The sequence below is a fragment of the Tinamus guttatus genome, unplaced genomic scaffold (assembly GCF_059628265.1).
Source record: "Tinamus guttatus ecotype Peru unplaced genomic scaffold, ASM5962826v1 Tinamus_guttatus_pri_ptg000033l, whole genome shotgun sequence".
Taxonomy (NCBI): Eukaryota; Metazoa; Chordata; class Aves; order Tinamiformes; family Tinamidae; genus Tinamus; species Tinamus guttatus.
This window is the reverse complement of record NW_028288567.1, coordinates 2,460,496-2,574,131: the sequence shown is the minus strand read 5'-3', so window position 1 is coordinate 2,574,131 and position 113,636 is coordinate 2,460,496. Positions and strand designations below refer to the sequence as shown.

At 38.4% G+C, this 113,636-nt stretch overlaps 1 protein-coding gene and 1 pseudogene across 1 annotated transcript; one reads left to right on the top strand and one right to left on the bottom strand.

The window, feature by feature from the left end:
* The first annotated feature begins 24,880 nt into the window (after positions 1–24,880).
* LOC148596046 (spermatogenesis-associated protein 7-like) lies at positions 24,881–60,110 on the top strand (annotated as a pseudogene).
* A 2,883-nt stretch (positions 60,111–62,993) lies between these two features.
* Positions 62,994–98,759, bottom strand: CENPF (centromere protein F). The gene is made up of 19 exons (XM_088531917.1): positions 98,562–98,759; positions 98,037–98,233; positions 94,416–94,531; positions 92,899–92,987; positions 90,477–90,747; positions 88,787–88,989; positions 85,920–86,045; positions 84,607–84,735; positions 82,548–82,670; positions 78,681–78,816; positions 74,830–78,311; positions 71,458–73,716; positions 70,771–70,923; positions 70,098–70,274; positions 69,199–69,360; positions 68,234–68,396; positions 67,031–67,507; positions 65,621–65,814; positions 62,994–63,269 (listed from the first exon to the last, which is right to left on the bottom strand). Exons 1-19 carry the CDS (start codon positions 98,721–98,723, stop codon positions 63,075–63,077), a joined length of 8,814 nt encoding a protein of 2,937 aa, XP_088388043.1. The 5' UTR covers positions 98,724–98,759; the 3' UTR covers positions 62,994–63,074.
* Between the last annotated feature and the right edge of the window lie 14,877 nt (positions 98,760–113,636).

Genomic DNA, 113,636 nt, shown 5'->3' with positions numbered 1-113,636 from the left:
CAGGCAACTGGAATGCAGAAAATATATACCATCATATACTGTGTTCCAGCATATTCATCCAAATTCATCTTATGTGTAATTTCTGTAGTCCTGTTTACAAGGGACAAATGTGGCTCTTTAATAACTTATATCCTACTCTGAACAAAATCAGCCACAATAGTTGTACGAAAAACTGGGACTGAAATTCAGCCCCTTAATGACATGTAGAAAAGCAGCAAAGCTCCTTTTGAAAGGGTATCCAAGCAACCCTGCCAGATGTGAGTAGGGGGATTCCTCCAAGAGGTAGAAAGCATGCAGTTCCAGTGGCAGAAGACACAGAGTGACATACACACGCTCTGCATGCACATGTTTGGAGAGATGAGTATTCTGCCTATTTCCCAGAGTTCACAGAACAACTAGAAGTCTACCCCACACAATGTCCCTCCTTCCTCAGCCACCACAGATGTGGAAAAAATGTTAGTCATAAGAATTCAGCACGGAAGGAGAGCAGTGAGAAGCTGCAGAGCAGGAGAATCAGCCTAAAGTATTTATCTGTCTCTGTAGCATTTTTACATGCCAGTGTCCACCACTGCAAAACACTCTTGAAGAGCATTTCTTAGTATATGGCATTAGGAGTGCACAGTTTCTAGCAGAGCACTCCAGTATTTGCAGCTGCTCTCTTTTAAGGGCTACATGACAAATATGAATACAGTCTTTGCCCAGTATTAATAGGAGAGGTCAGAAATGGTGGGATTTCCAACCCAGAAGAACTAATTTTGAATCAGGAGCTAAATTTTATCCACTCCGATAGCAACCAGTCCCCAAATCTCCCCCCCGCCCAATAACTCCTCCAAGACAGAATTGTTATTTTTAGCTATGTCCAGTAGTTCTCTAGAGTTACATCTTATGAGGTCGTGATTTATTGCATACTGCATCAGTGGTAAAACTCCACGGACTGGAAAGAAAAAGTAGTAATACTGGAGAAAATCTGTATGTCTGTTGGTAAAGAAATAAACAAGTTCATTGCCTGCAGACTAGGCAGTATTACTTCCTCCTCCAATATCTCAAAGAAATTCCTAATAAATTATTCCCGTAGCTTAAAGATTCAAGAATATGGAGGATAAAATTATCATGCAAGTTACATGTCATCAATGGAAGACCCCATCCTGCAGGCTGTAAGCATTTTTGTATTATTATTCTCTTCAAATGACGAATAATTCCTGTGAAAAATCACAGTGTATACTAGCTCCTTTAATATTTTATTATTTGCAAAGCATTATGCCAGATTCATTTCTTTTTAGTCCAAGAGGTTTCAGTATTTAACTGCGGTCTGATCCTTCTCTCCCCAAACCTAAAAATAGCTGCTTTTATCAATGCATGGCCATTAAGAAGCATCACACCCTGCTCTTAGTTGCATGCAGCTGCAAAACCCAGGAACCCAAACAAATTCTAGACCACAACAACTCAAAGGACAGCTATTATTCTCTGCCATTCTCCACTCCCTTTTTTTCCTTCATATGATTTAAGCCAAACTTGCAAGGTCTACTTATCTTTGCAAATGTTCTCACACAGACAGCTTTCCTAAAAGAAGTCAAATATAATTTGCCATTTTATAGCTGGAATATGACCCTTTTGTGCATGGATATGGCTCAAGGAGGAGATCAGCAACCTACAGTGTGGCCCAGTAATCTAAGAAGTTCTTCCCTTTGCAATGAGAGGCAAGGTTACTTGGCTTTGGCATTTATAAATCTAGATACCGATTAAAAATCTGGAATACTCTGACAGCAGCTGTTTTAAGCAGAAGTTACCAGATGGTAATATTTGTGTGGGTACCGTTTAGTCTGGCAAGGAACAAACTAATGATGCACAAAATGCTTTGATGCACAGTCTTCAAGCAGTGAACTTAGGGTGACATAAGACGTCACTGAAGCACTCATCCACCCTGCTTTGCAATTATGTGTGATACAAATAATTGGTAACAATATAAGTGTATAGATAAAGAGGCAAAATTATTTGGTAAGTAAATGGCATTGGGATTAAAATGAGTACCATCCCTCAATATGATTAATATTTTAAACTTGTGTGTAAATTTTGCTGAAAGCTATAGATCACATTTTAGATGCATTACACTAACATTTCCTGGTGGGCGTTTGGAATATAAAAATCCAGCAGTCATATGGAGATCAGAATACCAGCCTCTTTCAATCATACTCTGGAAACGGAACAAGACGACAGTCTAAAACCAAAATTCAACTTAGTGTGTCAAGTTAACACCATAGGAAATACTCAGGAAATACTACTCATATGGATACATCACCAGCAAAAACAACCTAGGAAGAGTTCCTTACAAAGATTTTTAATCAATTGTTATGAATTATGTGGCTGACAGCAGAAAAACAACAGACATAAAAGGATTTCTTGCACTGGTCTCACAAGGATGTGTGAAGACTCAGAAGTTTGTAGGCACACCTATATCCTGTTTTTTTTATTTACTGAAGAAATCCACAGAGCTTGGTATATGCAAAAATAAGAGAAGCAGCAGTATCTATTAAAGTGTGTGCTGTTTGCAGAACTGTGTGTCTGTGGTCTACCTTTCCATTCTTCCTCTGGAGTTGATGCACTATATTTATTACCAAACTGGCCAAGCAAAATGCAAAGCTAAAAATAGGCACTCGCCTGCACCTTGATTTCACTTTTTCACTCCACCCTTGAGGACCTTCATCATAAAAATAGAAGTCTATTTTAAGTACATCTTTTTACAGGTCAGGGCTCAGCTGGAATCTCCCTGAAAATAGCAGATACCCTCCTGATTTCAATTGCAATGTTAAACCTTGTCAAAGAACACAAAATAATGTTGAGTGATTAGTTCAACATTTTTGTGGGCTGGAAAGCTCACTGAAATAGCACGGAATAGATTCTGTTTTTTTACTGAAAAGTAAGTGCAGCAGGCTTGTTTTCCTTTAAAAACTCTACCTCTCACATTTTTTTTTTCATAAATAAGCAGGGTCTGTTGACAAAAAACAGATAAAGTCTAACCAAGATCAAATATATTATGTTCATGAACACACACATCTATAAAGCACAAGTATATTACTAAATAATATTAATTGTGCTCTTAGTAGAGAATCCTTTAAATAGGCATATACTAAACACCAAACTTCAAAATAAAGGGGAATGGAGTTCACCATGGCTGACATAAGTTAAAGGAACTGCTCTGTGACTCCAGTGATGACCCTTTGTTCCTTTATCTTGCTATATAGGACTTCTGAGAAAGAAATTATAGTGATAATTATTGTCCCTAGAAAAACAAGACAGAATAATCATATCAAATCATATCAAATTATTTGTGTATTTTTTCATTTGTTCTGTTGGACCATTTCTCCAGGACAACTATTATATTCAATATCCTCAGTATATTAGCATCCTGCAGTAATGTATTTAAGTTGGGCATGTTTATTATATTTATTAACCAAAAGACAAAAATAATAGAATGAGATGTAATAGAACACATATATCTTTTGTGTAGTTAGCAAGCAATAGATCTAATTGTTTCTCCTACATGTTTGTTGATTTAAATGTGAGCCAACAACAGGTCCCAAATTCAATGCAATTTAGCTAGCACAGACCAAATTCAGTAGCAGGGGTCTGAGCAACTCTGCACTTCAGATTCTGCTAAGGCCCTAGACGTTTCCGCAGCAACAGTCGTAAGTCCTCATTTAAGAGCACAGGGGAAAAAAGATATCTCCTATATTGCCCTGTGATCATCAGCAAAAATATAGTCACATAATGACCTGTCTACTTTTTTTATGTGGGAGCGACATATAAAAAAAATGGCCAGTTTATTCCCTTTGCTTCCCCAGCACCTGAAAAGTTGAAAGCTCTTGTTCAAAGGTGCTCTTGTGTCACGTGGAATGAATTGGGGGACTTAAAAAACAAAAAACTACAAGCCACCCATAGCGGTAGAAGACCAAACCTCATCCTCTACCTTCAGGAGGTTAAGGGTCTGAGCCCACTGTCACTGGCCAGAGCTCCTGACTGAAGCCATTAGGCTGAAGACATGAAACAGTGGCGTAGAGTGATGTCTACACACATCAGCCCAGATTGAAGGTTTGATGAGCTCAGTATCTACCTGTGATGTCAGACAGAAGCAAGCACATGGAAGAGAGTATGAGAGCAGGGCAGGCACAAAATTATCTCTCTTCACATATTCTCCCAGTTTTTCTACAATACAGTTACCTCGTTTTAAATGGATCAGTCATCATTGTCTCACCTTGACCTATTCCCAGCCACACTTCTACTTTCCTCGGAGATGGATTTGAGTCACACATTTCATAAGCAGCTCTAAATTCCCCCTGAATTTTCAAAGATGCATCAGGAATTCTAAATTTATTTCCTTGTAGCTGGGAAATTGTTTTTACAAAGCAATAGTTCTCCCATGTCCAAATACAACGAGTTAGCACAAGTCCTATTCTCCTAATCAGTGCACAATTGTACAACTATGCTGGTCCCATGCTGTTAATTTGCCATGACTTCAATTTGGTCTTGATCAACAAAGTAAGTGATGACTTGATCACATTTGCATGCTGAACTTTTGAGCTGGCAGGACACTTTTACATAGTAGATGAAGAGCAAAAAAACCCCAAATAATTCAGAAAAGTAGATGCAGAAAAGAATATTTAAAATGCTGAACTATCATAGGATTAAAAAAAAAAGGCGGGGGGGGGGGGGGTTGAATGTTACATGGAACTGGCATTTGAGACAACACAAAAAGTCATTTAGACCAGGCCTTTCAGTCTTCAAATAGAATTTAAAAAAACTCTGGGGCTTGTTCTAGCCTCATTAAAACAAATTGCAAAATTGTTGCAAGTCAGAGGGAACAGGAGCCAGCTATCTGATGGCTAATAAATACTGAGCACTACTAAAAACTTTGCCTTTTTTATATATTCAGTCTTCTTTTTAGTTAATCTTTATAACAAAAGCACTACTACATTTTGAAAATAGTGTCACTACAGGTAACTTAGTAATATTTTAGCAAAGAAATGAGGCAACTAAGTCTGGGACCTGTCTCATTCTTTCTGGCTCTGTGTAAATGTCAGTTATCAGGATTTAAAAACTGTACTTGGCTTCTTTTCTCAGGACAATATCCAAAATACAATTTTTCTTTCTATGCACTATGAAAGCAGAACTACAATAATACCAGTATCTTTCATCTTGTACTATGTATATCCCTTTAAAAAAATATATTTCACACAACTTATCCAAGCCAAAACAAAAGCACCTACAATCTGAATTCAGAAAGTGCCAAGTATAGCATTTCTCAAGGTCACACCCCCATTAGCTTTATTATGTCTGCACGACACCACCTGCTAAAATAGTTACCCTGCAGGTTAACTTTTGGAGAAGTTCCTGCTTTTGCAGATCTATTGTTATTATCATGCAACAATATCAAAGTCATGTAAGCTTGCCAACCTTCTGATCATTACTTTACACCTTGTGGCCAGACAAGTGCAACCAATGCAATTCAATCCCTTAAATCAAGACTGCTGAGACCCAAGAATTTCATATTTTTCTAATTGTGAATCCATCCCTAACCCACAGTATGGAACATGAATTGAATATAGAGTGGGCATTATGCCTTAGCAAGTATCCTAGATTAACATTTCAATTACTTTTATTACCTTAATAACAAAGAAATATTAATAAAATAACTGCAGGATTAAGTAGTTATTAGTTAATGTTTCTAGACCTATTATAATTTAATCAGATCCATTACAGGTGGAGATATATATATATATATATACACATTCTAATTCTTACAGAAAGCAAATGGAGCCCATTTTTGTTTAAACATCATGTATTATAACAGTAAGCATTTCTAGTAATGCACAAGTCCTAACAAAAACAGCATTTGGCTAGGAAGACAGGCAGCTTGTTTCTTAAAGACATTTAGCAAATGAGATTTTCATGTCAGGCTGAACCTGTTGTTTTAAAGCGACCCTTCCTGTCCCTCTGCAGGAATTGGCAAGTGTGGTTTGCTGTTTCCCCAAGTTCATTGACAGCCAAGTATACAGATAAATGTAACAATCCTAAGTGCATACTTTTTAACAGACTAGTTTAAAAATACAGTCCTCATATTTTCTGAAGATGCTCATAAGGGTTTCCGTTTTGCCTATATCTGTTATCAAGGTGTAAGTTCTACACCAAAAGGAAGCCACCACAACCATTAAACAACTACTCCCCTATCTGTAGTAAACTGTATTAAAACGTGCTTTTGTGGGTTGTTTTTGTTTTGTTTTGTTTTTGAGCTGCAATAATCCATGTTTTGTTAAATGCTTTGGACTCTAATATTTATTTGTACTTCAAGATCCCTCTATATCTTTCTGTATAGGTAAACAAGGTTTAGCAAAAAAGAAAGCCCAGCCTCAGATAGGGTTCCTGCCTCTAAGAAAGACAGTTGTGTTTGACATTGTGTTTGTTACCACACCAATTTCCTGCATTCCTGTTCCAACATGAAGGTCATTTCCCAATGCACAGGAGCCTTGGCTGTAAACAGTTCACGGGGATGAGCCCTAGGCCACCAATATTCTGGAAAAAAAATGTAACTCTTTCCATGGAAACCATGACATCTCTGGATAAAGGATGATTTGTCAGCAGACAGGCAGGGATGCTAGCAGCATTTCTTGCAGCAGGCATTCCTGAAATTTTCCTAGAGATGGGAAAGATTACTATTTCTGTGGTATGAGTTGTGGTATTAGGTAACTTCATAAGCAAAGCAATGACACTGGGGAATTATCGGTTCCTTTCTTTTACTTCCCCCACCACCAAGGGTTCCAGACCCTTTCCACTGTTCTTGACAGGCTGATCCCTACTTTTATCTCTCTATTTAAAACTGTGAGGGAGAAAAGAGTGTTCTATGCCTGCCAGCCATAGGAGGACACATTGCACAGGGCTAAGGATTGAGACAAGAAGGAAGGAAAAAAGTCTGTGACAGGTTTGTTTTTCATTCCCCAGTCTGTGCAATAGTCTGTGAAGATCCATAGCACAGCAGCATCTCACAGCACATATTGCCTCATGTAGACTTAAATCATTTTTTAATTTGGAAAGTTAACAATCAACAAGAATGCTAGCTGGCAGTACACTGCACCTCCCTCGGCCAAGGAAGGATTCACATCTCCAAGATGGGCATATTCTTTCTGCTGTCAGTGGGCCATTCTGTATGCTGTGCCAAGGAGTCTGCAAAAGGCCTTCCAGTCAAAATATGTGGATTCAAAAATATGGTGTACTCCTGGCCACGCCACTCCCCCGGGCAGCTGCAAACTTAGGGAAAAACACATAGCAGCTGTGGAGGATGTGAGAGAGAAAAGGTGATCTCCAGTTTTGTGCGTGAACACGGAGGAGAATGATGCTGCTTAGCCGATCTTGAGCGAATCTCACCCTCACGCCCATGTTCACACAAGCTAGTGCTGAAAACCACAATGCAAAATGCTGCACTGCACTGCAGCACTGCATACAACCCCCTCTTCCCCAGGCTCCATCCTTCCCATTTTCACTTGGGAAGTGCCTAGAATGGACCCTACCTTCCTTCCTCTTCAGCATCACACTTGGGACTGTGCCTTTCGCACACAATCATCTCTACAGTTCTGTAATTTCCTGAAGCCTCCAGATTTGTCAGGTCCTCTGTGGAGGAGAGGTCACCATTGTAACATTGCAACCTTCACGTCTTGCACGAGGGGCTTCCCCAGCAGCAGGTGACACTGGGGCTCGTGTGACTCATGATCATAAGTCACATGTATCATATGTAGCTCTAGTTTGGTTAAGGACAAGCTTTACTTGGAAACAGAAGAGTAAAAAGACAAGACACTCATCTTTCAGATATGTCTGGAGGTAATTGTTGCTGCAATGGATTTACAAGTAAACCATTTTTTTTTTCAAGTTGTTTTCAGTGTTCAGAGTTATTTTTGGCCAAGAATGTTATTCTTTGAGTGTCTGAGCTCCTCTGGAGGCTTCTTCTTCCTGTGAACCATGGACTGGTTCACTGCATAGCCTCCAAGTCCTGTGTGGTAAGCTATCGGTTCCAAGAAGAATGAGTCAAGTGTTTGCCCACATGAAGTTCATTCCCTGTTATTTTAGGAAGAGGCACAGAAGCTCATAACTCATTCTCATCATTGCTGGGAAGCAATCACCAGGTCTCTTGCACAATGCAAAGAAGACGGCTTCATAGAAATTTAGGCAGCACAATATTATAGCAAAGGTAACACATGACCCAGAAATGCCGTGGATTGCGCCCTCCTAGTAAGAGCTGAATACTTTAAAGAATACACCTTCACATCACTTTGACAGGGATCACCCTGTGCATACAGGTAGTGATTTGTTGAAAGCATTATAAGCCAGATTTTGCTTTTAATTTTGCTAATTATTTTGAACTAGCTAACAAAATAGTTAATTGCATTACTAAACAATGACAGTAATAATGTGAATTGCTGTTCAGTGAATTAAATCCCACAGCTATCTATCTGCATCAAATGACCAAATGCTGGTCATTTTTCCTTTAAATGAGAAACACTTAGAACCCAACCAGCCCTGGGTTTCATTTTAGAGAGGTGAAACTCAACCTGCGAAAACAGATTAGATCTTATCTTTCTATACAAAAGTCTGAATCTATGTCAAATCTTTGCTTAGCTGCACAGATGTAGGTAGTGAGTGCACAAAAGCGATACTCAGAAGGCAATAGAGTCCCAGGCTAAAGATGTTAAACCCTCCACTCCAAGTCCTCACAGCCCCAGCTCAACATGGGGCCTAGAGAAAATCTCTATCAGATTGCAAATGGGCATCTGGAGTGCCACTGAAGAGATTAAATTATTGCGGTGCTCCATATGGCAGGTGGATGGGTATTTAATAACTATAAAGCCCAATTAGTTTCAACACTTCAGGACCTATGGAATCCGCCAGGCCTGTTTCCAACCTCTGCAATATGAGTAAAGCTGCAGAGCTCCCAAGCAAAGCTTTTAGGTACAAAGTTCTTGAACCAGCTCCCAATTCCTGCCTTCCCTTACAGGGTAGCGTTCAGTCCCATGTAGTTTCCCTGTGAAGAATGGAGGGACAGGGAGGTTCTACAGACTGCTGCTCCGCTGGCGTGGCAAGCACCACGGGGCACAGTGCCATAGAGAAGGAGAGTGGCAAGTGGTCACTGTAGCTGAGACTGAGGTTAAACTTATTTCTAAAGCTTCTCTGTCAACAAGCTATTTTAAGCTTGTCTCTGTATTTTTATCCTTCCTGCCGGTTTGAGTTTCTAGATCATTACTGCAAATTAATGATAAAGATGCTAGTACGATAGACTTCCTTCCCATGGTTAGAAGTGTGTATTTCAGAAATGTGTTCCTCTACCAGTTTATTGCAGCCAGAGATTAAAGGTTTCCAAGAATCACACCATGCTATTTATATAGTGGATGAGAAACACAAAGGATAGAAATTACTTTTTAAAATTTCAGCAAGAATAACTTATAATTTTGCCATTAAGATTTACTCTTGAGATAAATTAGCAGATGTAAGCACATTTATAATTACCTATCAGTTTAGCTGGGTTATAAGTGAGAGTGCAGATTTTGTACGTTATATAGTTTAAATAAAATTAAAAAACGATGATGAAGAACAAATCTCATCAGCAGCTTAATTCTGCCATCTTTATGAGGTGTTTCCACTTTCTAGGTGCACAATCCTCACCAATGTTTACAATAAGCATTGGCAGTTGCCTTGTTCTCTCAAGAAGTAACATATTTTCATTAGAGAGCACCCTATGAGAATGGTCTCCTTTCTAAAACACAGATTTGTACATGGCAAGAACAGACAAAAGTATTTTTAAATTCCTGTGCTACAAGTAACCCCCACCTCTTTGGACTAGTATGGCTATTCCTTGATGTAACACGTATATTGGTTAAAACCATGTGATTGAAGTTTGCTGGAAGAAAAAATTAGTAAAGCTAGAGAAAATCTAACTTATGTTAATATCCACAGAAAGATGAACCAAAGGAAAGAAAGTGTAACACCAAAAACAAAACATGAATTCCTATGAAAATCCCACAGACACATTAAGATTTCCAGAGGTTTCAAATTTCAATTTGTTTTTGATAGTTATATTTCTGAAAATTAGGTCTCAAAACCAACTACATTTAAAGTCTTAGTCCTAATGTTTGTTCTATTCCAGTATTACCTGCCACGGTTAGAATAGCCCTACACACCCAAATGGTGGTCTAAAAACATAGTCAGGCAGGTAAAGAAGTTCTTTATACATCTTTCTGACCAGTGACTGATCAGGAGAGAGACATTCATAGATGGGTTTAGGTTTTAAGAAGGAATGGCATTTACTTCTGCCCTGCTAACCAATCTTTTTGAATGTACCATATGCAAGTAGAGTAAAATAAACAAAATAACAAAACTAAGCATATATGCTGTGTTCAGTGCTGCCTGTTCTGCTTCAAGACATTCCTGGGTGTTGATCTGCTTGTGCTGTAAAGATATTGAGAGAGAGAGAGAGAGGGAAAAAAAGGGACAAGCTGCTTAATGTTTTTCTTTTGGTTTGTTTTTATGAGTCACTCCACTAAGTATTTGCATTAGCAGGTCTCCTGCTGTTGCTAGATCATTCAACTGTTTGTTTAGTTGCTGTGCCTCTTGAAAAGTCCAGCAACACAGACTTATACATTTTTTTTTACTAAATATTTAAGCTATTTAGAACCAAATAAGTTCCCATCATTGTGATTCCCACAGCAGCACCAGAGCCCCCAAACTCAGTGGTATTACTCACTTGTGCAAAGGTTACAAAACCAGACTGATATTTATTGTTGCGTCTTCATACGTTGTCTCCTGATCAAGTTGTATTAGGAAAAAGGCAAATAACAACATAGCTAAAATGTCACGATAATCAAGTTTAAAGTTCAAAGCTTTTTATTCCCACATAGGAACCAAAATAAAAAGTTGCTTAATGTTGAGCTACATCTGCAAAACCAAACACTGATTGTAACTTTGATCAAATCATTTTGAAAGGGCTGTATTTCTCTCTACAGGTAAGAGACTAATGTTGCTCAGAAACCTACCGTATCAGAAATCACATATGCACTAAGACTGATAATGCTTTTTTTTTTTTGCTGAATAAGGTTGTCAAAATATCTTGTTACTGAACAAACCAAGAGTCAGGCTATAAGCAAAGCTCTTTATCATGACTAACATCAAAAGAAGCAGCTAAGCCCAAGGAAAGCAAGGAAGAAAGAGCAACATCCAGCTTTTACTTTCTTTTTTTAGAATAACGAGCACATCTCTGCTTGACCTCCTTAATCTCTTTTGCTTATTCCTCAAAACTCTCCATTTATGAGTTTGCTTTCAAAAGCCTTTTGTTCCTTTTCAAGATTGCCAGCAGAAGAGAAAAATATATTAATTAAATACAAGCTAGAAATCTATCCATTAGATTAAAAGGAAATAAAACATCAGAACTTACCTGTTCACAAAGAAGGATGGCTCAGACTGGAGATCTGCCCTAAGTACGAGACTGGATCTCAGGAGAGGCATTTGTAAAAGGGGCTCTTTAAAACAGCTCTGTATCTTCTCATGAAGTGCGAGTTTTGTCTTCGTTCTCTTCAATCAGAAGAATGACCGATAGGAAAAAAGTGAGTGTTTAAAAGCTTAGCCCTGTCTTTAAAAGAATCAGAGCATTTTAGAACAAATTTTCTTGATGGAAGACTTATGAGCTACGCAACTTTCTCTTAAGCGTAGTTCCACCCCAAACAGCAAGTGCGTACAAATGGTATCTTCTTACCACATCTGTTCCCTGTGTGAATTCAGAGATGCCTGTGCTGACTTCAGTAACAAAAACACTTTTTTTAAGGTTACTTGTTATTCTTGCTACACCAGCATAGCTAAGAGAATACGAACTACAGCTCTTGTCCATCATCAACACAACCCAGGGATAATTAAAGGACTAATCAGTTATACGTATGCAAATTAACTGGCTAGGTGAAATTTAAAATATAGCTTGTCCTTCAGAATATTTCCCACCTGTAGTGATCTGTCAGAACATAAAAAAAAAAGAAGATAAAAAATGTTCAGTTGCCTGATTTAGTCTGAAGGCTTTTAGAGAGAATAATTATCTTTCCTACTTGCCACTTGCCACCTGGGCCTATTTTATTTTAAAGTCGCTGGAACGATTAAATAAAAAAAATAAATAAAGCTGCAGTTTAATCTTCTTCCTGTGTAACTGTTGCCTTCTTCTATATAAATTCCTGTCCTATACAACAAGACAGACTTGAGAGAGGGGGTGTCACTCTGATGTCTTTGGAACAGCAATGTGACGCTTTATTTAAAACTTATAACAAGGTTCTGCTTGAAATTATATTCTGTAGTTTATACCATTTTTCCAGAGCATGCTGTAGGTATTTAAGTGCCTTCACGTACACACGGGCAACATCATTGATCAGCATTTCACTCAGGGTGCCTTCCTCATCTCTTATTTAAAAGCACATCTAACTTACTAGCTAAAACTGAGATGTTCCTGTACAGTGGCTGGAACACAGTGCATAAGAGTGTATAACCAGAAGCAAATTAAAACATACCCTGACATTACGTGGTAAGAAAGTATCTAGTCTCTGAAATATATTTAATCTCTGCTAATGATCTAAGGGAGGATTTGTTTCAAAATTGCATGAGCCTATGCATTTGCTTGGCCTGTGGTACCTGAACCTTTCCCCTTAATCCTGCCAACTATAATTCTTTCACTGCTATCTCTTTGGATCCAGTCTATCTCTACGAAATTAACAGCTTATTTGGGAGCTGCATAATCTGAAAGGCAGGAGACAGATATGGATAAAAACATTTTGAAAAGAGTTGCAGAAAACAGTGCAGCATTTGAGTTTGCAAGGAATCAAAGTTACGTTTTGGTCACTTTTTCTGAGATGTAGATAACAGGCCTGGTGAAGGAAGGCGCATGCCCCAGACTCTGCATGGCTTCGATACGCGTGTGCAGCTCCCTTCACGTTTAATGCACCAGGAAAAGGGAGGGCACATCCTTCCACAGGAATGTACATCCTCAAGAAAGCCATAATGAACTTCTACAATCATGTCTGTTTCTAAAACACTGTTAAAGGTTGGATATTGACCACTAAGCATCTTTATGACTGACATATCTTCTTCCACTCATTATATGTTAATCAATAAGATGTTATTCTGGTGGCTCAGAAATACACTTTCCTGCTATCTCCCTCACTCATCCAATCTCATCCTTAACATTAAAGCTGTGGCGTGCACACTGTTTTCCGAACATTGCGATGGCTTTCAAGAGAAGCACTGTTAGGAAACATCAAAACATCCATTTCTAGGCACGACCTGACCGTAAACATCGCTGCTGCTGCTGCTGGGGTCTGTTTTAAACCTCTCACTGAGGCTCCTGTCTGCAGCCCACCGAAGCCCGAGCTGCAGACAGCAGGAACATCATGTTTGCCATCAGCCACTCTCAAGCTCTAAATTTTTAATCTGAAGAGCGGACATGTTTTATCACTCACTCTTCCTAACCACATCTTTAACAGCCCTCAGAGCCGCCTCCTCGAGGAGGTGCTCGCCACAAGCGGGCTGCTTCCCAGCCACTCACACCTTCCACACCCCACTGACCCCACTGCAGAGACCCAGGCTCGGATCTAAAAGTAAAGTGGCTGCTCTATAAATAGCTGTTGTCAGAAAGCTTTCAAAAGGCCATGCAAACACGGCCACTTTGAAAGCAGCAGTGCGTTGAAGCTCCTGGCACGGGCAGGCCCGGACATGTCCGCCGGGCAACGAGGAGCCCTGCAGGTCCGGGCTAACAGCCCAGCCCAGGTTCCCACCTCGGCCTCGAGGGCTCCCTGCCTCGGTCCGTGAGATAAGGGCTGCCCCAGGGCAGGCAGGTGGGAAGGTGGCCACCATCGGCCATTTGCCCTCTGTTTCCTGCCACCTTCTCTGTCACTGGGCACCCAATGAGGCCTGCAGGACAAGAGGGAGGGAGTGCGAGGAAACCTGCGCGGTGAGTTTAATGAGGGCTGAATGGGCCTTGAGGCACCCGGTGGGGAATTCGGTTGGGGCAAAACCTCTCAGAGCCCCCTTTGCCACCTCGGGCTGGGGTCTTGGGGAACCCTCCCCTTGTGCAAGAGCTTGCAGAGTCACCCCTAAACGCAGCAAGTGCTTTCTAGCTCGCTGCTGCTGCTCATCATGCTCTGCCGGAGGAGGTCTCTTCAAGCAAGCCCTGATTGCAGAGAGCAGAGCTCCAGCGGAGGCTGCCTGCGCCTGCAGAGCGCACGCGGCGGGGTGCTGCGTCTCCATCATCCTCCTGCCGGCTCCTGCCTTCTCCAGGGAGCGCCAGCAGGGCTCCCGCTCCACCGCGCTGCCAGCTGCTCCGGACAGAAGCGCTTTTGCTGGTACAACGCAACAAGGCTGCATGTGTGCAAAGCCCGAGTACAGCTTAACAGGTTTTAAACACCGCTGCTCAGTCCCGCTATGCGTGCTGTGTGAGCTGGCCTGCGCCTCACTTTGTCTGGAAAGAAGAAGGAAATAGCGAGGAAATGGGTTGTATTGGGGAACTTTCCTACTTCACCATCGGTCATTGCTAGAAAGAGTAGCTGAGTATCCAGGATGAAGACGGCAGGCACTCTTCACCCACTTTTTTTTTTTTTTTTTCTGTTAATAAAAGAGAGGAGAAAAATCTACATACACATGAAAACTGACAATACTAGAGCTGAAAGGTAGTAGCATGGCCAACAGCACACTCTAAATCCTCATGCATGGGAACTTTCTCTGTTCCCCCCTAGAAAAGAGTCATTAGAATTAGGTGTGTATTTTTGTTGTTGTTGAACTGGTAGCAGAAAATTACTTTTTTGAGAGAATGGCAATTTTATCTGAAATAGTCTAGTTTTACTATATGCTTTGGAGGCTTTACTTTGCAACCTCTTTATTGAGTAAAGCCTTTTTCAACTAAGCCCTGGTAGGATTTGACAAGTGATGCAATGCTTGAAAAGCACCTGGGAGCTTCTAGAGGCCAATGCACACAGAGGATCAAATTGTGGCCTTCTTGAAATCAATGTCAAAATCATTGACTTCACTGGGGGCTGGAACTGCAAGGAAACCACAACAGAGATTGGAAGCCAAGATTAAAATTTTCTTCCTTATGGCAGTAGTCATAAATGTGCTGATTATTTTACTGGACCAACATTTCTTGGGAATAGATTCTTTTTCCCTGCCTTTCTTTTTATAATGAATTGCCAAGAATTAAAATATATGAAAAGGTGCCATGATAATTTCTTGACTAGTGTGATATGAGAAATATCAAGAAAACACAAGAAAATTAAAATATTCCTGTCCATATAAAAGAAGTTCTTATGCCCTTGAACGCAGCGCTGTGCCATGTGCTCTGGGTGACCCTGCGTGGGCAAGGGTTGGACTAGATGATCTCTAGAGGTCCTGTCCAACCTTAAGGATTCTATGATATGTTTGGTTATGGGACCATGTTAATTCATGTAAGAAGAGCTATCTCTTGCCTCAGAATGCTGAGGCCTTTTCAGAGAAGCACCAGTGAATATAAAGATGTGGGTATGGTAATCAACACAAAATCTGGCCTCAGCTGGCAATCTGATTCTTCAATATACTGTGAACTCTCAGTTCTCTTTTAGTCAGTTACACTTACTTGTGTTTGGTCCCATTCTCCATGTGAAATAAAGCCTCACTGAAAGTTTTTATGCCTGTCACTCAGGAAAGAAGCATTATAGTATCATTTTTTTCATCCTGCAGTATTTGATTAGTCAAGCCAAAAATATACCAACATGTCATGCAAACTTAATAATCTTCATTGGTCTCAAACTTGTCTGAGAGTGCTGTGTTAATATTTGAGAGCATATTTTTCCCTTTCTCTCAATACCACAATAAGTTTGTTGACAGTGTAACTTTCGATAAATTGACTGTGAATCATACGTTCCATTTTACCTCACTAGATTTAGATATTAATAGCTATCTTTAATTCTTTAATTTAAAATTTAGAAATTGTAATTTGACCTCATTAGTTGAAGTATCACAGTATGTAGCTAGTGGAAGGATTATTTGAACTATTTGAACTATTTGAACATTTTCCTTAGTGCCTTAAAGCAATTGAAATACTTTCAAGTCAACTGCTGCAGTGATTGCTTATCCTGCAGAATATTGATAAATAACAAGATCTTGTTACTCAGCCTTTTAATTGTGTGTAGACAAGACACAAACTGTCATGTGTCGACTGCTCTGTAATGAATTACAATAGATTTATTGGGAAGAATAATCAGTGTCTTCCTTCACTCTGAAGGCAACTTCTAAATTTGAGATGAGGACAAGATTAGATTATTTTTTATATATCCAATGAAGGGTTCTTTCAGCTTCTTGTGAAGTAGTGGCCATAAATGGAGGCCACGTACTGAACTAGATGGACTGCAGTTCTGATACAAAAGAGCAATCATTTTATGCCATATGTCACCAAAAAGCTACAGAAAACTCAGTCTGTTGAGCTAGCTATGTTCATAGCCTCAGTGATTTATGTTGTCTCTGGGTTGGGCTTGGTAGCTAGTCCTTGGATTGTTTTCACATTAGGAACAGACGTGTCACTGTTCCTGCTGTCCTAGTGCTAGAGGCTTTATAAATAGCTAGAGCAGAGCTGTTACAGGCTTTGGCCCATGCAGAGCTTTTCACCTGCTCAGAGGAATTTCTAGTTTGCCAGCACCCAGTGCTTCATGGATCCTTTTTACTTGTTTTATGTGGATTCAGCCACAGTCATAGAAGATCATGGGTTTGCTTTGGGACACCTTACATTGATTATTCATCTCTAGTAGAGAATGTACTGCAGTAAGCTTCCTGGCAGCCCGGCCAAGTGCACAGCATGCCACTGAGGAAACATGTTTAAAAAAAAAAAAAAAAAAAAAAGGACATAGAAAAGTTCTCATATTTTTCTCCTCCCCTTCAACCATCTATCTGTTATTTCTATCTGTGCTGCAGCTGCTATGAGAAGAGACTGTATTACCTTTGTGAACTGTTGAAACTTATAGCTAACTGCTGTGAACCAGCAGGTTTCAAATGTGAACTGCGGTTTCTTGTGAAGATCTTATGTTCAAGATGGTCCCCTTTAACCTACCACATGGCACATCAGTGGTGATTCAGAGTCCTGTGGCTTTAAAAGTGGAAAATAGAAATAATACAGTAATAAGAAATAGTAAAATAATTTAATGGATTTAAATTATTGTCTTACTGAAGTCTTTAAAAAAAAAAAAAGAAAGAAAGAAATTGATAGACTTACTCATGTAGCTCATTCATGTAATATTGTAGCTCAGGAACTGTACTAAACATTCATTCACTGGGCAGCACATTATGTCTGGCCAAAGAGTGAAAAACCTAGTAATTCCTGTCTGTATAGAATGGAAATTGGTTTTGAAACTTCTTGCTTTGTCAAGCAATGTCACATCATCATCATGTTGTGTTACAAGAAGTAGAAGTATACTTTTTACCTACCAGTGCAAAACTGTGAAGCATAAGCAGAGGAAACCCAGTCAAGTAGAGGAAAAGCTGTCTCAAAATCAGCAGAGAAGAGACAGAGAGCGTTTAAGAGATCCTGAGGTTTCTCATCCATTTGATTTCATTTCTTTTTTAAAGTACTATTATTTTTAAATGAATACTGTTAAGTTCAAAGTGAACATGTAATGCCATTCTTTGGCTATTCTTTCTCCTGGTTGCTAGATCTTAGCAACTAGGAGAAAATTAACTGCAAATATTGCTGTATTTATTACTGCTAGCTGCTGGTGCATTTGCTTTCCCTTTTTCTTTCTTTTTTTTTTTTTTTTCCTTTTTTTCTAGAAAGCATTAGTTTAAACTTCAGTCCTTATAAAGAAGGGAGGAACAAGTGTTAAATAAAACATGCAGTAACAGTAGAGTCTGTGGTGCTTCTGGGTGGAGGTAAGGAGCTCTGATGCAGCCTGCAACTTTGCTTTGCTTAGATGAGTTATCAGACCAGCTTTATGGATAGAATAAACTGAGGCTGAATAGCTTTTTTCTAGTTTATAACTCCTATTAAAATAAAAGTAATTAAGCCTGTAATGTGGCAGGATGTTTTAACAGTGCTACCCAGCATCTGGCCAGAGGTCCATCTGGTCAAATATCTTGTCTCCAATAATAGTCATCAGTAGTTGCCTTAGAAAGTTGAAAAACAAGGCAAGAGCACAATACTTTCTCCCCTTCTCTCTTTTTCTTCTCTTAGCCCTTTGGGGAAAAAAGTGTCTTCAGTTTTTGGCTCACCAGTGAGGTGGCTAGAAACTATCCATTTTGTGATTCAGTGTCTACAAGTATTTAGATTATTTCTCATTACTTGGTGTTTGAATTTATGTTAGTGTTTAAATCTTCAGCTCAGTTCAAGTGTTGCTGTGCAAGGCACACATTTACCTACATTGACAACCATTGCCCCGAGAACCTTTAAATCTCTAGTTAACTAAACAAGACAGATGGAAGTAAAAGAGAAGAAAGTACATGCATCCCTGTCTTCAACGCTCAAAGACATACCCTAATTTTAAATACAGACAGGTAGAAAAACATTGCTGCGAGTCAGGGCAGCCAAACCCTTCATTCCAGTTTGAAGCTCGAGGAAATGTTCCCTGCCGCAGCGCTAGACCCTCCTCACAGGGAAGAGACTTCTTGAGCTCTGCTTGCTCTGGGGCAGAGCAGAGCGTGCTGGTTGAACAGGCTGGACGATGCGACAAACCTCCCAGACGGGAGAGAAAGGAGATGTTTCCAACCTGTAGACTGTGCCTAACGTTCCTCTTGGGCACTGGGAGAAGGAAGACACTATTGCAACTCCTGCCAAAGCCAGCTATCTCCTCGCTGTACAGAACGGAAAGAGGGATTTTCTAAGGGATTGGGGGAAAAGTGATTTTAGTTATTTAGTTTAGTTATTTTTTAGACTAATTTTCAAATTAGTCTAAAATAAGTAACATGCCAGCAGCAGGTTCATGTCCCTCAGAGGAGACAGCATAAACTTATTTATATCTTGCTTTTACTTGCCCAGGATGGGGCCATATTTCATGTTGATAAATGGAGTGTGAAGTGCTTCACTTACAATGTGCTAATTTTAGAAAGTCAGAAAAAGGTCCCTGCCTTTATTTAAAAAGTTCTTGACTGTGTTGCCCACAGAAACCTTTTGAGCTTCCACAGCATGGCTGCATACTTGAGAGGGAGTTTGGTTACTCTCTCAGGCAATCAAGTCAGTTGTTCTTCACCAATTAAGGTTATATGTTAATGAATAGACCTCCTACTGGTAAGAAGTTCTCTCATCTGAATACTGTGTAAAGGATCACAATTTTCAGATGAGCTTTGGTCCATGTTCCACAGAAAACCTGACAAGAGTGTTTCTCTATCCTGCAGGGCATGAGTAAAGGCTAATCAGCACTTTAGCAACCCTCAGCCATTTAATCGGGATAAAAGACTGTTATAATTATGAAGCTCTTTCTATGTTTTTTAAGATGTTCGAAAGTGGTATTAGGAAATCATGAACCTGTCCTGTATAGAGAAGAAATAATTGATACAAATGCAGCTATGCAGAACTGACATGAAGAAGTGAATGAAAAATGGTTAAGATCTTGTAAAGAGAAAGTCAATCTTCTAAATATAATGCAAGTTAAATGATGTTCTTTAAATGAAGAGAGAGACAGAATAAAGATCAGTCAGCTTCTACAGTTACTTTCCCCCCACAGTTTCATGGTGTTCTTATTATTTGTCTTCTGTTCTTACTTTTTTTGCCGATACAGATACCCGACCTATAACATCTCCCTTTTACATCAAAGGGACTTGATAAAGGACTGCCCAGCTCTTTCTTCCTTTCATCTATCTCTCCTGGCTTCTCCATGTTTCCTCTGTAGCTACAAGTGGATACCACCTAGTGATAGCAAAGGCATTTGAAAAGAAATATCTTTGCTCCACTGAGGGGCCTTACAACTGACAGGCACAGTGTTAAAACTGGATCCTGCTGATCACTGGGAGTATGGCCTGGGTATGTGTTCATACATATCTTCTTATGGACTCTCCAGGGTATCACTTATGTACCTGGAATAGTGGCTTATTTTGCCTCAAGTTTTTAAGAGTTAATTGTACAGTCAAAGATACCAGCTCATTAGTACCACCAAGTACAGGCATCTGTACTTTGCATGCCTGTATGCCAAAGTATGGTAGGTTTTAGTATAGCCAGTCTGATGACAGAATTTCTGTTTCCATAGGAAGGTCCACGTTTAAGGAAAATAAATAATGCTCCATTAGAATGTGTATTAGAACCTCTCTAATAGAGAGAGGTTTTTAAATCATCAAAACGGTGTGCTTTTTTTTTCTTTTTAATAAATTGAGTCTGGAGATATCTGTCTCATAAGTTTCCAAATCCCAATGCTTTCATATTTTTTAGCTATTCATATCAGAGTAAAGCCAAGAAAGCTCAAGCAGAGCAGGGGAGGCTCTGAGTTTCAAGATACTTAGGCAGGATTGTTTGCTGGTGCTTTATCTCCATTTTGATGAAACCCATCTGCTTCAGAAATGTTCCTGTTTTGACAAAGTGACAAAAAATGCCAAAGAGGTCCTCCTGTGCTGGAAAATTTCCAACCAGTTTGAAAATGTTGCACAAGCAACAGTGAGTTTGGTTAGTTTTAATGTTCTGGATTATGTCAGTGTGTGCTGCCTCTGGATCTGGTACCAGATTCCTGCAGTTATTCACATGTCAGCCCAGAGTGATTCCAGTCAGCAGGATATTAATGGGGATTTTAGTATGCTGACAAGTACTGTATATCTAATTATCAATCCTAAGTGCCAAATACTGTATGCACATCTCAAGTGCTACAGTTTTGTATTCCTGAAAATGAAGATCCACTCTCTTCTACCCAAGCTTATTCTTGTCAATGGAAAAAATATGAATTCCACTGCTAAATATGTATTACTGGATCTGTTTCTCAGCTATATTAAACTTTGCATATTTCCAGCAATAGGAACAGCCTTATATGTGGCTAATTTATAACCACAGTATAATATGTTCTGATTATTTTTTTAAGTATAGACATTCAATCTGTCCCTAGTGTGTCCCTAGGACAAGACACCAGATTGTTGTTGAAACCAGATTAAAAATTACATTTGCCACTAACCTGTGCACCAAGAGCTAAGTACTGCAACACACATGGCACTGTAAGTTCCTGCTGATGCTAATATATATCCTGCTGATGTCTGGGAGCTGGTGCTGCTCAGCAACTTAAGGCAGGCAAGTACCAACGTACAGAATCAAACCCTTGTCCTTGGAGAATGATCTTCTCGCAGCAGCAGCTGCTTAGCCGTATGTTTTAATCTATTTCATTGTATATCATTCAAAATATTCAGAGAGAGTCTCTCATCTTTTCTGTGAATGCCATTAGCAATGTCATACTGTACCTGTGCATTATTATTATATAGAGTGTCAAAAGAGCACATCGTCTTCCTGAAAGTTCTATTCAGCACCTTTTTCTGTCACCTTTTTAGGTTTGCTGTGTTTTATATTTGATAGAAACAATTCCCTGTATAGCACTTTAGTATCTATCTGCCAGCTATAAAAAGACCCTATTTCTCTTCTGTATAATTTATAGGCTGAATTTCCAGTTAAAAGAACTGTGCATTGATGTGAAATAGCAAAGTATCACACTCATTGATTGAATTGTTTTATTATAATCCAGGAAAACTGAGGAAGTTTGGCATAGATGTGAGCAATTGCTACAGCATTTGTCTAGGGAGAGAGGTTCAGATATTATAGAAATGCAGGGAAAAAAAAAAGGAAAAAAAACAGAGCGTGTTGACAACAAGCCATATCATTAAATAAAAATGAGCTCCTGGCTAGATCTGGGACGTATTATCCTGTTACCTGCAAAGATGAAGGCTTCATAATTTGGTTTCCAGATGGGTAGGTTAGTTACTGAGCGTGCAGTATAAATTCTGTAGTGTGCCTTATGCAGGTACACTAATTAACAGAGATCGTCAAACTGTCGCAGATTCAGGGGAGTCCTCTTTTCTGAAATTACCACAAAATACAGCAACTTCTGTTACCATACTTGAGTTTAAGCAGAGACAAGGCAGAAGCTCTGCTATTTCTGTTTGCTGCATTTCAAATGAAAAGCTTCAGAAAAATTAAGTTCATGCTAAAGAGCATTGTTAAGTTAGTGCTTTTAAGAGCCTACCATTCTGATTCAGAAAATGTTCCGCAGAAACTGCTGTTTCGCTGTCAGAAACTGTTATGCAAAAAGGATGCTCTAATAGCATTTGAGGCCTGATCTTGAAGTTAATTGGAGTATTGCAAGTATCCCCTTGGACAGGCTCTGGCTGTTGGTGTTGTATCCCCATAATAAATTGTCTGGAACAATACATTTTATTAATACTGAAACAATACCTTTTATTAATACTCACTGTTTTTCAAGAGTGCCTCTCGCCAAAATCATTTTCTTACTGTAAGACTTTCTAAGGGAAACGCACCATTCCTGGAAACTTTTAGGACTTGTTAAGTCAGAAGTAATTGCAGATACTGAAACCAAACAGAGTTTCTCATGAGAAAGAAAATATTGCATATTAGACTTTTTAAAGAAAGATATATGAAGGAAAAATGTGCATTAAGCATGAGTCTGATACTTGGGAAATCTAGTATTCGTTTCTCTGCCACTAACCTTCTTGACCTTGTTTCAATGAACAAATTGCTTAATTCTTTTTCAAACCCTAAAATTAAAATAATGCTTTCCCCCGCCTATTGTTTATCTGATTTGCCTACTTAAACTGTAAACTCTTTTGACTATTTATTTATACAGAGTCTGGGACAGTGAGCTGATTTAGACCTCAAGAAGTCACCAGGGTTCAAACAGCAACGGCAACATGACTGCATGACTAAGTAAGTGCATTAAATGCACACGCAGGTGGCAGGTTAATCACCTGCGTGTGCATTTAATGCACTTTCTTAAAAGGTCTGCTGTTACTGCCACTGTATTTAATCATAATAATTGTTTATTGCCTAAGTCATATATTACACATTACATGCAGATACTAAATTAAATATATTTGGGTCAAACAATTAAAACTTTTGATATATATTTGTTCCGTTTTTGTAAAGTGCTCACTCACAGCGGTTTCTCATGATGTGTTTCCACTTGTAACCATTGAGCGAAGGCAGTAGGATTGGACACAGGAAGATTCAGAATTCCCCTCCATTCCAAAACTGCACATTATTAAGAATTTTCTTCAGTGTAATAGCCTTTTTATCTGCCACAGATGGTTGACATAAAAAATGCAAACTCAAAGAAATGAAGATTTAGCTAGAGATAATGTGTTTCAAAAGGAATTAAAAAGTCCAAATGATTGTTAGTAATATATAGTGACATGCAAATAATACCGTATATTTTTAACCTTTTAGCCAGTATATGAAAGTATGATCTAGTAGTCTACTAATTTAAAAAAAAAAAGCATTACACTTTTTAAGGAATTTATCTAAATGAAAAAAATCAAATGTTTTGATGTGTTACCTTGGATTTGAGAGAGATAACTTCCTTTGTCTATATTCTGTTGTGACTACAAAGGGATGTTTTCATAGGATTACAAAATAAGAAAAGCTGACCATTCGATGATTCTATTAGCTTAGGGACACATGACAATTAGAAATATGAGTACAGAAGAAAAGCAATTAAATTTATTCATATAGCTCCCATTTATTTCAAAGTATGTTCTCTTTAACACTGTGGTTTAAGGTGGCAGAATTTGATCTGAAAAAGTACTTCTCATAGCCTTCCTAGTTTTTGTTTTCTGAGAACACTATTATGATGTTCTCTGCATCTTTTATCCTTAAGGAGACTGTCCAAGGCAGGTGATTTGGCTTAAAACTACCCCAGTGATGGGGCTTGAACTTCAGAAAAGATTGAGAATGCACCCACTCAAATAACGGTTCTTTTTCAGTTGTCACAAATTTGAGATCTGAAACCCACAGGCACGTTCTAAAGTTTGCCCTGTAATTTTTGGTTATAGCTTTATAAGACAAGGTTAGTGAAGTTGCGTCAATGCCTTTGAACACCAAAAGTTGCCTTCAAATATGTGTATGAGACCAAAAGTGAAAATTCCAAAACCTAAGACACAGGAACCTCTCCTTTGGAAATTGAGGTTTGGCCTTAAGCTGTTAAGGCATACTGTCAAATTTATCCCATAGCTCTTCTGAGATGAATTCGACTGTCAGCAGTGGGACATAACTTCATGACACTGATGGAATTCAGTGTACTTGCAACCTGCCCTTTATTTGAAGTTGGGGGCAACTTCTTTGCTTACTGTACTGAGTTGTGTCTGGCTTTTCTAGATCTAACTTCTATGCTGTAAGCTTATATTATTTTGTAAAGTATCTTTAGAAAATCTCTTTATGCTGTGTGTCTTTTTATGCTCCCCTGGGCAAAAGCAGCATAGTAGCATGCTGAGCTGCTGCTTCTTTTGCCTGGAAGATTTATGTTTAACAAAGACAATCTTCCAGATTGCAAAATATGTGACATTTGCGCAATGTCATGGCTCATTTTTGTGGCCTGCAGAAAACTGCCCTGTAAATGCTGTTGTAACAGGGAATTTTCTCTATACCATCCGGTCAAAAAGGTCATATTAATTGGTAGGGATCAAAATGGACCAAAATAATTTGACAGGGAAAGTAAATTCAAAAGTGGCAGACTTGTAATACCTGCATCAGTTAGAGCAGAGCATTCTAGCCAGGAAAGGACTCTTCTGTAATCCTCCCAGAGCCGGGAGATAGATTAATCATGCTTCCTAATACTTCCTTACTATGTGACCAAGACATTTTCTTTCTCTACCAAGGGTAGCCATGATAGCCATTGTACCAACATACTCCATGAGGGGGCCTTTCAGAGGACACATGAGTCTCAAAAGTAGCCGTAAGTATTATTTAGAGATTATTACTTGATAGGTGCCTGCATGCTCCAGTGTTGGAATCACAAATTAAAATTTACATGTTTATTACAGATACATATTTTATCACATATTTTACTACAAAAATCTCATCTGCTTAATTCAGTCAACCAGCTTTCTCATTTCCCAAGCACATTGCTGAGTTGGTTTCCATTAACTAATAATGTGACAGGTGGATAAGAATTTCACATTTCCAGACTTCTAAGGCTCACAGTAGATGAGGTGTTGATTATAAAAACATGTACTTTTGTCCGTCACGTTGTGAAATTTCTACTTGTAGTAACGAGCAGTTGGCAAACTACTACTTGCAGTATAGCAACACTGCAGTTACAGTTGTCTTTTACAGAGTAAACTAGTTGGCATGTTCTTGATTAGCATAAGAAGCCAGACGTATTGGCTTTCAGTTAAAGTCTGGTGAGGAACAAAGTCCCCTCTCGTGTTTTTCAAAGCATATTCTTGTCTTTAAGCTACATGGAGAAGACATGTTTTATCGCTGTCATTGTGTATCAGTCAAACCTAAATACTGCTACTACTGGATTTATGATATGAGATTATATCTCTGGACATGATATATCCTCCAGACATAATTTGCAGAAACAATCTGTTGCAATTCAATCAGCGGAAAGTAGGTGAATTAGTCATCACACAACTACACATTCATAGGTTACTGGGAAGTCATTATAAAATAGGAAATAAAAAGGGTTGAGAGAGTTGTCACTCTTCATAGCACATTCATAGATCTGTGTTTCCTGGAGATCTTTCCTAATATGGAGAAGCAAGATGTAGAAGCAAAATGTAAATCATATCTTGAAGATATAATAGTACTCAATGTTATAGAAAGATTTTGCAGAAGGAGACAGCTTTCTCTTAGAATTCCTGTAAGTAAATCTGCACTCGTTCACAGAAAATGTTGAAACATTAGTAACGCAACCAGTTGAATGTTGCACATAAGTCAGCCCTGTATTGGACACTTGAAAATTCAGAAATTTGATTCCGTTCAAACTAAGTTTGAGAAATATGCTTATCTGAATAGCACACAAAAGGAGTGTTTCAATTTGCAATGACAATCTTTGACCCATGCAATACCAAGAAAGCCCAAAAGAGGTCTAGTAAACTAGCCTGAAACAGGGCTAGTAAAATTCCTGAGGCATTTCAGAGTTTCCATCATTTTAACACATTTTGCAAAGAAATAAAATGAAATGAAAATCTGTTAAAAAGTGAGAACTTGTTAGTGAGCTCAGATAACACCATCTCTCCAATCTTTTTTTGTGGTATTTACATGACCTCCTCATTTTAATGTTTTTATTCTCACAACATATCCTTTGAGATATAGATATGGTCTTATGTCCTCCTTTCAAATGAGAGATTGAGGCACAGAGAAAGGCTAAATTACTTGCCAAGGATCAACAGAAAGTCTCTGGCAAAGAAAAGAGCTTGATTTTTCTGTCTTACATAGGAATAACCACAATGTATTTTATTGCACAATTTAGTAATTCTCTGGACCCAAGATAGATTTAGATTTTATGAAAATCAAAAAAAAAAATTAATTAAACTACTACTGCCTTGTATATCTTCAGCATTTCAAATCCAAGGCTGTAATTCATTTTGAGAAGAATGTTCTTTTTATAAATGGATTTTCCATCCAGTTTTAATCCTCTGATATTGTTTGGATTATCACATTGTTCTGTCATGCTCTCTTTTTCACTGCATATATTGAAATCAGCCTGTCATTGCAGATCAGAGAAGGATTTGGGGTATTTCCCAAAATATTATTTTCTTTTCCTTAGAGACAAGACTGTCCAGTTGTTGTGATTTAGAATATTGCTATTATTTGAACTCATCAAAGCAACCACACTTTACACCAGCTAGGGATGTTGCTGGATATTTACTGAAGAGCTTGGTCCAGTGCCTTCTGCCAGCTGGAGTTTACAGAAGAATTGGCAAAACTCACACACAAACAAACGCGCACAAAAGGTTTTGAAGTTTTGGGAAATGAATAACCACCCCCGGTCTCAAGCACATGAAATCTTTTAAACAGAAGAGAACTATTTTAACTATTTGTTTTCTTTTGTATGATACTAACATTTGTGAGTAGTTCTGCTGATTGAAATTGGACTCGTCGTAAATTCTCATGATTATGCAGTTTATGAACTTTATATTTTCTGCATCAAATATCAGATCTCATTACTGTACCTCCGCTACTTGTGCTAAATTTCATGGTGGCAAGATGGAAATGGAGTTTGCTCAGCATTTTGCACTTCCTGTATTGTTTTATAACAAGCATACAGTCATCATTTCTATAGATATCTCTCTGCACACGTTTGTGTGATGGTGTAAGCACTCTGGCTGTGCTTACCTGTTCTATGAACAGGCAGAACTGATGGTCCTGGAGGTGAGTTAACAGCATCTCTGCAGCTGATCCTGCTGGGCTGTGATGTGATGTTGCAGCTGGGCAGCCTTTTTGAAAGCAGGGCTTCATGCTGATGCCCATCTAGGACACCTACAGCTACTTGCAGGAACATGTTGGTGCCTAATGGTAAACAAAGCAACACAGTATGGCATTAGGTCTTTTGTGCCACTCTTTCTCACTGTGCTTGTCCAAAAGATGACACAACAAATTGAATGCAATCGCACTCTCTGGCAGTGAAAAATATTTTGTAGCACTTTCCCTCTTGGTAGGCAAGAGATTCAGACAAGAAAAAAGCAGCCAAATCAAGCTTAGAAGGAATAATTTCCAGCTTCTCAGCCCAATGCTCCTCTTCTTTCATAATTCAATATCGAGTTTGGAACTAAGGCAGTAACTAAAATCGTATGTTGGGGGCATAAAGGATGAAGCATTCAGTCATTTACTTCCTGCTGTCACAAAGCCAAATCTAAACAGGTTAGACTGACTGCCTGCCTGTAAGGACAGTCCCACCTGTGTGGACAAAAGGCCAAAAGCAAGCTAGATTTCTAGTCTTCGTTACTCTGTTTATTTTTTAATATCATTTTCAAACTTTCCATCTACAAATCCTATCTGATGGTTTGAGAAGGAATCCCAAAGTGGCAGTTTTGTTCAGAAAGTTTGAAATAGAATGATGTATCTGAGCCTCACTAGAAGATTAAAAATTAAAAGAAATAAATGCTTATGTTTTTCTTGACTTTTTCGCTGGGTTAATGAGTTCTCTGAACTCATCTATTGACACTTCAGTCAGGTATAAATTTCCAACAAAATTCGAAATCTTGTAGGGCACACATTCAGAGGAGTGTCAAATACAGTTTATGCATAATACATTTCTGTTCTACATTCTGGCTTCTTTTCTGGGCCCAGTTCTGTCTTTGGTTATACTCAGTCTTTCTATTTTCTTTTATTATTATTATTATTATGAAGTTTTAGAAATAGGTCTGGTGTTACCAAGCTGTAATATATTAATGTACAGTATATACAGTTTTTACAGTTTTACTTAGTTTGTGTTACTTGCTTTTTGAAAGAAATGAAAGTACCGTGTTTTTATTTTACTGCAAGAAGGAATACTTAAGTATTTTTAGAGTTGTTATTGCTTGTGATATTTCTTGCCCATTGATGAAAGAAGTTCTTTTTCCTCACACAGCTTTTTCTCCAGGATCTTCCTGCAAGCTCTCAAATCAGTACCTCATTCAAGATCACATGTCTGCTCATTACAGGAAAATTATGTCTGCCAAAGGTATGTAAAATCTTTAATGATGACAACATCCATGCAGCTGGTAGATGAAATCACAGGCAATGGTATGTTTGTTGCGATTACTTTTGACTGGCTATCAAATTCCTTCTCCTTTCTTTCCCCACTCTCCTGCTCATTAACTCAACAGGTGCAGTAAAATTTAAAATTGAAGCATAATATAGTGTGCTCTAGAAGAGGAAATATGTAGAACACTCAGTTGGAACCGTAACCTTGTTTTTGGAAAAGCAGTCCTGGTTGTTGAGAGACATAAAGTCTACAGGGTCAAACTGTTCTACAGAATGACATGTTCCTGCCAGGAAGGGAAATACTAATTATTTCTTTGCCTTATTTTAATCATGGTTTCCTGATTGTTAGATGTGTATGATATCACACAAATAACAAAGGTAAAATTAGAGCTAGCCCAGGTATGTGTTTAATAGGGAGAACAGTGTGGGAGAATAGCAGCGAGGGTTCTGTTTTAGGAATCTAGGTGAATACAGGAACGCTACTAAATAACCCTGAGAAAAATTCCCTTAGAATGTGAAACTCTTTGTGAGAAGTTTGTGAGCTCTCAGGCTTCCTAAACAAACAATTCCTTGATAACGTGCAGTGAGCCTTATAATAGCATATACCTGTTGAGCAATAGATCAAATTGCTGTTGCTACCATCTTCTCCCAGGAGCCTCATCATTTTGGCACTTTCCAATGCCAAGAGCTCTATCCTAAACTACCTGGCTCAAATCCAGTGCATCATTTAATCATGGTATCAGAACCACCATTCAAAAGTTGCATGCTGCTTGCAAGTTCATTGCTATCCCACTCATTTGGGAACTTGTTCCTGGATTGCTGGTGTATACAGTTGAACTTCAGTGGCTTTTGCATGGCTAATGTCACAGAAAGAGCGAACACTTAAGAACGTAAAACTCAAATCCTCGTGCTTTGCTCTTAATATACAGACACATATATTATATAAATATAATTGATATAAATAAAATTGAAGTTTGTTTTATTATCAACTGATGAAACCAAACATCTTGGTTTAGCAATGTCAAGGGAGAGAATTCCAAAAGTAAGAAGAAGAAAAAAAAACTCAAAAGATTTTTAAATCTTTCTATCTTTTATGTTTTACATATCAAAAGGATATATGCAAAAGAAATTACTGGCATAAAAGCAGTAAAGTCCTTCGTTTCTGAATAGGTTTCAATTTTATGTTTTTCAAATGTCAGTCCTGCTTGTCTGTAGCTGAATTGAGTCATGCTGGCAAGATTTTCTCACAGTGGTTGCTAATGAAAATTTCCAATAGATAAAATTCTTAATTCTGAATGTCTGAAGTAATAGTTCTCAAAAATGAGATTTGGAGTATATTTGAGTAGGAACCTATAATATTGGAACACATAATCTACTTATTATAAAGCTTAATCATTCCATACAGGTTTTCCTTGTGGGATTAGACTTTCAGAGAAATGTTAAAAACTGTAACACTGCAAGGATATCCTCTTGTAAAGTGGAAGTTTGACACAGATGTTCTACGTAATCATATAAAATATCACACAGCTATTTTCATGATACCACTTCTCAAGAGCCCACTTGCCAGGGATAAAACATCCAGGTTCTCTTCTGTATATCTTGATGCTCAGAAGAGTGGAGCTGCCACATGCTCCAAACATCCTTGGAGGAGATAATAGAATTTTGTGCTTCTGAAAAAATTGATCAGGGTTGTCTAAAGGCCTCTTTTTAGTAGCCCTCTAAACATTCTCAAATCTTTTAAAAATAAAGTCTGTTCAGCCTTATTCCTGTCCTAATCCTTTGCTAGAAGGCAAATACCCCTGTAAGTCTGAAACATCATTCGGAGCACTTGCACAAGCTCAGATTTGCTGTGGCATTTAGCAACAGTCACCAAAGTGCCTTGTATGAAAATGTAGTCACTGTCCTTCAAATATAACTGGAACATTGAACTTCCCCTAAGTAATTATTTTTTCCTCAGCAGTTAAAAATAGTGTTTTCCCACATTATATTTCCCGCGGTTATATTCAGGTGTATTGAATCATGCGTATAGCTCTCTCAAGGTCTGTAACATCTTTGCTGAAGAGTGTGCAGCATTAATGACGGGGCTTGGTTCCCTGAAGCCTTAAACTTAAAGGAACTGAAGTTCCTTTAAATATTTACAATGAAAAATTAATTACCAAATAGCAAAAAATGCAGTGAAAATAACTGCCCATGTAATACATAATCGAAAAACAGCAGTAGATGCTGATACAAAATACAAACAACAAAATACATACAATTTCCCTTAACTTGTAAATTAAAAAGGAAGTTGGTAAGGCTAGCTTTATTAGCTCTTATTCCTACATTTACATAAAAATGGGCTACAGTCACAAAATTAATGTCCAGATTTGAGAATGAAACAGCAACAGCACAGCAGTGTAAGATAGTGGTGTAAGATAGTGTAACTCAGCTGACTTCACCACACTTCACTGCAATTAACTTTACTACAATTAAACTAACGTAGCTTATAAGGGCTGACTGTTTGCCAAGATAATGGTGGGGAACAGGGAGAAAATAGTATAGATCGCTAGGGAAAATACAGGATTTGGTTGTTTGTAAGTGTGCATTATGAATAACACTCACACTACGTATAATGGTGCCACATTCCCACAATGAATTGCGGAGATGGCCAGTTTTCATCCCTATCAATTTTAGTAAAAGTATTTGTGATATGTTTCATTGGATTGAGCCTTTTTGTTGTTGTTGTTCCTGTTAATACAGCTGCTGTTGATTCATCTGCACCAAAGAGTTTGCACACCAGTGTTAAATGTGAGTATAGTTTTATTTTGTTTTCAGAACATGTCTGGCTTCATTTGTTTGGTTTGGAAATATTTGTCTTCTTCTTTGATGAAGGTGTTTTGAAGCAGCATATGTGTCAAAAACATGCATCATTACAAGTGTAGATAATAGATAAAAGATAATAGTATATATCTGTAACTAACAACTGATTCATGTTTGCACAAATACATGCTAACTACCAGACCTTGGAGTATTTTAATATTTTTAACCTTGTATCTTTGATATATATAATCTTAGGCAGCATGGTTGTTTGAGAAATAAATTTCTTGTTTCGTTTTCTAGTCTAAACTCAGAACTGTTGTCTATGTGTGTACTCCAGAACTCACTGGACCTTTGAATTCCTTGATAATCTGCATTGTGTTTTTCATTTCCTTCAGTGCTTCCTATATTCCTGGGCACCAGGCATACCACAACTGAAACAGTTCGTGATAAATTAATGATAATAAACCCATTGCACTGCCCCGTGACGCCACCTCTTGGCTAACGCCCGCAATATCCAGGGTTTCATCACATTCCTTCCTGTTTCTCCTTTCTTGAAAGGAAGAAAGGCTGACGGAAAGCAAGAAATTTGTCGCTTTTCCTTGGAAAGCATATTTGTTGTTGAATGAACCAAGATTTCTTCATTCTCCAGATTTAGAGATATTCTACTTTTCTGTTTTATAGTTACTTAGGTGGAAGCAAACACACTTCCTACAAAGAAGACATATTTTAAAACAAATTTTACAGTCTGGAAAAAAAGAAAGCTTTCATTTTTCCAGAGTGGATGCATAGAGGCATATTTTTTATTAGACTTTGCTGTAAAATAACACTCTAAGTGTGTTATAATATGGTTGAAAGCCTGGAGAGACAGGTATTTGTGCAAGATAGATACACCCAAGAGGAGAAACAATTCTTGTCTGTAAAGTTCAACATATTGAAACATTAGAGATCTTCACTACAGAAAATTGAGAGAAAAGTTCAGGAACATAACATGTTGAAGTCCAAATCCTGTTTTGTTTTTGTTGTGTTTTTTTTTAACTCATTTTGAATAGTATGTTGTATTTCTTCCGTGCTTTCTTTCTTTCTTCTGTGCTTTCTTTCATATTATCATTTTAAACTTGGTACTTTTGATTAATCACTTTATGAAAACAGTGCTACAGTAAAAGAATGAAATACCCTAGAAACTTTTCTTAGAATTTTAATGTTTGCCAGAGATGATACTGACACAGAAGTGTGTGAAAAGTAGAATCTTATTTATCCGAGAAGATCAAGAGGACATAGGATTTGTTCAACTACCTGTGATAGCTATAACAACAAGTTTACCTAGAAGATGATATTTCAGAAAGAAAAATCATCTGTGCTTCTTGTAATGGTTTCTTATGAGAGCATTATACTACTTTTATAATGCTAAGCATTAACTGTATTTTTGTGTTTGGCTTTTGTTACATTTAGAAGCCAGCATAAGCACAAGGCTCTTTTGGTACAAACACAAGCCATAATGTAAGATTCTCAGTGGGAGGAAGTGAGGACTGAAAATGGGATCCATTATCATTTTTGTCTTTTAACTATTACTATGTCACTAGGGAAATGCCAGTCACTTTTATAATTTAATACTTATCATTACTGAAAGATACTGTGTATCAGCCAAGCCCTTTTTTCTGACAGATTAGGTTAGCTTCTATTTAGCATTTGCATATTCGAAGACACGAAATAAATAAAGGACGTTTTACCAGTCTAGTAGAATAATATGAGGAGAAAACTAATTTTCTGCTTAGTAGAACATTATGGTGTTTTATTCTCTTTATGTAACTCTCTCCATGACCATCTCCCACTACTGGCATTACTAGTTACTAAATACGGTATGCTTTCAAAACCTTGATTCTTATCAGAATGCACAAGAACTTGGACAAAGGCTTATTCTGATACAATTTCTTACCAGTTCTCAATGCAGACACTCCTGTAAGTATATTCTTGCTTTCTGAATGTATGATCTATGTTAGATACTACCTGTTTCACCAGTGGACTGCCAGAAGAAAATTCAAGTCATTCAATAATGATGCGTGCATATGCAAACCTATTAAAGATAAAAAATTCAAACAGCTGCTCAGAGTAATTTTGGAAAGAAAAAAAAAACAGAAATAATGTAGTATGCAGTGCTTTGTTTCATTTTTAGAAGTGCACTGCAGATAAAGTACTAAGTGATTAAACAGTGTGAAAATGTACAAGATGTCTGCATTGTTGCACTTTAGATTAAGAATTTTGTAGGCAAGATGGAAAACCTGCAATGTATAAGACTTTCTCCTGAATATCCTCAAGTATATCTTTCTGCTGGAATTGCATGATCTTGTAAGAAAAGTTAAACAACTTACACCAGGCCTCCTGAGCAGTCCTCTCTGCAGCATATAACTGGCTTTGTTGCAACAGTGAGACTCCATCTGTGGTGCTCTCATGACAACAGTAGCTCCCCATTTTTCTGTTCTTATCAAGAGATGGAAGCATGTTATCTGTCCCTTACCTTAAGACTGGAAATATTAGCTGGAGATACATCAGAGATGAGGAATATGGGAAATACAGATCATCATCATCATAAGCACTTTTGTGAAGATAAAGTTAAGCAGAGCTGTTCAAAAGTCATGAAAGTGGCATGAGTCAAAAACTACTGTGAAACAGTGATTCAGTGACCAACCCAATATTGAAAATGTCTGATGAGGAGGACATCTACTCTTCTTACTCCCAGAAAAGAGAGATTTGCTAGAAACAGCATCCGATGTATGGAAACAACATAAACAGTGCCACTGAACCCATCACTGATCAGGTTTCATGAAAGTGTCTGAGTGATGAAAAATAAGATTTTTTTTTACAAAGAAAGAACAAAAATCATGAAAAAAAATTAATTCCATTATGATACATTTGCATTATTCCAATGAAAGGGAAAACCTACAATCATTTTGTTTAAAATCAAATATTTTATTTCAAAATAAAATTGCATTCAAGAGTTAAACTGTTACTCCTGGCAATTTCTATAGATTCTTCAGTTATTAGAGGGTAAGAATTACAGCTGAATTACATTCTTGGAGCTTGAAAGAGAGAGAGTTCCCCTGGCTTATAAACTCCAGCTGTCTCTTCCAACCGATATTTCTATGATACCTCTGTGTTGCAGAACCTCAAATCCACAGATGACAAGTTTGAGTCAGGTCTCCTGAGGCTGGTCAGCTCAGTAAGAAAAGCAGAAACTTTAGGCAACCTGAACAGGAAGCAGTCAGGAAAGAAGCAAAAACTTAACATTTTGTGAAAGATTGATCAGACCATTCCTAAACTAGGGAGTCCATAAAGGTCAGCCCACTGTTCCTACAGGACTACGAGGCACACAGATCATTAGTTGATGAGTGCTGCAGTTCTGAGGATCCTTTACTGAAGCTTAGCTCCCAGGTTCCATCACAGACTCAGTCCACCTTTCCTGGGGCAAGTGTGGCTGCCCGCGACATCTTGCCCTAATTTTCTTCCTTCTTTTTCATTCCAGGACAGGAACAAGAGCACCTCCACCAAGGCCTGCTCTGATGTATGTTTTCTGTCCATTTTGCAGTATCTGCTTTGCTTCCATCAGCTTTACTGGATGGCAGATCAGCAAAATAGTATCATCATCACTATCAGTGGTGGGAAGTGTTGGTATGAAGTGGTCAGGTGCTTCAGGCTCACTCTGCTCAAGAATCTCCTGATGGAAAACCTAGAGTTTTCCATCCAGTTCCAAATAATGACTATGGAGGCACACTCTGGGGTCATCAAAACATTTCCTCTCCTCTCTGTTGAGCTTTAGCATGAAAACAAGCTACTCACATGACTGTGTTCTGCACTGTTGCCCTTCTAGGACTACAGTGTATACAGTTCACCTCCAATACATTACGAACATTATATGTAAGCAAATGAAGGTAGTTATTGAACAGTGTTTCTCCTTTACACACTTAATGGGTGTGATTATATAATCATACTATATGCTATGACTCATTTTTGTAAATATAAAACCCAAACATACATATGTGTGTGTGCAGATACACACACATGCTTTAAGGATTGGAAAAAGAAATGCCAGATTTCTTAAAGATGTCTTATTTTTCTGTCTCCCAAGTACTAAAGAGTACTTTAGTTTTTAAATATGGCACACCATGTTCTTCTTATAAACTATGTTTTTCCATTTCTAATTTTCTGCATGAGACAGACATTAGTCAAAATAATAATTTCCATTTGGGTTTTTAAACAGTTTAAAACTTAGTTTCTCTGTGATTTTGGAGACAATAACACATGTGAAAAAGAACAAGTTGTTTCTCCAAACAGCTCAAAAGAATATGAAATTGCAGCATTTTATCTCAAGAAAGTTACAGTTTGTGTGAATAATCTATACAGTCAATTATATAAACATAATTTTATCTTTACAGGAGGCACAAAATTCAGTTGTCACTAATCCTAGGCAATTGAACGGATCATTTTGTAATCAGTGAAAATTAATGTGTTTATATATACAAACATCAATTTTCTATTATTGCAATCTTATGAAGCATTAGTGAGATGGTTTTTAATAATAAATTTTGCAGACTTACAGTCTGCATCAGAAATGTGCATCAGTATCAAAAGGGAGTTGCGATTAAGAGAATGAGATTTAGTCAAATGTATGACTGTACTGGATCATTCAGCTATCAATGATTAACCAACTTGTCTGGTTCATAAATTATTCTTCTCCCACTTCAAATTCTATGCTAGTGCTAGAGGCTCCGTTTGGGATATGAGTTTATTTATGGTAGCCACTGCATAGGCTACGGACTATCTTTTGGTGATTTCTGCCTTAAATTATGCACCAGATAGAACAGAAGTAAATGTGTGTTATTATACTCTTTTACAGAGAGGAAATCAAGGCACAAGAGATTAATTAACATACCTGTCACCACACTGGGTCTTCTTATAGAGCTGGCAATTAAACAATTCCCTCTTCAGCCATCTGTGACCCCACGGCGGGAAAGAGAGGGTTAGATCCTGGCCTAGAGGGACACTCAAAGTTCACGAGGGGTTAAATGGGATGGATTTAGTTAAGGACTTACTTACAGTCCAACCTGTGCAGGGAGCCCTGGGATCTGTGCAGAGGGGTCACCGACTGGAGGCTGCTGGATCCAGGTGGGACACCCAGGCAGGACTCAACTTGCTGTGTCCTAAGGGCTCCTGAAATCTGCTATAACTATATCCTTATCTCAGCTGTGCTATCCTTGGGTAGCTACTGGCTGCAACACAGCTAGACATTGCTGACAAAACAGAATTTGTATATTCAGCCTTGACAGGTTTTGATCAGCATGTAGAGAGTCCACTCTTGGGCAGCTCTCGCCTACTCTGCCAGGCACCAGATTCCTTGCCACATCTTCCTCACTACACCATCCATTTCAGCATCAGGGATGTTGAAAGAAGTATTTGTAACTGGGGAGGAAAAAGGTATTAGGAACTGCTAGAGTATGCAGAGAAAACCAGCCCTGTCATAACCATCGGGCACTGATGCTATTTTAACTCTGCGTTCTTACTCTGCTGCTGGAGGGGAAAGTAGCATGCATAGTCAGTATGGGAATGGGAATTAAGGAATCATGATATTTCTCTGGTATTCCAGCTTTTAAAATTCCACCCTTCCTTGCACACCATAGCTGCAATGTTGGTATAAAGTGACTGCCAGCCCATAAAGTCCATTACAAACCGTATTTACCTCTCCAGTGGCTGTAATGTTTCTGTCAGGGATCTGCAGATAGAAATAAGACTTCTACTTCCAGTCATACCAGCTAGGAGGAATATTTTTTAATGATAGTATATACAGACTTAGTTCAATTAACAAGTAACTTAGTTATATGAAATTTTGTTTGCCAAAATAATAAAAATTCTAGAATAAATTATCATGGCTCCATGGCATACAAAGGAATTGGCAAGTGGGCACCCCTTCACCCACTCCCTCTTGGCCTCATGTAATTGATGAAAAGCTGTATCTTGGTGAAAAGAGATTTTACAAAGTTTTGGTTACTTAGGAGACGAGAATCATGAAAAATTAAAAGGAGTGATGCTAGATTTATTACTCTGTTGGACCAGCTTTTTACAGGTGTTTATTACCATTGTAAATGTGTGCTCTTATGTGAGAAAGGGAGAACAGGCTTCCCCTATCAGAAATATGCTGAGGTATGCTTCAGATGAGAAAGGCTGAAAAAATGGGAGCTTCTCTGTCAGAATTTACTTTTTTATGCTTACATGGGAATCTCTAAATACTTACAGGTTAAGAGGGGATAGTAGTAACAGAGTAGTAAGCCTCCTGTTTTGAATATGTCAAATTTATATTGATTGAAAGGTTAAGAAGCCTGTACTACCTTCTTTGCATAAGTAAAACAAATGCCAAATCAAGTCCCCATGGGCTAGAATGAGAGAAGAGAGTGTTCTTTTATTTAGGTACAGTCTATGGAGGAGTCGTGTCGAGTGCTGTCAGCTCCCTTGATTGTCCATGAGTTTGTTAGTAACGCAGAGCGAGTTGCAGCAGACATGGGTTATGGCCAAAAATTGCAAGGAGTTCAGAATTCACAAAATTAATGGTTTGTTCATGAAAGCTGCTTCCTTCTCGCCTTCCCCCCAGGGAAATCCCTGCTGATGAGCACTTATATTAGTAAAATGAGCAGAATTTGTCATGGGATTAGAAAACAACGGGGTGAACAGCAACATTCAGTGTCACTTTGGAGCATTTACTGAATATATCTGGCTTTTCTTGAGGCTTTTCTTCCCCTATAAAATCTTTGTTTCTACTCACTTTATACTATTGCAGCATTTAAATGTTGATGAAAACGAGTAATGCTGAACCAGAGTGTTGGGCTTAAAAAACACCTACATGCTATGGATTGATATAGGCAAAGAGCATCTGAAATCAAATCTGAGCATTACAGAAGCCCAATTAGCTTCTGCTTTCTGACGAAGGAAATGGTCTTGCTTGCTCTGAAATGTGAAATTATGCAGTCTTAACATCAGACCAATGCAGGACTGCAGCATTTGGTCCGTAGTTGTGAATACGAGTAGCTGTCCTTGTATGTCTTTGTATTGCCCTGCCCCAAAATCAGAGATGATATCAGTTAAGAATAACAGTAAGAAATGAGAAAAATGAAATTTCAGGTGAGCTGGTAGGTAATCCATAATAACTTACTACGTTGCAGAGTTTCAGAGATACAGTAAGAACATATGGTTGCAGTTAATCTAGCCTTATTTTTACCACAAGTCTTCTGTGCATTCATTCTTGCTTTACAGAGTTTTGGGGGTTTATTTTCATCTTACCTCTCATTAAACTGTTCCAAAGGTTAATTTACCTCACTCTGAGCATGCACACCTTACTTTTAGTATGAATTTGTCCAGCCTCATTAAATCTTTGCTTGACAGACTGTATAGTTAAATTTCTATTCTGTCTGTAGCTACCTACAAGGAATCGAGTTACTTCTTAACCATCCTTTTGGGGAACTGAAAATATTAAGCTCCTTAAATCTTTCCACATGAAGCATGTTTTCCAGACTTTGTCATGTTTATGGATCTCCTCTGCCTCTTTCACAATTTATATATGCTTCTTAAGTAGTAGAGTTACAGAGGACATGCAATTCTGACAGTAGTCCACCTGTCAAATGAAACAGCAGTAAAGGCTCACTCTACTTAAACTTGAGATTTCCACCATCTATATTCACTGACATTATACAAGTTTTGGGGAGATCAGCTGTTCATCTACTGGAACGTACAGGTATTTTTCAGTTATATGACACTGGCTGTCCAGGTTAGTCTCACATAGTCTGGATTTTCTGAGATGTTTGGTTATCTATGCCGAAACACATATGCTTCCCTGTTACTGAGTGATGCAAATCGCTTAGTTACAGTAAACATTCCTTTGTTATTCACAGATTCCCCAGATGTAATTGTTCAAGCTTTGTAAGAAATGAACTTATGTTTTCTTTTCAATAACTGAAGGGAATAATTTAATAAAGTAATATGAAGAATCATCTTTGCATTAGAAACACCTGCTTTGCAATGAGTCCTCGTTTCTAATTACATTGCCATATCTCCCAATTAGACATTTTTAAACATGGCATTTTCATGTCATAGTCCAAATGCAGAACAAAGCCAAAGGACTTACAGAAGTCTTAAAAGACAACACTTTGTCTTACTCAACCACAACTAAATTCTCTTTTTTTTTTTTAAAACAAGTTATCATGAGGATTATTCATAACTCTTTTAGAATGGCATTAACTTAACTGAGTCTTAGACAATTCATTCAATTATTATGCTCCGGACAGATCATTCAATTATTATGCCCAGGACAGATGTGACAGACCTAGAAAGCATTTGCTATTTTTGCTATTATTTTTCCCCTGCAGTCCTTTGAATCTTCCTTTTTTTTTTTTTTCAAAACTCATTAGAAGCTACACAGCAGCCAACTCTTTTATAAAACACTTGCTAGGAAGTTAACCAGAATGCCTATTGCAAGCCAAAAATGAAGACACAAGCCAAGGAGTGGATACTGCTTCTGACCATAATCACTGAGTTTTGTAACATCTGGCAAACAACTTAAGGGAAGCTTCTCGTGGCATTATTATTCCAGGTTCATACTTGGGCTATAACGTTCTGACTTTGACCTGAATATAACCTTCTTTTAGAAGGCGGTGGTGGATTCACTCTAAGGTGTTTGTCTGCTCTCCTTATGGTTTTAAATTAAGATAAATAGAACAGAAAAGAGCTAGATTATTTAAAAAAAAAAAGTAGCTTTGTTTTGCTCTAATAGAACTTTGTTATCTTCTAAACTGTTTCTTCTATATAGAGTAAATTAGTGTTGGCTTAATTTGTATGTGGGCCTTTCACACAACAACAAGGGAGAGACAAGATTTTTTTATTAAATGTAGCAACAAGAAATGCCAGGAAAACAGAGTGGGAACTACAGCACCTGAATCTTACTGTGTTTTTAGAAGGACCAGATTTCAACTAAATCCCTTTTATTTACTTTATTTCCTGTTGCATTGACAACTACCAGATACCAGATACAAACACCAATGCAATTGTATAGTAACACAGTAAGAAGGATGATAAATTAGCAAATAAATGAGCTTACCAGGAAGGTTCCGGAATACATTTGCCTAAATAACTGCCGCACTGACCATATTACATGTTTGTATTCACTGAGAGGAAATACGTAGCCAAGAGTTCCTTTCTATTGCTGGGATAAAACCAGTTACATCCTGTAGGGGATTTGGGAAAAGCAGTGAACTGTGATACTCTTCCACAAATGAGTGAACCCCCTTTTCCCTCCTGAAATTAACACTTCCAGTTTTGGTTTTAGGCATATATTACAGCTATTTCTTACACTTCAGCTGAGCCGATGGGTCCAAAAGCAAGGGATGTCTTATTTTTGCTCTTCCAAAAGAAGAAGAGAGAGCGCTATATTTTGAGATACTGAAATGGCATATTAGTCTCTCCTTCATTCTTGGGCATTGCTAGTTGTTATAAGAGAGTATTTGGTGACAGGAAGAACGGGGAAGTGATCCTGTTAGCCTTAGGTAATTTGTGTTTATGAGCAATACATAAAACTGGCCCAGGCTGCTCAGTGTAATGGGGTAACAACCAACTTCCACACAGAATTTTAAGCAGTACACATGAAAAGAAAAATAATCCTGTCCTGGAAAAATAATCAGCTCAAAAAATGTGCTGTAGGACCCCTCAGCCTGCTTCATGCGGCGGAGGCACATATAAAACCTGCCAGCCTGGGAAACGAAACCTGTTGTCTATTAGGGAAGGGGAATGAGAGTTGCTAAGAGACAGTCTGACCCAGGCACTTTTGCTGACTTCCAAAAAACAAAAAAACTGTAATGCAGTGGAATGGTAGTTGTTCGAATAGGCATCCTGGCAGGTGGCATATTTATAACATATCTTTGTAGCGAAAATAGCAGTGAAATACTAAATGAAGTCTGCTTAAAAGTTGCAGTTCTTTGACCACATGGGACATTTGATTTTTTTCTTGGCCTTGGTAAGGCTTGGTGAGGGCTCAGCCATGCCTAGGATAGTCAGTGGGTGTCCTGCCCCACCTGCACACAAACCAGGCACCCTGGGCAGCAGATCAGGGAGGTACTGATGGTTTTCCCAGGACCCCACAACAAATCATTGGCCCAGCCATGAAATAAGCCTGGTCCCCTTATTGGCAGTACTGTTGCTTAGATGCAGAAGCAACTGCTCTGTTATTTTTTATGACAACAGAACACAAAGTCTTTAATCAGAATTGGGTGTCCACATTGTTTGGGTACTGTACAAACATAGATAAAAGGTGAAGGTATTAATCTCTGCATGAAAGCTATTGCGTGAGTACATTTTGTTATTTGTTACAGCAAGTTGTATAATCCTGCTTCCCAGTCATCCAGATAGGATTTAGCATTGTCAACATGTTTTTCTTAATAGGATGATGCTATATGTCCATGCAGGCCTGGAAAGCCAGATTATATGCCCGGGAGACTCTATTTATTTCCCCTGTTTTAGCTATTACTGAAATGTCTGTTTTCTCAATGACCAGGCCACAGCTTTGAGGCCAACTTACAGGGAAACAGTCAAGAGGTGGCATGCCCCATACAAAGGTATTTCAGACTTCTGAGGCAGTATCCAGGTGCTTCTTTTTATTCTTCTGGAAAAAAAAAAGTCATATTTGCTTCCTCCTGTGCTGAATGAACTGCATTTTCAACCCAGAAGAGCCACGTGCAGCTTGTGGTACTTCAGATGTCAAAACAGATTGACACCCCTCTGTGTATACTTTGTGTGGAGGTTGTTAGCTTTTGGTAACTACTGTGGCAATTGTAATTTAAACAACATTTATAAAAATATAGGCTTGTTATACATCATGTCCCTTTTCTGTAGAGCAATGCGTGGAAGGAAGATGAAGGGTGAAAAGGTTTGAAAGTTTTGGGCACGTACCATTCTTGTTTGCTTTGCTGAAAGTAAGGTCCTGACATAGGATGAGGAGCCATGAGGCCTTGCATTATGCATGAGAATGCCTCCCTGAACCTCTGTGGTCTTGGGTAGCTCATATCCCCTTCTTCTTCCTATGTTTCTTCTTGGCTTTGGTGTATTTTTTATTCAGATTATAGGATCCAAAGGGCAGGGTCTGCTTCTTATGTTTTCGTGTGTGCAGTGCTAGCAGAAGTGTTGCCCTTCTTTTTTCAGTCCATATTTGACTGAAAAAAAATACAGAAAAAAAAAAAAAAACATTTTATTAGCATTACAGTCTGCACAGATCACAGTGGCAGCCTGACTTTGGTCACTCAACTCTTAATATTTGGACTTGAATCCTTATTTGATTACCTCTGCTTTTCTTCTGTTTTAACCCACGTCAGCTCCTGCCTCCCCTATGAACTTTTTGGATAGGTGAAAGAAAATGGACAGGAGGCAGGAGCAAAATGTCATGTTCTATTATCCTCCAATGACTCATTACTTCCTGCGTGAATGACTTAGGGGAGTCCTGGATTTAATTTCATTTCAGATAAGGATGTGTACTTCTGAGAAGCAGGAAGGACTTGCTCATGCCAACCATAAAAAAGCAGAGTAATTGTCATTGCTGTATGCTACTTGGTATTAAGAGGAGGAGACAGCAGAGCCTTTAGAGGGCAAAAGGAGAATGAAAAGTAATACTGTGCTACTTGACTATTGCTTTAATCTTGTAAGAGTTGCGTTTGCATTTTCACATGTGCAGACAACGATCAGCAGAAAAGAGACAGACTAATTCAAGCCCTTCAAAACTATAACAAGGATCACATACGCAGTCTTTCTGCTTCACCATTCAACTCTAGAAGTGTTTCTCCAAGTCAGCAGAAGGTAAGTGATACTCTGAAAGCAAGGGACCTGTGATGTGTAGAATAGGATCACATGAAAGATACCCATTTCCCCTTGGCTACAGTCTGCAGCACTCGGGAATGCTTCTAACACCACAGTAAGTGCTGCTTTACTCAATATGGCTTTTTATGTTCTTGTCAAATGGAGATAATACTTAACAGTTTTACCACCAATATAAGGTGGAAAGACACCAAACAAACAAACCAAACCAAAAAAAAGCACTTTGCTTCTCTCAGTTCCTTAAAGCTAATCAGCCTATGTATCCTAAATGACCCACTGAACTTGAAGGTTTTACCTAAACTGCAATGACTTAATCATGCTTGTCGCTAGATATGGTGGATAGGTATGGTTGCTAGCTATGGCAGTGACAACATGTAACTGCTGTTATCCCTACGTGGCTTCTCAACTAACAGCGTGCGTGTACACATGCACTCATAAAACCACACACATCCTCTTTGTTCCTTTGCAAAGTAGTTCTGTTCTGTCATAATCTAGACATGCCATGGGGCAAAGTTGCTTCACCATTTTAGATTTAGATTTTTATTATTATTATTTTTTACATTTAGATCTCCAGGGGGGTTATAATGACGTTTTATTTTGTTTTATTTACCGTGAACTGAATGACCCTAGGTAACTTTACAGAAGCAATGCATTAGTATCAGTTACTGGACTCATGAGCTCAGTTCAGTTTCTGTATTGTCTGGAACAGAAAAGGTCACACAAGATGACCATGAGTCTTTTCCAAAATTAAATCTATAATCACAGGAGGAGGAAGATTAGTAAAAAGCTATTGTATCAGCATTCCCACAGCCCTCCTTTAATCTGATAGAGTATTGATTCATTGTAAAACTTTTTATTTTTTGAGAATTATAGTGGGTTTACCACTAGATTACCATTGACACTGATTATATGGTATGTCATCCAATTCAAACATCCACACTATTTTGACTTATAAAATCTTGTTTCCGCTGAGATAAACAGCAAAATGACAGGCAAGGATTTCACCTACATTATTTATATATTTAAGGATAGCAGTGCTTCCCTGTTTGGAGTCAAATCCGTGAGATGTTGTTCTGCTTTTACCTACATGGGTATACAAAGAAGGAGAATTGAAAATGCCATCCTAGTGGTATTGCAGAAGGCTGTAAGGTTGCCATTGAGACATCAGTTGCATGAATGAGAATCCATGAAGTTCAAGGAAGAAGAAATCTTCTCCACTCACTCTCTGAGCCCTCCAAAACATAAGGAATTTCTGTAATTCCCCAATAATACTTTTCATTAGCAAAATCTGCCTTGTAGAGAGAATGAAGGAAAAAGAAACTAGGCAAGTGCAGGGTAGCTTTAATCCTACTGCAGTTCAGAAAACTCTGAGAGTCATTTGCGCTGATTGAGGCAGTGGCACATGCAGGATTCCTGCTAAGGCAGTGAGCTTGATGGCAGATTCTTACATTTCCTCCTGAGTGAATCAATTTTTAGAAAATTCTTCAGCTTTCGTGAATTTGCTGTGAGTTATTTTTCTTTTATTTTACAGGGAAGTAGGTCACTGTTGGAAAAGAGTAATCGGTTTTTGCAGTCTAGTCTAAACTGCTTCCTGACAAGGAAAGAGCAGCTGCCCTTTGTACCTTGTCAGAAGCTCCCTTCAAGATCTCCTGCACCAGCTTTTACTGCAAGAAAGACTATCCAAAATGCTGCTCGGGGTGCTTTTTCTCCAGCTCACCTTCATGAAGCTAGCCCAGGCAGATCAGCTGCTTCGCCACTCCTGCAGGCCCATGTGCATATGAGCAATTGCAGCAGGAAGAAGACATTTCAAAACTCTTTTAATAAAACCTGCTCTGGAGACCTCCTTGACAAACACTCAGTTTGCTTCACAGAAAAAAAGCAACATTTTACCCCTCGAATCTTAAAGACACCACACCAATCTATTCTTGTAAAACACAGGTATTATAATCCTCCCGCCAAAAAAAGGAACTCAACACCTGGCAAACCACCACCAAAATCAGTGGATGATGACAATGAAAAGAGAGGAGATTTACACAGGTACTTACTCAGTTTGGGCATAAATCAATGTGTAAAGTTAAGTAACACGACTTTTGTGATTTCGCTTTCAAAAACGTAATTTTAAAATAGAAGTAATTGGTTTTCATTTTGCTTTTAATCTTTCAGTTTTTTAGAAGATGCACTTGTGGCACCACATTCAGATCACTTCTGTGAGAGGCCAGTTGAGGTAGGTGTACCCAGTTTGTTATAATTAAAAAGAGTGGAGACAATTATTCCTGTTTTAAAGATGTCCCTGGTTCTGTGAATAAGAGAAAGATAATCTAACGGACTTTGGGGAATATATGTAAAGAGCAAAAACAAAGCCTTAAATTATATTGTGAGAAGTCACTAAAATTGCAATAAAGAAATTTGGTATATGTAGTTAAGATAGGGTCAACAACGTTCAATTAATAAAATACAAAGTAAAGGAACTGGTCTCTCTGAAAAACCCAAATAGGCATTATGATATATGAAAAAAAAGTATAATCCAACACTATTCTATTCCTATGTACTGACTTCTCACTCCATCCAAAAAATAGAGTAGAAACTTCCAGTCAAAATTGTAAGGACTCAAGGTACAATTGATACAGTAGGATGCCATACATTACTTTGCATTCCATTAGATATCGATAAACTTAAAATGGAGGAGAGATTCATTTAGTGAATTTTAGTGCTCTTGAAAATATGATGGGTAGCAGTATCTGAAGTCGTATATGACGGAGAGGTTCTGTGAGATTTTTTTGCCTGCTAACCGGCTTACAGGGCCTATGTTGGATCTCTACACAACTCGACCAAGGCACTGCAGGCCTGATTTATGCTAGCCCCATTGCTACCTACCCCTATTCCATACATAATCCAACCAACAAAATCTTCATTTGATAACATTAACAACAGAAGCTCCTAAATTCAGTCCATCTATAAATCCCCATCTGCTAATACTCATGTACCTTGCGCTGAAAGACAAGTCTTTGATATCAGTGTATCTTTTTATGTGCCTTTAGAAACATAAAAATGTATTTTGAATATCCTTTGAAAGAAAAAAAAATCTTATTAATAGGCTCTGCAAATATTTCCCATCAAAATTTCGCATTTCCTTTATGTTTGCATGATTTTTCTGAGATAATATATCTTGTTTCTGTTCCTGCTAATGTGAATCCATCTTGCTTTGTTCATACAAGTGATTGACACTCAAGACATTCATTTCAAGTGAGCTGTCTTGTCACTTCAGTATAATGATGTTGTGATTTTGATTTGCTATATGATCAGATCATTTGTCCCTAGAGCTCTGAATGGAAATATAAAATACTAATATACATATAATCAAGGATCTACTTTTCCTCTTTACTTGTTTTTGTGGCAGAACTATGAATTATGGCTTACCAATTCTGACACGACACTTTCTCCAAGATCACAACTTCAAGAAAAGTAAGTGAAATACTTTTTTCCTTTTTAACTATTCCTAAGTTTTATATCAAAATACTAAAGTAGGAACCTGACAGAAAATTGGAAACATGGTGCAAGAGCCGATTAATTACAAATAGGCTGTATAAAGTGAGCAAAAGTTACACTGCTAAGGATATAGGTTCAGCCACTTGCTTGAAAAGTGTGGGGTCAGAAAACTGGAGATTTCTGAGTCATGCCATCAGTCTGCTATTAGTGTAGGCAAACTAAACAGGTGTCATTTCTTTCATAAACCAAAAAGTTAGTAATGGTTTGTCTCATGATACGTATGCTTTCTGTCCATTGCAACTATTTTTCTTGAATTTTCAAAAAAAACCCCAGATATTTAATGAATTGGTTAATAAGTCATTGTTAAGCTGACAAATAGAATATAAATCCTGGATGGTAAAAAACGCAGACTAGTAAAGAGATTCGTCAGCTAGTTAAGAGATTAATTACTTTTGAATATATTGACAAAATTTTCCCTTTGAATTAGTTTAATTACTGTAAAACTGCACTCCAGTGAAAATCCTCCTGGGATGGTTTTAGATATTTAAACCTTATTTGTATTCTGTGAATGTTAAGGAAAGTTGCTGACAGCTTGTGTATTTCTCTAGAGCAGACTATCTTTGTTTCCTTGAAGATCTTACAAATGATATTTTGAATAGAAATTGCTATCACAAAGTGTAAGTACTTGGCATTTCTTATTCATTTGACCAGTCATTCCATTAGGGTAAAGAACTAGTCTAACTTGATGCATACTTTTGTGCTTGCACTTTATACTAGTCGTGATTTAGGCTGTGTGGCTGAACAGAAAATATTTTCAGTAAGCCTAATATTTCTCCATAGCTTCTAGCAGAAGCACAGAAACATTATGTTCTCTTACTCTCTTCTCAAGCCCATTCCCTTATGGTGATATATGTTATTGTTGCACTAGTCTGATTCCGGTTGTTATCCGAGTGAGTCCTGAGCTTACTTACCATGGAGCAGCAATGAGTCTTCCTTAGCAAAGTGCATCACAGCAAAGAATCTTGTCCTGGGAATTGTTTTTCCCTAGTGTAAGAGCAAAATAAAAAATATGATAATTCTTGCTTGTAACATACAGACATGAAGACTCGAGTCAAATACACACAATAGTGCTGGTGTCCAACTGCAGCGTCCTTTAATGTTTCCTGTGCTGCTTCTAACACCGTGTCTCACACTCACCCGCGTACCGCCACGCACTCCCCTGCTGCCTCACACAGTTCTCATAGACAATACTTATAGGGCTATGATAAACCACAGGTCTGTTTGTGGGCCCACTAAGAGCTACAATATTGCATCTTAGCCTTTCTGTAGCATTTCCTGCACTGCATCTGAAATAGAAGATACTTCTCCTTTAAGGGAGAATTTCCTTTAAGGGAGAGTGAGTCTGAGTCCTTCTGAAGTGCTGTGTTCTGAGGCTGCAGAGGGCTAAGCAATGAGATCAATCAGACATCAGACATCGGATTGAGATATTTCTCAGAGAGATTTTGAGATATTTTCAGTTAAAATTCTTTTTAATATTTTTGTTAAGAATTGTAAGCATGAGTGTTTTTATTTTTTGAGCAATCAATTAAAGATATTGATTTTCTTTCTTCCTTTTTTTTTTCCTCCACATTCCAAACTAATTTAAAGTCTCGTATTATAAGTAGCTGTATCAGGTTTCATTTTTAATTTTCTGATTCCACTAGGAGGCTTTCAAAATTACTGACTTACTACACAACTAAGAGGTTGCTAAGTATTATGCAATTATAAGTAAGGTAACATTAAAATAAAATCTTCAAAAGCTTCAGAAAATTATTTTTTCTCCATACATAGTGAAAATCAAATGAGAGAAAAACAACACAAACTTTTACCCTTACGATGTGATAGCAGCAGGGATCGTGTATGTGGTCCCATATTGTGCCCAAGTCAGAACATGGCTGGCAATTAAGGTGTCCAGGCTGCAGGCGCGTCAGGTGGAAGGACCTCTCAGCTGATTTTAGGTGGAGATTGTTTAGATACTCTACACTCTAAACTCAAAAAATAATAATTAGTAAAAATACTGGAATCCATTGTCACAGGCTGTAGTAACAGAACATAGTAAACGGTGTTCTTCTAATTTAAATCTGGATTGAATTTCTAAATAGATTTAATGATGGAATATAAAAGGCATAACTGGTAGCTTTAGCGAATGTGCTTCAGGATTAAGATGTCCATTGACTTAGTCTTGCTTCTCTACAGATATGACCAAAGTAGCTTCCAAATTCCAATACATTGTTTACAGCTGAAACAGTGCTGCTGAGACCTCCAGTTCATGGCAGACTGTCTGAAAACACAGCCATTGGGTTAAATTTGACTAAAATATAGTCATTAAACCTGGAGAAATTTTGTTTTTTACAGATGCTCATCACAATTAGTGCATCTTTTGCTTGTAGCTTATGCGCCCATCGTGACAAAATATTTTTAGAGCACTTTTGAAAGCATCTGTCTTTCTCTGGTACACTTAGTTAACAAAAAAAATGACTATGAAAGTTCAACCTTCAATGTTTCCCTTAAAAGGTACTGAAAAGTTATCCTGGATATGAAGGGATCCTGCAAATGACCTGTAGAGATCTAAAGGCAATTTCAGAAGTTCTTTTTGAGTAATGAATTATAGTGGATGGAGGAACTACAGCTATAAATGAGTCTACATAGAGTACTGCCCAGGGCTCTTGGCAGTTTCATCCACTTCACACGTGGTAGGATGGCACTTGCAGACACATATGGCACCACAGGGACTTGGTCCTGCCAAATACAGAGATATGATTAACTGTGACGGAGGGCACCAAGACTCTTGTATTTGGGAAAGCACAAGTATATTACATATGGAAACATAGCGTGCAATATCATAGCGTGCCAACCAAAGTTCCTCCTCAACAGCAGGCACTTGGAAGGAGGCTATTCAACAACTTTACAAATATGTAAACTTTATTTTTTAAAATCCATTTATACCTATGGTATGGAAGCGGGGACATGGGGCAAAAGTAAAGAGTTGGAGTGTATTTTAAGTGATCTGGAAGGTAGGCTGAGTGGTGTTTTTCATTTGGAAGTGAATGGGCTTTGGATAGTCTCTTTTTGCACTGATGTTCCTTTTTATTCTTTCTAAGGGCATTAGAAGATATATTTCAAATGCACATTCAAAGTAAGAGACATAACCTTGATGAGGTGAGCAAAAAAAGTCTGTTATTAAATTCTCTGTCACCTACAGGAGAAATATTGTATATCAATGCTGAGCAACAATTTATGGCAGATTGACTGCTACACAATTTAAATACAAGGTGAAAAGAACCTGCTTCTATAAAAACAGCGGGTAGAGTGTTTTCTGTGGGGAATTGCTAAAGAGAGAATTTTTTCTGTGTTTCTATATATTTTTCTAATAAGGTTTCCAAAAGATGGATAGCGTACTTAGTGTGCAGAATGGCTTTAATTACATAAAACCTGTTTATGAAGAATATTTGCTGCTGCACTTTTTTGCTGCGACTGCTCTTTTCTGGAGAGAAATTTGTAGTCTGCGGCTAGATCCAGTAAGAAAACCCTGCTTTGTAATAACTCGCTTTTAGGAATTTGGTCCCTAGAGGAGAATATAAAACTCCAGGGTTCAACATTAAAGCTCCCTGTGTGGTACCTGCCAAGAGTTATACACCTTGCAACACTTATCGAAAAAGCTCACATGCTGAGAGGGGAGCAGTCTTGGGAAAGACGATACAAAATGCCAGGCACGAGTGTGTGGCCACATTCCTGTCTCTCCTCAGCAGCATTGGCATTGTATTTAGGATGAATTAAAGCACCTCTGCCAGTTTTAATCCAGATCTTAGAGCCCTCTCTTGGGAGCAGGGCTTATAACTGTTCTTTGAAAGATCTCTGTAGGACACAATGTTTTCCTTTTAAAAGTCATTCATGGAAAAAAGGGTGTTAGCGGAGTGCCTTTGCTCTTAGCCTGTTCTCCTAGCCCGGCGTTTTCCCGTGAACCGTGGGAGTCAGCTTCAAACGCCCCCCCAGACTAGGGAGGCCCAAATCCAATCCCACGCGTTGTGAGCGCATACCCCAAATGGGCATTGTGCTTTCCAGCTTTTAAAACCACTCCAATGGCTAAGACAATACGATCAAAAAGGGAGACACTAGCGTTGTAAGTGGGGATTGCGGCACTGGTTTAATAGGTACTGGCTTTTTCTCCTGCACCGTGATTATCAAATCTAAATTTATTTTTCTTTGCAGTCTCTGTATTAAAAAGAGAGACAGAGAGAGAGAGAGAGAAAGAAATAAAGAAAGAAGGAAAGAAGGAAAGAGAGAAAGAGAGAAGGAAAGAAGGAGAGAAGGAGAGAAGGAAGGAGAGAAGGAAAGGAAAGGAAAGGAAAGGAAAGGAAAGGAAAGGAAAGGAAAGGAAAGGAAAGGAAAGGAAAGGAAAGGAAAGGAAAGGAAAGGAAAGGAAAGGAGAGGAGAGGAGAGGAGAGGAGAGGAGAGGAGAGGAGAGGAGAGGAGAGGAGAGGAAAGGAGAGGAGAGGAGAGGAGAGGAGAGGAGAGGAGAGGAGAGGAAGAGGAAGAGGAAGAGGAAGAGGAAGAGGAAGAGGAAGAGGAAGAGGAAGAGTCCCAAGAGCTGGAGCAGAGCTTTGAGGTCCATGGAGGGCTCAGGCGTTTAGTCACGTTCTCCACATTGCTCTGCCCATCAGCTGCTGGTTTGGGCTTTGGTGCAGCTCCACACCACAGTTCTGCCACGTCATGGAGGGATGAGATTGCTAATTCCAGCCTTTAGAGGGATTTGGTGTCTGAGTCCTTCCTCTGCTTCTGTCTCTTACCGCCTCTACACGAGGAAGTTTCCTTAGGTTAAATGACTGAGAGGAATTAATGGCCAGAGGGGTGGCTTGAGCTCTCCAGCTCGTGCTGCCGCAGCACAGCCGGAGGGAGCGTGTCCGAGGCACCGACGGTGACATATTGGAGTGGCTGCCTTTGCTTGTGTGTTTGTGAAAGGTAACACGGCTGTTTGGCACCGTGCTTTCTTCAACAGCAGGCATGTGGGAGTTGTGCCTATGCTCTGTGCGGTGAATAAACAGCAACCAAAGGAATTACAAAGAATCTAGAATGCAGAAGGTTATTTTGTCTTTCAAAATGCCTCAGTATGGATGGAAATGGTGTTTTGGTACCTGTTTGGATGCTCATCTGACTGACAGTCAGTAGGTAGCAAAAGTTTCTGAGGAACAATCTGAGCTGAAATTAGTGAATTTTAAGTCAGGTTCTTGGAAAAAAAAATAGTACCTCAACTTGGGAGGATTTGTAATTTACATCTGTCTAGAAAATGTGGAGCGTGTATCTGAGGTTGGGGCCTGCTCAATTCCTTACTGATGTAGCTGAGAGTCCTATAAGAGGAGATTGAAGGTGCCTGACTCTTCCCAGAAGGATCTCAGCACTTCTAAAGCACGAGTTCTTAATCAGCAGTGGATTTTAAGTTGCAATATATTTAATATCTAGCTGTGTGTTGTTCTGTACTTGTGTAGATTTAAATCTAAAATCTCTGTCTTCAAAAATACTGACTAACGATGTTGAAGAAATTTAGAAAAGAGGAGTAAGATAATTAGTGGAGAGTGAATTGATCTGTAGAATTTTTAATCACATATTTAGTCATCCAGCAACAAAAGGGAAAAGTCCAAGGCTGCCTGTAGAAGGATGTAGCATGCAAAAGGGAAGGAGGGATTCTTTGGAAGGGTAATACGTATTCTAAGCAGAGGTTACATGAGAAGGATAGCTTAATGTACACGAGGAGCAGCTTGCTGGTACTGAGGTTTATTAGAAAGGCACCAGCTGAATTGCCAAGCACCACAGTGGGTGGACTTGAATGTCCTGCAAAAATATTTTTCTTTTTTAGTTTCTCTTCGTCTGAAGACCAAAGCTGTTTTGTTCATTATCACTGTTTTTTGGACCAGCAGACAAAATAGTAAGATGGAAACATTTTTCAAGGTTGTTGCAGTGTTTTTTTGTTTTTTACCCCCACTCGATGTCTGTCATTTGTTATTGTCTATCTGGGTACTTGTTATTTGTCTGGTTGGGTTCGTGCTTCCCTGGGCTGGGCTCGTCTGCGTACTCGCTACCAAAGAAAGGGTGGAAGAAAATACATGCAAGGAGGAAAGGAAGACGGTGTCTCAGGCACCAGAAGCTCTACTTTTAAAACAAACAAAAAATGTACAGCACCCTTCCCCTTATATTCTTCTCTAGGTACATAGACCGTACAGTTATTGGTGCAAGTGAGGGCACAGAGGGCAGTTCTTTCACTAGACTCCAGCCCAAGGCAACTTTCAATCTAGTTCATCAAGATATATCTGAGGAGCAATTTTCTTTGCTTTAGAACGTGTAATTTCAAACTTTGCCCAGGAGAAGGCATGCACCACTCCTCCCAACAAGATTTATTCTTGCCTTTCATGCTGTTTTACTGCCTCTTAAGATTGCATTTTGTGGTCTGCTTGGAAATCTTCAGCCGAGGGTGCTTTTTACCTACCCAGCCCTGGAGGTTCATACATATTTCTTTATGTTTAATTTTTTTTCCTTCAGCATTTATTAAGAAAATGAAGAATTCTCATAACAAATTTTTACAGAGAGAAAAGGTTTCCCCATTTTTTAATACTAATGAAATGGTCTCCAATCAGGATCATGTGTAAGAAATTTTTATCTGACCATTTACGCAAAAACAGCATTAAGCAGTTTTTCACCTTTGGAAATACATGGATGATATTTGATCTGCAGGGCATAGGCCTTAGAAATCTCGTCTATAATCAGGTTCAAGTCAAGAAACCATAAATCCCATGAAAATAGTTTCTTAAAAAAAAAAGAAAAAAAAAACTTCATTCTTGCTCGCACGTAGAGGTTAAAGAGTAGCTCTTAGCATTTAGGAGAGTGGAAAATGTCGCTTTGGGTTTGATATACCTCCTGAAAGGGGTCTCTAAGTGGGTGCCTTTGGGAAGTTGATGAGAAACTAATATGATGCTGCAGGATTTGAGGGTGACTCTGCTGGTTTGTCTTCCACAGATCCGTGCAAAAAGTAACTTATTGCCCAGAATTTTAGCATATAAAGCCTACAGCTGCTCTAGGCACAACGTAGTTTAGCTCGATAAGGAAACCTGGCAGGAAGTGGCGTAGGCTCTTTGGTTGCCACGAGCGGAAAGGATCAATTTTAACATTTCTTACGCAAAAAACAGAAAAATGTTTTCGCTGTACCAGGCGCCAGCCCTATCCTGGGTCACACCCAGATGCTGAAGAAAGCAGAAAGTTTAATCCCCGGCACCGTCTCCCCCTTGTTCCCTGCCCTTCCCTCTCCAAGTGCTGCCGAACGCTCTCTGCTGAGCCCGTCGCATCTCTTGGGGTTGCCTTAAAAGGAGATGTGTGAGCAGATGAGTGCGGTTTGGGATGCTAATGCAGTAATTACGGGCTTAATCATCAAAGGGAATAAGCAGTAGAGCAACACAGTCACTTTCAGCATTGTGCACTGTTACCATTTAAACCCAGATTTTCGCAATATGCCATAATTAGATACTGCACATGGGAAAGTTTTCAGTGTAAACCAGTAAAAAAGAAAATCACCACTCTGAGATTGGCACCGGACCCAAGTTTATCATTCTCACAACAGCAAATTTTGGTCCTCCAGTAAGTGGAAACTTCCCTCCAAACCCGTATATACTGACCTGGGGGCCCCATCATGACCAGAAAGGATATGTTCTGCAAGGCTTGTTATCTTCTACATAGAATCTGAAGTAAGAATCTGGTGCTTTGGCAAAGTGACATGGCTAATATTTTTAGGAATTCTACCATGAATTGCTTCATTTCAATTTCTTAAATTTCTTCTAGACATAGTTATTTCGCTGCCTGCTGTGGCACTATATAATGCACAGCTGGGTGTGCTAAAATGTTGCTCCAGTTTTTTACAGCATACACAGTCGTGACTCTGCAGTGACAAATACTGATTTCTGCAAGTACGTAGGTATTTGTCAGGGTTCCTGTGTGTGGAGACAATTGAAAAGCATGTGCAAATATAAACAGTTTTGAATATCCGTGAAGATTGTCTCTCTCATAGCCACAGGATGCATGTGCAAGAAGATCTTCACACCTGAGCAGCCAACAGCATTGCTTGCCTTAGCCTCTGAAACTAAACAAACTGTCCTCTGGCTCATTCTGTAATCAAGCTCATAAAATCAAGCCATAAACCAGTCATCAAGCTTCAAAATTAGATTTAGAGGGGAAAAGGGAGGACAAAGTCACATTCACATAGTTAAAACACAGGATTGAATCTGTCTCAAACAGAACTGGTGAGATCTGCACCGTGCAGGATCTGGGCCCAAGCTCTCACTGTCCTTGGGCGTCCATAGCTTTTCCCACCTTACTGGACTTTTTCCTTTTATTGAAGCTTCCTTTAGCAGTCAGCTAAGCAAAGTAAAGTATGTAAGATTAAAAAAATTACCTTTTAATATCTATGAAGGGCAATTTTTAGGACAGGTTTTAATAACTTTTAGATTTATTCAGAAATTATAAGACTATCTTCAGAGCCAAGGAGGTTTCAAGGTATTTTTTTCACTGTTCTTACTACCTATCAAAGCCATAAATCTCCTAAAAGCAAAACAAATCTCTTGATATTAAAGACAGCAAATGTCATCTTTCTGCTTGAAAAAGCATGTGCACAGAGAGATCTATTGGATCTTTTTCGCTGGAGTTTGGATCATTCCATACTTTCTTAAGCCAATGTGCTTGGAAGTGTGAGTTGCTTTTGAAGCACTGGATATTTTCCAGTGTTTACATCTCATGGGGAGGGGATTATCCATCATCTTTAATATGTTTCAACATGAAGAATTAGTTTTCTGTTAAAGCACTAAAGATCCAGTGCCCACCACCATGACCTTCTGTTTGATCTGGAATCTTACCATTTCCCCAGTAAATTTCTTAGGGTCTTCTGAAAGGCTTCTAATTCTCCCCATCACTTTTCCTCTTTCTACATGACGTTTTCTAGACTCCATTTTTTTTGGGCACAAATACCCAGAGGTCTATTTCCACATGCCCAAAAGAGACCACGTGACAAGGCAATCATCTCTCTCAGTGCTTATTAAGGGAAATTTCTTTGAGGATGCTCTTGTATGCTAAGCGATTAACTCATAATCTATTTTTCACTTGACTCATTCTTACTGTAATATTACTAGTCTTCAGCAAATCAAACCTCATTGGACAGAACCTCTCAGACCACCCTGCAGTTTTGTGCCATTCAGAATTTAGTCTTGTGTTTTTCAAGACAGTCACAAAGTTCACCTCGCTGGCTGGAATCCAAGCTGTGGATCACATATTTCATCGCTTGATGTGCCCTTCTTCTCCTATTACCGTTATACTGGGGCACAGGTGTATTTAGCTCAGCCCTCTTGTTTCTTTGTAAGGCTGAGAGAGCATATGGCTCACAGGAAAACGGGACCCCGGCCCCCAACACACACACACACACTAGTGAACTCACACACCAGCGAATTTTAGGATTTCAAGCCTGTGTCGCACCTCTGAGAAAACTGCGCGCTGGCCAGAAATGACCTTGGACTATGTGGAGCCCTAAGCTGTGGTACAGTAGCAAAATTCCACATTACTGTTAAAAAATAACAGAAAGCAACATAAAATAAAATAAAATAAAATAAAATAAAATAAAATAAAATAAAATAAAATAAAATAAAATAAAATAAAATAGTCTGTCCCTCTGCTCAGCACATCCTACGCGCTCCTCTCTTGAGCTCCCTGAACCGGGAGAGCCCCCATCTCCCCAGCTTTCCTGGGACCAGCCCAGCTTGCTACTCCATGAGCCGACGCGTTTCCTGCAGCCGCAGCTCCTCGCCGTGGAGCCTCCTGAATGCAAACCCTCATCTTCCCGGGGGTTCTCCCACACATCAGCCCTCGTGGAGGGCAGGGGGAGAAGGGGCTGAGGCCGTGGGGTTCAAGCAGCTGCTGGCATTACAGGTGCCTGGAGACGTCCCCGCGGGTACGCAGAAGGCCTCCCGACTCTCTGAAGTCGGGGGCTGAGTTGCTGCAGCCTCTGTGTTTCAGGCGTGAGGCGTTTTGCCGTGGTTCATTGAGGGGTCTTCTCCGTGACCGGCTGCATTTTGCTCACTGCAGTTTTGGGGTGATACGGGGTTGCTTCTCGCCCCCTCCTTGGCAGTGCTGCCTGTTCCCCTCGCTGCAGCGCTGGGTTCAGTTTGCTGGGGACCGAGCTATGAGCAGAGGCTGCAAAGTTACTGCAAATGAAAGGTAGAATCTCCGAGACTCCGTTAGTGAGCTAGAGGAAATAAATGAATGAGATAGTGGGGACAAAAGTGAAACACCCACTTAACTGAAATCTCATTTCAGTCTATTTTTCTGCAGTTAATTAAGCATTGAGGAAAATGGCTGCAGAAAGCCCGTTTTAAAGCAATCAAGGACTGCCAGAAATCAAACCAACAATTTGAAAAGAGAACAACATTGCTCTCTGGCATCTGATAAAATAAGATATTTGACAGGGAACAATATGTGCAGCACTGGCTAATTGAGAGGCAAGGGGGAAGAACAGTCGTTGCTGTATTACAGACTTTATGGAAACATCTCCTGTGTCCCGCGGGGACAGGAGGAATTTTTGGAAGCCTCCTGCCCTGCTCCAGAGAGCCAGCAGCCGCTCGCTTTCCCAGCGGTGTTTTTAGAACATGCCCTGGGCACCAGCACAGAAACAGCAGCCGTGGTAACTGAAATTGGGAGAATTTGCCTTTAAACTGAGTTTAATGACACCCTTTCCTGCTGAAGAGATGTGGGATGAGAAACAAACAGGGAAGAAATCTTCATGAAAGTCTGCCCTGTTCACAGCATCCTCTGTTGATGCTCCTCAGCGCATCTTACCACCCTGTACCAGTTTATATGGACCAGGTCTATTCCCGTGTCAGTTTTGCTATACATTAGGCCGACCATGTACTTTTCAAAGTGTTTGGATTAGCGCAAGGGCAGCATTTCCATTTTACTGCCTTCTAATTTGGAGCTATAGCTAAACACAGTGTCAGCTCTACCTAAGGACACGTCTACGTTTTAGAAGGTCTGGCAGAGGTCTCGTGGCTGTCGTCTATCAAGGGTAGGTGATTCACTCTCATTTTTTTCCATGCAATTTCAGCAAATGAAAATGATCCTTACGACCCAGGCACATGCTCTAGCAATGCACCTCCACCCCAGCTTGCAACATTTCTACCATGTCTTTCATAGATACTCTTCTGTTTTATAAATACTCTCTAGGCAAGATCAGGCATTTCTATCCACGTAGAGGAAACAATTCTCCTTCTTCCCGTGATGAACCTGTGATTCCGAAGATTAGAAGAACCGAGAAAGTTTTGTATTTATGTGGATAATAAGGATATCCAGTTGTAACAAGCCAAAGAAGTAAAAATTATGAATTATTTTAAAATTCCAGTGTTTTACATTTTTGCCAGCATTCATTAGGAGAGGAAGACACCTATGGACGTGGATGGGCTGCCTCAGCAGGCCAGTTCCTGCCCTCCTGGCTTCTTGCTGACCTGAAGATAATACCAGTAACCAGACAGCCAACGCTCAATTTAAAAGATCAGACCAAGAGTGAAGGAGTGAAGAAGGTGAAGAAGGAGTTAAGCAAGCAGGAGATATGGAGAGCTGGGAGTCACAAAACAGATCTTCCTGGCTGTAATTGCTCCCAAGGAATTGGCAAGAAAAAAATCGAAAGGCTGGAGTATCAGTCTGCCTCATTACTGCCTTCAGCCTCCGTGGCTTGAATCTAAGTTAATTAAAAAGGATCCAAGCTCTGCTTCTTAGGCGTTGTAATATCTTCAAATCACTCAATGCCAGGCAACGGCTAAACCCACATACAACTTTAAGAATCAACAATAAAATTGAAAAACGGAGTATTCTCCCGCAGGGTGTCAGAAGAATACGGAGCATTTAGCTTTCTGCATGTGGAGAATCCAAGCAATGCCCAGCCACAATTAGCACTTTCCCACTCCCCCGTTTTGCCCCTCCAAGAAAGCTGTGGCCTGATGGGGAGCTTCCCCCCAGGCCACGTGGGACTCGGCGGGGTCGCTAATAAAGGAGCTCCAGCCCCCTGCCCAGGCCTGGGAACGTCTCATTAAACTTTCATCTACTTCATTTATGGAGCAACGTAGTAGAAAAGCAAAATATTGAAAGGTGATTTTTCTGTGCACCCACCAATCAACAGTGCATTCGCCTAAGTATTTGAATAGATGGATAGTGAATACAGATCATGAGTTTCTGTTGTTAGAAAGCTTCCAGGAAGACAAAGCAATGCAAAAAAAAAAAAAAAAAAAAAAAACGAACAGACCTAGCTATTTTGCAGCCACATCCTGTTTTTCTAAGTTCTATGGTCGTTTCTGAACAATATACTGAAATAAGCTCTTGGGCATGCATACATGCATGTGGGAACATGCACACACATGTATACAGAGAAGATGCACATTATTTCCTACCACTGGACTTACAGATTTAACATACCACATTTTATGCAAATCCACAACATCGCTCGTACAAAAAAATTCCCCGTTAGATGCATGTTGCCCTTCTCTCTGGCGCCACCATCTAGATCTTTAAGGTTGTTTATGATGCATGTTTGAGACTAGGCAGATTTGGATTTGCCACAGCTCCACCTGGTATTTTTCTTCTCCTATTTAGAGGATATTAATTAAGATCAACTGTAGGACGCATCAATATATTAAGCAGGAGAGTGGGAATGTGTTTCAGCTGTGTTCTTCCCTTGAGCTCCTGGGAAACCTCCTGGGCAAGGGGCACATGCGGATGATGGTCAGTAAAGAGCGTTTAGTCCTACTGAGGGCTATTTTGGGTGAAAATGGTATAGACTGTGCTCATATAGTACCTGATTCGACTGCAGCTATGTGAATTCCTGTTCATCTCAGCAGCTGAGTGAGCTGCAGAAGTCAGGGCAGGCTCTGACCCGGGAGCGTTTTACATTCGGAAGCATGAGAGCTCAATTTAAAATTTGCTCTTAATAATAGTGCCAGAAGAGTGGCAGCCAAACAAATCTCATTTTATGTTTTCCTTTCATCACTAGGTAAAAATGGGAAGGCTGGTTCAAAGCCTGAAGAAGGAGCTGAACATCACAAATCAGCCCGACCTTCCCATCAGCTGCAAGAGTCCATGACAAAATGATACCAGCATTGCTGCAACTTGTGTTCAGCCTGCAATTTTTGGCATTTCAGAGAGCATTCAAAATTAGTTAGGACAGCAAACTGGATTATGTAAGCACCAAAGACAATGAAAAACTTGGGGAAAAAACTGAAAAATGGGGAAGAAACGCATCTCCCTGCGACACAACAGAGTGCCACTGTGGCAACAAGCTGGCGGGCTGAGAACGAGAGCCGAGCACAAGGAGGGCATTTCCACAGGGACTCGCACCGGTTGAACCAGGAAGCCGGCCGTGGGCATCCTCGCGTTCCACGCTGGCCGCTGCCACCGACACCGGCTTTCTGGGCAGCCTTCGCACTACGAATTCCGGTTGGACGTTTTCATGTCATCCTGCCATGCACCTGAATTACAGGTAGGTTGGAAATTAAGTTTTAGATAGTTTTCAGGAACCTGAATGAATTGTACCCGACATCTCACTGGTTTGCAACAGGACCTCGAATACTAAATGCCATTTTTAAGACATTTAGGTACTAACCTAAGTTATTGAAGATTCCCTGAACATCTTATCTTTATTAACTGGAATGCCAAAAACTAAGATTAGAGCATACTACAGTACATACGAGTAACTGCAAATAATAACTAGGTGTTTTGATCTTTCAAATTTATCTGTTTTCCATACCAAAACCTAAATACTTATGAAATACAAACAGAGCAAAGGGGGAAAATATATAATTACTATAATCCCAATAATTAATTAAAAGTGGTATTTACTCACTTTATTATAATCTAGTTGTTTTAATTTTTCTGGTGGAGATCACATGGATTTCTAAATATACTTTTCCAGCTTTTTCTCCAAGTGGGACATTTTTCAAGGCATTAAAAAAGAAAAACAATGTCTGGGATTAGATAAAGCCGTTCTGTATTATTTATATGGTCTATTACCAATGCGCATTCACACTCATACTTCCTTCAAAAGAGTTGTTTTACAATATATTTTTCTAGTTGCTCCAATTTCACCCATGATCCCTAAATAATTTGAAGACACAGAATCCCATCTAAAATATCTAACTTTTATGAGCCAATTTGTTGACATACTGGCAGAAGCCAGGGCAATCAAGGTGCATTATTTAAGATAGATGTCCTTCGGTTTTCCTGGAAGATGGCTCCAGGCACAGTGCCACACAGATTGCTTTAAAGATGTAGTACTTTGGTGGGCAAACTAGAGGGGCTTTAGGAAAAGTCACAAGATCTGTTGACCTGACACCAACCATAGACACAGGTAATCTTGAAGCATAGATTGTATACAAGGGATTTGGTTATTTTAACTCCATGAAATACTTTATGTTACTCTCTTAGACACATTTGAGACAAAAGTCGCATGTTTTTAAATGAGTGGATTAATTTGCTTTTCTCATAAACTGTGTTCAAATGGAATGGGCTGTAAGCAGGGTTTATACATACATAATAGAGAAAACTACTGAGTGCAAAAGTGACTGCATTTTGACTATAATATCATCGTGTTTAGGAAGATTGTGTCTTCCTAAATTACCATTGTGTCATTAGGAAGATAGCTGTTGTACTTTAAAAGCTTAACTTAGAATAAAATAATTTTGTTTTCACTTTAACTAAGTAAACTCTTTCGAAGTGTGAAAAAACACCAGCTGTTTCTGCTGAAAGGGGAAAGTAGCTCTTCTGACACAAAAGTTATGTGAAAATGTCTCTCGCTGCGGTGCAGCTTGAAATCTTGGAGCCCGAGGGTTTCTAATACCTGGCAGCGTGGACAAGCACAAGCCCTGAGTGGAAGCCCTACTGGAAACGTCGTTCCTGGGCAGCTGGTCCCAGCTGATGGGGTTGATGCCACCCTCTTCGCTCACATCCAGGCTCTGGGCCACCGAGCACGGCCAGTTAGACCTTTCAAATGAACACGCCCAAGCTTGATCTTACTTGTAATGAATCATCCTGAATTCAAGTGGACAGTCGTGGACTAGAGTTATATATTTATATTAACATCCTGTTTTTAGATAAAATGTCCAGGTGAATCACTGTTACTCCTACTTTCTTTTGGGATCTCAAATGGGATTTTTCTTGGATGAAAGGGGGTTAACTTCACACTTCATATCCAAAATTTTCTTGGCACCTGATGCTTTCTCCTGCATATTCACCCTTGTTATACGAGTTGTACATCCGTTATCAGCAATAACTTTCCCAGAGAATGACAAGTTTGAGGCCCAGAAGCGTCAGGGTGAAGGAGAAGATTTCCTGTAGAGAATCAGCAAAGTACCAGCAGGGGCAGAGCTAGCCCTGCTGGTTGTTATGGGAGACTTTCCGGCCATGTAGCTAAAAATTAACAGTTGTAAGACCTTAAGCTCTACCCCAAAGACAGTACATGCAAGGAAGTACCAGCAGAGGGACTGACAGATGCTTAATTTCACAGAAGAACAATGATCACCTCTGGATCTGTGTGGACCACGTTTCCTCCCTCTTTGCCCAATGTTACTCCATTTCAAATAATAGTAATAAAAAAAAGACAGCAAGACAGAATGCACTGTATCTGTACACTGGATGCAATTTACATTTGGCTATATATTTATTTTTACAGTTACATATAAACTTGGTGCCTAGTTTTGCTATTATACAATCCTGTTCATCTAATGTTTTTACAGATATACAGGTAAATTTCATTCTCCAGTTGTAGATCATCTCTGTTGTAGTAGACTGAGAATTGTTTATTTTGGAAAAGTAATAACACAGTATCGTAGACAAAAGGGAGGGAAGCAATGTAGCACGCTGTTTACTATTTCACCTGCTTCATTTTTTCAACACATTTATATAGAATTATTTACAGTAAATTCTACAGAAAGTTATATTACCTAGCTGTTCCTTAATTATCATTCTACAAGTTTGAGTGATTAGTAAATACTCGAGAAGATTTACAGAACTAATATTCTGTTAATCATTTGAGAAGCAAAATGGTGCCCACTATATTGTTTTGATAATTATTTGAGAAACCAGTTTTTGACCAGTTATTTTGAGTTGAGATTAGGTCCACACAGATTTACTGCACCTTGCAGTTTTCTTGTTCACGCTGCTCAGGTGGCGTTTGTGCGTTCAGGGAGTTTTTGGCTTTGGGCACCATGTTGCTCTCGGTGGTGTTACCCTCAGGAACAGTTTTTGTGCAAAGCGGTGATCTTGAAGTAGCCTTCGTTAGTGGAAGAACTGTTCCTCCTTGGGACTGCTGCTCATCAGTTACCTGAAACACAAACAGAAACATCCTGTTGGTTACCTGCTAATGGAAAACCTTGTTAACTTTCTGCAGTAAATCAAAAGACTCACTGCAAAAGACTTAAGTGTTTTGAATTTGCAAAAACATATACAAATTAAAAAAACAAAGCATTTTGAAGACATTTATCACCCTTGACTATACAGTACAGTGAGACTTTAAATCAGTGTTTTGGGGCACAATAAAATCAAATACATGCTACACAAGTTAAGCTATTTGCTACGAGCAGGAAAAAAGCTAAAGCAGGAGCAGACAGTACTCTGAGTCTGTATTAGGCATTGCATATTGAGATCTGCATTTCATTTTGCCACTTCATAATGGAATGCCCTGTACATATTGTGCAAACATAAAACATAGTTCTCTGTTTTTTCCAACAACTGGACAGACACCAATGCTTTCATATTTTAACTGACATGCAGTCAAAGCACTCAATTTAAATTTGACAGATCACATACTAAAGAGAGTAAATTTGCATATGAAAATGGCAGAGGGCACATTTTAAATATCTTGAAAAAATTTCAGCAGTGTGAAACTGGCTGTCTTAGATGTCATACATATAAGTAGCTGTGAGGAATAAGAAGGTAACAGGGTTATTTCACTTTTAAAATAAGACACACGATATACTATTTTAATACAAAGCATGAAACAACGTGTTCTGATGGCTTCAACAAGCGATGAAGCGACACCATGAAGAGTTTTCCCAAAGACTCTCAGGCGTGCGTCTTCCTGGAATAAAACAGAGCGCCAAACACTGCAGTGCCCAAAGGGAAGGGCCCCCATTCCTGGCACTGAAGACTTCTGCATGTTTACGAGGGGAAAACATAGCCCTGAAACCTTTATTTCTACTATATTCTCCTGTAGCAAATATATTTAGAGGTGAAGGTAAGGAGCAGCCTGTCTTTAGGCTGAGACAATACCAGCTTAGGCACAAAAATATTGATTTGGGAAAATCCTCCCCCACTTGTATTAAAAACAATTTATTACTGACTACTCTTTTTTTTTTGCTGTAACCTTGATTACAGTCACCAAGCGCCCACAATAAGCCTGTACCCTGCTGGCAGATGGTCTCTTAGTAACTTTCTCTGGCCAGGGCTTCCTTTTTCCACTATCGAGTTTCTTTACAAGCGTCACGCTCCCTTTGACTCTAAAGTTACAGCAAATATCCACAAATGTGAGTAAATAAAATTTATAGCCATCACTTAATGAAACAGACCTCCAATCCCTGTAAGAAACTGCAAATTTTGACAAGTTGGGGTAATTAACCCTTGAAACAACATGCACGGACACAGTGGATTCAATCTTACTTTAACTATGCATTTCCTAATGTATCTCAAAAATTATGGGCTGTGATCCAACTGATCACTACATTGTGCTCTCTGGCCTCAGAATGTATAAAGCATGAAACTATGTGGATCAGGTTGACAATCAAGAACATATTTCGTGAGCTAACCCCAAGTATTTCATTAAAAAACAACCAAAACAACAAAAGTGTGTTACTTCATGGCTTCCCTTTGGCTCTACTGGTCACTGAAGGAATGATTTGTGTAACCTGGCAAACTGGCCACCTCGGACAACCTTCATGTAAAGAAGTACCAGTATAAAATAAGCACTCTCAAACTTGGTTAACTTTCAGCAATGTGAATAACAACTCTGGGAAATCTAGGAAATATTTGCATTAGCTTCTTCTGATGTACTGTGAAATATTTAGCAGTCATGCTACTGCGAACACTTGCAGAGTTGAAGTATAGCTTCATAGCTTAAAAGCTTCATTAACCAACCTTCTTGAATAAAAATCAAACTTCAAAACCTAATTCAGCATTATTTATTTATTGTTTATATATATTTTTTTAAACCCTCAAATTCTGGTAACCATTAATATTAAAAGTCTATGTACCCAATTTAGATGTTCAGCAGTCTCTCAAATATCAGTCATCATTTAGAATCTGGGATTCCAAGAAAAGTTGTTAGTAGAAAACCTTTAGCCTCAACTCAGATTTCCAGAGATTTTCTTTTTTGTTTTTTTACAGTTTTTGAAGCCTAAGAAACTGCAGGATAAAGAATATATGCTCTTAATAACAACTACATACCTTTTAAAATATACCTGTATTGCATTTACTTTCCAAATGGCTTACACTGTGAAGTCACAGATTACATCACAGGAACAACAGCCCTAATGTTTGGTTATTCAGCATTTAGGATCTCCTCTTCACTATATATCTGAGAAATTTAAAGAATAATGATATATCCCCAAACATACTTGGCAAGGTGAATCATACAGCACATTTCTTTATGGTTTTCATACACAGATAATTTTAAGTCACCTTTTGTGATTTGCTGCCACCAGCTGTTGGATGAAAGCGCTCACCAAGATAATCTGATTTGGCTTTTTTAACATCTTGTGGAGGTGAAGACAATTTCCTGCTTCGGGAAGGCAGACGAGGATCCGTCCTTACATTTAGAGTGGTTCTACGTAAAATATAAGGGCTAACCTTTTCAGCAGGAATATCAGCGAACCCTGAAAAATAAACAGGTTCCATTAAAACAGCTCACTAAATTATAGTGTTTGTCAAATAAGCACATCTCTTTTTCAAGAAATGGATTAAAAATAGCTGATTAAAATAAATAATTTACTTCATTGAAGTAAAAGGCCTGGAAAGATTACTGTGCAGATTTACTTTTTCAAAATTCAAATGCATACTGAAATCTAAGCATACAACAGTAATCCCATACCAGAGTTTTCCAAATATATATAGAATTTTGTTTTAAAGGTACACAATTATCTGGAGAATAATTTCAGTTTAAAAACGTACCTACTTTTTTCTATAATTCAAACAGAAGACAATTCTGTGACATGATACTTTTGATTTTTTCATATTTTTCTCAGTGTATGAATACACTGTTTTTAAATTTGTTATCTCTAAATTCAGCCTAGATCTGAAACATCGCAACAAGCAAATAAGTCCTCAGAATAGATAAATTTCCAGAAAAGAATTAACAGTGATAAGAACAGGAAATGCAAATAATATATATTTAAAAAAAAAATCCTAGTTTCTGTGAATGATTGAAGTTGAGGAGATTCAGTATCTACATGTCTGGTCCCCAAGTAATTGCAGTTACAGAGAGTCACTTAAAGAACATTTTAACATGCAGTATATTGCTCAAGCAAACTTCTCATTTACTTTTTGCCTCAGTGAATCATTATCTGGATACTGGGCTACCTAATTTCACTGCATTAATAGCAGAATAAAACTGAACTTTCATGAGGATGTGAATTCACTGTTAGTTTCCTCTTTGAACTAGTGAAGAATAACATTGAAGAAACTAAAGGACGAGGAAAGAACAGAAGTGACTCCATCTACTACAGCATAGTACACAGCACTGTATTTTAGTATCTTCTGAATGTTTAAGGGTAAATCTACTCTGTAGCCATATTGTACTCCTTTAAGTTTCAATTGCTAGTTCAGAGACTGTTTTTAAATGACTAGGTCAAGTCTTGATCTAGTTGCCGTTGCATTTTGTGCACTTTATACATCACAAGACCCTACAAGCTGTGACTGCCAATACAGTCAGTACAGCTGAATATTTGCTGAACTTGTTAAAGCAATGTAAACGTACCATGGAAGACTACCAGCACACTTCCTCAAGCGCTAAATTGTCATAAACTGGCACTATGTAGAAAGGGAGGAGGGCCTCACTCCCACTGCCTTCCTTTATAACAAAAATATAAATACCTTTTTTCACCACTTCTGGAAGTCCATCCACCTCATACTGCATATTCTCCTGTGAAAGCAAATTTTGATGGAGATCATCCTTCCTTCTCTTTTTTGATAAAGCCTTTGGCATAGGGGATCTTGGTTCTCCACTAGCTTTCGGGGAGTCTTCATTTCTCCGCCTTTTACTTGAAAGCTTAGTAGTATCTTCCTTTGACTTCATGCCCTTGACTGACTGATCATCAGCTGTTCCCGAGGCATCTGAACTGGGCACAGGAGAGCTCACAGCATCACTCATTGGCTGTTTCAACTGACCACTCAACAAAGCGACTTGAGTTTTTAACATCTCATTTGCTTCTTCTAGCTTATAATATTTAACAATTAGAGAACAGTATTTCTCCAAGTTCTCATTTGCCTCTCTAGTTTTCACTTCTACAGACTCCTGCAATTCTTCCAGTTTTAACCTAGTTTCTTTTGCAATGGCATTCTCATCAGCACCTGTAAAGCAAAGTTATTGTTACTCATGCAAGTTACTTAAAAAAAGATGTATATACAGGAATTTATAATGCAAAGATCAAACAACTCTTAATTATGTATGTTCTATAACTATGCAACCATAATAAATAAGTGGAAATGTGTAACAAAATCAGTAGTATGTTACCTACAATATTTATTAAATAGGAAGCAAATACAAAATTTGAAAAGAGTCGTTGATCAGTACACAGGAGAATATTTTCTCTATCATTTTTAACTTCTGAATAGTCAACTCTGTATCCTTAACTTTAAGCACATTTTACAAAGTATGAAGAGACCTGACAATGCATTTTGTGTCATGAAATGACTCACCCCCTCCACCCCATCAAAAAAAAGGGGGCAAAGCATGAAAGTTGCAAAGATATTTGGGAATATTTGTTATTACAAAAAAAAAAAAAAATCCACTTCCTCATAAAGTCCCCTTTACGCCCAGAAATGTAACAATAAAAATGTGTGTATATATAGAAGTTGCATAAGATTCTCAAAAGATGACTGACACATATTTCTCTTTGTACTTTTTCATGCCAGTCAAGAATCCTTCTCTGTTTTAGAGCTGCTTACACAAGTGTACATTTTAGAGAAAAAATTCAAATTACTGTATTCTTAAGAAAGCAATAAGGTGCAGTTACAGTGGCAACCTCTGTAACTGAGTCAAGATTCAATTACATTTTTTCTTACACTTTGACATACTTAGATTTTTCTTCTTCAATAGCTCATCACGTTCCGCTATGTGTTTCTTCAACATTTCCTTTTCCTGTTCCATCTGTTTACAAGATTTCATCCACAGCTGCACTTTACTATGAGCAAATTCATTTTCTTTCTTTAGTTCAATTATACTGTTAATATTGTCAGCCTAGAAAATAAAAGACGTAGTTATAACACTGGAAACATAATTCTTCTGTCTAAGCACTACACCATGAAATAGAGCTCTGCTATGCACTATTATTTGTAGGCCAAAGCTATAAGTAATTCTTATTTGCTTGTTTCTGTACAACTTAATTTTAGCAGCCTCTTTTAAAGTCATCTTTCTAGACAAGTACATACATGTAGATTAACTTAGCAGAGAAAAAGAATTCCAAAACCAATAGGAAGGCTGTTACTCTCTACAGTAACAGACAGCAAATTGTGAATGTTCACGTCATTGACACTGTTCACAGTATGCAGACCTCCTATTCTATTATCAGTGAGAATGTTTGACAAATGGAGAATTACACTAGTTAATAATTTTAATGGGAATTATATATAAGATGGAAATGATAAAGCTCTGGAGAATCAAAAGCAAAGTACCAAGGCTAATGTTTGAGACAGAACTTTAAAGTAATTTACAAAAAGTAAACAGGGACTGCAAAGTCACTGCATTCTGATCACATTATAATGAAGTTGCAATATTCAGTGTAGACACTGGATTACTATGTTTAGTAGCACATAAAACAATTATAAGTGATCTTGGTCATGGAATGCATTGCAGATTATTCTTAACTCCTTGATCAATAGTAACAATGTTTTCTGCACATGCTACTTTTTAATTAGTGAAACAAAGGTCAAGGCAAGATCAAACCAGAGTTTTGGAGCACTGATTTCCAATCATGCATTTATTTTGCTGCACTGTACCTTCCATCTGATGTAACTAGCAATACTTGCATGATTTTTCTTACCTTAATCTTCTGGAGTTCTCCTAACGTCTGATTAGCTTCTTTAAGAAAATTATTTAATTCCTCTTTATTTGACTTCAAATGCTCAATTTCCATTTTTTGTGAACTGATGAAATGCTCCAGTGAATTCATTTTATCTTGACAAGCCTGAATTTCTACTTCATTCTAAAAGAAGAAAGTGTGCCTAATTACTGTCATACTAAAAAAGGACACAATTATATTTTGAAGATATACTTAAGATCATGTTATAGCTTACAGGAATTTCATGGCAAATTTGCTTGATAAACTTTGAGGAATAATTGACTTAAATATACATTTCATGTACCAGAATCTTGCCTCTAAGATTTCTATCATTAGAAAGCCCTTATAATTTAACTTTATTTTAAAGATACTACACATTCATAGGAACTAAAATTAAGGTATGACTATAGCAAGTTGCTTATTGTGTCTTCCTGCTCCCAGTACATATTTTATGTCTCTGGGAATATAGGATTATGGCTATTTAGATACAGTACGGATAAAGCAAGTGCATTTAAAACATTTGACCTTATGTTCTTTGGCAGTTGATCTTTCCTCACCCTTCCCACTTAACTAGCCTTTTCCTTGACTAGGAAGCTACTCATTGAAACATACTTGAAACTCTGCTTTCTCCATGTGTACAGTCCTAGTAAAAATATATGTACTTAACACTGACCGAGTTGTGAAGTAAATTCATCTTTTTATATAGCAACTAGTAAAAGATGAATTCATTTCAGAACTCAGCTAGTTTTTATATTTTAGAAATACAGACACCAAAGAGTTTCCTTTGCAATTGTATCTGCAAACGTTTTTTAAAGTGTGTGGGCATTAAAGATTGAGGTAGAAAAGACTCACAGCACCATTCTTCTTATTGTCTGATTTACCTTTTGGTTTAGCTCTGTTAGAGCAGCCTGATGATCCTTCTCTGCTTGATGAAGTTGGTCTTGATATTCTAATATTTCTCTTATCATTTCACTCTCCTTTTCTTGGAACTCTTTCTGAACCATCCCCAAACTGTTACTCAGCTCATTTTTTTCTGATATAGCCAGATGCAGCTGAATCTATAAACAGAAATATCATATTTGGTATTTAAAATCTTATAAAAGAAGAATTTACCTATTAAACTGTTTGACTAGATATATGAAACATCTTTGAATAAAAAAAAAAAGACTCAGTAAGAAAAACATATCTAACTGAGTAAATAGACCATAATCACAGCTGAACATCGAAAAACAAGACAGCATGCAAAGGTGGGCCTTCTAAAAATAAACATCTTAATGTGACGGATATGTTGAATGCAACCTTGCCAACACTGCAGAACCATACTACACTGCTAAAACCAATATTTATATTTCTGAATGTATGTTTGCTTCCTCTGAAAGTAATTTCAGAAATTAAGAATCACTTATTATCTTAAAGATAATGAAACTTTCTAAGCATTTTCCTTTCTATCAAGGTACTACACATTCGTGCAGCTCTGTTGACCTCCATCCACCTACAATAGTTGAGAATTTGGTCTTGAACACAGAAATTTCTATTACTCATGCAGTGACTAACTTTGTTGTTTTCTGACTCTTCTTGAAGAAGCTGTATTTGTTCAGCAAGCTTCTTCCTTTCCATGGTAGATTCTTCCTTTAATTCGGAAATCTTCAGTTCAGTATTACGTAGTTTGACTTCCAACTCAGTACAACTTTCAGTCAGTTCATTTACCTGAAATTAAAATTTCCGTAATTATTAAAAAGAAAGTGTGACTTCTAAAGAATTTGATATGCAGCATGCAGATTTTAAGAAGGGTTACCTTATTCAGATAACTGGTTCAAGCCCAACCAATGGCCAAAACACATTAAAGCTATTTTCTCATGGCAGTTGTTGAATTGCTATTTCACTTCCTGTTGAGCTCCTGAACAACTGCTTCTTAATATAAAAACTCACTCACTTTTTACTAATTTGCCTTTCTTCTTTTTCTTCTATAGGAAAAAGTATCCTACAATATACTCTATTACTTAAAGTTCTACGCCTACTTTCAAGCAATCTTTCCATTCTTCCTACCCTTGGGAGTGCTTTCCAGCTCTTAATTTTGAAAGCAACTCTTAACTGCATTGAAAAGAACATTTTAAAAATAGGATACTTACTGTAAATAGCTCCGATTAAAGATATTTTAAGATATAATTTATTAAGGAAGTGGTAACCCCAGAGGACATCTTAATCTTCTTCACAACTTCACAACAACACAAATGGTATTACCTTTTTACACAAAGTGTTCTTTTCGGAAAGTGTAGATTCCAGTTCCTTCCCAAGGTCTTTATAAGATATTTTTAGAGCATCCAGGATATCCTGAAAACTTTCATTACTAGAAAAGCGTTGCCCCTTCAGCTTCAATTCAGTGATCAAATTCTTCAGCTCCTTCTTTTCCTGGTGCCAACATTCATGCTCATGCTCCATGTGTGTCAACTGCAAAGAGAGCTGCTCTGCATCTTTGACTTGCTTTTGAAGAGCACCATTTTCTTGAATCTTTTCATCCAGTTTTTGCTTACAATCCATAAACTGTTCAACAAGTATGTCCTTTGAATGTTCTAATTTGATATTTTCACTTTTTATTTCCTCGCATTGTTGTAATAGCACTGCTCTATCTTGCTCAAGGTGAGTTACCTGATTAATTAAGTCTTCTTCTTTTGCTCTAGCAACAGCTTGCTCCTTGCAGGAAAATTCTAGTTTTTCGTTTATATCTTTCAGTTCAGATTTCAGCAACATTACAGCATTTTCAAACTCACCCTTGATTTGCATCTTTTCTTTCTCTTTTTCTTCTAATATTTTTACTGTAGCCAAATTTGAAGACTCTAGTTCAAGGATCCTTTCTTGCTTTTCCTTTAAATTTTTAGCCAGACACTCTTTTTGTGAGCTGAGGGCATCAATTTCTAATTCTAAACATTTCGACCTATCAGCCATCTCTTCCATCTCAATTTTTAATGTTTCCGCTTCTGCTTTAGCAGTCTCTGATTGAACAAATGCATCTTCTAGATTTTCTTCTGACATCTGCAATTCTCTTTCAAGCCTCTCAATTTTGTCGAGAAGAGAATCAGCTTTCCTTTCACTTTCTTTCAGCTTCTCAGCTATGTGACGTTTCTTCTTCTCATCAGATTCAATTTTGACTTTCAGCTTCTCAATTCCGTATCTCATTTGATGTACTTCTTGCTGTACTGAGTTTAATCTGGCAGCAAGCTCGCCTTTTTCAATTAACAAACCTTCCAAAGATTTGTAGAGCTTGGAATTTTCCTTTTCTAAAGCATTTAATTTACTCTGCATCATTTCAGATTCTCTTACGTCCAAATCTTTTTCCTTGTTCAAATCTGCTGCTTGGCTTTGGTGAATGGTGAACGACTCTACATCTTTTTCCAAATTTTTCTGAAGATCATTTTCACTTGAAATCTGATTTACATCAGATTGTACAAACAGATTTGTTTCTGTCATCACTCCATCCCCTGACCTAATGAATTCAGTAACATTCTTTTTATTTGACTCTAGCTCTTTTAATTTCTCTTGTAGGTTCTGATACATTTTATCCCATTCTTTTTTATTTTCAGACAAAATATTTAGTTCTTGGCCAATATGATTTCTCTCAGTCGTGACTGCAGCAAGGTGCTCTTGAAGTCTACAAATAGTTTCTAGTTTAATTTCTCTGTCCCTTTCTAATTGCTGATATTTTGACTGAAGGATTTCAAAATCTTTCTCCATGGAAAAGACCTGGTTCACAATATTTACTTTCTCAGATTTTGTCCTCCTCAGTTCATTTTCCACTTCAATAAATCGCTCATGCCAGTCTTTGTTGGTCATTTCTACATCATCCAGTGTCTCTGTTGCTGTTACATTAGACAATCTAACTTTATATTCTTCCAGCTCAGACTTTACGTTGCCAAGTTCTTTTTCTAAAGACATTACTCTAAGAGATAATTGCTGCTTATCGACAGAAACAGATTCCAGTTTTTCTTTCATGTCACAATTTATTTTTTTAAGCAGCACAGCAGTTTCTTCTAGTTCTGCAAAAGCTGATCTCTGAGGAGTTAAGTGTGTATGCTGAAAGTCCAATGGCAAGTTTAATTCCTTGGCTTTCAGTAATAAATCAACATTCTTTCTGCTTTCCTCTGTCTCATAAATCAAATTCAGATTTTCAGCAATTTGCTGGTTTGTTTCAGTGCTTATTTGATTTTCAGAAAAATCCCCTGCACTCAAAAAACTACTAGTGCTGGAGAATGACAACACACTAGCACAGTCTGACACATTAACAATTTCTTCTGACAAATTTCTACATTCTTGTTCTCCACGCAACTTCTCAGTACAGTCTTCTAGAAATCTTCCTTCAATGGTCTCAGTTATATTTTCACACATGGATTTCGCTCTTATCGCCATTTTTTTGCAGGGGCTCCGCTCAGGTGTGTCATTTCTCTGTGCTGCGTTTTCATTAGGCATTCTCAGTTCATAAAAGCTGTTGCTTTCTTGTTGGGGGTTCTGCAATTGTTAAGAATCAATAAATTTAAAAAAAAAAGAATTTAAAAATATTTTTTCTAAGTATTAAAGCTCCTCTTCTTATGCAAAAAGAATGGACAGTATCCTTTTCAAATTTGTTATCTGCTTTCCAATTGAAATAATTTACAGCTACTTATGCATTTTTGCATCTTTGTCCAAAGTCTGTAAGGTACCAGGGAGAAAACTCAGCCAAGTTTACTGACAGACTAAGTGCAAAGATATCACATGCTTCCATATTTTGGGAATACAGCTGTCCCTCTGACAAAGCAGCAAACTATTACAATCACTAATCTAATATTTATTCACTAATCTAATATTTACTCACCTCTTCTTATTAGATACCAGAGAATCTCCAAAGGAGACAAAAGCAAATCCTCAAAAAATCCTTTTCTCAATTACCACTGTTGGTAAGAGCTGGACTTGCACTTAGCTCTGCCTGATGCTGTCATTCAAGACAACAAAAATGAATGACTCTGAAATCTCAAGTCTCCCAAGAAGACCTGGGACTAAGGACAAGGACTAAACAATCTCTATTGAATACTTAAAAGATCTACAGCTATGGAGTATAGGGAACTATTTTTTATCTTTGTTGTTGTTGTCTATGTATCAGTGGGGATACTATCAGTGAATTCTGAACAACGCTAGATGTTAAATATTTTCTTCTGTGCAAGGAGCAGTTTCTCAGTGTTGTACAGTCAACCAGAATGGAGAGCTTCACTTGCTATGACTAAGAGCCAAATTAAATTATCATTTCTGAGTCTCTGTTGACATCACACTGGAAGCCACCTGTAGAAGACCTAGCGGCCAGAACTAGAATTCTTGCAAGCAGAAAAGAGTACTATGTCTCTGGTAGGCCACATCTGTGTGTTTTTTTTTTCCCTTTTTTTTTTTCCCCTCCTCCATCATTTGCTATTTTTAATACTCCCTACGATGCATAGGACAAAAGTCAAGAATGCTTTTTTCTTTCTCTAAAGAACTGCATTGCTTATGTGTGACAGTTTTAACAACATTTCATTTCATATATATCCACCTTTAGCTTTACTACAGAGCAAATGTTTTGCATAAAACTGATTTGCCATGGGAGCAATTACCTACCGTTTCAGCATCCGCACACAGCAGAGAACGAGAGCTCAAATCAAGGGCTTGCAGGTGGAACCTGGCTGCTTCTAGCTCCAAAGACAGATTTAAAGTTTGCCTCCTCTCTGCTGCCAGTTTGCACTCCATTTCCATACTCAGGTTACGCAGTTTCTGCTGCCATTCTTCATTGTCAGATATATTTTGCTGTTTGAGATGATCTATTTCTTTTCTTTCAGAGAGTATAATTTGCTTCAGCTCTTGTATTTCGTCCTTCTTCCTATCTTCCTGAAGGTGAAATTGGTCTTCAAGCACCTTAATGGACTTCTCATATGTCTGACACAGCATTTGAAGTTCTTCAACCCTACTCTCAAGATTAGCCTTTCCAGGGGTAACGGTCTTTTCTTCTTTTGCAGAGTCCAGTGTGGGATCATTACAAGGATTTTCCACTAAAACTTTTCCTGCACCTTCTGGAATTATTTCTTCTAAACTATTTAACTGATTAATTTCCTCTGGCCATTTGTATATACCACTGTCGAAAGAACTATCAGTCTGACTTATTTTTATAAAAGAGGGGCTTTGAGAAAGATCAGGAAAAGAAATAGCAGCCTTAGTTTCAGCTAAATCCAGCTGTCCATCCCTCTGACTGGAAGATAAGAGCACTCTCATTGAGTCCGTATTAGCATCGCTCAGACTTGTTGACAATGAAGAGTTTTCTGCCTTCAGTGTTTCAATACAGCACTGTAGCTCAGATATTTTTGACCTCATAGTGCAATGTTGTTCATATAGCACTTTATGCTCATTCTGTAAAGAGAAAAACTTCTCTCTTATCTCAGCAAAGTGCATTTTAACTTCGTTTCTGGATAACTTTAGGTCTTTGTATTCATATTCAGAACTATATCCAGCACCACATTCTTTAAATTTGAAGGGTACTTGCTTATTATCAAAATATATCCCTCTATCACTATTATCACTCTGATCCATAAGTTCGTCAGGAAACATAGCTTTCTCATCTTTTAAATTTTTGTCTGCATTCATTATTTTCTCTTCCTCTTCAGTCATTTTATTAATAACTGTGATGCTATCAGTTTTTGAATCAGTAATTGCAGAAGTTAATACTAGGTTTTCAGTCTGTAATCTTTCACACATTTTCTCCAGCTCATTCAGCTTGCTTATTGTTACCTGCAAAGATGATGCCAGTTGGTCAGGATGATTTTCTCCAGAGGTCAATGCAGGGAAAAGCAATGAGTAACTTTCACTCATTCCTCTTCTATCACAATTCCAGATAGCAGTACCATAATTATACTCTAATGAGCGGCTACCTTCATCTAACCTTGCTGGCTGACAACCTGAAGTTTTATATTCTTTAACAGACAAGAGTTCCTCCTGCAATTTCTCCTTTTCCCTCTTACATTTCTCATGTTCTTCTTCCATTATTTTTAAAGCAGTCTCCAACTGCATCATTTGTAACCTGTAGTTTTCTGCAGAGGGACCTCGATCCTCAAAATCGATTTGAAGATGCTCGAGTTTTAGCTGAGTGTCCTTGTCTTCCACAGGGTTCCTCAGCTGTTCAGAAGTGAGTCTCCTTTCATCACTGCAGCCACAAATTACAGGTTCACTTTTACTTTCTAGTCCCGTGACCAATTGCTCCTTCTCTTGAAATAAGGTATCATATTGCTCTTGCATTTTACTCTGTGTTGCCCTGACGGTTAAAATTTCCTGTCTTAAACAGTCAAGCTCAACAAAAGGTATATTTTCGCTATGGGAAAATTCTGACTGTAGTTGTTGAAGTTCTTGAATTAAGTGTTTTTTTGTTTCTTCTGAGGCTAGTAGTTTACATAAGATGTCTTGATTCTCACTAAATATCTGTTTTCCTTGTTCTAATTTTGCTTTATTCTCCTCAGATTTATTTGTCTGCTCTCTTAAAATGCACATCATGTTCACATTTTTTTCTTCCATCAATTTGTACTTTGCTTGCAGAACAGTAAGCTCCTTTTCAGTTTCTTCAGATCTTGCTTCAATACATTCTCTTTCCTCTCTCTGTCTTCTAGACATTTCAGAAATTATTTCTTCTCTTTCCTTTAAGCTATTAGATATACTTCTATTTGCTTCAAGTAAAGTTATTTGTTCTTGCTCTAAAGTTCTGCTTAAATCCCTAAGGGCTCCATTTTCTTCAGTAAGTTTCTCAATTTCTTTGTTATAAGTGCAAATTACTGAAGACATGTCTTTTTTCTCTGAACTCCATGTTTCAGACATGAGCTCTAGCTGTCTTAATGAATCCTCAAGCAATTTATTGTTGATCTTTAAATCCTGAATCTCTGCTTGCCCATTTTCTAATCTTTCATTCAGCATTTGTAGTTGCATCTCCTTTTCCTGAAGAGTAGCTAATGTTTTTTCAATAAAGTCCTGACGTGCTGAAATATCTACCTGCAAATTACTAATGTGCTGTTTAGCTTCTGTCACGAAGCTTTCATGCATCTTTTCTACATCAACTAACCTTTTTTGTGTTTCATCCTTGACTTGCAGTAAGTCTTCATACTGCTTCTTTTGTTCTGAATTCATCTGTTTTTGAGCCACCAATGAAACCTCAAGAGAAGAAATTTGATCTTTTAGGACGGTCAGATCCTTGTTTTCTTCTATTCCTAGAACAGCTTTTGCACATCTGTGCTCCTCAGTGATGGAGTTACTCATGGCGAGTTGTTGATCATCAAAAACAGCTTCATCCCGATTGTTTTGTAGAAGAACTTCTCCATCTTCTGTCATTTCTGGAACAGCCTTTGCTCCTACAAGACAACAAGTTCTCTCATGTTCGCCAAGGAGGCCATGGAAACATCGATCCCTTTGCAGTCCTTCACATGCTGCCAATTGTAACCTTCCTTCTAGTTCACTAACGTGGTTGGTGAGCTGGAATATTTTACAGGACATAGTTTCTATTTCTTTCAAGTACTTTTTATCAGAAAATTCTGCTCGCTGTTGTAGTTCATCATAAGCATTTTCCTTTGCTTCTAATTGCACGCTTTTACCATCTAACATGTCTCTGAGTTCTTTAATCTCTATCCTTCTCCTTTCTTTTTCAGTTTCCATTACTCTGAGTTTCTCACTATGTTCATTATTTTTGACTTGTTCACTTTGGAGCGAACTCTCCAAATCATTAATATGAGACAGCATGCCTTCTTTTTCAGACTTAAGTTTATTTATAAGATCATCACTTTCATTTTTCCACTGAGAAAAAGCAGCAGCCTCTTTTTTTAATTCTTCACATTCTCTCTCCTTGAATCCAAGGATGCTCTGAAAAGCTCCTGATTCTTCCTCCATTTTACTTATTTTACATTTTTGTTCTTTAATATAATTTTCTTTTTCCTTGAGCAGATTTTGAGTAGAAGCTTGCTGCTTTTCCATGTCAACTAAAGCAAATTTCAGCTTCTCCAAAGAAAGAGAGTTATCCTGCTTTTTACATTTCTCTTGTAGTAATTTTAATTCTGCTTCCTGAAATATATTCTTATCTGTAACAGAAAACATCATGAAATCCTTAATTTATTCAGATAAATGATGCAGCTAAATACAAAATATTTACTTTTAGGGACACTGCAGGAAAGACATTGACAAGAATTGCCAATCTTGGCAATTCTGCTGACAACATTCTAGATGAAATTTTACTATTTACTTTTATCTTGAATTTTCACTATATTTCAAAGCATCTGCTTCAAGTTATTACATTGGATAAAAGGTTTTTTTAAAAAATCACCCACGGTTGTCTGAAACCATGTACTCATAGACATTGTTCTTTCAGTTCTGCAGTTTCATACAAGCCTGTGCTTCAAACCAGTCCATCCAACAACAGTTATTTCTGTAAAATCAAATATGCAACTCACTTTTCATCTCTTCAGCAAAAATCTGGCTCTGTTTTAGAGACTGCTTTGTAGTTTTTAGCTCTTCTTCAAGTTGGTGGATTTCTCGCAATTTTTTTTCGAATTGACAATCAAGAAGGTTTTTTTCCTTCTTCAATTCCTAAAAAAGTCCAAACAAGACCGTATCTAACATGAATTTCCAAGAAGATCAAATAATTCATCTCATTTAATCGAAAGAAAGGTATTCCACTACATCTCGCTACGTGCTGGCCTTGATTCCTAAAAACTGTTTGAGAACACCAGCTGAACTTGACCTGCTCACAGCATCTGTGAGATGCTGCCAGTTGACAGAGTTAGGGTGTCCCTTGGATGTCCCATAACCTGCCCCAGCCAGATCAAGACAGGACAGAACACAGTCTGGGATGTCTGAGTTGATGAATTGATGAGCTGATGAATGCTGCCTTCCCAAAGCCACAGAGGAAAAAAACCTCTGAGATGGCTGAAACAACACAGGCTGAATTTTGCCTGTTTACTGGTGTAGAGACAACTTTTCTTTTCATAGAATAACATCCTTGTGGCAATACTGGTCAAATTTTATTTAGAAACGCTTACTATTTCAAAGGGTTATTTCACCATTAAGAGTATTTTTTTCCAAATAAATAGAGTGTTTTAAAAAAAAGCAACAACATTGCATCTAGAAAGTTAAATAAAAGTTCTTTTAAGGAAACTAATCCTTTTTCTCCAAACTCCCGTGCTGGACGACAGATGGCATGGCAATGGCACAGCCCAACTGGAAACAGGCCGTCAATTATTCATCCGTTTACTACTAGCAGATGGGCAGCAGTTCACAGAAGCCAAGTTCAAGAAAAGGAAAGGTCTGTATGAGAAAAAAATTAAAAGCTTGCTGGCAGGGCAGGCTTGTGTTTGCAACAACATAAATAAATCACCCTGAAAACATGATTAAAATTGTCACTGTCACTAACAGTTACCTTTTCTTCTACTCATAGTCTCCCCTACACATAGTTTCAAAAATCCATTCACTCCACAATGTGCAAGTTTCAAGGAACAAAGTAACCTTGGATTATAACATTTTTTCAAAGAAGTCCAAGTGGCTGAACTTCCCACATTTAAAGCACCATATGCAGATGAAATACACATACATGAGCCTGCTAACCCGAAAATCTGTGATCTACAGACAGAAAAACAATCAAATTTGAGGAATTTAATAGCTGCAAGGTACAAAAGATTCAAAGACCACAAACAAGCAACATTCACCAAAAAGGAACCCATAATTTAGTAAACTAAGCATCTGATAACAACAAGCTACCTGTGCATTTCCAAAGCATGAATAGGATCTCTTTGTTTTAAATCCACAAGAGATTCTGCTTAGTATAATGTTTCACTTAACTTAGGCATTCTATAATTGATCCTTAGAAAATAAAAAATCCAAATCCAGGCAAAACCCAGAACCTTTGTATACAGTTAGTACTGCCATCCACAAAGAAATGTTCAGGGAGCAGACATGGGAGCCATATGTTTATGAGCAGTGTGGGCCCAGAATGAACATTTTTCTGCAAGCAGTGTTGGATTTAGCTGCACCATCAAAATGGATTACCATATAATAAGATGTCAGAATTGCTAAACTACTGACATGTCACCCCTGGAAATCTTAGAAGTCCTTAGACTAAACACATCCAGTATGCCTCAGAAACGTGTCTGCTTTCTGACTTTTTGGAGGACATCGATGTTGGTATACTGTAAGGATTGAAGGCAACACTGAATTAACCACTGGCAAAGCAACTTCTCCAATGGGTAGTTAAACCATTATTAGACTACAATTATTTTCCTTTAGTAAAGGAAGTGTCCAATGTCACTATCATTTTCTATCACTATAAACAAAAGCTACTGTAAACAAAATCTGCAAGACTTCTAAACAATACATGTTGTTTGCAACATATACATATATAACAATGGGGAAGGTGAGCCAGGGTCTAAGCTCTGCTACCATACACTACATTTTATCATGTGTGAGTCATAATATGGAGTGAAAACTGGAATGGCAGCAATCTCTTCAAATATTAGTTTCCTCCAGCTTCATCTTCTTTATAAATTTATTGCTCATGTTCTAACACAACAGCACTGTCACCAGCTGTCCAGCTCTCTGGCCAAGACAAACAAATATGAAGAAAAAAACTGGCCACAATTACAGCTTAGTAAGATGGCAACAATTTTGACAGATAAAACAAAGAAATTAAAGTACTTTCAGCTATTTACAGCAAAAAGGGTATCTCAACTAATCAGACACACTCTGACAGTGAGATCTCAGAAAACTCTAGCAATCAAAACTCACTCTGTAACTTAATTGCCAGAAAGGCATGAGCCCACACTTTTTCATAATATCTTACTCTCTTTACCTGAAAATAGGGAAAATTACATTGCCAATATGCAGAAGCTGGATAAATTACACCTGGCAAGTCACACAAGACAATGTAGAATTTAACAGCTAAAACTTTATATTATATATAAATTGCTAAAAAAAAAAAAAAAAAATAGGGCTTTCCTCCTTTGGATACATTTATAAAAACAAAAATTATCTGGATTAGTCTTATGATTGGAAGGCTTCGATTACATTTATTTGGTACATTAAATGTGCCAAGGACCACTGCTGGCACTGAGGCCAAGTGGCAAAGAGCAGCCCATATCTGTACCATTAAAATCTTCTACCTTTCAAAACAGGTGGCTTTAACCAAACTGCTTGCTGGGAACAGTCCCAGGCTCATGCTAACTCCCAAACTGTGCCTGGGAATTGTTTGAAAGAGTGCTAGTCAGCTGGGCCAAAGCTCAGCACTGTTCTAACAGTCTAACAATACAGGCAGTCATGGTAAAATACCTGCAAATGGCCCCAACACTGGAATTTACCCATGTAGACATAGCTACTGAGACTGAAGTTTCATATGCCAAAGTATATGAAAGCTGTATTCTAGCTCTGAATCAAAACTTTTGTGGCCAAATAACATATGTGTTGGCCTATTCAGAACCACTACATTGGTTTAAGTTTGTTCCTGAAATTTTGTAGACAGGCATTGGCAGAAATTATACCATATATAAAGAGTATTGTAAGAAAAAATAAAAAAACCTGTGACATAGCTTCCATACCCAACAAAGCTTATTTCTTTTCTACCTCTGCTCCTAAATAAAGGAAAAATATTCACTGAGAGAGGTTTTTTAGTGACATATCTGTAATGATTTCAAATGCGGCTGATCTGATTGCTACCAAAGCAAAACAAATATAACTGAGAAGACCAAGGATACAAAGTAGAAAAGATTTATCCATGAGTGAATGTGAGGTAGTATATCAGCATCCAAAGACCTCCGATTTTTCTTCATTTTGTGGGAAGCTTTTATAATGGTATATATTTACTACATAATATTTCTTCTTAGAAAAATGCAAAGTTTTCAAAACCTGGATATGGTAAATGTCTGACTAAAAATCTTTGGGTTTGGTAGTGTGCACTGAAAAAGCAGTCAATGGGTCTAGAATTTTCTTTTACAATCAGATAGTACTTACATATTTTTATTTTAGGACTAATAGCTAAAATCTCTAGAAAAAAAAATTCAAGATAAGGCAAGTCCAACATGAACCAGAGCAGTATCAACAGCACGGCTACGATAAATCCTGTGGCAAATTCTGCAAATTGTGGAAGCCGACATGAAGTCAGTGAAAACCTTATTTCATGTGACAACTACAAAAACAGTATATTATTAAGATAGTCCCTAAAAGCGTTTAAAAACAACTCGTGGGTAAAATAGATTATTTGAGTAGGATAGCACTGTTTACAGATTGCCAATACAGGTTATTAATTATACCAGTTAGGCCTCTAAATTGTTTACCTCAAAGCTTCTTGTCAAATCAGTATCCTTAGCCTGGGTTGCTAATAAAGCCTGCTCTGCTCTGCACAGCTTCTGGGTGAGATCACTGGTATCACGTTCCAGGCGTTGTTTCACTGCCATTACCTGTAAGAATATTGAAAATTCACATTTTATTCACAGTCATATATAACTCTCTGTTTTTTAAAATCCTTTTTATGAACTCTACAATGCTATTACAAAATAAAACCAAATAATTGTATCCCATCCTAAACCTAAAATTGCTTTACTGCCATTTAGAAAATAGCTTCTTATTGCCTATGCTCTCTTCTATCTCTGAACAGAAAAGCAGTATCTCTAACAATACCTACATCTTTAGGGTAATGGTCTGAAATTCTGGACTATTGCATCCAACTTTTAGCTACATCACCACACTGATATTTGTAGATTATAGGTGAGATTTTTTTGTTCAGATATGTGAATCTAAAAGTAAAGATCATAACTGTAACCATCACTCCAGTAACTTACTTTTTCAGCCCTGTCTGTCTAGACATATAATGCTACAGATTAGAAAGGAAGGGAATCCCATCAGTAAACTGAAATACATAGATATATGTATATATCTCTCTGTAGTCCGATGTCATTAAGTAACAGATTAGGCTCCTTGTAGGAAAAACAAGTCAACACCTGTTTTTTATACAAAATCAGTTTCTTCAAGTGAGCATAGGCAAAAGAACATGCATACAAAGAAACCTTCACTGGAACCACTTGATTGAATGTGTTCATACAGCTAAATTGTGGAAACAAAACAAGCCTAGAAGAGAGCAGTTTTAGAAATTCTATTTTATATTTCAGTACAGACTCAGTATTCCTAATCATTACAATAGAAAGCAACTTCTCAATAAAAAATGCTGTGTAGAGAAACAATGCTTTAATTGGAAAAATGGTTACAGAGCACTCTGATGTGGCTAATTACACAGCTTGTTTTCAGGTTCTTCCACCACGTGTTTACTTTTCTTCTTTTATCAAACTACACAATTTAATACTTTCATACTAACATTCCCCTGTTAAGGGGACTTCTTAATACAATGTTCAAAACATTGTTGAGCTATTTATGAATACAATTAGCTTGTGCTGCTTCATAACAGCTCTCATTTTTTGAGGCTTTATCACCTTCCTTTTCTTTTCTGGTCATCTTCTCTTTAGGCTTGTGCTGCTTTGCAGCTTCTCCCAGAACATGGTTGATGCAACTAATCTGATCTAATGGGCAGCTGCTGCCAAGATAGCAGACAACTTCCCTCATACACATGTCCTCCAATATATAATCCCTGATGATCTTCTGATTTTGTGGAAAGCCAGTTCAGGCGGTTAGACTGATGGAAAATTCTCGCGTCTGTGCATATATAATACTGTGTGCCTATATAAATATATACATATATTTCTACATCAGCTCTTTTACCAGCTCCCTGCAGGGTCATGTGAGTGGTAGTGCTGCTACAGAGGAAGGAAGCGGAGTGCATGGCCGCAGGCTGTGCAATGAGGCTGTCCTTCCCATGGGCAGCTATTTGGCAGGGCAGCTTAGCTCTGCCCTCAAACTGCACCTCTGCTGGCAGAGCCAGCTCTGCTGTAAGGATATGGAGATGGGCCTTCTTCCTTCACTCCTCGAGGTATCATCTTCAAGGGCTGTCTGTGAAAGACGCTTTCTACCTTCCAAGCAGACCAGTCCTTACTAGGTGACCTTCCACTTGGCTTCCAGCCTCTGCGGCCTTTCTGTATAAAGTATCAACTATAGCTACTCCCCACTTTTCTCCAACACATTTTAGTTATACTGTTCTTCATGTTGTATATTTCCTCCCCTCTGGGAAGTGGACTAGTCCCAACACTTTTACACCCTGTAATTCACATTTGAATACATAGTAATTCAGTGAGAAATGGCAAAAAATGCAGTAATACAAACAGTACAAAACATTACTCTAAGTCCCCTCATTGATTTCACATAAAGCAGTTGATTATTAAGTTAAGACAGTGCTGATCAGACCATTAAGTCACAAATGTCGGAAGGATTTTAACACAAAAAGCCTACTTTGTCCAATTCTGCCCGCAGCGCGCCGAACTCATTTTTGGCTTGCTGAAGCTCCTGGGTCAGTTTGCTCTTCATCTGATTGCACTGCTGATCCAGTGTTTGTAAAGAACGTTGTTGACAGGATAGTTCCTAGAAAATGATGGTATGTTAGAACAGAAATGACCATCTAACTGCAATAATTATTTATTTTGGTTACTGTAGCTATAACAAATCATATTCATTAGCTAATACTGACTGTCCAGAGAAACCTCTCCTGTATAATTAAGTTTAAAACAACAGTCATGCACAGTGCAAATTTGATGAGGGTAAGAATGGTTCTAACCCAATTTATGTCATCTGCTTAAAAACCTCCATCATAGAAACATTCACAGAACGGGAAAAAACATATAAAGCAAGAAAGTAATAAAATTAACATTTTTCAGCTCAAGAATAATCTTCCATATATGAATTATACAGAAAAAAAAATAACAAATTCATCTCTTCTTTGCTGTTCCATACCACCATTTCCAGACATAGGTTGATTTTTTTCAAGAAAACAAAACAAACAGAAAACCAGAAATTTCTTAAAATAATAATGCAGCATGGGACTGAGCAATAAGAATAACTAAAATGGCATTCATGAAATCTTGATTTAAAAAACAAATCAACAAACAAAAAAAACCCCCAAAACTCCACACGAAGCACATCTGCAATCTGTACATGTATGTGGATCTTACAAGATGCCATATAAACATACCAGCTGCACTTGGCAATGCTCAAGAGGTTTGTTCCTATGTCTTCTTCCAAAGCATTCCAATAGTTATTTCTAAAATGTAGGGACTGATCCTACCTTCTAAGTTATATCTTACACAGCAGTTAAAAACCACAGGGACTTTATTATTACTATTTTTATTTTTTTGAAACGAGTCCTCAGGATGGAAAAAACAAACAAAAAAAAACCCACACTTTATATATTCAAAAATTAGCTATCCACTTCAAGGATGGTAGTGGAGGCCCTTTCGACTATTAGCGCACACACACACAGTTCCCGAGTGAAGACCAGTATCTAAGATATCTGGAATGACCTGTCTTTCAAAGGAGCACGTCTCTCCACAGACTAAGGCAGCATTCTAAGTAACTAGCTTTTGACTGACACCTACATTTTGAATGTCTGAAATAAGGTAAGATGAATCCCACCTTCTGATTTTCAAGTTTGTATGGACAATTTAAACAGCAGGGCAAACTCCCAGCCAACCCCCAAATAAACAAAACACACACACACCAAAAACAAACAAAAAAAACACATAAAAAGCCCCAAGTTATTCTTGCCTTACCTCTTGGTATTCCTTTTCCTTTGTTTTTATTTTCTGTTCTAAAGAGCAACGAGTACTTTCAGCATTTTGTCTTTGACAATTCAGTTCTTCTGACATTTTTTTCACCTTTTGCTCCATCATTTTGACCTAAAATAATTTAGTTATCAGTCACAAGTGTTAAAAATGCAAGTCTTGTTTTGTTTATATTTGTATGCTTTCATATAAAAAGCACTGATTTTTTACAGTTGCTTTGGCATTCAAATAACCTACACCATAACTTTGCCTGGCAACACATAAATTCTTAGTCATAGAAGGTAATAAACACATACTTGCTTATCATTTTAATATTAATCATCTTTATAAAGTGGGTGTCTTTGATGATGTCAGTTTGAGGACAAAGGCAGCAATTTCTTAAAGACCGTACTATATATAACTGTTGTGCCCCAGATTTACTTGATCTGCTTGACAGTCTACAGAAATGTACTGTGTTTGACACCAAAACTAAATTATATTTTCACTACCTCGGCTTGGTAAGAATTAAATAATGTCCCCTAATTGCTAAACAACTAAATATTTAGACTTGGACTGTAACTGCATATTACATGGAATTTCACAGAGATTCAACTCACTGTTTCTGATAAGAAGGGAAAAAAAAGAAAAAAGCTATCTTAGTCTTCTTGAACAACAACATGGGAGTATAGGGGAATATTTTTTATTTAATTTTTAATTAAAAATATAAGTAGCCTTGGTTCTGGTTTAACCTCTATGTTGAAAGGACATCAGTGTGTTATCTAATTCATTTTATTAAATTAGCATTAGGCTAACTAGGAGAGTGAAGCCATGTCCAATTAATTACAGGAAAATAAAAATGTAATTTTGTTCCAAAAAAATCAATCACCAAATGCAAAGTATTCCCTATAAAGCTACAAAATACATAAGAAATAAAAATTATATTTTCCAGAGAGTGAGAAAAACTGGTCAAGGGTGAACAAGACTATATTTTTTTCTTGGCAACAAAGGCCAAGAAGCTTGTGAGCTTAATGGAATAATGAAATATATGCCTAGGTAATAAGAAAGTAAGAAGTGGGTAGTAGTGATGAGTATGTAGCAGATGACAGGATTTTTGAGGTCCTACAAGATCACGTGGAAAATTATTTCCATTTGGAAGGGTAGCGAATCTGCAAATGTGATATTTAACACAGAGGAAATGCTGTGCTCATGGGTCCCTGATCATGCCACTGACACAGGAAGAAGTGCAGAAGGGAGGCTGCAAAATTAGATTTAGACTGCTAGGTAGAAAAATAAAGTCCAGAAACTCAACGCAGTTCAATACACAAGGATTGAGGGGTAGGGCAAAGGAAAAATCAAATAGGAAGGGGTATCTTTGAGATGTTAGGAGCGAAGGAACTTTCTGGGACAAGATCATGCTCTGCTGTACCTTGAGGGTAGACTGCATTTTAATTTAAATGGAGACAGTCACTCCTACGTGTCCTTGTCTTTCCCTATTTATATTCCTAACTATACAATCTTGCCCCTTCCTTGCCCTGGATTTGAAGCCCATTTGACTCCCCAGTAAAGCAATACAGCTCTCAAACCAGTAGACAATTAACCCTGTAAAATTAAGCAAATGATATTCAGTGGATTTAAGAAGTGGAATCAGGCCAAGAAATCAGATAAACGAAAAGAAACAGACGTTTTCAGAACAAGTGAGCTTGTAACCCGGGTCAGCTGCCTTTCCAACAAACTCACCATGATACGAGTGCCTTTACAGCACAATTTTACCTTACTCCCAGCCATCACCTCTCTAAAGCAGCAGACACAGCCAAGGCCAAATGTTCCTGTCCCTCCCCAAAGGCACGCTGATTAACCAGCACCGTGCAAAAGGGTATTTTTAAATGACCAATACCAAACTTTTAGGAAATAGCAGTTTTCCAATACATGTAGGGAGCAGGTAGAAACTTGCTGTCAAAGACAGAAACTTGCTTCTCCTTGAAAAGGGTATACACAGAAATACGTTTTTTCCTTTCTTGTAGATAACTAAAAGTAAATAAAGAGCAACATGGTAATGTGAAGATGATGAAGGGATCATTAGTTCTGTGTTCAATTTGCAAGTTGTAAAATACTGTGAAAAGAGGACTTTGGAAAGGTATTGCAATTGGACTAATTAGGAAAAAAATATTAATAGTAATGTCACACATTTCAACACAGTGATTATGAACACTGTCAATCTCTTTCTAATTGCATACTTGCAGGCAAAAATCTGATTCATTTCACACGCATGTGTATATATATGTACACACACCCACACCCTTTTGCCTTTTATTCCTTATTAGACAGTTTATCTATGTATGCAAACTACTTGGAACTAGGTCATGAAACCCCATTAAACTACACAAATTCTTCATCTTTAATAGCATTTTCAATTAGATTTTTGTTTTATTTTTACAGAAGCAATTTAATATCCAAAGGCTATCTCCATGTAATACTGCAGTTTAGGAAACAGATACTAATTTTCAGCACAGGTTACACAGCAGAATCTATCTAAGGTCAGAATTTGCCACCAGATGTCATTGTTGCTCTATGCAACTTTATCAGAAAATATTTTTTAGAATTCTAGTAAATCTTGCCTGAGGGCCAGACCTGGAAGGTGAAAAATACTTACTCAGAGGTAGTAAGAACCTTCCAGAAAATGGGCAACTGCTTAGAAGTATCTTCATTTATGCAAGTAGTATCCAAGTACTATACGCTTATCAAACCTCAGTCCTTAGGAAATGCTCAATAAACTTATCCAAGTACCTTGTTTTTTATTACAATGGCTGAAAATGATGCACATTGTATTAGGAATGAATTGTAACAAAAGCCAGAAGATGCCTAATGCAATATTTTACCTGTGCAGTAGCTTGGTCAAGTCGTGTTGTCAGTCTAGTGGTTTCATCTTTGTTTTTGTTCAGAATGTTATCCTTCTCTATTAATTCCAACCTCATTCTATCCAGCTGGAGCTGAATCTCTTGATGTTTATTCATATGGGTTTTCTTCTCTTTTTCGAGAACTTGCAGGTGTTGTTCTAGGTCTTTAACTTTGGAATTTAGCTCTGAATATTAAAAACAGTTAAGATCAAAGTAATTTCAGATATTGAAAGGTATTTCTTGCAAGGTATTTCTTCCAGGTGCTGAAACTTCATTTTAATATATTTAGTATGTTAGATAAGAATACAAGCCTCTGACAAATGCAGATACATTGTAAATTGTTCATCAAGAACAAACCAACATTTTTAATTTTCTCCTCTCCCACTATTACTATCTCAAGGGCTGAAATTATCAAGACTGAAATATAGTTGACTCTAAATCAGTCAGATTCACTTTGTGGTATCTCTGAATTAAGTTTTGCTGTATTCTAACACAAATGCTGCAAAGACAATTTGTTCCTGGGAATTTATAAAAAAATGGGGTTTTATGAAAATATGCAAAAACATTAAAAAATGTATATAATGACTGACTTAAAGTACTAAAGGCATCTACAAACATATACTTGGAGCAAAAGTGAGCCTCTGCTTGGAGGAGGCTTTGCAGCTATTGGCTATGTGGTGTTTCCACAGTATTTTACTTTAACCTCTTTCCTGCCCCTAAAGCGGTATAAAGACAAAACAGAACCAAGGGATGTTGTCATGATATACCCCAGTAACAATTTGCTTTCCAAACTCGCAACAAAATTTTACAGAGGAAAGCAGTAGCCATTCTGCAGGAGTGTTATCAAGAATTGATATTATCTGATAATCGTTTTTATATATATAAAAAAATTCACTGGTGCTGAATTTATGTGGCTATGTACAAACTACAAAGGTGTAAGTCAGTCTTCTAATTTGAAAATTTGGCTTAGGCTTAAATCTTACATGTAGGGTGTACAGGAACTAGTAAAACAATCCTACAAGAAACAATTGGTGAAAAAGCTCGTCCAATGCAAGGTTTAATTTGCATTGATGAGCCATTTTTTCCTCATTTGATTATCCAATTTAGGGTAAAAATATTTCTGGATGTTAATGTGCATGAAATAAGATATTTCACTTAATCGCTTTATTTTAATACATCATCCTTACTGCAGCATCAGTGAGACTGAAGTGAGCTTCGATCAAGTAATATTTAACATATATTTCTCAGCTATAAACCTCAAGAGTCATACAAAATTAAGAAAAAAATATAGTAAAATTTAACAGTGAGATGTAATGAAATCTTGAAGATTTTTAATGCATTTTTGAGGGAACAGTTCTATGAACAATGGAATTAATGAAGCCTGTTTCCCTAAAATTTATTTATATGATGACCAGTTATCCCACCCTAAAAATGTGACCTCCCCCTTTCTACCTTTCATACATTTCAAACGATAGTAGAGTCTCCAAGTACTGGCTGGTCACTGATAATACACACACCAGCAGCCAGCTGGGCTCGCTGCCAAAGGAAACAGAATACTTTCTCTTTTCCTCACTAAGGCACCTATTTTGACACCTCTTTTCTGTCCAGACACAAGTTTCCATTAAATTATTTAGGAGATTGCCCTAGAGTTTTAAGGAAATATTTAAGATACCTTGATTCTGTGCTCTTAGCTGGTTGATGAGTGAAGAATTGTTACAATTCTCAGCAAAACTGTTGTTGAGCTCTTTCGTCTCTGATAACATATTAGAATTTGTTTCTTTTTCCCATGGAAAACAGGATGTTGCAGAACTTTTCCTTACAGGGGTTTCTAGATTTCTAGATGGTGTCTTTTCTTGTTGCCATGAAAACACAGATGAGGAAGCCTGATGCCGAGCGATCTCCCTGTGACTCAAATTGCTTTGAGGATAAGACTGATTAATTTTCTGTGACCAAGAAAAAAAAAAAAAAAAAAAAGAGAGTGTCTATCTTTCCACAGCTCTGTGTCTGACAAATAACAAAATAATCTATTAATAAGTTGAAAATATGTCATGTGCCCAATTCACTTTTTTATGGCAATACACATCATTCATCAGTGAAATTTACTGATTCATACCATCGCTTTTTGTGTTCCGTAAATTAACTAACATTAATCTAAACCTAGGCATCCAAGAATTAGTGAAGCTAAGTTTATCCGCAATGGTCAGAATCTCAAAGACAAGAGCCTTCATCTGTTTCTTTTTACTCAGATTTTTGTCTGTTTTGAAACTACTCCTATCACTTACTCCCGCTATCCTCCTTCTACAGTTTTAAAAGGCCATGTCTAAGGCCATTCCTGACACATGCAAACTGCAAGAGACACACAAAGCCTTAAGTCCTGAAGGTTCCTTTTTATTCTTATACTTGACATCCAAAGGCCTATCATCAAAATCATTTAAACTTAGGAAAAAAACAAAAGACAAACCAAAAAAACTCTAAAGCCCTAGACCAGGTAGTACTGAGCCTGTCTTCTCAGCCTAAGGTGACAATTTGCTGTCATGTAGGAATGGCTGTGCATTCAAAAAAATGAGTGCCCTATTGCATTTTATAGGCAGGGGAAAATATTATTTCTAAAATAACACTAGTTCTTAATTCTTGTCCTAAAAATTTCTTCTTGACCATTGCTGAACATGAAACTGAGATTTTCAGAGAAATAGACACAATAATTCCAGAATTGCTTTCTGGAATAGTTCCAGCAAATTATAATCCCAGCAACGCATACTAAACACATCCAGGCTCCAATTTTCCAGTTTTTTTACTTCACACTTTTTGACACTAAATTTTATTTACCATCTTACTGTCCTATTGCAATTGTTCAATATTGTGCAATCCTGCACAGTGTACAACCATGTCTTTCAGGTCATTGAACAGCACAGATCCTTACACGACTGCAGTGATTAAGTTCCTAACTTTAAAATCTGAATATTTATTTCTATCCATAATCTTTACTTTTCAGTTACCGAGAAGAACTCTCCCTATCAAAAGAGTTTAGGTTTCTATGAGCTTTTTGGAAACCCACTGACATTATATTGTCTGAATCACACTTAGTCATATGTTCTCTGACTCCCTAAAAACAAGAAGTCTGAAATGTGGGGCATGGTGCCTACTTAGGAATAACAATTGCTGGTTCTTTTTTTCCTCAGTATACCATATCTATACATGTATCAGCAAATGTATTTATTTTGGTTTCTACCTATTTGCCCAATAGAAAAAGAGTCTTACTAAACCACAGTTCCAGCAAACAGCACTTTAAGCCTTTCTAAAAACTGGTGTAACACTTGCCACCTAGTGCCAAGAGGAGACTGAAATAAGTTACACATCATAGTGATTCAGCAATGCCACATTGAAGTACCTTAAAAATTTCTGGATAAATATTATCTATATCTAGTGATTTATTATAACTCATTTTATGAAGCTATTTTAATACTTCTGACTTTTCAAATTTGAGGCTGTGCCAGAGATTCAGCCCCCATAAAGAAAGGTTCTTTTATAGAAAATTGTTAAGGCTTTTGAATGGTAAATACCAAGTAAAAAATTGATTTAATCTTTTCTTCTACAGCCTTAGTTTCTTGTGGGCTCTTTTCACAGTTTAGTCATCTACTGGTCTCTGAGGTTCTCTAATAATGTTCCTACTCCTGATGCATTTGAAAAGTGTACTGGTTTTTATTTGATTGGGAAGTTTATTTGTCATCTTTTCAATTATATTTTATCATCCTTTTACATTTAGTTTCTCAAGACTGACATTCTGCTCTACTGTCCTTCCTTGGACAAGATTTCCAGCTTTTGGAAGATGGGTTTTCATTCTTAATGTCTTTCTTTACTTTGCTATTCAATTAGGCTGTCTTTTTTTGGATTCTCTATGATTATTATTGAACAGTAGCATACACTGATTAATTCTCTTTTAATTATAATTTAAGTAACGTAACATATATTTTACTAAGTATCTCTAGAAATTTGCATGGTAAATTCTGAACATCCTTCTCCCTTTTCCAAATTTGGTCAATGTTCCCTTTTTTGGCCATCTCGCACACCATTTAAAAAAGAAAAAAAATTCTAACCTGCTGGATGATTCTCAGTTCTGCTTCTAGCTTTTTTCTTTCTTCTACCTCTTTATTGTATTTTTCTTCTAATTCTTCAAACTTAGCATCTACAAAACAAACAAACAAAAAACAAAACAAAAGAACACACACATTTTATAATAAACTAGCTTAGTACGTAGGTAAACTTTTCTAGACTATTCTTCCTCACATAAAGATAGAAGGGATAAAAATGAAGAAGGAAAAGACAAGTAAATGAATTATCAGTAATTTAGGGACTCAAGTAAACGGATGAGAAATCTGAAACTTAATTTTAACAGTTGTATTTTCAGTCTAATATCAAGAAACTAAATCCAGAGTTTGTATATTTTAAAAATAAGCAATATACATACATATAATATGCATACATTCACATGTATATAAAATATTTTCTCACTAGTAGCTATTTAGCATTAAATATAAATATGTCTAAGAATCTTCAAAAAAAAAAAAAAAGACTGAGACTTTGTTTGAGTTCTTTTCAAATGCAATAGAAACTCGACAAGAACTCATTTAGGATTCTGATGTAATTTTAAGAGGAACGTACTCTAAAAAGGACTTTGACTACTTGTTCTTGAAACAATTTCCTTTTCTTTGTGTATAATAAAACAACCCTAAATAATTCGAAAGGTAGAATGTTTTGTACCATCTGAAGTCAGTTAATCTACCTTTTAATGAAAAAAATTCAGCAACAATACTATTTGATATAGTTATTTTCATCAAATAATTATTGCAAGAGTAGCACACTTAGAAATTCTGAATTCTTGACATATTCACATTGAAATAAAAAGGAGTGCAATAAAATTCCTTGGATTTCCCATTAGAGTAAGTTTAGATAGCAAAACATATAGAATATTTAATCACATCAAGGAAATAACAGCTTGCTCAATATCGAACCTTATGAAAGTTCTTCAGTGCAGACAGTATAAGGAAGTTACAGAATAGTTCTTCAGTTACAGAATTTTTCTTTCCCTTTGCTAGTTCATTCAAACATTGCAAATCTGTTTAATATCCATATACAGAAGAGATGCTACAAAGTAGCTAGACAGGCTTTGCTGCAATTTTGTAGACTAGTATGCAGAATGATAGTCTAATCCAAAAACAATCTCTTAGAAAAAGAACACAAACTATCTACTGAACTAAAGCACTTGTATGTGAAAACAGCAGGATATTTACTTTTCCTTGTGTGAAAACAGAAACTGACACTTGCAACAGGCATTTTATTTTAAAAAGTTGTTATTATCTGTTGATTAATATTCCTATTATTACTCCGTGTCCATTAATGTAGTGTGGAAAAGATGAAATGCTTGTCATAAATGTTAAAATTTTGCTAATAATTTTTAAACTCTGGACACACGGTGTTTTGAACCAGGCACTGATAATAAAATACATAGAAATTAGGCAACAGAGAAAGAGTAATGTACAAAATTCCCCTACCATCTTTCAAGAAAACTGACATTTCAGTTAACTCTGTGCTAGGTGAAGAAAAATGAATTTACCTTTATGACTTTGAATTGGTGTAAAAGGAGCAGTAAAACTCTTCTGTGGGGTACCACTGAATGATAAGTCTCCTGCAATCAGTGTTTGCTGACTTTTCTCAAGCTCACTTTTGTACCTGTTATAGGAAAGAAGTAATGTCAGGAATTAGTTATGGAAACTAAGAGTTAATTATCTGTGTTAAGAACCTGAACCACACCACTACAAAAATTCTAAGAACAAGATTTAAGGATTAATTATGAATTAGACCTTCTAACCTGCAGGACATCAAAACATTTCCACAGTTAATTTTTAGTTATTATAATACTGAAAAATGAATAAAGATAAATTGATAATATTAATGTATTTAATCAGTTCCATAGGACTCAAAACTAAATAATCTTGTAGAAGAACACTTAGAACAGTATGAGATCTTACCGTATGAATTCATACTCCAATTAAATACACTGAATTTAGTGTACAAAGTGCTAAAAGCTACTTTTTCAAAAAGTGCCTTTTGTAGAAACCTTACCACATGTTATTAGAGCTGATACTGCGCCTTGTGAAAAACAGGGGTCGGTCTTCCATGGAAATAGAAGAGCACACCATCTAGCCAGCAGATTTTTCTCATATACCATTTACGACACTACTACCAAAACCACCGCAGTCCACACTGCTATATGGCTAGAAGAGCTATTCCATGGAGTTGCATGTTAATCCAAGGAAGCCACATAAGTTGTCTGAAGATTAGACATTAACTGTGGTCGATGGCAGGGTTGCTTTTGTTCCTGCCAAACGAGCACCTGCTGCCAGGGCTATCAGACTGAAGCCCACTGTCAGCGACTGCACAATTTTCCATCCCTTTCTCCCTTTTACAGATCAAAACCCATGAAAACATCTCTTACACTGAATTGCTAATTGCTATAAAATGGTAGATAATTAGTTTTCATTGTAAAACCAAAATGGAGCAAAATGTAAAAGCAAAGTGATTGTCAGTTGTTATGTGCAACTTGCTTCTGACAATCTTTGGTATGGGAAACTATGCAAGGTTATACAAAGAAAAGAAGAAAATTCAGTAAACCAGACTTCCCGCACAGCTTTAGGATTGATAAACATGTAGCCATAGTCTCTTTGACCCAGCCTTTAGAGTAGAAATAGGAAAGGTCATTATTTGAACTCTGTTGAGTCATATCCATATTATTACACGGATACTTCATTAATGGATCTCATCAATTTCTTGCACAAAGTTGGTGTTTCTAAATATCTTAAGCTTATGTGTTGATGTTAAGAATCTTTTCAACACAGCCAAATACCTGCTCTTATCACGATTCTCAGAAACCCAACTGTCATCATAGTGAGAATGAATGGAAGGGAAGAGGGGAAGGAAGACTACAAGACAGCGCACACAAGAGAGCTCCCCTCTTTATTTGCTTCCCTTACTATGTATACAAGGTATAGCTCCCACAGTGTAAGGAAGGTGGATACATTTAAAACAAACCAACCAAACTACAACAACGAAAAACAACCAGCCAAAAAAACACAAACAAACAAAAAGATACCTAGGACATACCTCTCGAATTACTAGCATAAGAGTTAATTGCAAGGGCAGGAAAGAACTTTATTGAAACTTGGTTTCAGTAGCATTTTAAGGCAAATCCTCTGATAGATGTCTCCAATGTGGAAGTTATTTTATTGTATGAATTTCATTCTACATCTATGAAGAGCACACAGACTGTTATTAGTGTTGTAACACCAGGGCACAGAATGACACCTCACCTTTAAAGGTGAATTTAAATATATCATACATCAAGAAACAGCAACCAAAAGAATATGAGAACAGTTGCATAGACCACACATCACATACAAAGTAATGTTTTATAGAAATCAAAATATTTTACTTCCTCTTCAACTTTTGTCCACTAGAAAATTTCATCAAGAGCAGCTGAAGTAGAGGGGAGCAGAAGCATCCTATTCTTATCAGTATCTCTATGTCATTATTCAAGGAGCAGGAAGACCTGTCAGGAAAGTTTAATTTTTTTATGTTACCCCATCACTTCTTTATCTAAAGCAACTGGATACAGTAAATTCAGTCACAGGACTATTTCTCTTGGCCTCTTCATCTCCCATTCTAATAAATGTTCACACCTCCTTCTTCCAGTTGCCACATTGCTTTGGCAACCTTGATCTTAAAGATTGAATTCTCTGTGCACTTTTCTTTTGATTCTAAGTACTTTGCACATCAATAAGGCTCCCAAAGATGTATTCTTCTGAGGTCATCTTTAATCAAGAGAGTATTTTTTCTCCCCCCAAAGGAAGATAGGGAAATCATGGCAGGCAGAAAGGAATGTGTCAAAGACTTCCATATTCAGGAATGATGCTATTAAAAGGCGGTAGCCCAGTCAGTTCTGAGGGAAAAGAGCAAAGAAACTGTTATCCTGCATGGTCTCTCTAAAAGAAAATAAAGATCTAGTACAGCAACTAAAAAGGTCGCATATAAAAAGAGAGCCACACCTGTTTAAGATAGTCAGTCTGTGATGACTTGGGCATCAGCTGAATCTCAAAATGATAGCCAAGCAAATCTTCTTGGAGGCTAAGGCTGCTAAGGGAAGCAGTCACACAGCCAAATCATCTTCCAAGATGAAGCAGACCTTGCCCTGATGTCTTGTCTCATTGACCCTTTCAGGCAACATCCAGGGAACTAATGTGCAAACAGCACCACCATACAGGTCAGAAGTGCTTCATCACTCCTAACATCAACTTGCACTAACAGAGAAAAGGATTTTTTTTTCCCTTCTGGGTTTTCTTTCCTTTCAAGAGGAGGCAGAATTTCTATAATGAGGATGGTGATACATTGCAAGAAACACCAAAGTGGATGTATTGGTGCCTAAACTATTTAGTCTCTTGGCACTAAGGTGCTCTGGTAATTTCAGTTTTGACTTGATCAATGTGATCCTACCTGTATTTATCATTCATTGATACAGTAAGAATGTATTTTATTTACATCTTATACTAACTCCTGGATCAAGCAGCAGTGTCAGACGCATATTCCTCAACTGTAACAACCATGGAGTCGACCAAAAGGCTGACTCAGCAATAATGTCAAGTCATTCCTGAAAGGGCATTAGTGCCTTCGCTACATCTTGCAATACACAAAGGCACATTCTATGTCTTGTTGATAGTAAAGTATACACGGATGGCACCTTATGTGATACTGTAAGAGAGAAAGATACACTAAAAGAAAATTTTGTTAAAACTAGAAGTTTTACTGGCAGAAATTCTCACTCTACTTAAAACCAGACCCTACTAAGGCAAATGAATAAAAGTTCTGACTTAAAGGTCTATTTTTCAATTATGGCAAAATATCTCAATTTTTGGTAGGAATAACTGGATCCCCTTTCAAATAACACTGTAAAATTTCCCCAAATCAAACAGGAGCTATCAGGAGCTACCATGTTTACTATTACATGGGTTTTATGTGTAAGACCACGTATGCATATATGTATCTAAAAGGAGGACAGGGTTTTGGTACTTGCCACAGAAATTGTGAGAAATGCAGAAAGAAGAAAAACTAAAAACAAAAATATAAGACGAGCAAAATATGAGAAAAAACTGTGAGTTAGAAACATACAGGTACAACTTCTCACCTTTTAAGTTCTTGTTCTAGTCTTTCAATTTGTTTCTTGCTTGAATTCAACTGCCCTGACTGAAAGTTGACTTGAGATTCTTTTACTTGAAGATCGTGTGAAATTTTCTGCTTTGCTTTCTCAAGACTATCACACAATTCCATCAAGCTCTGATTCTCTCGTTTTAGTGTTGCACCTTCGTTTTTTTCATTTTCAACCTAGATGAAACATAGACGATTTTGGAAATGTCTTTAGTCCTCTTGGACTCTATGAGTTACTTTTTAAAAATAACACAGAGAAAGTTTAGTTATTATTCTTTTCTACCCTGCATTTTAAAAGCCTAATAGCACTGAACATCTCAGATGCACATAAAATTGTTTAAGTGTCCTTGGGTGTGAAAAATTATGACATGTAATAGAAATACTAACCGCTTATCAGGACAGTCAGTGAAGGGAAGCAAAACAAACAAACAACAGCAAATGTTTTGCAATAGTATTTTGATTTAGGTAATGGCATTCAAACAGGCCACGGCACTACATACAATACCTTCTGTTTCTGCTTTTGCAAAGCTGCCTCTAAAGACTCTAACTGGAATTGTCTTTGTTGTCGCTCCTTTTTAAGCTTGTCTACTTGACTTTCAAGCTCTTGAATCTTCTGAAGGACTCTAGTAGAGAGGCCTTCCTTCCACTCTTCCACAGCCCAGCTCATAGTGACTGTTTTATTCTTTAATACAAAACAGGTAGCATTAAGCCTGAAATACAAAGACAAATAGAAATCTGAAAATAAGACTCTTAAGACATGGAATAAGCTTCCCTTCTAAATATATTGCCTTTAAAGCTTAATAGCAACTAGAATAGAATATCTCAACCTTGAATTGGAAGGGTCTTGATCCAAGTACTAACTTTTTATATAAGGTCCTATTTTGACATTCTTCTTCCTCAATCTCCTAGAATAGAATCTCTTCTATTTTGATGCTCATACTGGAGAAATTCGTTAACACCATTACACTGTAAGGCTACACAGTCATCTTGTTTGTATGATGCCTACCTTGAAGCCTTGCTGCCTTACAGAAGTTAAAGTTTTCTTTACAAAAGCTTTTGCAAATGACACTGTCGAGTCAGACAGAGCACTTCTCAGCAGTATTCTGGCAGAGACAGAAAAAAAAAAAGAAAAAAAAAAAGGCGTTTAGGTTTTTAAACACGAGCTACACACGCCTGCGAGATCGACCCTTTGCAGCGGCCCCACGCCGCGAAGAAGCAGTGGCGGATTATCCTTCTTGAAACGACAAAATAGGAATAGTTGATTACAAAAAAGCTCAGTCGCGGAAGGCGGAGTCCCCCACGCCCGGTGCGCTGCAGCGCGGCACAAACCTCGCCACGGAACGGTCACTGCCCCGGCACGAGCCCCGCACGCGGGGCCGCAGGCACCTCCAGCCGGTAACGAGCGGCGGCGGCTGCGGAGGAGCCGCCCGCTCTGCACTCACCGCCGCCCAGCGCCGCTTACGAGCAGCAGCCGCCGCGCGTCCGTTGCCGCGCGCCCGTTGCCTCGCACACAAACAGCGGCGCGCGCGCCCATTGGCCGCCGCACGCCACGCGCGTCTCGCCGCCCGACCAATGAGCGCGCTTCGCCGCGCCAGCCGCCTCTGCCATTGGTCTGTTCGGAAACATTCAAACTCCATTGGCCGGCGGCGCTGCGCGTGCGAGCGGAGGCGGCTCCCCATTGGCCCCGGGCTGCGGCGGCCGTTGGGAGGGCACGGGAGGGAGGGGCTGGCCGGGCGCCGCCCGCCGCCCGCCGCCGCGGGAGCTGAGCCCGGGCGTGGCCGCCCTTGCCCGGCCCGTAACGATGCCCGAGCCCCCGTGGATGCGGCCCGTGTCCCTGCCGGGTCTTCCGGCGGGCTGCACGGCGGGGAGGAGAAAGGAGGAGTTGCCCAGGGGTATTCTCTTAAAAGCCAATTTACTGGGGAAAAAATAACTACGGAAGTGTTACCAAATGGCTTCATATTCAGTCAAGGTTGATGAAAAGCAAAGCATAAGCCTGAGAGATGCAGAAGGCAAACCTTCCTGGGTGGCAGGGATTGGGAATACCGAAATACTTCCCTTGGTAGTTTTGAAATAAAATGACTTGGGGTTTTGTTTTGAAATAAAATTATTAATTTCTCATCAGAATATGGAAAGTTGCTGTCGTGCCTGTGACACTCGCTCTGAACCACTGTTTTTAACCGCGTCTGGGAAACTGACTTAAGTTGTCTTCGATAAGCAGTCCATCTTAGCTCATAGAAGATATAATTACATATAAATAGAACTGGCATGTAAACTTACATAAAACTTTTCTCTTGTGGCAACACTGGCTCCCAGACTACCATTTGGAGAGCAAATGTCTGTGTTTTCAGTGCTAGAAACAATTCTCAGCATATATTCCTAGCAATCACCATGCTGTAGTTTCTCTCAGAACAACATAGTTTTCTGATCCTTCTTGCAAATATCTTGAAATCCTGTCTTAAAAGATCTCCATGATCCAAAAACAAATCCATGAACTTGAGATCTGACCACAAGAAAAGAAAATTCTTCTAAGCAGGCACTTGAACGCCAGCACCAATTACATGCAACTTGACTGACCTGTCTTAACTGGCTCACCCACAAGGTGCAGCATTTTTTTTTTTAATCTACAGCCAAATGGCACTCTGGAAGGTGTGAAATTCTTTTCTCCACTGCAAAATACCAAAGAACTGACTTTCTCTCTGATCCTTACAAGTAAATACCTCTGCTAATCAGTGTTGTATGCAAATAATGCAACTGCAACCATCACACTGGTGCTCTGAAAATCTTTAAACTAGCCCTCAAATAAAGCAACAAGCCACTGAACTAATGGGACTGATCCATCTTCAATAAACCTTAACAAATAATAAAAAATATTAACAAGCAAACCCGGACAATTCTCTGATCAGCCCCATGCACTCGCAGGCATAACAGCGCAGGCAATGCTGAAGGGGTAGCACAGCAGAGAAGCGGGCACGAGCGGAAAAGCAGGAATTCGATCCATGAAACAGAGCATCAGTCTAAACTGAAGGTGATCCCTTACTCGAGGGACAAGGAACAAATGTTCTGCAAGAAGTAAATATTCATGCTGTGTTAGACTCAGTATGTGTTTCTTACTTGACACTGACAGCTTAATCAATTGTGAAGGTCTAAAGAGTTTTCAGTTCCTGCAGACGCAACAGTGGGAGCACCGATGGGCAGGGAACGCCAGCATTTTAACTAGCGCATCATGACAAATGCCCCAGGCGTGGCTTAAGTTAGACAGCTTAAAATACTAAGTCCAGTGACATATTTTTCGTGGGATGAGGGAAAATGAGACCTAGGGAAAGATAAAGAAAATAGATCAGATGATGTATGCAGAGCTTGCCAGATACTCTCTGGAGAATGACTATTCATCCGAGGCTAAAAGAGTGACCTGACTGCTGCTGTAAACTGCTTAGACATGAGAAAAGACTTTCTGAAGCCAGTTTCTAAGAATGGTGAGAATTGTTCTATGTTGCAGCTGATAATGACTGCAATGAATTCTTTGATATCTGTATCAAAGTATCCGGTACTTGACTGTTGAAACAATTCTGCTAATAATTATCAAGGATGAAAGAACTCACGGAAACTACAAAATCTTGCTTTCCTTTTGTCATACCAAGCTTATTTCATGCAATAGCTCCCTCACTGATGTGTAATATACATTGGTAGGCATAAATAAATGCACAAAAATATATTAATAAATATAAGATAGGAATATAAGGTCAAATAGTGATAACATGTAATAAGTTGAGGGGTGTTAATAGTAACCACTAGTCTGCCTAAAACTTTCAATTGCTTCTATATTACCCTAAATTAGCTAGAATTTCTGAGACCTTTCTTTCTGAGAGGCTCTCAAAATACCACAGTGCCAAGCACCCTGATTTTGAGCAGAGAAACCACCTTGTTTCGTGAAGTGGCTTTTATTTGTCCTTCAGATTCCATTCAGTTCTTAACCCAAATGTTCAAAATCACCGTTTACTTTTTCTCACCTGCATTCCTTACTGTAATTTTGGTAAAAGGCCAAAACAATAAGAAAAATACAGAAATATTAAAGGCTGGATTCAGATCATAGCAGCAATATGTCAAGAGTCAAGCAATATGAGGAACAAAAATGGAAAAAATAAAAGGGACAGTAGCTCTGCCAAGTTTGAAGGTGAAAGCAAAAAGCTGGATCCTTTCTTTAGGATACACCCAAGCCCACTCGGTACTAACTGATCCATCTTGCCTCTGGAAAACACAATTCCCCATCCCTGCCAGGCGACGTGAGCGGAACGGCAGCAGTCTAGGTGATAGGGATCCTTAGGTTTCCGAAGCGTCTCATCTTGCATTCCTGCAAAAAGGCTGATCTGCAGCAGCTTTCGGGAGTTCAGGAACAAAACCAGAGATCGCATCATATCCTGAATGCTCAGCTATAACTTTGTTCACAAAGGAAACAGTGTTTCTGCACCGGATTTCTTACCTGTCGGGGCAGTCGCTGCAGCGGCGCTCACACCGACACCAGTGCAAGATGGGCTGCATGAAGGTGCTAATGGATAAAACCCCTGCAGCTGCCACACTGCAATACTCAGGTTGGTGGCCACGTCACCTAGCAGGGCCTCCGGCCTAAGCCCGCGGCTCTAAGCAGCAGCGTCTCCAGGCTGCTGCGCTCTGGGTCGGTGTCCCTGACCCGGCGTGGGGCGCGCAGCGAGGACACGCAGCAACACCAGTTTGGATCAGCCCAAATCCTACGTGGCGACACCCCAGATCTCCACGCTCGAACCCCTCACACCAACCTCTTGTAAGTGGCAGTGGGAGACAACACCAGAAGGAACCCCAATGACAGCAGACGTGTTCTTGAGATTTAGAACTTACTTATTTTACCTGGATATATTACAGCTTCTGCTTCTGTTTACGCTTCTCTTTTTATATGAAGTGCAAGGACTCTCAGTAATTGTGATCAGAGGATCTTTGTATAAAGTGTAATATTATTGTCACTTTACATCTACAATCTGTAAATCTGCAGAAATGTTTAGCTTTGAATTTAAAGCTGCTGCTTAGTTACATAGATCTGCTCAGATCACAGTAAAATTGTTTAACAAAACCAACAATTAAAAAAAGGAGTTTTTTTGATTCTCTCTTTAACATTTATGAATATTCTGAAGGGGTGGAAGAAAGTAAACAAATAGAAATGCTTGTTATTTAAGAGCATACTTACTGTCTTTATCTGAGAAAATGATCAAGATCTGCAACCCTAGCAATGTTGCTACAGCAGCAAAGAGGAATTATATTTATGCATTTCATTCCTATTCTAAATATATTATTTGTAAAAGACTGAATACACCCACTAGCATAACACTCACAGAGCTAACATGCAAGTATGTGAAGAAAATGATAAATAATTATGGTGGTTACATTATGATGTGACACATTAAGTCCTTATTGTCTAGGCCTCAAATTATCAGTACAGTTAGTACAAATCAGTACAAATTATCAGTCAGAGCTGTACATAAATTTGGAGCACTTTTTATTTTTTTTTTCTTCTCTCTGAATGGTGAATTGCCTCCTTTAGCTGTCAACCAAAAATAGCAATACCAAGGGAATCTTTCATAGTACAGATACCAAAACTAAAAAAAACACCAAAGAAAAAAGGTCATGATACTACCAGACACTAGTCCATCTTGTAATCAGGATGTGATCATGCTTCACAGTGCCTTTGGTAAGGCAATAAATCTATTTTCGCTGTGGCCCACTCCTTTCCATTTGAACATCATATTCCCCTGATCTACGTAAATTAAAGTCTGAGTCTATATGTGTTTCTCTTTCATTACAGCATGTAGGTATGTACATATGTAAAAAAATATTAGGTATTATCTGAGAATCTGTACTTGCTTCCTATTCCTGCTAGTCCAATCTATCATTTCATCCAACAGTGAAATAATGTTACCTATATAGCCCATGACAAACTAAAGAAATGATTTCCTCACTTTTATCTATCTTAATGTTGTCTCTAAAGCCTTCCAGTATTATTTTTTGTTAAAACCTTGAATAGGTAAGACAAAAGCACACATCCTTACCTTGCACACATCTTAATCACCTCAGCATTACTTCTGTCACTCTTACACTCACGTTCTAGAGTAAGTTTTCAGTCACCCAACTAAATGCAGTGAGAAACCCATCTCAAACCACCATAGTCTATGTACCACTACCTGAAATGATCTAAAAAATAAATATGCAAGGAGAAAGCAAATGCTCCAAAATCTACATCTTTATGACTTTGACTATCACTTGATCTCCTTGCCCTTCCCAGGTCTGAATTCCAACAGTTTGATTGCTCTAATGCTATTTTTCTTTTAACACTTTCCAGAAAAGTGTTTGCATGCATTTTAAATCTTTCCAAGATACCCAGTGTACCATGAAAATTAAAGTTGGCACAGAAAATAACAATCAATTTTTAAATATGTCTCTCAGCATTCCAAAATTATCAGGAAACTATATGATTTTTTTCTGAGATAATTCTACCAAAATGTACATGTACAATTCTTTACATACAGCAAATGAAAAAACTCTATGGAGAATCACGATCTTTTGGAAACAACATGCGCATTTCAAAAAGCTGACATACATAAAGCCAAACCTTTGTTCATTTACAGAGGCTTTCATTTGTTGATTGCAGAAAGTATTCAATTTGTGGAGTTTTACAGTACTCGTCTATCCAAGCATGGTATCATGCCCATTTCACAGGTAAGCCAACTTTAAACACTCTGTTCAAGTTACAGAAGTTTGTGACAGTCACAAAGTTTGGATTATCACATTAGCTCTTTGTTTTCTCAGGAAACCATTTCTCTCTGAGTGGCAATGACGTATTTTCAAACCCTAAAGCCAGACACCTAAATCCGTGCTGAGACACATAAATAAAGATGATGATTATCATGAGGAGCAGCTAAAATGTCTACAAATCAGTGGTGTGGGCTGACTTGCAGGCATGCTGTTAAGTCACATTGACTCAGGAAGGACTGAAGCACAGGCTAAAAGCTAAACTTGTAATAAATTACTTTGATGAATTGGATCCTTAAAGCTATAGCTTAAGAACTTTTGAATATGAAGTTGTTTTTATTTATATCTGCTGTAGACTTGCTTGAGGATTAGGGTAATACATCTAATAATTGCTAAATGATACATTTTAAAATGTTCTAACTGTTAATCTGAGAAAATGGCAGAATGAGATTCTATTTTAGCCTAAAATTTTGACTATGCTAGCCTGGAAAGCAGTAACAGTACACACAGTTACATATTGCTACTACAGGCACATTTTGAGTGCACACATCTGTGGAATCAAAAGATCACCATTATAATCACAGACAATAAAAAGTTTGTGACTTTATAATCACAAACTTTTCTTCTCTTTCAGAAGACAGGAGTCTCATCTACTCAGTAAGTCCTCAGGCAGAATGTAAGCCTAAGCAAACTAGAATATTCAACACAGCATAGTTTATTTGCACAGATAATCACCCAAGACTTTTTCTGGTCTACAAGACTGGGTGCTGGCTTACTTATGATAAGCTGTAGAGTACTATAACATGTTAGCTCATGCTTGGTGGCAACAGGTTTGTTTTTCAAGGTTGTGTAATCCAAATTCCTTTTCTAAGAGACGATTTTGAAAAGCGCTATGAAATGAAATAATTAATGAGAATGCAGAATACTACAGAAGGAAACTTTTTCTTGCTTGTGGTAAGCTGCAACCACGAGAAGTAGCAATTTATAAAAGAACAAATGGGTTTTAGAAATGGGAATTTCTGCTACTGCACCAAGTTTTTCCTTACATTACAATCAGGTCAGTGTACCCAGCTGTAGCACATGACAGAGATTTTAGGAACACAGTTAGGGTCACATTTACAATACAAATCGGGAATGTGTTGCAACTGCATTCTTTGATTTGATTGTAATGTAGATGACTGTGAGGCTAATTAAACATCATCTACTGTTCACAGAAGAAACCACCAGCTGTTGCTTAAGCAGAGTTTAAAGACAGTTTTATTCAAAACAGGTTATGACATGGTTTTACCAACCAACACGGACTGAGATTTTTTCCGTGTTATGACAAGACTCTAGCATTGCAGTTGCCTAGGTTTAAACACAATCAAAATATGTTTAATACAGATCTTACTAGCAAGGGCCCAAGACACTTCAAAATTTATTGCACACAGCTCTTCAGATAACTCAGCGAAGATCTACATCTGATTTTTTGCATCCACCCAGTTAAAATCAGTATTCTCCTGCTAATATTAAACATTTGGTTGACCTGAATGATGTTGGGCTTTTATTTTCACAAGGTTTTAAAGACAATATCCAAGTCTGTCTAATCCATGACTTGGGATTGTTTTAAAAACATCATCTCGCTCCAATGCAGTGCTTTCATCTGTAAAGCAAAAAGCACCTTACTAAGATCATTATCGTTATCTCAGTTTTCAGAGGAGAAAACTAAGGCCCAAAGATGTGTTGCTACTTGCCCAAGATATACCAAAGGCCAGCAGCCAAGGTACATAGGACTGAGATACCACTGAGATACAGTCCTATGTCAATCATTTAACTCTGGAATATGCTACTATTGCATAGAACATCTTAATGCAATATTCCTGATGGAGTTACGGAAGGAATGAATAAACATATAACTCATACCAGTGCAGATGAAATATTTTAGAGTTAAATTCTACAGATCATTAAATCATTAAAGTCTCTAAATATTGTTTAGAATTGTCACTTTTAAGGAAAAAAAAAATCTTGTAACAAGACTCCCTAGTGGAATAGAAAGATACTACATAAATCCAGTCTACATTATTACTCAAAGAATATTAAAGTTTTCTGGACAAATTTGAACCATCACCTTTTTGAAACAGCCTGAGGAACCCCTAACCCATATTCTTTTTTTTTTTTTTTCCATGTTATGAGATCACACTCAAGAAGCAGACAGGAACTCTTGGTTTTAATCTCAGGGTCCTATAATAGCTCTGTGGAAACAAAAATACATGTAAACATATATACATACATATATCAGATATATGTATGTTTCAGCAGTCTTGGAAAGTAAAAGTGCCACCAACACAACCCATTTCCTAATGGAAGACACCGCACTAATTGGATATGATCTCTGTGAAGCTCTCTATTCCTAAAGCAGTTACTACTACAGTTTCTAAGAGTCTGTTGAAGATATTTATTCATAAGATTACTTGATGCAATCTTCACGATTCCCAAATTCAGAAGTGTCCCTTGCTTGGATTAGTTTGAAATTTCACTTTGCAGATTTTTTTGCAAAAGCTCTCGCTTACAAGTAGTCTGTTTTTATTTCTTCTAGGCATTGATGCTGGGGGCAGCAAATACATAAAAGCACCCCTCTTAAAACTTTATCTCTCAGCATGTTTATACCTCTTCTTGCAACATTATTTTATCTCCAGTTATTGAACCATCTGCAGCCATCAAACAAGTTTTCCTCAAACACAGGGAGACGTAGGAAAGTAAGAGCAACCAGCTGCAAACCATGGATTCAACTGCAAGATTTAGGTTACAAATGTACCACATTGAAGCACCTATGTGAAAGTCAATCTTCATTGCACTAAAAAACAAGTCTTTACACCTCCCCCAAGGGGGGAGAATTGGACAGAAAACAAAACAAAAAACCACAACCTTAAGCCTTACTTTAAATGCATATTACCTATTCACGTATCTTTGCAGTCACTACGGGGAAGCTGAATTGCATAAATTCAGGGTGCAGGACCTCTATTCCCCATTTTATTATCCCATCCTGACACCTTATGCCACTCTAGGTCGTGATTAAAAGCTCAGATCTATATGCGGTCAAGTAAAATACACGTTAAAATCTTAAATATTGTCACTTCGTAAAGCCTCAGTGCAGCCATATGTAAAATGGAGATAATTACTTACTTCATTAAGGTGTGGTGTTTGTAAAATGTTTGAGAGTCTCGGATGAAAAGGACTTTCCTTGCAAAACGTAATTATAATAATATTATGCCAGAGGTAAGGCATAGGCCTGTGATTCCACATACAGTATTTAAACACAATTACTTATCTATCAAAATCAAGAATCTGTGCTATTTCTCCCTCTCTCAGCACCTGATCCTCTTACCATTATTAATCTGAGTAATCCTCACAGACTCCAGTGCTCACGTAGTCCCTTCCAAAGGTGTGTGTACAAGCAGCAAAATGCACTGCAGCTCAAAACTGAGCATCAATTCTCATTTTTTATTATTTTCCTTAATGGTCCCCTGTTGTAAGATTTTTTTTAAGTTCCAGTGCCACAGTTTTAGAGGTATACCTCCTCCCGGCATCAGAAGTACTTGCCTTTTGGAATATGCATTAAAAAAAAAATAGTCTAGGGCTAAAATAGTTTTGCCAGTCAACACAATCAGCTGTAACACTCCAGATTTACAGATCCTTTCTAGGACTCATACGATCTTAAACCCTCTCACTGGTCTCATCTGGTTCCTTTTTCTTCTCTAGGTGGTCCCAGCCTTCCTGATGGTTCTCCTTACTTCTTAGAGAAGAGAAATGGGGCACCCCATGCTCTTTCTTAATGCAGCCACCAGAAGGATCTTTCCACATCTGCTAAGTGCTATGAGCCCTGGAAAGGTCCTACAGTTGCCAATGCAACTTCAGGTTTTCTCCTGCTTGTTCTCTGGCGATGCTATGACCACGGCCCACCACAAGACACCAGGAGAGATGCCCATCCTTTCAGAAACCAAAATGACACCATGAACCATGAGGCCAAAGCAGCTGAAATACCCAAAGCAGGAGAAACGGAGTCTGAGGGAAAGGATGTTCCAGGGCAAGGCCAGGGGGGATCAACAGGGGGCTCCTGGAGGGGCAGGAGGCCGGGAGGGAACAGGGAAGCTGGCGGGGGGTGCATGCCAGCCCCTCTCCCACCCGCACCGCCCGCGCTTGTGGGGCTGCCCCCCGCGCCCTCGGGGGCTGCCCCGCCGGGCTCGCCCCTCGGGGCGGACCGGGAGAGGGCGGCTTCCCACCAGCGGGAAGGGGCCGGGCCGGGCCGGGCCAAGCCGACTAGGCACCCGGCTCTGCCCCAAACTTGGCAGCTCTGCGCTCCTTGCGAGAGTTGCAGCAGGCACCAACCCGGATTGGCAGGAGCCTGCGCCCTCCTCTTCCTCCCTCCTTTTCCCTCCTCCTTCGGGTGGGTTTCAGCCCTCCTCTTTCGGGAGGCGGGGGGGAATAGTAAAAGAAAAAAAAAAAAGAAGAAAAATAGAAGGAGCAGAAGAAATCCCAAGTGAAGTCCCCGACGTCTCCGGGCCCGCGGCCGCAGCGGCCGCCCCACATTCCTGGCATTCCTGGGCCGTGACTCCCCGCGCCGCCCCGGCCCCAGCCCCGGCCCCGCCGCCGCCGGCCCCGCTCGCCCCGCGGGCCAGCGCTGCCTCCTCCCGCCCGCACCCGCGGGCGCAGCAGCGGCCCCCGCTCCCCGCCGTGGCCGGCCCGGGCGGCAGCGGCTCCCGGGCAGCGGCCGCCACCCGGGCCCGGCGCCGCCCGCGCGGGGCCGCGCAGCAGGTAAGGACAAGGGCGGCGCGGTTCGCTCGAGTTTGCGCGGCTCCTGCGCGCGGCGCGGGCTCGGCGCGGGCGCGGCGAGTTCGTCTGCAAACTCCGCAAGTGGCCGCCCGGCTACAGAGCGGGCTCGCAGGGAGCATCCCCGGCGGCGGCAGCAGGTACGGGCTCTGCCCCGCGCTCCTGCGCCTCGGCTTTACCTTGGTCTTTGTTAGTGCGCGGGCACCCGGGCTGCCATCTCGCCCCGCTCCCAGGTGGCAAAGCCGGCGCGTTTTTAAGGTCCCCAAACCGGCGCTCTTGGCCGGAGCGTGTGTGGGAGCAGCCTTACATAATGTATGTGCGGTGTGCATGGAGCTGGAGCCGCAGCTTCCCCACGGAGAGCGCCCCGTCCGCGCTCGTTTCCCTTACAAGGTGCTTGGAACTTTACCGAGGTGGAAGCAAACGGTGATCGGGAAAGACTCCGATCCCATATGTTGTCCAAAAAGTTTTCTGGAACTTTTGGTGTGTGGACTGAAGCCATAGTGGAAAGAACTACTTTTACCAGAAATCATTTCCTTTCTTCCTTTCTGTTTTTTTTTTTTTTTCTTTCTTCCCTCTGTTTTGTCTTGAAATTATTTAGTGTTTGGAGAATCTGTGTATAAAATGGCTCCCCCAAATCCAACATTGAAGCTACCTGCCAACCTCTGTGGGTTATGGGTGCAGTTGAAGGAGGGAGCGAGGGAGGGACCAGCCCTGGTGGTGGCTAGTCCTTTAGTCACGGGGGTCCTAGCAAATGTGAGGGACAAAACTCAGATTATGCAGCTTTTGCACTTGCTTGCTGGGGAGTCTGGGGCTGGCATCTAGTACTTGCTACGTGGTGTTAAATAAAGCATGTGTTGATGTTATAGCTACGCAAATAAGCTTTAGGCCCTGGTCTATTATTGGCAGCACTTTCTTGAGCTGCTCTTGGTCTCTGTAGGAGGCTGTGCCAGAGCTGCTCGCAGGCAGAGGGCACTTGTGTGTATCTAATGGGAGGTGATGCAAAAGTTGGGGAGTTTCTCAAACTTCTGGGTGGAAGCGCAGTCCCTCAGCCAGAGGGCAGTTCCCTGAGTCCTCCGGAGAGCCTGTGACCATCGGTTCTGCCACTGCACTTGCTTGGGGGAAGCTTTAAAGCTTTAAAATGGACTCGATGCTACCTCGAAGGGACCAGTAGAGCAGATCAAGGCCTGGGCAAAGGCTGCAGGCAGCGTTGATCGGACTGGGAACCACTGGCACGGAGCAAACAGAGCTGTTGTATGTACGTTATGCTGTAGCTGGAAACCTGGCTTTTGAGTGTTTCTGTAATCATAGCAGAATTAACTTTGGTGCAGTGCTGGTTTTGAGGGTTAATTAACAGCCGATGTTGTTACTATTAATGGCTGATTAAGTGCATCTTTACTGGTCATTCTTGCCCAGCAGATGCTTGGGAGTCAGTTCTCGGGGTTTAGGTATGGAGAGCTCACTACGAAACTCATCTGCTTGTGTGTACTTGTGCAGACTGGCTGGGCTGCTGGTGGTTGCTTCAACCTTGGAGAAAGCTCTTGATCTAAAAAAAAAGTTTCTTACATGTTTTTCAAAACTATCCTGTTTCCTTTTTCAAAGGTTTTTCTGGTGCCACCACAGTCAAAGGGGCAGAGAAGACTACTCTGCTTTCTATTTCTCCTCATAACCCAGTGAGGCTGCACTTGATTACATGCTGCTTAAGTGAAGTGTATCTCTTTAATCTGGATTTAAACTTAGCGTGCACATATTATATGCAGTGTGAAAGGCTGCGCTCTTCCTCCAGCTCCTGATTTGGAAGTGAGCCCTTGTTTGTTGCAAGATTTAGTTAGCTGGAGGTGTTTTATAACTATGGGAACATGCAGATCGTAAAAAGTTTGCAGCAGACATTGCTCTATACGCTAGAGCATGCATACGTCTTAGTCCTGTAAGGACTCACCTGCATGCTTAAGTCTCATTCATAAGTAGCACTTGTGAAGCCATGGAATTTCTTTTATCTACCTAATATTAAACATGTATACAAATCTTTGCAGGAGCCAGGCTATAACATTTAGTATACTGTGTATTAATGTGTATGCATCCAACTCAGTTAAAAGAAGTTTCAGATAAATGGGCAGATTTTATGCTGACCATCTGCCCTAAAAGTCTTCTTTTAATGCTTGTGTTTACTGTGAAGTGCAGCATGCCTTAGCATAGTATTCTGTAGGGAGATGATATGCAAGAGCAGCTTCTGATACCTGAAAATAAACCGTTAGATTTTGTTCCTCCTCTGAGGAATCTGGTCATGAATGAGAGTGTCTCAAGTTTGATGTGAAAAGATCCAGTTCTGTGTTATTTGTGTATTTTAAGAATCTTAATTCTTAGTGGTTGCATATTCAGAAAATCTGTGGAAATTACTGGCTCTGTGTCTTAAATTTCTATAAAAAGAGGTGGAAAAAAAAAAAAGAAAAAGGGTGGGGGGAGAGATGGACAGAGAAGAAGGCTTCATCCGAAGGAGACTGGAACAGAGCTGCTTCAAGTTCAAGCTGGTGACAAAAGTGCACCCACAGCTCCGTGGTCCCCCCTCCCAGCGCTGGAGCTCTCCGTGCTCACAGGGTGCTAGTAGGGGCGAGGTGATTTTGAGGGGACAATATCACGTCTTTATGTTTTCCCAACTCTTGAGTGCGTTTGCTTTGATTATCCATCATTTGGGGATTGCGTTATGCTTTTCTCTCTGTGAAGCTGCCTGACAAAATGGAGAATTAACAGGAATGTCCACATAGTTTTGCAATGATAAGCAGCAAGAACAAAATGTTGGAGCTCGCAGAAGTTTTTTCAACTAAAGGATGTAACCAGGTGCAGCGCTCATAAATATACAGGGAACTTATCAAACTTCTAATGGGAATTATTATTTGTAGGTAAAAATCAGATTTGGCTTTCACTGTTCAGTATGTATTCACCATTCTTTTATCCTGCTTAAGCAGAAGTCCAGATTCTTGCTCTCTGAAGTAATTCTCAAGGTCAGTTTGATCAATTAGAAAAATATCATTCAGAATTAAGGGCGCAAGATCATGGCATAGCACAAAGCATATGAAAGAAATGCATATATTTAAAATACATTTATCCCCCATCACTGTTGTCTTTACAAGCAGTTGTACATAATATCAACCATATAAGCATCTTATGAAAATACTTAAGAGGCAACAAATTTAGGCATTGCCTAAAAAAATTGTTAAGAGGGACCTCAAAACAAGTAAAGGTGTCTGAAATGCTGAATTGGTGATATCCTAAAAGAACAACACCATCGTATAACCCTGCTTTGTGGTACTGCAACATCTAGGACATTCTTCTGTTTTGCTAATGTGAATAGTTCAGCAAACCTTGCGTTCAACACCACACAAGTCTTTCAGAAATTGCATGCTGCAGCTCTTCTTTCCGGTGTTTGGAAGGTTCAATTTAGGCTTCTTATTTTGTTAACACCTAGTGATGGCTGAAATGGTCTCCTTTAAGAAAGCTTTTCTTTTTTCTTTTTTTTTAAACCATTCAGTAACAATGTAAACTTAAAATTACCATGTGATGTAGACAGAACTCTGAAAAGAGGGCGGTGAAAATATATGTTGGTGATCTAATAAACTAGATGAATGATGGTGTGCCAAAACTCGCTAATGATGTAAAAGTATTTGGATTAGGCAAGATTGAAGTAGACTGAGGAATTGTAAAGGGAATCCAAGAAAGCTGGGTAAAAGGGAAGCATAGCAGATGATGTTGATAAGTTCAAGAACATGCATGTTAGAAGGAATAATCTAATTACTCATTCATATACATTAACTGTATTTGTTAAGGTGGGGAGAAGACTTCAGCAATGTTTTATTAGATCTTGTGCATCTCTGTAATAATTAGCATCAGGCAGAAAAGGTTGCCACAACTATGAAATGGTATGTTAATAATACAAAGGAGACTCTTAAGTTCGTGCTTAAATTTGCCTGGAATTCTTCACTTATGATAGCCTATTGCAGAAGAGGGATTG

Coding starts and splice junctions, on each gene's coding strand:
- CENPF (XM_088531917.1), bottom strand. CDS start 98,723: ATGAGCTGGGCTGTGGAAGAGTGGAAGGAAGGCCTCTCTACTAGAGTC. Junction 98,234..98,561: donor TGCAAAAGCAGAAACAGAAG/GTATTGTATGTA, acceptor TGTTTCATCTAG/GTTGAAAATGAAAAAAACGA. Junction 94,532..98,036: donor CTAGAACAAGAACTTAAAAG/GTGAGAAGTTGT, acceptor TTCCTATAACAG/GTACAAAAGTGAGCTTGAGA.